Source organism: Pipra filicauda, unplaced genomic scaffold, assembly GCF_003945595.2.
Source record: "Pipra filicauda isolate LSUMZ 115617 unplaced genomic scaffold, ASM394559v2 scaffold577_size276649_pilon, whole genome shotgun sequence".
NCBI classification, from domain to species: Eukaryota; Metazoa; Chordata; class Aves; order Passeriformes; family Pipridae; genus Pipra; species Pipra filicauda.
Window position 1 is genome coordinate 57,431 of NW_024104728.1, and position 137,376 is coordinate 194,806.

The following is a 137,376-nucleotide window of genomic DNA, read 5'->3' on the forward strand; positions in this document are numbered from 1 at the left end:
CCCCCGTGCGGGACCCACGAGCCACTGCTGGGTTCCCACTGTCCCCTCGAGGGTCCCCCCTCACCCCGCGGGTCCCCCCGACCCCCGGCCCCGCCGACCTGCAGCTCCTCCGGCGGCCGCCGGGTGGCGACACGGGACCGGCCCCGAGCGTGTCTGTCCGTCCGTGTGTCTGTCCTGTGTCTGTGTCTGTCCTGTCCCTCCGTCTGTCCCGTCCCTCCGTCTGTCCCATCCCTGTGTTTGTCCTGTCCCTCCGTCTGTCCCATCCCTGTGTCTGTCCTGTCCCTGTGTCTGTCCCGTCCCTGTGTCTGTCCTGTTCCTGTGTCTGTCCTGTTCCTGTGTCTGTCCCGTCCCTGTGTCTGTCCTGTTCCTGTGTCTGTCCCGTCCCTGTGTCTGTCCTGTTCCTGTGTCTGTCCTGTCCCTGTCCCCGTGCCCAGTTCCGACTGTGTTCCTGTCCTCTCCCTGTGCCGATCTTGTCCCTGTGCCCAGCCCTGCCCTGCCCTGTCTCTGTCCCTGTTCCTGTGCCCCGTCCCGGTCCTGTCCCTGTCCTTGTCCCTGCCCCTGTGCCCAGCCCTGTCCCTTTCCCCAGCCCTGTCTCCAGCCCCGCCCCTGTCCCCAGTCATGTCCTTGTGCCCAGCCCTGCCCTGTCCCTGTCCCTGTGCCCTGTCCCGGTCCTGTCCCGATCCTGTCCCTGTCCCTGTGCCCAGCCCTGTCCCTTTCCCCAGCCCCACCCCGACCCTGTCCCCAGTCATGTCCTTGTCCCGAGCCCTGTCCCTCTGCTCAGACTCATCCCTATCCTTGTCCCCAGCCCCGTCCCTGCCCACCCCACCTCCCGATCCTGTGCTGACGCTCCGCATCCCGCCGGGCTGTCACACCCCCGGGCTCTCTCCGCGCCCGCCCTTGGTGGCACCTGCCAGGCTGAGTCACCCTGGGCAGCCCCGGGTTGGTGGCACCTGGGTCAGCGGGGACACGCGGCCACACCGCGGGCTTGGCCGGGGACGGGAAACTCTTGGTTCTGCTTCTGCCCCTCTGACGTGGGGTGAGATGCGGGAAGGGATCAGAGCCCAACCCTCCCCCCGAGGGCCGCGATCAGGGCACGCTCGGGGACCGGGCAGAGGGTCCTGCTGGGGTTCAGCTGGGTCCTGGCGGCCAGGATGGGACCCCAAACACCAGCCCGGGACAGTGACACGCGGGGGTATCCGGAGTGGGGGGCACTGCACCCCCAGCCTGGGCAGAGTCGGGGGGCGCCCAGCCCAGCCCCGCACCCCGCGGAGAGGCGGGAGAGGGCTCGGCATCCCCCATCCCCCGGAGCCTCCCCTTTCCCATCAGTTATTTCGGGAGGTGGCACCTCCACATCCCGCCGTGCCATTCCCGGCGGGCAGCGGGAACAGGGATGCTCAGGGCCGGCGAGGGAGCGAGGCCGGCGGGGAGGGGGGAGGCAGAGCCCCCGCTCCTGCCCAGCCTGTTGCGGTTGGAGCCGTGGAGTGGAAGTAACAGGCGGTGACACCGCTGCCCAAAAACCGCCACCAGAACAATAGTCGGGAGCGCGGAGGACGCAGGCGGCCACGCCGCCCCCAACGCTCGCCAAGGAGCCGGGGACATCCTGGGGACATCCTGGGGACATCCTGGGGACGCCCCGCACGGGCACCTGGCCTGGGCATCCCACCCGAGGGACACCCGACGGGGGCTGGGTGGCCCGAGGGGCTGACGAAGGCACCGTTTTAATGAGGAAGGGTTGGCATTTCCGAGGGTGGCACTGGGACAGAGCGGGGCCATCGCGCTGGGGACGCGAGAGGAGGCATCGCTGAGCCCGGGGCTGAGCCGCCTGCGGCCCTAACGGGGAGAAAGGGAGGGAACAGAAAATGGCAGGAGACACAACAGAGGAGCGGGGCTGCTTCGCCTTTAAAATAATGCAGCAAAATTAGCAGCTCTGCAGTCATTAATATGCAAAAATGCAAATGAGGAGGTAATTAAGCTGCAGTCCTCCGGAGGATATTTCCATCATAATGAATTCTATTGTCAGGGAAAGAGCAGCCAGGCGGATTTATGGTGCTTACATGAATAAAAAATATGAGTATCCAAGCGGTGTCCTTGCTGCCGGCTGCTGTCCCCTGCCCCAGCCGAGGGGGGCACAGGGCACTGAGGAGGGCACAGGGCACAGCGTCCCCGTCCCTTGTGCCAGCCTGACTCGCACTGCCCATCGCCGAGGCACAGCAGCAGGAAGGGACTTGGGCACCTGCAACAGGGGGGAAGTGGCCTCTCCCTTCCCTTCCCTCTGTGCCACAGCCCCAGCAAACCCCCCAACCAGCCGGCAGCACATCAGTGCCCACCGGCACCGAGACCTGTGCCAGGGCCACGCCACTTCCACGGGGCCACAGAGGGGCTGGGGGCACCCGAGCCAGGGGGTGACTCTTCCCCATGTTGGGGGGCTCCCCCAGTGGCACCCCGGCCCGGCCAGTGCCGTGTCTCTGCAAGGACCTGGGGCCTGAACTCGCCAGGATCCTGCCAGCCAAACCCCTGGGAGAGCTGGATGCTGGATAACACTTGGACTGTCCTTCTCTTCCCTGCCCAGGGGGCCTTTGGGGGCCAGGACCCACCTAAGGCTGGCATTGGGGAGCACAGGGACTCTGGGACACCAGGATGGAGGGGACCCCAAACTGGGAGAATGACCTGTGGGCATCCCCAGGATTTGGGGTGGTGGCAGCCGGACCTCTGAGCCACACAGGCGGTGCACCAGCCAAAGAGCCGCCGGTCCTCGGGCACGGGCAGAGTCCGCCTTCCGAGTCAAATCCCTGCCCGCGGGTGCCCCCTCCGCAGCCCCCAAACCTGGCGAGGAGGGGCTGGGGCACAGCCTTCCCCTTTCATTCCCTCCAGCGGCGGCCGCCACGGAAAACAAACCGAAACCCACCCAAAACGAAATAGTTGGCCGGGTGCCACCCTGCAGCTGCCGGCCCCGGCTCAGCCTGGCATTTTTCAAATGTCAAGGCGAGAGGCGGCGGGGCCGCCCGGCTCGGGGGGCTCGGGGGGCTCGGCCCCGGGGCGGGGGGCTGGGGACGGGAAGGGGAGAAGGGAAGGGGCGCGGGAGAGGGGGAAGGGACACCCGCAACCCTCGCAGCTGTCATTGTCACCGAGGGGTGAGGTGTAGCTGGGGGAGGCGGGTTGGATGGGAGGGAACCGGCTCCATCTTAGCGCCGATGTGGTCGAGGCGAGGGAAGACGACTAAAAAAAAAGAAGGGGGGGAAAAGCAGGAAAGGAGACGGGCAGACAGGAGCAGCTGCTCCTGGAGGCGCGGGGCTTTTTTTCTTGCTTTCAAAGCCGCGAAAGTTGTTGCTCGCAGGCTCGGGACCCCTCCACACACACACACACACAGAGTCCCCCATCGCATGCGATGTTTGGCGAGGGTGGCCAGAGCTGGGACTGTGCTGACTGTCCGAGGGGCCGGGGAGCTGGAGGTGAGCTCGTCCTCACCCCAGGGCACCCCCCTGGCTCACCCAGAGGGAAGGGTCCTCCCTGCCCTGCACAACGCGGGATTCCGGGGCTGGCACAGGCGGGCACAGGGCAGGTGAAAAGAGACCCGCTGTCCCCAGCAGGACCATCCTCCTCCTCGGCACAGCCCCAGGGCGGCACGCGGGTGCCTCTCGGTCGGGCTGAGCCCGCGGGCACAACTCGGTGCCCCCCCCGTGCCCCCCGGAGCCCCCCCGTGCCCCCGGAGCCCCCCCGCACACCTGCACAGCCGGAAACCTTCACACCCCCCCGCTGGAGCCCAGAGGGGGGGCACGGCGGGCAGGGAGGGGTGGCAGGAGGGGGGTTACCCCTGTCCCTCCTCCCCGTGCTCGCCTCTCGTCGTGGAGAAGTGGAAAAGCTCTGCCTTTCCCCAGGGGAGGTTCAGAGCCCTGATGCTCCATCCCTGGGCAGGTGGGCACCTCGTGGGGGCCTGCACGGGTCGGGGGGGGGTCCCCCCGTGTGACACCTCCACGGAGGAGCATCAGAGCTGTGGAACCGCTGCCATACCTGGGGGTGCCCCTCCCCACCGCCCTCCTGAGCCCCGTTAAGGTCAGCGGGGGCTGGCAGGGAGCAGCCGGGGGTTTAGGAATTCAGGAATGATGCACGGCCCCCTCCTCGCTGTGTTCCAGCCCCACGTCCGGGGCTCACAGAGCCCCGTCTGGTCGAGGGTCCTGGTGTTCCCAGCTCTCAGGGTTCTCGTGCCCCAGGTGGGCTGAGGAGGGATTTGGAGGGTCATGTGGAAGATGGATGAGCAAAAAGGGTTTGTGGTGGTGGTCAATAAATTGGTATCAAACTGGCTCTTGAGGAGTCCAGAAGCAGAGCAGGCTGAGGGCAAACCCCCCAATTTACCCACCCAGACCTAAGGTCAGACCCCCTCCTACCCCATGAGCTCAGGGGGCCATGGCTGTGTCCCCAGCCACTGTCCCAGAGCCACCAAATCCGTCCCCAAGCAGAGGAAGGGATCGAGGTGCTGGGGTGCTGTGCTGACCCCAGAGAAGGGGGACACCCTTGTGCCACCACCTGGGAAGGACCCCTGAGGGCATCGGGGCATCTCCTTCAGTCACGGACCCAGCACAGCCCTGCAAAGGGTCGCGTCCCCACCCCGGGGGGCTCTCGGGGCCATTCCCTGTGCCCGGGAGGACACGAGAGGTGCTCAGCAGGGCTGGGGTAGGGGACAGCTGGGAGAGGAGCACCCGTGTTTACACACAGTGCCTTGCAAACCGCCCCCCCCCCCGCGCATCCCAGCCCCCTCCCCCTCGGCGGCAGCTCCTCTTGAGGTTTGAGGTGACATCCTGCTTTCTGCATCTCGCTGTCACCCTGCCCCGGGGGGCCCTGGAGCGGGCAGGGCAACCGCAGAGGCAGAGCAGGCAGGGCTGGGGGGGTGCAGGTCCCCCTGCCCAGCTCGGGCTGCACCCAAAAAATGGCAACTCTCAAACCCAGCGATTCTCTCATCCTCCTTGCACAGCTCGTGGTGGGGCAAAGAGCTCACAGATCCTTTCCTGAGCTCCCCATCCCTGTCTCCTTCCCCCGTTTGGGGAAAAAAATTGCCAGTATTTGGGTTTATAAACCACCAGGCCAGGAAAACAGCAGGCTGTAAGTCAGGGGGACATCCTGCCCAGCAGCAGGTCGGAGCAGGTGAAGCCTTTTCCATCAGTGCTTTATTCTGGAAGCGCTTGCAGAGGCAGGATTAGGGATAAACACCAAGCTCTGCAGGGTCTGGGCACCTCCAGTCCTCCAGCACGGCCAAAAATCCAGAGAAATGGATGAAAATAGAGACAAGGGTGATGCCAGGCATTCCATCCTCCCTTTCCTGGGATGCTGGGGGACGGATGTGGGCATGGGAGCACTCCCTGCTGCCCCGAGCTAACCCAGGGGAAAGCTGCAGTGCCAGCTCCAAGTGCCATGTGTGGGGCAGCTGCTCCCCTGGGTGTCCCCCACCCTGATGGTGGGTGAGCAGGGCTGTGCCTGGAGATGTGGGTGCCCTGGCAGGGGTGATGTGGGTGCCCTGGCAGGCAGGAGCAGGGGAAGCCGAGGCACTTGGCACTGGTTTCTCTTCGAGCACAGCCCGATGCAGAGATAAGATAAGGTGTCTGAGGCTGCCAAGGTAAACTGAGGTCATTGCAAACCCAGATGGGTTGAACGTGTCCCCACAGCCCCAGGTTACACACACACAGAATCCCACACTGGTTTGGGTTGGAAGGACCTTAAAGTCCATCCAGTTCCATCCCCTGCCATGGGCAGGGACACCTTCCACTATTCCAGGTTGCTCCAAGCCCTGTCCAACCTGGCCTTGGACACTTCCAGGGCTGGGGCAGCCACAGCTTCTCTGGGTGCTCTGTGTAACTCTGGGCCACATCCAGGTGTGTATTTTCATTTCAGGCAGATTTGTGTCCTTCCCCCCATCTCCTGCCCAGTGTGATAAAACCCCTCCTTATCCCACAGCGCCAAGGGTCGAGCAGAGCTGATGGCAGGGCAGGGCCAGGGGCTTCCAAGTCACTTTTTGCCTAATTTTGCTCGAAATCTGGGTGAGATGCTCTGTGGGAGAGTGGCATCCTCTTGGGCAGGCAGGGGTTTTGTGTTTCACAGTTGGAGGGGTTGGGGGCTTCCCCTCTCAGTGTAACCACGGGGCTGGTGTGGGTTTGGCTGCCAGGACACCATCCTGCAGCTCCCAGCCTGTCCCAGCCCCTCCAGCTCCAGCCAGTGGCACCTCCAGGGGCTGGCAGAGCTGGCACCCTGCTCCCCCTCCCTGGCACCTCCCTGGGGGCTCCAGTGTGGTCCAGTCATTGAAAACTTTGGAAGCAGCTTCCAAAGCTGGGGTGTCGAGGAACTGTGGTGTCAGGGCTCTTTCCTCTCCCCTCTACAAATGCACTTTTTTCTCCCTTAAGCTCCTGCTTTTAAACAAAACTATCATGAACCCCCCCTGACTCCTTGACCTGGAGCTTTCCAGAGACCTCAAAAGAGGAGAAAGCTCCTGGGTGTCCAAAAACTGGCTGGAGCAGACCTGGGAGCCCAGGCTGGGGGCTGCCTGTGGGAACAAGAGGAACATCCAGGGCTTAAAAAGGGGTAAAAGCCCCTTTGGCACCCCGAGGCCTCCTCCCCCCCCCCCCGGAGGATGGTCCCCACGGCCCCCCCGGGTGCGGGTTTGCAGGAGCAGGGTGGGGAGGGGCTGCAGGGGGTGGGGGAGGCATCGCAGGCGGATTCGAACGGGAGACGCCTGACAGATGGGTCTGCCCTACATTTCACGACTGGCTGCCGTTAATCTGGCTTCCTGCACCCTCCCCCCCAGCCCACCTCCCCTCCCTGCAGCTCAGGGCTCCCCACTGCCGGGGCGGGGGGTGGCAGGGCCCTGTGGGGACACAGGGGGAGGGTCACGGTGCAATGGGGGTCATCAGGTGTCCCCAGCCCTTGGCAGAGCTGCTGGGAACCCCCCAGGCCACAGCCAGAGTCACCCTGCTCTATCCTGACCATCCCCTGTCACTTGGGCACAGCCCCAAACCCAGCCCTGGGGTGCCCGTGTCCCCTCCCGACCCCCCCACTGGCCACACGTGGCCACAGCAAGGGGGAATTGGGCTTTGCTGCCACGTCCTTTCACGTGCCCAGGGGTGAGCATCTCTTCAGCCTCCTCCTCTCCCTCCAGCATCCCTTAACCCACCTCTGGATTTCATCCCCTCTCCCCTCTGTGACCCCCTGTCCCCCAAACCCCTGGATGCAGGGGAGGGGCAGCACCCTGCAAACTGCCGGGGAGGGGCCTGACAGCTCCAGCCGTGGAACAGACACCCACGGCCAGCCCGCAGGAATTTTGGGCTCTCCCCCATTGCCCTCTGCCACCCCCCAGCAGCAGGTTCGTGCCCTGCCTCACGGGGCACGGCGTGGGGAGGATGCTCTGCTGCCCTCAGCTGCCCTTCGCTGCGTCCCCAGCCCAGCCCCTCCAGGTCCCCCAGCAGCAGTTCAGCCCTCGCAGGAGTTCCTGGCTCTCCTTCCTCCCCCCGCAGTGAGCGAGCCCCGGGGTTGCCGGTGTCTGATTTCGCCGGGGTTGGCGCGGTCGGTTCCCCCTCCCCGCACCCTCTCAGCGCGGGGAAGCGAAAGAGCAGCGATGCCGCGGCCAGACCGGGTGGGAGGACACGGCAGGGACGCACCTGCAGCCGCGGCAAAGGATGGGCAAGAGCTGGCAGACCCATGGCACCCCCGTGCCCGGCCCTTCCCGGGACAGAGGCTGGATGTGGGGGGGTCTTGTTGCTCCAGCCCCCAGGACCCCCCGGGCTAAGGGGATGTGGGGCTGTGCATCCAGGAGAAGCACACCCAGACCTCAGCCCCTTGCTGGGGAGCTGAGCTTTCGATTCAGGTCACTCAGGGGTCACTCTGGGGGAGGTTTCAGCACTGAAGGTTCTTCCCCCACAGGGTGCTGGGGCACTGCCCAGGCTCCCCAGGGCAGTGGGCACGGCCCCAAGGCTGCCAGAGCTCCAGGAGCGTTTGGACAACGCTGTGAGGGACAGGGTGGGATTGTTGGGGTGTCCTGGGCAGGGCAGGAGTTGGACTGGATGATCCCTGTGGGTCCCTTCCTAGGGTATCCTGTGATTCTGTTATTCCATCCATGTCACAGTGGGATGAGGACACGGTGCAGTGTGGAAGAGCCAGACTGGATGTTCCCAGTGCCAGCAGGGCTGGATCCAGCAGTGAGAAGGTAGGTGGGGGCAGGTGGTGCCCAAACCATGCCCGGGCTGAGACCGTGAGAAAGGAGGATGGAAAACGGGGCTGAGATGGAAAATCAGGCTCCTCTTTGCTGGTGAGGAGGCTTGAGCCCTCTCCTGCCCTGGATCCCATCACCAGGATCTGGCCAGCCCTTCCCATTGCCCTGCTCCATGGACTGGGGATGGAGCTTGGAGCAGGGACTCACCTCACTGTGTGGTTTCTATCACTCCTCGAGTGATGCTGAAACTCGACAGCATGTCATGAAAGCCACTAAGGGAAGAAATCTGGGTAGGGAAGGGAAATCCCCCATCAGGGCCCAAGGAGGCATCTCCGTGTCCTCTCCTTCCCCTGTGCAGCAAAGGTTCAAAGGCCACAGTGGTCCCGGTGTCCCAGAGCTCAGACCAGCTCCCCCTCAGGGGGTGTTTGCTGCCTCAACCTTCCTGACCCCCCCCACTGTGAGGATGGAGTGATGGAGCTGTGGAGCTTGAGGAATCGGGAAAGGCGCCCCAAGAGCAGCACATTCACACCCCAAAGGCACCCAAACCTCCAGCTAAGCCAGGCAAAAACCTGCTGCCTCCTCCTGTCCTTCCTCACTGGGGTCACCCAGCCCTGCTTTGGGCCTCTTCCAGCTGGCTGGGGGTGGATTGGCAGTCCTGGGTGCTGTCCCCTTCCTTGGCCACAGGGAATATTCACCTCAGGTTTGACAGCTGCCCTCAGGTGCTGCTGTTTTCACCTGTGAAGGTGCCAGACGCCTCACTTGACATCCTGGACAAGGCTCCCATCCCAGTCCCCTGCTCCATGTCTAACTCCTACGACAACGACCTCATTTCCTCTGTTTCCCTCTCCCTTTCCTTCTCACTCTTCCTCCTGCCCCCATCCCCCTTCCCCAGAGCCTCCTGCCTGTGCCCCTGCCCAGGACCCAGGCTCCCTTCAGGAGGTTCTCCCACCCCCCTTTTAACCTTCTCCCCCCCACGAGCCGTCCCGGGCAGCAGCATCTTCACCCCCACTCGCTGGTGGGGGATGACGGTCCCCGGGGTACCCCGGGAGATCCCCCCCACGCCCCAGAGGAGGTGCTAAGATGGTTTCTGGGGGCGAGGGCGCCTTTTCTTTCCATTCAGAGGAGATTCCCCGGGCCCCCGCCCCCGGCGAACACGAACAGTACCGAGGGTTTCCTGTTCGTAGGCGGATGCTATTTTGGGGCCGCGGCTGCAGCGGGGAAGGGGGGGGACCCCACCTGGGGCCGGGGATGCCGCTCTGCCTCCTCCACCACACCATTCCCAGCGCACTCTCCTGACCCCAGCTCGGGTTTTGTCGATTTTAAGACAGTTTTTCAACCCCCCCACGGGCAGGATTTCACCCCCCCCGGGGCAGACACGGCATCCCTAGGCTCAGCTGTGCCGCGGGGACGATATCCCACTGTCCCGGGGATGTGGAGCAGAAGGACCCGGTTCCCACCTGGGACGCCCAAGGGTGGGATTTCTGTACAACCAGAACGTGACAATTTGGGGACCCCTTTCTCCTGAGCCACGGGAGAGCCCCACAGGGCTGAGGGTGTTTCCCGGGGGTCCCAGCAGCACCCAGCAGCCTGCGGACGAAGGGCTGGATCACTCGGGGCGTGAGGAGGGGCAGCAGCACCGTGGTGGCCGCGGGGGTGGCCGTGGAAGGGGTTTTGTCCCCCCCCCGAGGCGCCGCATCGCCGGTCCGACGGAGCGTCCTCCGCGTTTTTTCAAGGCCTTGCCCAAAAAACCGACGGGTTTGCACACAGAATTCCCCGCGGAACTTCCCGACGAGCCGCCCCGAAGGTTTTCCACGTGGGAAGGTCGAGAAGTTTCCCTGGGGGCGGGGGGAGCTGGGGGCGGGGGCCGCGCTGCTCCGCGGGGCTGGATCGCTCCCGAGGGTCCCGAGAGAGGGGGGAGCCGTTCCCATCGCCCCCAGTGCCCCTCCCAGTGCCCCTCCATCCCACTGGGACGTGGCCCTGCCTGGCAGGTGCCTGTGAAGACGCGCCACGGCCACCCCACCCCAGTGAGGTTTGTGCTCTGGCAGAAAAGCTGCTGCTGCCCTTCCCTGTGCCTCGGTGTCCCCAACTGCAAACGGGCCCGGGGGCTGCACAGACCCCCTGAGCAGGGTCTGGAGGAGCAGGGGAGGGGGGGGGGGTTCACTGCCCGCCCACGGGTCCTTGGGGACACACATGACCCCAACACACACCCCTGGCCCCGTGCACCCATCAGCCACGGCCAGGCAGGAGCTGAGCCCGGTGCAGGGGGGTGTCAGGGGTGACAGGGACCCCCGGGGAGGTGGCAGTACGAGGTCAGAGCCGCTGATGTCGCTGCTCCACACTGTGCCCTAAGGAGAGGCTGAAGGAAGAGAGGAAGAAGAGGGTCCCGGTGCCCCGTGGGAGGGAGGGCAGTGACGATGACGATGCTCTCTCGGTATCACTTCTGTCCCCACAGCTGGAAGAAAAGGAGCAAAGCAGGTTGGAGAATGGGAACTGCCCCTGCCACGATGTGCTGGGGGAGGACCCTGTGGGGTGAGCTGGGACCTACTGTGGGACTGCAGAGTGTCCTGCAGGGGTTAGTGACTGTCACAGCCCAGCCGGCAGAGACAGAGCAGTGGCAGGGGCCACTGGGGGCATCGCTGGTGACAAATGGCACCTGAAGGGAGGGTGGTGAGTGAGGCCAAGGATGCCTCCAGGGAGCTGCCAGTGGCACGTGCTCACCCTTTGGTGGAGGAGGTGTCAGGGGGTGCCAAGAGCTGGAGGGTGCCCCAGCTCTGCTGTGGTGGCCAGGAAGGAGGGGGAACCCTGGGAGGGGGACAATGTGGCCAAAGGGGCTGTAACCACTGGCCAAGCCAAGCCCAAAGCTCAGCCCTGCCCACTGCAGTCTGGGAGGGAGCTGGGGACAAAGTCGCTGTAATGTGAGAGATGGGCGGGTTTTAAAGAGAGAGAGAGAGAGAAAAAAAAAAAGAGTTTTGAGGCCTTTCTTCTCTCTCCCTGTTGTTGTTGTTATCCATAAATAATAATTAAACCCCCATTTCCAGCCCAGGCCACTTGTTTTAAATTTCCTGGCTAAAGTGATGTAACAGCTGTGCGTGATGCAACGCCATGTGGAATGCATCATCCAGGAAACCAAAAACAAAACTGCCTTTCTGTCCAAGCCCTCGGCACAGCTCCTTCCCCCAGCCCCCAGAGCAGCCCCCAGGTCTGGGCTGGGCACCCCAAGTCCCCCCCAGGACCCAGCCCTGGGTGCAGGGGGACAGCAAGGGGCAGTGTGGGGGCACAGGGGGGAGGCAGCTCCCTGCTCCGAGCCCACTGAGCTCCAGGTTCTTTTTTAATTAAAAACTTTAAAAATCAAGACCTGGCGCTTTGCTGAGGGAAAATAAACCTGTGCAAGCCTGACACGTACCCTGCAGCAGAGGGGAGGGTCTGGTGGGCTTTTCCTTGGAGTTTGCCAAATTGTCCCCCTTCTTACCCCCAGTTTTGCCCTGCCCTGGGACCTCATTGTGATTGCCAGGGTAGCCAAAAGCTGCCGGCGGCTTCAGCAGGGCTCCTGCCACCCCCGTGTCCCCCCATCATTGCTGGAGGGGTGTGGGGGCTCCCTGGCTCAACCCCCTCCACCTGGCAGGGTTGAACTCCTCCTTGGCCTCACACTGCTGCAGGGAAAAATCATCTCTCCGGGATGCCCGTGCCCCTCCCTCTGCCCCATCCTCTCTGCCCTGTGCCCCGTGTCAACTCTGCTGCCACGGGAGCCCGACCTGCCTCTGGAACAGGACTGGCCAGAAAGGACAGAGAAAGGGAAGGTAGAGAAGAGAAAGGGAAGGGGGGGGAGAAAAGAAAAAAAAAACCCAACAAAGAAAACAAAACAACAACAACAAAAAAAACCCAACCAAGGTTGCAGTGGGAAATCAGAAGTCAGAGCTGAGGCATTTCGGCAGCCGGGGCTGGAATGTCTGACTCACACTGTGACTAAATGCAAATATGAACTCAAAGTTGCTCCTTAAAGTCCTCGGGATCCAGCGAGGAGCCCCGAGCTCCCACCGGCCCCTCGTCCCGCCGCTCCCGGCGAGGTGGCCCGAGCCGGCCCCACGCTGGCCCGCGGCTCGGTGGCTCCGGGGAGGGGCATCAGCGCTGAGCGATGCTCGGCACCTCCCGGGTTGTTTTACCCCCCTGGAACTGCCTGGAAGGGGAGCCCGGCGGCAGGATGGTGCCCCCAGGGCTCGGTCCTGGGTGGGAGGTGCCCTCCTGGTCATGCCCCTCACTGTCCCCCATGACGAGGGGACCCACTTGGGCTGCCCCGGTGTTTGGGGGCAGGGGGGCTTTGCCCAGGGACTTACTGCAGCCACCTCTGGGTGGTCCTGGCCCATCCATCCCCCCTGCACTGGACAGCAGGTCCCTGCTGGTGTGGGTGGCTGTCACAGGGTCCATTAACACACAAGGCAAGGGTCTGATTCCCAAACAGGAGCAGGTCCCAGTGAGCAGTGCCAGGGTAGAAAATCAGCCGTGCTCAAAGGAAATTCCAGGGAAATGGGGACTTTCTCCAGTGCATATGTAATTTTTTTTAAAGTCTGTGTCGTTGCCCAGCACTGACCTGAAATTTCACTCATTTTCAGGTTTTTAAGAAGGGGTTGGGAAGCTCTGACCAGTGTCTTGCAGCCCCCATTGGGGCCAGAGCCTTTCCCAGACAGTTTCACAGCCCACAGGCTGGACCAGCCCAGCACTCCCAAGCTCTCCTGGCCAAGAACTTCAGGAAGTTTTCCTGGACTCCACTGACCACTGGAAGGTGCCACGGGGACAGTGACAGGCCAGGGAGGGAGCTCAGAGGCAGAACAACCTGCCCCAAAGCTGCCTTTGAGCAAGTCTCCCATCCATCCATCCATCCCTCCCTTCCTCCCTCCCTCCCTCCCTCCCTCCATGCATCCATCCATCTTTCTGTCTATCCATCCACCCCTTTATCTGTCCATCCCTCCATCCCTCCACCCCTCCATCCATCCGTCCATCCATCCATCCATCCATCCATCCATCCATCCATCCATCCATCTTTCTGTCCATCCCTCCACCCCTCCATCCATCCGTCCATCCATCCGTCCATCCATCCATCCATCCATCTTTCCATCCATCTTTCCATCCATCCATCCATCCATCCATCCATCCATCCATCTTTCCATCCATCCATCCATCCGTCCATCCCTCCCTCCATCCATCTTTCCATCCATCCCTCCATCCCTCCATCTGTCCCGCTTCAGGTCTCAGCCTTTCCTTCTGCACTAGAAGCCACTTCCCTGAAGACACCAAAGGTGTCACCTCCTTGGTGACCTCAGCTGGTCCTTGGCTCTGGGAGTGGGGCCGTGGCACGGGGCAGCCCCCCTGGGCCAGGCAGGCTCTGCCAGGAGGTTCTGACAAAGGGCTTGTTCAGGTTCCCCTGCCTGGGGGGGCTGTGTGGGCTCACACACCACTGCCACAGCCCCCACAGGCTCTTTCCACTTCCATGGGATTTGGTGGGATGATGGCAAACCCAGCGTGGGTAGAGCTGGAGATCCACCCTGGATGCCTGGAGAGCAGCTGGGCTGCTCTGGACACACCAGCGCTGCCGGGCTCACCACCGGCTTCCAAAGGGGGAACGTTGCATGGAGGGCTCTTCCAGTGGGCCAGGAGCTGAGTCACAGGATCCCAGACTGGTGTGGGTTGGAAGGGACCTTAAATCCCATCCAGTGCCACCCCTGCCACGGGCAGAAACACCTTCCACTAGCCCAGGTTGATCCAAGCCCCGTCCAACCTGGTCTTGGACACTTGCAGGGATGGGGCAGCCACAGCTGCTCTGAGCTGAGTCCTGCAGGAAAACCTGCCCACAGGGAAGGTCTCCATCCCCTCCTTCAGCCAGTGCTGCCCTTGGAGCCTCCAACAGAGTTTTCTGCCCTGGAATCATCTTTGCAAGAGTCCCCGTGAAACTGTGTTTTATTTAAGCCACAGCTCTTGGTGTTACAGGACTCGGACACAACCTCAGCTCCATTTCCTGATTTATTGGCTGTGTGTTATTAGCACGACCAGTTGTGAAGATGAGGAAAACTGCTATCCAAGGGTTCAGGGGATGGGAACAAGAAGAACTTGAGATGTTCTTGGGCTCTTGGGAGAATCTTGCTGATTCTTGGGGCTGTCCTCTGCAGGGCCAGGAGCTGGACTTCGATGGTCCTTGTGGGTCCCTTCCCACTCAGGAGATTCCAAGATTCTACGTTTCTGTGTTGCCCACACAGTGCTGCTGTGTTTTATGCCTCACATCAGCACGTGCTCAGGGGATGCTGAGGTTGCTCCTGAACCTGCAGGCTCCAGGTGAGGAATGTCACCAGAGCCCCTCTGGTGTCCTGGGTGGATGTGTCTGCACAGCACCCCTGTGGCCCCCCTTTGTGTACCCTCCCACCCCTTCTGCTTCCTCCTGCCCTACCAAAATAGCTCTAAATAGGAAATTTAAGGGGCCACACCATGAACTGGAAGGGGGAACTTCTCAGCTCCAAAAAAAACCCCCACGATGTCAGAGGAGTTTTAAGCCCTCCCGGTTCCCCACAAGCAGGCCTGGGGAAATGCTTCTTGCCACCATGCTGCCACCAGGGAGGAGCCATTATTATTAATTATTGGCTAATTAATTACAGGATGGAGAGTTGGGCAGAGATAAACTTAATGAAGTTCAGCAAAGGTAAGTGTAGGGTCCTGCTCCTGGGGGGAAAGGATGACCCCCAGCACAGGTTGGGGGTGACTAGAGAGCAGCTCTGCAGAGAAGGACCTTGAGTCTTGATGGGTGACAAGCTGACCACAAGCCAGCCGTGTGTCCTGGGGCCAGGAGGCCAATGGGATTCCCAGAGTGCATCGGGAAGAGCGTGTCCAGGTCAGGGAGGGGATCCTGCCCCTCTGCTCAGCCCTGGGGAGGCACATCTGGACAGCTGTGTCTGGGCCCCACAGTTCAAGAAAGACAAGGAGCTGCTGGAGAGGGTCCAGCAGAGCCACAAAGAGGGTGAAGGGTCTGGAGCACCTCCCTTATGAGGAAAGACTGAGGGAGCTGGGCCTGGTCAGTCTGGAGAGGAGAAGACTGAGAGGGGATCTCATCAATCCATACAAATATTTCCAAGAGGTGTCAGAGGATGGTGCCAGACCCTTTCCAGTGATGCCCAGAGACAGGATGAGGATCAATGTCCATAAACTAAAATGCAAGTTCCACCTCAACACGAGGAAGAATTTCTTTCCATGGAGGGTGTCAGAGCACTGGAACTGTTGCATAGAGAGGCTCCTAGAGAGGGAGACATTCCAAACCTGGATGCATTCCTGTGTCAGCTGCTTCAGGTGACCCTGCCTTGGCAGGGGGGTTGAATCTGGACAGTCTCCAGAGGTCCCTTCCAACCCCAACTATTCTGTTGGATTCTGTGAAATGCAAATTCTACTTTCAGCATAGGCAAAGCGACCAAAACAGCTCAGAGCAGGAAGATCTCCCCATTGCTTTCATCCCACACTGTCCCAGGCATGGATGCCCAGGGAACACCAGCGAGGCTCTCGCCAGCTCCTGCCCATCCCAGCTCTCCATGGCTTGGCTCTGCCCAGCCACCAGCAGCAGGAGAGTGAGGCTCTGAGGCCTAATTACAATTGTTGACAGGGAAATTATGGCCACACACGCAAAATTAGAATATAATTGTGTTAGGGAAATGTTTCGTCTTCTCCCTGTCATGCCCAGGATGGGAGGGCAGAGGGGGAGCACAGGGAGAGGGGAGGTGCTGCTGGGAGGCCTCGCAGTGCAAGGGAACAGCCGGGCTTGGGGTGCTGTGGGGTGACACCAGTCCCAGGGGCCATTGGCAGAGAGAAAGGGCAGCAGAAAAGGGGGAATGGCTTCTTTCTACCGAGTGGCAGCGATGAGGCAAAGCTCCCCCTCCTCGGGAGCAGGGGCAGTTCATGGCACAGGCAGGGGGGTGGCATTGCTGTTGTCCCGTGAGCCAGGGCTCAGCCTTGTGCTGATTCCCAAACCCAGCAACACCCAGTGGCCACCCCATCTGTGCCCTGCACTCCTTTCCTTCCCAAGCCCAGGCTGCCCTTCCCCTGGCCGGGCTCTGGTCAGGGCTGGCTGCCTGTGGGGAAGTGCCAAGGCCAACGGTGATGCCCATCCTGCCATGCCATGGGTGGAATCCTTGTGGGATGTGCCCTGAGCAGCTGGATCCCACCTCCCACAGGAATGTGCTCCTCCTGGGGGGCTGCAGATGCCTGTGTGTGAGTGTGGTGACTGGCAGGTCCTACTGCATGTGCCTGAAGGGAACCTACAGGAAAGATGGAGAGGGACTTTGGACAAGGGATGGAGGGACAGGACAAGGGGAATGGCTTCCCACTGCCAGAGGGCAGGGATAGATGGGATATCACCACTGTGAGGGTGGGGAGGCCCTGGCACAGGCTGCATAGAGAAGCTGTGGCTGCCCCATCCCTGGAAGTGTCCAAGGCCAGGTTGGAGGGGGCTTGGAGCCACCTGGGCTAGTGGAAGGTGTCCCCACCCATGGCAGGGAGTTGAAACAAGATGGGCTTCAAGGTGTCTTCTAGCCCAAATCATTCCATGATTCTGTGATTCCACGTGCCCTGGATCGGCACCTTGCTGCCAGCCCACAGCCCCATCCTCGCCGAACTGGGGTGGGGGCCATCCTCACCCCCGGGATGTCCATCCCCAATGACAGGAGATGACTTTGGTCACTGACCCCGTTTAAATGCAGGCAGTTCTTTCCACTTGAAAAAAAAACAAATAAAAGCCAAATGGCCCAAAGAAGGTGCAGGTGACAGCTGGTCCCGGGCCCGGCTGCAGAGGGGTCAGCACAGGGAAAAGCAAACAGCTTTGCTACCAACAGCTTTGGAGCTGCCCAGGCAGGGCAGGAGCACCAGGCCTTGGCCAGGCAGAGCAGCCCAGCTCCTCTGTGACTCTTCCTTCGGGACCCAGGGTGGATTCAGGGAGATGAGGTGAACCCCTGCCCACACCTGCAGCAGCCACGTGCTCCTGCCTCTGCTCCTGCTCCTGAACCAACTGTAGTGGGGGCAAAGCACCATCTCTTCCCCGGGGGCTGAGGGGACCCCTGGCTCCCCAGCCCGGGCTCCTGCTCCCCAGCTGGAATGTTAGAAACCTGCTGGGTAAACGGGAGGGGGAAGCAGCTCCCGGGGCACCAGGGAACGATCCTGCCAAGCGAGCACCAGGCTCCCTCACCCCCGTGAGCCAGGCAGACGTTCCACATCCAACACACGCTCCACGTCGGCACCTTTGATCCAAAGCACCTGCCAACTGCTCCGGAGTGCCGGCACCGGCTGCAACGGCAAACTGGGCAGGGAAGGGGGGGGAAGGTCTGGCAGTGATACGGGCAGTGGGATCACTGCACACACAGCAAGGTGCTGGTGACACAGAGCTGTGTGGTGTTGCTGTGCCAGAGGGAAGGGTTTGCATCCACAGGGACCCAGATGGGCTGGAGAGCTGGGACTGTGAGACCCTCAGGAAGTTCAATGAGGCCAAGTGTAAGATCCTGCACGTGGGTCGGGGCAATCCCAATCACAACACAGGCTGGATAGAGAATGGGTGGAGAGCGGCACTGGGAAGAAGGACTTGAGGGTGTTGGTGGATGAAAACCTGAACATGGACATGCCCTGGCTGTGTGCCCTGGGCTAATCCCACAGCGTGGGCAGCAGGGAAGGGGGGGATTCCGACCCTCTGTCCACTGGGTGAGACCCCCCTGCAGAGCTGCCTCCAGCCCTGGGGAACAACAGCACAGGGATGTGGAGCTGCTGGAGAGTCCAGAGGAAGCAACAGGGATGCTCCAAGGGCTGGAGCCCCTCTGCTCTGGAGCCAGGCTGGGAGAGCTGGGGGGGTTCACCTGGAGAAGAGAAGGATCCAGAAAGATCTGAGAGCCCCTTGCAGGGCCTAAAGGGGCTCCAGGAGAGCTGGAGAGGGACCGGGGACAAGGGATGGAGGGACAGGACAAGGGGAATGGCTTTCCACTCCCAGAGGGTAGGGTTAGATGGGATATTGGGAAGCAATTCTTCCCTGTGAGGGTGAGGAGGCCCTGGCACAGGTTGCCCAGAGCAGCTGTGGCTGCCCCATCCCTGGAAGTGTCCAAGGGCAGGTTGGATGGGGCTTGGAGCAACCTGTTCTAGTGGAAGGTGTCCCTGCCCATGGCAGGGGGTGGAATGAGATGGGCTTTAAGGTCCCTCCCAACCCAAGGGCTCTGTGATGACCCCACGATGTAACGCAGGGACTCTCCATCCCCAGCCCCGCTGTATCGCAGGCCCTTCCCGAGGCCGGGTCAGACCCGTCCAGGCCTCACAGCGCTCCGGAGCGACCCCAGATCCCACAGTGGGGCTGCCCCGGCCCCACACCCCGGGGGGACCCGCCGTCCCCAGCGCCGCCGAAGGTGCCCAAGGTCCCCCGAGGGGGCAGCCGGGCCGGGCCGGGCCGCGGCCGCCACGCAAGACCTCCCGAGCCCCCCCGGCCCCTCGGCGGGGCACCCGGGGGTCCGCGGGCTGTGCAGCAGCTGCTGCCGGGCGGGGGTCCCGTCGCGGGACCCCAGGGGGACCCCCCGGCCCTGCCCACCCGACCCGCAGGGGCCGTGCCGGCGGCGCGGGGGAGCTGCGGGCGGCGACGACAACCAGCGGCTGCCCCCGCCCCGCCCCCGCGCTCGGTGGGCGGGGCCGGGAGCAGAGCGCGCTATCATTGGCCGAGCCGCCTGCCACTCAGAGGTGCGCGGCCTTCCCATTGGGCGGCGCCCCGCTGCTTTATCAGTCCATCGCGCGGAGCCCCCCGTGTCGTCACAGTTCTGCTGACCCGTTCGCCCGTCCCCCTCCGCTAGGAAACATAGTCCCCCCATCCTGGCGGTGTCCCGCCGCGCCCCCCGCACCCCCGCGCCTCCATCCCGCCGGTCCCGCTGCGGCGGCGCCCGTGCCGGTGCCGCGGGGTGTGCGTGGCGAGGGACACCACCCCGCTCTCCTCTGCCTGTGCGGGCGGCGGAGGGATACGGCGGGGGGGGCGGGGCGTGAGGACGCGACTCGGCCGGGCAGGGGAGGGGGGGGCGTCAGAGGCGGGCGGGGGGGCGACGACGAGGGGGGAGCGTCCGCCGCCGCCGCCGCGGGGGGAGACCATGCTGGGGCCGCGGGGCCGGCGGGCGGGACAGCGGCGGGAGGCGGAGCGGCGGCGGCAGCCCCGGCGGCGTTAGGGCCCGGTTGGCGGGGCGGGGCCGCGGGGCGGTCCCGGGGCGCACGCGCCGCCCGGTGCGGGGCGATCGCGCCGCTTTTCTCGCTACATTGTATCCGCCGGCGGCGGAGAACAATAGGCGCCGCCGCCGCCGCCCCCCGGCCCTGGGCGCCGCGGCCGCCCCCGCCCCCGCCGCGACCCCCGCGACCCTTCATGCGCTTCCCCTGCCCCCGGGCGCGCCGGGCCTGGAACAGGTAAAAAAAAAAAAAACCAAAAAACTCGAACATAAAAAAAAAAAATGTATTTATATAGAATAGTAAAATAGTAACCGAAGCCGGCCGCGCCGCCCCCCGGCGCTGCGCGGAGTGCGCGTCCCGGCGCTGCCGGCGCTGGGGGTCCCGGCGCTGCCGCCCCCTCCCCGCCTCGCTCGGTCCGTGCGGGACGGGACGGGCTCGGCGCTATTGTCCCCTCGGCAAAGTTTGCCGGGGCCGGGGGAAGGGGGGGCGGCAGCGGCGGGGCCGGGCCGGGGGGCCGTGCGGGGCGGCTGGAAGGGGGTCCGCGGGTCCCCGACGTGCGGGGGGGCGGGGGCCGGTCCGCGGTCCTGCCGCGAACTTCAGCCCGCGGCAACCCCCTCGCCCCCGGGGGTCCCCGCGCCCCTGCCCGGCTCGGGAGGCTGCACGAGCCGCAGGACCCGCCGCGGGGGCGGCCGCTTCGGGCTCTTGGAGGCTGGGAGGGGGCTCGTGGGGGCCGCTGCGCCCTCCTGCTTCCTCCGCTCCCTGCCCGGGCACGGGGGGTGCGGGTGGGGGGCCCTGACCGACTTCACCCACCGTGGGACCCCCGGCCCGGCCCGCGCCTGTCCCGGGGCAGCCGAGCCTTTGTCCGGGCTGGGGAGGGACCGCGGGGGCATCTGCGGCGGGTCCCCGGCCCCGTACCCCCGGGGCTGCTTTGGGGTTAGAAAGTGTGCGTGGGGAATAAATTAAAATAAACTGCCCGGCCTGACTTTGGGTATTGTTCAAGTTGTCCCCGGGTGCTTTGAGGGGGGCTGCAAAGTGATGCCCCCGCTCCCCGGATTCTCCGGGGTCTCATCTCCCCCTGGCCCCACTCAAGGCACCGGGGCATGAGGTTGGCAAAGTGGCTTTAAAAGCAGTGACCTGCTGCACTGATGACACTTTTAAAAAAAGGGCTTTGCAAAGAAAATAAAAAGAGAAAAAAGAAATCCCCTGGATGTTTTTTTATAGTGGTGAAGAGTTTTCACGTGCTGGGCTGATTTCAGTGTTTTTTATAAAACTTCGTTGAAATGTAGTGGCTGAGCCTACAAATGCTTTGGATCACATAGAGTTTTTTTGTTTTGTTTTGTTTTGTTTTTTTACCTTATGATTAATGAGTTAAATTTATTGGCCAGCTGCCCTTTGTAACCATGAATGAGTTCTTAAAAAAAAAATAAAAGGGCCAAAAAAAAAAAGAAGGGAATCTTTTATCTCATCCCAGGCCTCTCTTCCTCCCTCCCAAAGAAATATTTTTCTTTTACAGCGAGCTGGCCAAAAAGATCAATCTCCCTTTTGAAATAAAAAATAATCTGTAAAATTAGGAAGAATAATATTTACCTATCTCGCAAGGTGCCCTGAGGGCTTTACTTTTGCCACAACACTCCGAAAACAAAAATTTTTTTTTTTGTGGTTTCCCGTCCCGTTTGGGAGCGGAGAGTTTTCAGTTCTCACTGAGCGCAGAAGAGCTCGGCTGGGCATCCCCAAACACAGTCCCTGAAACAGCAGCTGCAGGTGCTCGGCGACCCGGAGGAAAGAGCTGTCACACCACAGATTTTTTTTTTTTTTTTTTTTTTTGTTTTTTTTTTTTGCTTGCTTTTTTTTTTCCCCCTTCACTTTTTTTTTTTTTTTTTTTTTTTAACCAAAACTAGGCAAGGACAAGAGAGCCTCCTGCGGGGAGCGAGCGTGGGGGGCAGCGAGGGGGCGAGCCGAGCCAGACAAGCGCCTGAGTGATAACTTGCCTGAACCCTTTGATCAATGAGTTGACTATTTTTTTTTTTTTTTTTCCTTTTTATTCTACACCCCCCCCCCCCTTCATTCGCCACACGCCAGGAACAGAATTGGCCCGAACTAGTGGAATTGGCAGCAAAAAACTAACATACAAGTGTGTCTGGTCAATAGAGCGCTTGTTCCTGCCGCTGGGTGCTGTGTGAGGACTCCGACTGTGCTCTCCGAGGAGGGTTGGACGCCGGGGACATGCTGAGGGTTCTTCTTTTCTCGCCCCCCTCGCTCTGTCTTTTTAAAATATTCATCAGTGGGGTGGGTAGTTTGCTCTAGTCATTAAAATCTCTCTCTCCCCTCCCCCTCGCTTTCTCCAGGACTGCCACTGTTGAGTCTGTGGGAATATGAATCAGCAGCAGCAGAGAATGGCTGCAGTTGGGACAGACAAAGAGCTCAGTGACCTGCTGGACTTCAGTATGGTGAGCGAGCGCGGCCGGGGGGCTCGGCAGGCCCCGGGGCTGGGAGCTGCACAGGGGAGGAAATGTGAGCCTGTAAATTGGACATGATGGGTTTCAGATGTGCCGTGTTTGTGTGCGTGCACATGTGCTGCAACTTGTTTATTTTCAAGTTAAAGCAAAGCCTCTGCCCCTCCTCTCTCCCCCCTCTCCCCCTCAAACGTGTGTTATTTCCTTGCAGGGAGCGCAGAGAGGGTTTTTTTTTTTTCTGGATGGGAAATTTTGGGGGAATTAACGGAGTTGTGTGTTCTCTGTTTAAATGCTCACTGGGTGACTGTTTCTGCAGCCATGCAGAGATGTAACTTCAGTAGCTGATTAATCAAGCTTTTTTCCTCTCCCCAGATCCAGACTATTAAACTTTTGCTCCCACAGGTTATTTTGTCACAGTTTGAAACGTGTCCAAGCTCTCCGGCGCGTTATTTTTGCAGGAGTTGGACACTTGTGCTCCCCATGCTCTGCTCCTCTGTATCCTGGAAACCTTGAGCTGCGTTTAGGAGCTGTTTATTTTCAAAGCAACAGGACCTAAAGAGTTCCCCCCGAAGGGTGTGCACAGCTCAGAGGGAGGAGAAGTCCCTTTAGTCACGGCAGAGGGGGGTCAGTCCCTGGCACGTCCCGAGTGGCGCTGCCAGCGGTGCTGCCTCTCCTTGGCAGGTGACTCGTGGAGGGCAGAGCTGGTGTTCGAAAGCAAACAACTGTCTGTTGGGTTCCTCTGTTGTGTGCTGCACCCTCATGGCACTCAGAGCGTGTGCCTTGCTGTTTAGATAAGCAAACGTGCTGCAGAGATAGAAACAACAGCCCCAGGAGGGGGAATAGCCAGGAGTGTCACCGCTGTGGCTCTGGGCTGGCCTGGGTCACCCAGCCCACGGCCCTGCTGGGCTGGATGTCCTGCCCCTTGGAGAAGGGACTAAAAGTGGTGGCAGAGCTAAGGTCACCTGCAGTCCTGGTACCTGTGACACCTGTGGATGTGCTGAGGCTCATCTGCTTTTCTGCATCCGTGCCCTGAGGTTCAGCAGCGGGACATAAACCTTTCTGTACAGCTGGGGTTTGTACCTCTTCGTGCTGGTGGGGAGGTCTCTCAGCCCTCACAAGAGCAATTCTCCTGCAGGAGAGGCCCAGTTCTCCCAGTTTCATCCTTCTGTTGGGAGGCTGGTTCTGTGAGTTTACCAGTGATGGACTTTTGCAGTGGGATGTTTTACAGTGGGTGCAGGGGCTGCAGTGACAGTGTTCCTGTAAAACCAGGAGTCAGGTCAGGGCTTGCTGGGGAGCAGCAGTGTGGTTATTTGTCCCTCTCAGAGGTCCTGGAGGTTGGCAGGAGCCCTGGAGCCTTCCATCTCCTGCACTGGGAGTTTTGAACTGCACTTAGGGTCAGTAACCCAGAATCTGCTCCTCGGCCGGGGCTGCAGCAGCTTCCAGTTTGTTTTTTCTCCCCTTGGAAAAAAATCCAATCCCACTCACCATTCAGAGCTTGAAAAAAAACCCCAAGACCTTTTCAAACCTAACGACTCATCCTCATTTGCATGCTCAGATCTGTATTCCCTGGAGGGGCCCTGACCTGTTCCCTCTGTACACGAGTGTTCCTGTCCTTGAAGATGAATCCACACCAAATTTGGGTTCAGATTCGGTGCTTTTACACTGGTGTAAACCCGGGAGGGACCAGGACTGGTCCTGTGTGGGTGTAAAGGCTCGTGCAGCAGCACCGGGGGCGGCTGCTCTTGCAGCAGCAGGGCCTGCAAATGTCATTTGCCAGCAAATGATTCGGAGACATTCCCTCCAGGATCAGTCGGCCGATGGGCTCCGGCGCAGCCTGGACCAGAGCCAGCTCTGTTTCACAAACCCTCATCTCCACACACCCTTCTCCTGAGTTTGCATAAAGGCAACATTAACATCTCTCCTCCAGGATGAGTAGCTGAAATGGAAAAGCTTCCTAGACTGTACATGGTGGGTCCATCAAAGAGGCTCCTCCATGATTTGCTCTCTCTGTGTCCTTGGGATACAGGATTTTTGTCCACAAAGCTCCCTCTTCCAAATATATTTATATTTTAATTTGAATAAACAGGAGTGGAGCATCAGCTCTGCAATCCTCTCCAGGAGAGGAGATGGGAAGGAAATCTAGAGATATTCAGAGCAGCTGGAAGCATTTGCTTCAGATCAGCATTTGGATTGCTTTTTTCTAGGGAAGATGTGCTCAGCCCCAGTAGCCTGTGGTCCAGCCCTGAGCGGTGTTTTGCTGTGGGAATTTTAAGATTTGGCCATAATGGGTTTGCACAGTGTGGTCTGAGTTCCTGGGCCGTTAAATGGCAGGGTCGTGTGAGATGCTATAAAGTGGGCTTGCAGTCCTGTCCATAAATAATACCATTGCATAGATCCTGAGCTCCCCCAAAGCTTTGGGCAACACAGTTTCCCAATAAGGCAAAAATCAAGGGATTCTCTATGTGAGCTGGAACCAAAGGCCCAGCAATGCAGCCTCATGGCTGCTTTGGGGTGTGCATGGCAGCACACTTACCTCTACCCTTGAACAAATTGCCTTTTATGATTGCCCCAAAGTGCAGGTAATTTGTAAGCTTGCCTTCACCGCTGCTCCCTGGCAGCCAGCCAGGACGGGCTGGCAAATCTGGAGAGGAGCTTTCCAGAAAGCATCCTGCACATCCACCCGAGTGGGCAGCTCAGCCCACTGATTAGGCTGGGCTTTGGGGGCTGCCAGGTCAGTCTGGCAGGTGCAGGCTTCGTGCAGCAGGAGCTGCCCTTGGCCTGTGCTCCTGGGAGATGATGGACCACAAGGACTTGGATATTAAGGAATGGTTCTTCCCTCAGAGGGTGCTGGGGCACTGACCAGGCTCCCCAGGGCAGTGGGCACGGCCCCAAGGCTGCCAGAGCTCCAGGACAACACTCTGAGGGCCAGGGTGGGATTGTTGGGGTGTCTCGTGCAGGGCCCAGAGTTAGACTGGATGATCCTTGCGGGTCCCTTCCAACTCGGGACATTCTGCTGTTCTGTGACTCGTGGTTATTGGTTATCCCAGGCCATCTGTTCCGCTGTTGGTGTGTTGTGGGAAGGTGTGGGCAGGTATCCTGGCTGGGCTGGGATGCTCCAAGGGCAGGGGCACCCCTGGGCATGGCCGAGCTGGAGCAGAGCAGCCCCGGGGGGGTCTGTCGGTGCCGCCGAGCGCCCGCGGAGCCGGAGAGCGGCAGCGGCTCGGTGCCAGCCGGGGGCTCTGGCAGGAGCGAGATGCTGTTAACAGCCATGATTATTAGCAGAGTATTAACCATATGCTGCGGGGAGGCTGCTGTCAGAGGGGGTTTCTGGCTCTGTGAGACGGTGCAGGGTGGGCAGAGGCCTGAGCAGTCGCACAGGACCTGCCGGCTCATTTCCCCGCCGCGCTCCGGCCCCGTGGCTGCTCCAGCCCTGGGAGCGGGGGTGGAATGCCTGGCTGCTGGCAGCAAGCAGGGCTCAGGCAGCTCCTCCTGCCATGCTGGAGGATGCTGAAGCTGTGCCCTGCTCCAGCCAAGGCCCGATGCCTGCCCTTCCCTGATAAACCTCTCACTTTTGTTCGGAGCGGAGCAGTTTAAAGTTTGACTCCAGGCCGCAGTGGGTGTTTGGGGCCGCAGTCAGGAAGGTCTGTCTTAGGTGAACACAGATAGAATGTCCTCCTGCTGGCAGTGGGTTTTGAGCTGAATTCCCTCTTCTCCCCAGATTAACAGCTGGATACTTTGCACGCTGCAAAATAGATTTCAGGTTTGGAGTTCAGGCTTGAGGTTGGGTCAGCCTGGAGTTCAAAAAGTGGGAGAGGGGAGAAAATGAAAACTGATTTAGTTTGAAAAGTGATGCACTGGTAGAAGTGCACAATATGTGAAATGCTGCTTGATGTTCCTTGTGTCTGGCAAATTCTCTTTCTTGCCTATGAGTTTGGTGGTGAAAGTTTGGGGTGTCTTGGCTGTAACCTCCCCGGGGGAGGGTGCGGGTGTTTGGATCCTCCCATGTGCTGGATTTGCCCTGGGAGAAGTGGATGGAGAATAAATTCTTTGGGAGGGGTGGAAATAGAGCTACAAGGGTGTGCAGAAGTTGTCAGCTCTCAGGGAGGCTGGAGGTAGGACTTGAGAAACCAAAGACAGCGACTTAAGATGGGGGATTTTACATAACCGTTTCAATCTACATTTATTCAAATCTAACAAAGGCCAAGTAATGACCCAATTACAACCCCTGAGAGCTCCTGTCTGGGTCCCTCCTCAATGCCTGGGTCCCTCCGTAGGTGCCAGCTCCGGTTCATCTCCTCCCTGCCCCCCCCCAGTTTATTTTTAAAGCAGCATTTTAAAAGCAGAAAGGAAATTTGCAGTGGGTGGATGAACTTTGCCTGCGAGCGACGCACGCCAGCGAGGGCAGGCGGCACTTCACGTATGACTTGTGCCCTGTGCCGGCTCCTCGGGGCTGCAGCCCACACCCCGGGGGAAAAAGAGGCTGGGAGCAAGAAAAAGAAAAACCCCAAACACTTCCTGGGGCTGCCAGGTGATGAGTGTGGAGGGGTAACCCGGGGTTCCCCCCTCCCCGTCACCCTGCTTGAACGACTGGAGCTGTGCCGGGGGGGTCGGGATGGATCTCAGGGAAAGGTTCTTCCCCCACAGGGTGCTGGGGCACTGCCCAGGCTCCCCAGGGCAGTGGGCACGGCCCCAAGGCTGCCAGAGCTCCAGGAGCGTTTGGACAACGCTCTGAGGGACAGGGTGGGATTGTTGGGGTGTCCTGTGCAGGGCAGGGGTTGGACTGGATGATCACTGGGGGTCCCTTCCAACTCGGGACATTCCAGGATTCTGTTCTTTGGCATCCCCACGTGCCCTGGTGTGGGAAGGGGTCTGTGACTCCTGAATCCCTTGGGGAGGGAGAGTAGGAAGGTGTTGCATCAGCCTCAAAACACCTCTGAAAGCAGGCAGAGGAGGGGAGGGCATCCCCGGGGTGTGGGGGTGTTTTAGGGATGCTGGGTGTGCTGGGGATCACCAGGGGTGGGGGGGACCCACCTTCTGTTCTGCAGAAGCAGAAGGCTCTGGGTGCACAGTGGAACAAGGCTGTTCATTTTCTCCACTCCTGTTTGGTGCTCAAACCTGGGGTTTTTCAGCCTCAGCAAGTGCTGAGCAGAAATGCTCATGGAAACGAGCCAGCAGTGCCTTGGGGTTTCATTTGTTGGGGTTTTTTTTATTATTTCTTTTTTTGGGTGCCCGGGTTCATCGTGCATTCCCATCCCCTGCACATGCAGACCTGCCCCTTGGAAAGGGAGTTCCTAACCACTTAATCCTCTTCCCTACCTTGAGTGAGCACAGCCCGGGTGGGACCGGCCCCATAAATTCCATTTGCAGTAGTTGTGGAGGTCTTTGCAGAAACCACCCCCTGCCCTGCAAGGGAAGCCCTGCAGCAGTGCAGGGAGGAAGGTTGGCTGCAACCTTCGGTGTGTCAGGGTTTGTTTTTATTTTCTAGCCCAACTTCCTGAGGAAACAAGTGTCATCTGATGGTGGGGCTGCCGGGCCACCCCAAATACCTCTGGAGCCCCTCGGGTGGGCAGCAGGGGCTCCCCTCGTGGGGCACCTCCATGGTGGGGGTCCCTGGGCAGCCCAGTGTGGGCAGGTGCTGGCAGCAGTGCCAGGATGCTTAAACACTGTTTACACCTTTGTTTAAATCCGTATATAGAACATCTACACCCCGTGCATGCATATATATGATCCCAAATTTGTGCTCTTTATGAATGGCAGTTGGTTCCTTAACTGCTCTCTTTGCATCTCTACCACATTTAACTGTATTTTGTTGGTTTTGGTTTTTGTTGTTTTTTTTTTTCTCTCCCCAGCATTTGTGAAAACAAAGCTGGGCAGACTGCTCTGCACAAAGGAATGTTTCTGACCACAGCCAGACATCAGCTATGTCAGGGCATGAAACGCTGCATTTCTGTAGGCTCTTGTGCCATTACATTGTTTAATCTTCAAAGCATTAAACTTTTGAGTTACTCAGACATTACAAAGCTAAAAATAATAAAAATTCAAATGACTTGGTGGTGAAAGTATCTTGAGTAGAAAAAGGATATTAAAATGTTAATTCACTAAACGTTTTCCCACCAGTTGTTTTATTGGCTGGAGCTCCATTTGTGCGGAGGAGAATTAGTTTTCTTTTCTGCTGCACGCAGGTGCATGTAAATTATTAAATAGCAGCTTCTGAAACTCTCCCAACTTTTATTAAAAATATTTATACAGGTTAGGTGACGAGGTGTGCAGTGTTTTTGAGGAAGCTCCTGGCAGGAGAAAGCTCAGTTGTGATGCTGAAGCTGCAGCAACAGAGCAAACAAGTCCCCAGAGCGACTAATACCGTAAAATAGGTTCATTTTTGAAACCTTTGCACTTGGAGTAGCTTCTCCCCCCAGCCCCCGGGGCTGTGTTGGGTCCTGGGGCTGCTGGAGCCCCTGGAGCAGCGGGGTGGGAGCTGCCCTGGGAGCTGGAGGGCTCATCCCGCGGGGCTGGCGCCGAGCTGGGCACCGCCAGATCCTGGGGCTGACTCATCTCTGCCTGTGCCAGCCAGACCCACGGGCAGCCCACGTCCTGCCCAGGCACTGTGTGTGTCCAGGGAGACAGGATGAGACCTGGAGTGCTGTGGGAGCTGGGATGGGGAGGGGTGAAATGAGCTTTTCAGGGTGCTGCAGGGTCGTTTTTCCGCTGGGTTTCTGTGAGTGGGGTCGGCCCCGTGGGCACCTGCAGGGAGGGCCCTGGTGAGCGAGTTAGGGAAGAACCTGCTGGGTTTGACCACAGCACTGATGCTTCTGGGCTGGGTTTTGGTTGCACCCAAGGAACCAGGCACGCTGTGGACACAGGAGCATCACAGAATCACAGGGTGTGCTGAGTTGGAAGGGACCCACAAGGATCAGCGAGTCCAACTGCTGTCCCTGCGCAGGACCATCCCCAGGAGTCACACCCTGTGCCTGGGAGCACTGTCCAAACGCTTCTTGAACTCTGTCTGACTTGGTTTTGTGACCCCATCCGTGTCAGGTTGTGTGTGTTAGTGCAGAGCTGCTCCCCTGCCCCTCCTGCAGCTGATCCATGGAGCAGGGACACAAGGAGAGGGAAGTTTTTTGCATCAATAAAGTGCTCCTCTTCCCCCTTTCCTCCCCCAATCTGACCCCTTTGCAGCAGCACAGTAAAACTAACAGACTGAAATCTCTTTCTCTTCCCTTCTCTCTCATCTTCTTGTTTTTCTAGATGTTTCCCCTGCCAGTGGCTAATGGAAAAAACAGACCCACGACCCTAGCGAGCACTCAGTTTGGAGGATCAGGTACTGTCATCTTACTTTTTTTTTTCCCTAATACCATAATGATTCTCGCAATAAATTTGTGTTTGGTTCCAGAGACACCAAAGGAGGGGTTGGTGTAGTTCTGTTGTGTGTTTTTCTGGTGATGGATCTGCTGCTGTTTCTCTGGATGATTTTCTCGTTGCTCCGTGTGTCTCCGGGTGGGCAAAGCTGCTCTTGCTGATCTGTCTCCTGTTAAGAAGTTGCTGCCTGAGCTGGAGATTGTTGTCCCACCGCTCCAGGATCCTGGGAGCAGACATTCAGGGCTGTTCTCTAAGCTGCTTAGACATGTCTGCACTGCCCTGGAAGACTTTTGCTGTTCCTTTTTGAAGACGTGGTGGTGGTGGTTCATTCCTGGGGCTCGGCTGCAGTTTGGGTGTCTGCTCCTTGCAGTCCCTCTAGAGGCTCCCTGGGTGGGATCTCGGCATTCCCAAAGGGATCTTGTGAAACCCTCCTGGCTGGATGCTTCCAGGGTGCCAAGAGGGGGCCAGGGATGCCAACATCCCAGGGCTTTGGGAGCAGGGCAGCTCTGGGGAGGAGGGGGCTGGTGATCTGGGTGTGATGGGGGACTCTGCAGGGTGTGTGGCTTCAGATGTCTGATGGGAAATGTGCTGCTCGTGGGTTTGAGGCTGAAGTGGAGAATTCCTGGGCAGTGCTGTGCTGGATTTTTGATGCCTGAGGAGGCTGTTCCGTGCGGGGCTCACACGGCCCCTGACACGTGGGAAGTTCCTTCGTTTGCCCTTCTTGCTGAACACCTTGTGGATGGTTAAAACTCAGCCTTCTCTACCATGGGCTGACTCCAGCTGTCCAGGGAAACCCCTGGCCACGTGGAACAGCCATGCTGTGCCATCCTGGAGATTTCTGCGGAGCACCTTTGGTGCCCCAGCATCAGTGTTGTGGGGCACTGGGGAATGTGCAGCAGCAGGATGGGGGGCTGTGCCCTGCCCTGCCCTGCCCTCGTGCCCTCTTTGACCAGGGAAATGTGCTGCTTTGGGATTGAGCTGTTCAGCTGCACGTCAAACACTTTTCCAGGGAGGGAAGCTGTTGAGTGGGCTGGAGGAAATTGGAGGGGGGAAAGCTCTGGGGTTAACCCAGATGGAAGCCGATCTCTGCAGCGAGTGTTCCTTGCGCGACTTCTGCTGCTAAAACAATCCCACAAAAGACGAGCTCCACGCTGGGGGAGAGGAGCAATGGCATTCATGTGTTTCCTGCTCGGAGCCTGGCCTGGCTGCCGGGCCTGTGGTGCTGGCCAGGAGCAGAGGCACAGCCGGACCCCCCCTGCTTGGCTCGGCAGCCGCCGGAACGGCACCAAACCTCTGCCCCCCCCACCCCCTGCTCTGCTTTCGGGTGAGTGAAAGGTAACGTTGACACCACCCTTCCTCTGGGCTGCTGCTCTCTGGGGCTGCCTGGGAGAAGCCGTGAAAGCAGAGCACTGCTGTTATACAACTGGGCTGGAGGACATTGCACAATCCCTGCTGTCCCAGGCGTGGGCTCTGCCGAGGCTCCCTCGTCCTGCCATGAGCATCCTGGGTTGGGAATTCAGCTCAGGGAAAGGTTTTGCTCCAGCAGCAGAGTTATCCCTGGGGCAGCCACCCTTGGCCTCACCTCAGGGCGGGGGATACGTTTCGTGTTGGCTTTGGGGATTCTCCCTGTCCCTGAATCTTTGGCTTTTTGCTGGTGGGGTGAATGACTGCAGGAAGACATCAGTGAGATGTTCCATGCTGTAATGGTTTGATTTAGGCCTTCCCTGGCAACCAGGGGTGTGCTCTGCCTGTTAGAAGGATCCAAAGGGTCTAAACAAGGTCCTAGATAGTGGCAAGTGGTTGTTTTCATAGTTTGTAGATGTTCTACCTTTATTCACTAATAGTCAGCAAGGTGCAATCAGGTGCTAGTTAAAATCATAAAATCATGGAGTTCCACCCCCTGCCATGCCTTCCACTAGACCAGGTTGCTCTAAGCCCAGTCCAACCTGGCCCTGATCATCCCCAAAGGTGATTCATCCCCAGAAGCATCCCCAGCCATCCAGCTCAAAATTTGATTTGAAGTCGAATCTTCACTAACCCTGATGTGGTCAGAGGGTGAAAAGCAGATGGTCCTTGGATTTGGGGACCTGGACTTGCTGAGGGAGCAGAGTGTCTCACAGCCAAGCCATAATCTGGACCTGGAGATTAGCTCCCTGAGTCTTGCCGTGCAGGAAGGCCAAGGCTTCATCTTTATTGTGCTTTGTGTTTCCAGCACTCCTGCTCAGTCAGGGCCTGTACCACCAACGAAGGCAGAGCAGCATTTCCCCTCCACAGCCACCTCTGCCCAGAAAGGAGAAGCAAACACTGATTTGTGTAAGTCTGAGCTCAGTGCTCACAGAGTCTCAGTGCCAGGATCTCATCATTTGAGCTCATTGTATTAGGCCCAAGATAATAAACTGAAGTTGTCCTACGTGCCAGAAAAATTGGTGTTTCATCCCTCTGTCCACACAGGATGGGATCCCATCATTGGGTTGATGGCATTTGGGCTGGACATGGGAACTCATGGCTCCCACTTTCCATCTCTCTCCTTCTCCTGGAAATCCTGGAGCAGTGTGTAGCTTTTAATATTTTTCCTCTCCAGAGGAGCTGTTACCTCAAGGCTCTTTCCTTCCCAGGGGAAGTGAGGAGTGAAGAGAGGAAGGCACTGCACTGACTGATCACTCCCATCCAAAATGCCCCACTTGCCAAGATGAGGTTCTTGCTTCCAAAGTGTGACTGGCAAATAAGGGAGCACAGGCATTTGAAACAGCACTGCGAGAGAATCCCAGCTGTAAAATCACCCCAAATTCAAATCCTTTTCAAATCCAAAACTTCTTTACCAGAAGGCTTGTTGACCATTGGCACAGGCTGCCCAGGGCAGTGGTGGAGTCACCACCCCTGGAGGTGTTCAAACAACGTGTGGATGTGGCACTCGGGGACATGGTTGAGTGGTGACCATGGTGGGGTTGGACACTATGATCTCACGAGTCTTTTCCATGGTTCTGATTAGCAGTTCCATGATTCTGGTGACTGCCCTGCCCAAGCTGCCAGTGGCCCCTTTGCCAAGGGGAACCTGTTTTCCTCCCCCGGGCCAGAAAATTCCAAAGTGTTAACCCAAACCCTCCAGCTTCGAGATCCCTTCGCTCTTCCTATTTGCCTCCTGTGCTTTTATTTTAAGCTCCTGCCACTGTTTCCCTCATTTCTGTCCTCAAATGCTCCGGGGAGGAACTGCTTTCGCTCCCCCGCCGCCCGGACAATTCAGCACCTCCGCTTTGCCTTTTCTTGGCAAGGAGAAACCCAACAATTGCCACGAGTTTGGAGCTGACGTCACCCGGCCCGTGTCTGCGGCATTTATAGCACATATAGGTCACCGCGGGAAGTTGGTCCTCCCGGGGCCTGGAGCTGAAAACCAGCGTTTTCCAGCCCGGGCCGTGGGTCGTTGGGGTTTATTTTAGCCGGGACACCCAGCCCTCGTGCCCGTCGTGCCCCTTGTCCTGCCCTCCGAGGCAGCGGTTTCGCCAACCCCTCCCCGAGCTGGGTGTTGTGAGCTGTGTCCTCCCCGGTGTCCCAGGTCATAAGTGACTGATGTGAGCAGCACCCGGCTCCCTGGCAGTGCTTCCTTCGACCTGCCTCGGGCAGGGAACTGCTGGGGCTGGATTTCACCTGGAAGGTGAAATGTTTTGAGGGCTGTTGGGACAGCAGCAGCATCGGGAGGCAGCGAGGTTGGGCTGTGCTGGGGCTGGTGCCTTGTGGCTGCTGAGCTCTCGTGCAGGCTGAGCCTTTGCCTCAGCAAAGGAGTCTGGGCTCTGCAGGGCAGGGGGATGAACCCAAGGCACGTGGCTGAGCGAGGTAACACATCTGGAGCAGCACTTCCATCTGTGGGTAATGTGGAGAGTGTTCAACCATCTCACTCCACATCCCTGGTGTGGGGTGCCAGGGCTGGGTCCTGTTGGAAGAGGAGCCCAGGGGTCTTCTGCTCACAGACAACGGATAAAACCTCTGCTAAAAAAATAGGGTGTTTTTTGTTTTTTTTTTTTTTTCCTTTTAAGCAAGCTAATTCACCATTAAATGCCTTTTTCTTCTTGCTTTGTGCTGAAGCGAGCTCCTTGGCTTGGGCTCTCCGGTGGATTTGGGGGGGAGTCCCCTCCTGGCCTGTGCCGTGATTCCCACCCCAAAATTTGTTGTGTCCTTTCTCGCTCGTGAGCTGAGGCTCCTCGTGGGGGAATTGCTTTGATCGGGGGAAGTTCATCACGTACATTTGAAGCTGGCTGAGCAGGGAGTTTTTCAAAGAGTTACAAGCTGGTGCATGTAACAAATTTTAAGTTATAGTCTAGTGAACAAAGCAAATGGATTCTCCCCGGAGGGAGGCGAGCCCGGATCCCCTTTGAAACCCGCTTTAAACAACGCTCAAACTTGGATACCTGTGGCAACAGCACTGAAAGTCATAAATTCTATGAAAGCTGGGGTTGTCTCTTTAATTGGTGCTGTGGGGGAGCCGTTTGAAGGTTTAATTAGTTGCTGTGTGCAGGCAGCCCTGTGTCAGGGAGCCCCGAGTGGGCCGGGCAGGGTCTGGTGCCCTGGTGGGAGCAGGATGGTGCTGGGCTCCACTCTGCTCCTGGGGCTGGGGGGGTTGGCAGTGAAACCATGGAACCTGGGGCTGGGAAGAGCCAAGCACAGCGTCCCTGTTGCCCTGCTGTCGAGTCTCAGGCTGCAGAAACCCATTTGCAACTGTTTTCCATAGCGAGGAAAGCGGGAGCTTTTATTAGAAAGGCTGTATCACGTTTTCCTACAAACTGCCTCGAGTTCCCACATGTTTTGCTTATGCTGAAGTGGGAGTGCTGGGCTCCACTTGCTATTTTGATGGATGATGAAAGGCAGACGTGAGGTGTGCAATATGGGACTTGGTGTTTTGAACTGGCACTTGCCATGAAAGTGCCCAGGCTCCGGGCTGTGTGTTTGTGGGGTGTGTGACCCTCAAACTGACACCAAACACAAAGCCACCACAACAAAAAGGGCAAAGCAGGAAAATTCGCTTGCCAGCCCGTTGGTGTGACCATTTGTTTCAAAGTAAATGTTGCTGTTTAGCCATTATCAAAGGAAATCAAAGGAGAGCTGGGGCTGTTCAGGCAGGAGTAGAGAAGGATCCAGAGAGACCTGAGAGCCTCTTCCAGTGCCTGAAGGGGCTCCAGGAGAGCTGGAGAGGGACTTGGGACAAGGGATGGAGGGACAGGACAAGGGGGAATGGCTTTAAGCTGAAGGAGGGCAGGGTTAGGTGGGATATTGGGAAGGAATTGTTGGCTGTGAGGGTGGGGAGGCCCTGGCACAGGTTTGCCCACAGCAGCTGTGGCTACCCCATCCCTGGAAGTGTCCAAGGCCAGGTTGGATGGAGCTTGGAGCACCCTGAGCTAGTGGAAGGTGTCCCTGCCCATGGCAGGGGGTGGAACGAGGTGATCTTTAAGATCTCTTCCAACCCAAACCATCCCATGATCCTATGGAGAAGCCTTGCCATGGACAGGTCAAGCTTGCAAAGCTGTGAGGTCTCGTTAGCCTGGAAGGAGACGGATCCTGCAGCTCCCACTGCTCTCCACAACTCTGGAGCACTTCCATTCCTGCTGCTGGCAGAGCCCACTCCTGGGGTGTAGGAAGATGCTGCCAGGTATGGCAGGGATACCCTCAGGATGCTGCAGTCCCGACTGTTCCAGTATCAAAGCCTGGAGGACTTTCAGTGAGGTTCATCTCCCACGTGCTAGTCGAGCTTTCTGCTTTGTTTTTGCCTTTGGGAAGCTCCTGCTCTTCTCCCTCTCCCCTTTCTGCTCCCTGTGTCTCCCGTGGGGTGCATCCCATTAACCAGGATCCAGAAAGCAGGGTCTGGAAGAAAAGACTTGGGGGGCCCAAAAACTGGGGCAGGGAGTGCAGGTCTGCAGGAAATAGCGAGTGAGGGGGAACAAATGGCAGGGGAAGATCTTCACACCTGTGTCCCTTAATCCAGCACCACATCCCAGTCTCATCTCTGATCCTCGTGTCCTGGGCTGCTTGTTCCTGCTCCCAGGGCTGCCCCACCTGGGCAGAAGGTTCTCTGTGCCTTTGCAGTGAGTTTGGAACAGAATCACAGACTGGTTTGGGTTGGAAGGGACCTTAAAGCTCATCCTGTTCCACCCCCTGCCATGGGCAGGGACACCTCCCACAAGCCCAGGTTGCTCCAAGCCCCGTCCAACTGGGTCTTGAAATAAGAAGGTCTCTCTCTTCCCCACAATCAGTTTTTTCCCCTTGAATTTTATTGCAACACTGCCAGTGAGGGTGTCCTGTCCTCTAATGGACACGGGAGGAGTGAGGTGGGGAAGAGAAGGCCCAGGGTGACCATGCTGTGGGGGTGCCCTGAGAGCAGCTCAGTGCTCCTCTAGCAGCTGGGGAGAGGCAAATATAACCCAATCCCCTGTCTCGGTGTGTGTTTGACTTCGGGGGTTAAGGGGTGCCTGTTTTCAGGGGAAGGTGTTTTTTGGGGTTCTTTTAGGTTTTTTCATTCATCTCCCGCCCTGGAGAAGAGTCCTTCTGACTGGATTTGGGATTTTGAACTAGGAAAGAGCCCAGAGAATGCTGGGGGTGCCAGAGCTGTACTGAGATAAGCGACAGCTTTTGTTTAGAAACTGCCAATTTGCCACAGACCTTGTTTAAGCACAGTTTTAACTATGCCAGGATTGCTGAAGCAGTGCAGTGCTCTCTCTTCCTGGCAGAGCTCTTTCCTTCCTCTGATGAGGCAATTCCTACCAGTGGAGCTGTGCCTGCTGGGGGGCTGTGATGGGATCAGGATCTTATGTAAAAATCACGTGTAAAAAGCCTGGGCTGAGGCTGAGGTGAGGCTGGGCTTGGTGTGCACCTTCTGTGTGTCCAAAGAACAGGTACAAGCTCCAGCACCTGCTTGTCTTTTAATGAGAGGACCTGTTGGGTGAGAGTAGGTTTACATTAGATATTGGGAAGAAATTCCTCCCTGTGAGGGTGGGGAGGCCCTGGCACAGGTTGCCCAGAGCAGCTGTGGCTGCCCCATCCCTGCAAGTGTCCAAGGCCAGGTTGGACAGGGCTTGGAGCAACCTGGGCCAGTGGAAGGTGTCCCTGCCCATGGCAGGGGTGGGACTGGATGAGCTTTAGGGTCCCTTCCAACCCAAACCAGTCTGGGATTCTGTGCACTGCCCGCTGTCACTGCCCTGTTTGTCCTGCTCTCTTCTCCATTGCCAGGGCCGGGGGCTCAGTGTGGATGGTCTCCAGGAGGCAGGACACTGGGATTTGGTGCTGGATGCAGCAGCTCTGCCCCAGCCCACCCCGAACCCTGCGCGCCCGGCGCTGCCCGAGCGGCACGTGTTGGCTCAGCACCCCGGCTCGAGGCCTTTCCAAAGGAGAGAGATGGCTTTGGAAGGGGCCCAGCAGGTCTGGCAGGCGTTTCTGCTGGACCTCACTGCTGCTAATTTCAAATCCTGCATGCCCTGTGGGGTGCCCTGCTCCAGCACGTGGCCCGCGTGTGACCAGCTCCTCGGCCTGTTGCCTCTCCCTTGTTCGTGTTTGTGTGCAGGGAGACTCAAATTGCAATTAGTGTTATTACTAGTTTGAGTTTGAGACAACAAACGGGCATCTTAAAGGGTTGGATTTAGCGCAAAGTGGTGTTTTGTTGCTCTGGGGAGCTTCATCTCTCCCCTGGCACCAAACCCTGCAGTGTTAACACAGCTGAAGGATGTGCTAGAGAGGCTTTTCTCAGCTCACCAGCACCCAAAGGCACCGGTGCAGGTGAGGTTTTCAATGCTTTTCTAACATAAGGGAGAGAGACCTTGGAGCCCCTTCCAGTGCCTAAAGGGGCTCCAGGAGAGCTGGAGAGGGACTTGGGACAAGGGATGGAGGGACAGGACAAGGGGAATGGCTTCCCAGTGCCAGAGGGCAGGGTGAGATGGGAGACTGGGAAGGAATTCTTCACTGTGAGGGTGGTGAGGGGCTGTCCCAGGTTTCCCAGAGCAGCTGTGGCTGCCCCTGGATTCCTGGAAGTGTCCAAGGCCAGGTTGGACGGGGCTTGGATCAACCTGGGCTAGTGGGAGGTGTCCCTGCCCATGGCAGGGGGTGGCACCGGATGAGCTTTAAGGTCCTTCCAACCCAAACCATTGCATGGTTCTGTCTGCCTGTTGGATTCCCAGCTGTGTGGGTCAGGATTGTCCTGCCTTCTCCCAACACCTCCAAAGAGCTGAGAGCAGAGCAGGAAGGGGGCATCCCACAGACCCCGAGGAAGGGCACTGACTCGCCTGCCTGGCACTGTGTGCTGGGGATGAGACCTGGGCAGCCTCAGGATTGGGTGCTGGTGTTTCCCTGGCACATTCCCAGGCTGCCAGCCCAGCTGGATCCATGCAGGTGCCTCAGTGTGATCAGCTTGGGATGGGCTGTGACCCACTTGTGTCCCTCCCTCCCGAGGGGAGGCGGAGGGGCAGGGACTGAGCTCTGCTCTGGGACCAGGGACAGGACCCAGGGAAGGGCTGGAGCTGTGCCAGGGGGGTTGGGATGGATCTCAGGGAAAGGTTCTTCCCCCAGAGGGTGCTGGGGCACTGCCCAGGCTCCCCAGGGCAGTGGGCACGGCCCCAAGGCTGCCAGAGCTCCAGGAGGGTTTGGACAAGGCTCTGAGGGACAGGGGGGGATTGTTGGGGTGTCTGTGCAGGGCCAGGGGTTGGATGGATGATCCCTGTGGGTCCCTTCCAGCTCAGGATATCCCAGGATTCTGTGATTCCCAGGCAGTGGGCAGCTCAGAGCCCCACAGACCCCTGGGGTGGTGTTGGCCTGACTGCAGGTGCCTGGTGGTGCCCGGGGCTGTCGGAGCTGGGAATGCACCTTAGGAAAGGGGGGCTTTTCCAGAGGCTGGTGGCACGTGGCCTGTGCTCAGGAGCTGATGCCTGTGAACCCTCCAAGCAGAGCCCAGCTGGTGTGGGGCACATCTCACCCTGTGATCTGGATCCCCCTCTGCCAGCAGGTCCCCAAATACTCAGCAAGCCCTGATTAGCACATCAGCTTAACCAAATGGAGTCGTGTGTGCACGAGGGGAGAGAGGTGCTGCACTCCTTCGGTGCTGACTTAAAGTTTAATTAATTTTGTTGCCAAATGAGGCATGAAATACAGTGTGAAAAACATTGTGGTGCTGAATGTGTAATTGTACAGGGGACTGGGATCAGGGATCACCTGAGGCGAGGCAGGCACAGAGCGAGCTCTCATGGCCCTGGAACGTGTGTGTGTGTGACAGCAGAGAGCAGATTTAGGGCACAGACCCCCCAGCAGCTCTCCTTGGGGCTGGGGGCCAGGCCAACCTCCCCCCCACAGTGAAACAGCACCTGAAGGTGTCATTGCACCCAAGGATTTGTCAGGATTTTGGGGGGGTGGGTGTTGCCAGAGGCTCCAGCCCCTCGTGTCAGGGTCCCCAGGTGTGTCCTCTCCAGGAGCAGCCTTGGTGGCCACGTTGGCTTTGCCACCCTCAAATGGATTTGCCCCACGTTTGGGGGAGGATGAAGGGCGGTGGTTTTGCCCGTGGGTTCTGGAGGTTCTGGTTTGTCTGTCCCAGGTGGCCTTGCAGGGTGGAAAAAATGTGAACAAACATCAGAAAGGGAAAAAAGCTGAACTGTGGGGGGAGATCTCTCGGTTCAGCTTGCGAGGATTTCTGTAGTGGCTGTTTTGATGCTCTTCTCCCTGCCCTGATTAGTGTTTCTGGAGGAAGGTTGCCTTCACCAGTGCCTTGTTCCCCCACTAAAGAAGGGAGAGAGGCAGCCTGGGACATCTGCCCCCAATTTTTTAATCTTGAATTTTTTCAATTAACTCGCCAGGTAGCCCAGCTCCAAAGCCAGCAGGGAGAAAAAGCTAAAAAACACTGTCCATCTGCCTGTTAACCCTGGGAAGCACATCCCCACCTCCAAAGTGACCTCAGGCAACGTCTTCCTCTAAATTTAGCTGGGGATTGCGTCAGGAGTGAGAAGGAGGTGAAGTTAATGTGGCATAAGCTTTCTCTAGCAGGGGAGTTTGCATGATTAGGCAGGGACTGAAAATAAATAAATGGGCTTCGTATCAGAGCCTCTCGAGCAGCTGAGGCCGGGGCTGGGAGGAGGGGCAGCCTCCAGCACCCTGGGAAGTGTGGGGAGGTGGATGTTTTTTGGACCAAGTGGGGCAAAGGATTGTTGTCTACAAACCTTGGCTCATCCTGACTGGGAAGAACCTTCCAGGAGAGCGGGTGATGCTCCCCATGTCCCGTCTGCAGGGACTGGGCAGGGCCAGCGAGCTCTGGGGTCACCTCTGGCAGCAGCACTCGCCTCTCCTGGGGACTGGTGGCAGCTCGAGGCAGAGCTGTTCCTGCCCTCCTCAGAGAGTGCTGGAGCATCTTCTGCCCATCCTTCATCCCTGGCCCCTGGGGGTGAGGAATTGGCAGGTTTTTCCCCCTCCAAAGCCCTCCTGTTGCAGTCAGGCGTGGTGGCATCCAGCAGTGCCCCAGGGGACAACCCGGCCTGGCCCTGACCTGGAAGAAGCTGAACTCCTGCAGGACGAGCCTTGGAGGGCACTTGTGTTGCCAATCCCTTTCTGCCTCCTCCTGCCCAACCCCGGGGACGAGTCTGGGTTGTGACAAGTGACAAACCCCGTCCCTGAGTGCGTGACCTTTCCTGGGAGTGACCTTTCCTGGGAGAGCGGGGATGGCCTGGGCCCCTTCTGCTTTCTGGGACATTTTTTTTTCCCAAAGTGCCTGGTCTCCCTTCCAAAGGCTCCTCAGTGCCCCGTTAACATTGTTATACAAAGCAGCAGTGTGCCATTTAATTAGGAAAAATACGCACTAACCTCTACCATATGTTGCTCTTCTCCTCGTATTTGCATTTGAAAGTCCAGCTGAATTTCAATGTGAAACTGGATTTTATCCAAATGATGAATGGCCTGGGAAGCTGTGGGAAGGTGGATGTGCCTCCCCTTCGCATATGGTTGGTTGCTTGGGATTTTTTTTTTCCCCTTTCAAAGGAAAAAACCGGGTTCCTTAATTTCTCCTCCCGTGGTTCAAACCGTTCACACCTTTCCTCTGAACCCTGCAGTGGCCTTGTCTGGCTGGGTGGGCATTCCCCAGGCTTCTGAGGGGCAGGAGCTCCAGCCCCCCTGAGGGAGAGAGACTGGATTTACTCTTAAGCAACTTGTTTTCAGTGGCAGCTCCGCTCACAGCCCCCCGTGCCCTGGGCTGGTCCCACAGCGTGGGCACCAGGAGAGGGGGGATTCTGCCCCTCTGCCCCCTCAGGTGAGACCCCCCTGCAGAGCTGCCTCCAGCCCTGGGGAACAACAGCACAGGGACGTGGAGCTGCTGGAGAGAGTCCAGAGGAGGCCACGGAGATGCTCCAAGGGCTGGAGCCCCTCTGCTCTGGAGCCAGGCTGGGAGAGCTGGGGGGGTTCACCTGGAGGAGAGAAGGCTCCAGGGAGAGCTGAGAGCCCCTTGCAGGGCCTAAAGGGGCTCCAGGAGAGCTGGAGAGGGACTGGGGACAAGGGATGGAGGGACAGGACAGGGGGAATGGCTTCCCAGTGCCAGAGGGCAGGGTTAGATGGGATAGTGGAAGAAATTGTTGGCTGTGAGGGTGGTGAGGGGCTGTCCCAGGTTTCCCAGAGCAGCTGTGGCTGCCCCTGGATCCCTGGAAGTGTCCAAGGCCAGGTTGGAGGGGGCTTGGAGCCACCTGGGCTAGTGGAAGGTGTCCCTGCCCATGGCAGGGGGTGGAACTGGATGAGCTTTGAGGTCCCTTCCCACCAAACCATTCTGGGATTCTCTGATTCCCTTCATTTTCCCAGCCCACCATCAGGTGGGTTGGTGCCCCTTGACTTGTTTCCTGGCACTCAGGGCTTTGGGAAAGGGCACCAGCCACAGCTCCTGAGTTGGGGGCTGAACTTTTTGGCTTGGCTTTTCTGGTTGGAGCAGTGGCAGCTCCAGGCCTCTTCCCAGCCAGGGCTGAGCATTCCCCAGCCACCATAAAACAGGAGCAGAGGCATTGCTCCTGCAGAGAATGCTGGAAGTTTTAGGAGCCATGTGGTTGCTGAGTCCATACAGCACATCCCCACATCTCTAAGGCTGCCTGGGCTTTTTTTTTTAACTCGTTTGAGCTGAGTTCAGCTCTGGGACACACTCGGCGTTACGTTGCTGAGCTGGGTGTGCTCACACTGCTTTTAGTGACCTTTTACCTCACCTACCTGGCAAAAAAAAAGCCCCTTAAAAATCACTTCATATCCTGATTATTTCATATCCTCTGCAAATGTGTCGTCAGAGAGTGGCCTGGGTGCTGGGCTGGCCGTGGTGCTCACAGGGGGAGCTGGTTGCTTCAGGTTTCTGACTTTTGTTCTCCTTTCTCCTCACCCCTCAGAGATCAGTTCAATCTTTAAGACAGTTTTTGTTGGGGTTTTTTTGTTGTGTTAATGCAGCTGAACTAGTATGATTACATTTCCAGATTTGGGTAACGGAATAACAAGTCAGGAAGCTCTTTTTTTTTTTTTTTTTTTTTTAAAAAAAGGGAGAATTTATGTCACTTCTAAATTATCCGAGTCTCCAGTTGGGAATCTCTTTCCTTTTCTCAGTTAGTTGCCCCAAGAGGTTGTGGACTCTCCATCCCTGGAAGTGTCCAAGGCCAGGTTGGATGGGTTGGAGCATCCTGGGCTAGTGGAAGGAGTCCCTGCCCATGGCAGGGGGTGGAACTGGATGGGCTTTAAGGTCCCTTCCAGCCCAAACCATTCCATAATTCCATGTTCTACCCTGGGCATGAGGGCTCCTTTCTGCTGTGGCCATGGAGCAGCCACAGGGTTGTCCTGGGTGCCCAAAAAGATGGTTCTTCCCTTCTCCCTGAGAGCTGCCAGCCCAGAGGGGCCACGTGCCTCCCCCAGGGTTGTGTCAGGGGCAGAGGCCTTTGCACATCTGCCCTTCCTGGAATGGTTTCACCTCTGTCTCGAGGCGTGTTGGCTTCGCTCATCCCTGTGCTCACACTCCCATGCAGAGGAGGGATCTGGAAAACAGCTCAGCAAAACCACCTTGCACTGGCGACTTCCCTTCCAAAAAGAGAAGGATGTTGTGGAGTTGGTGGCTTCTCATTATTTTCCCCAATTTGAGCTTTCTTGCCATTGGTCCCTCGGTGTCTGCAGCATCAAAAGAAGCACATGGAGCTGGGGAAGGGTCTGGAGGGGAAGGGTCTGAGGAGCAGCTGAGGGCACTCGGCTGGTTCAGCTGGAGCAGAGGAGACTGAGGGGAGACTCCTCGGGGGCTGCAGCTACTGCCGAGGGGAGGCGGAGGGGCAGGGACTGAGCTCTGCTCTTGGACCATGGCCAGGACCCAGGGAAGGGCTGGAGCTGTGCCGGGGGGCTTGGGATGGATCTCAGGGAAAGGTTCTTCCCCCACAGGGTGCTGGGGCACTGCCCAGGCTCCCCAGGGCAGTGGGCACGGCCCCAAGGCTGCCAGAGCTCCAGGAGGGTTTGGACAACGCTCTGAGGGACAGGGGGGGATTGTTGGGGTGTCCTGGGCAGGGCCAGGGGTTGGACTGGATGGACCTTGTGGGTCCCTTCCAGCTCAGGATATCCCAGGATTCTGTGATTCTGTGAATGTCTGGCTCCTGTTTTCAGCCTCCTGCTGCAGGAGCTCACTGTGGCACAGGGCACACCGTGCTCCTGCCCTCCCAGGCATCCTCCCTCCCTGCCATCCCAGGATGGGGGGCCTGGTCAGCAGAGCCCCCACACCAGCACAGCCCCAGTGAGCAGGAACAGGACTGTGGTGTTTGCCCTTTTTGGGAATGCTGTAAGAAGGTGGTGACTCACTTTCCATGGAGCTGATAGTTACCCTGCTCCTGTCTTGGATTTGTGTTGTGTAGCCAGCAAGATTATTTATAACTTAGCCAGCATCCCGAGCCTATTGTTTCTGCAAAGAGCAGGAATGACTAGATGACTTCCTGAGATTTTTTTTTTTTTTGCCACCCCCTCATTTTTTATTTTTTTAAAAATCTGCTTTTCCTTCCAAGTATTATGTTCGCCAGTTGGATGCTTTCCCCCCACATCTTCCCCTCCTGATTGTGCATTTGTGCTGCTGACAATCCCACTACCGGTGTCGCTTTAACTCTAAAATCTCTCCCAGGAAAACCTGAGGGCTGTGCCCCAGGAGGGCTGGGGCACCTTCCCGTGGCACCAGTGGCTCTCTGGCCTTTGCAGGTGCTTTGGACTGAGGCACGAGGCTCCAGCAGTGCCATTAACAGGAGGACACACACCTCTGCACTTTGCAGGAGGTGCCTTTCCCAGGGGATGCTTTGGGCTTCCCAGGGGCAGAGGATCCCTCCCCCTTTGAGGGTTGCTCCAGGTCAACCTTGTTGTTGGCACCTCTGAAGGTGCCACTTGAGGCAATGAAAAGGCCTCCCCTGAGCCCAGGGCTCTGCAGGGCAAAAGTCATTTCCATCCTGGTGCAAGTGGCACATCCAGCCCTGGGGATGTGGCAGTGGTGGCTGTGGAAATGGAAGAAGTGGGTCCTGAGCTCCAGCCCTTGGATGTGCAGCCACTGGGATGTGCAGTGGTCCCATCTGGGCAGGGTTTGCCCTAAATCCTGAAGCTTTCTGGGATTTTGTCTTCCCTGGCCTGAAGAGCACAGGCTGTGTAAAGTGGGAGCTGCCCCTCAGCCTGTGTAACTGGGAGATGCTCAGCCACAGGGACATGGATCTCAGGGAAAGGTTCTTCCCCCACAGGGTGCTGGGGCACTGCCCAGGCTCCCCAGGGCAGTGGGCACGGCCCCAAGGCTGCCAGAGCTCCAGGAGCGTTTGGACAACGCTCTGAGGGACAGGGTGGGATTGTTGGGGTGTCTGTGCAGGGCCAGGGGTTGGACTGGATGATCCCCGTGGGTCCCTCCCAGCTCAGGACATTCTGTGATTCTGTTCCTCTGTTCTGTTTGTCCATCCACCTGCAGTTGATTCACTGTTGATCCCACAAGGCCCAGCTTTAATTAAGCACTTCCCTGGAAGTGATGGTGCAGAAAGGAGGGAAGGGGCAGGGTGGGTTTGGCCAACTCAGCCCATCTGAACCTTTGGGAGGGACCTACAGGTTGAGCCTCCTTGGGGAGCATCACCCAGAGCCCCAACAGCTGCTGTCCACAGCTTGTCCTCCCCCAAACAGCCCTGCCTTGGATCTCCTCGCCGGACACTTGTGCCTGAGATCCCACTTTGGGTTTGGTTGAGGCAGGTTCTCCCCGTGGCCGAGTGGATGCTCTGAGGTGGAGCCCCGTGGTGCCCATCCCAGCTGTGCTCCCTCCCTTAGCTGCTGCTGGGCTGGGAGGGAACGAGCAGCCTCGGAGCTTCCAGTGGCTGCAGAAGCCACGGGGGCGAAACAGCTGAAGGGGAAGGAGCCTGGGCTGCCTTGTGGGCAGTAGAGACCCTGCTCAATCCTCTCGGTTTCCATCAGTTCAGAACTCAAAACTTAGCACTCGTTTATTTTTAAGCCGCCGTTTCCAGCCGAGGGCCAGAGGCCTCTGCTCCTCCTCTCCCCTCTCCTCCCTTCTAAAAGCTGCCTCGTGGCCCCTCCAGCTCTGGCCCTTTCCCAAGCTGCAGGGAAGCCATGGAAGGGGCTGGCCCATCTCTGGTTCTCCCCCTTGCCAGGGCTCGTGCCACTGAGGTGTTGCTGTCCCTGTGCTGGCTTTCCAGGAACCGCCTGGCTCCGCAGGGAAGCCTGAGGTTGATCCAAGTGGAGTTCTGTCCTGCTGGAAACACCACTCGGATGTGAGCAGCTTGGAGTGGAAAATGAGTCCTGAGTACTGTCCTGTGGGGCTTTTACACACTCTTCAAAGAGTCATAGAATCAAGGAATGGTTTGAGTTGGAAGGGACCTTGAGGATCATCTCGTTCCACTCCCTTGTCATGGGCAGAGACACCTTCCACCAGCCCAGGGTGCTCCAAGCCCCGTCCAGCCTGGCCTTGGACACTTCCAGGGATGGGGCAACCACAGCTGCTCTGGGCAACCTTTACCAGGGCCTCCCCACCCTCACAGAGGAGGATTCCTTTCCAATATCCAGTGTAAGCCTGCCCTCCTTCAGCCATTCCCCCGTGTCCCGTCAGTCCATGCCCTCTTCATAGCCAGTTTTGCTCTTCCATCTTTCCTGTGGTGCAGAAACTGGAGAGATGTGTGTCACATGAGATGCCAGGCTTGGGGAGGGGTGTGTGTCACATGAGATGCCAGGCTTGGGGAGGGATGTGTGTCACATGAGATGCCAGGCTTGGGGAGGGGTGTGTGTCACATGAGATGCCAGGCTTGGGGCCGAGATGATGCTCCGAGAAGGGCTTGGGAATTGAGGCATCTCAGGGAAATGATGTGTGGAGTCAGGAGCTCACAGCAAACTTTGGGGTTTGCTCTCAATTGCTTGGTGCAGACAAAATTGGAGGTTCTTTGGGCCAGGCCCTTCACTTGCTTCCTGAGAGAGCTGGTCCCAACCCCTTCTGAGGTTTGTGCATCCCAGAGGGTACCTGTGCTGACTACCAGGCTGCTTCCTTCTCCTGCTGGTCCTCGTTCCTGTGGGGTTTTCCAGCTGCTGTTCCCCGTGCCAGGGCACCCCTGTGCTGCCTCTGTCCCATCCCAGACACTCAGGTACTTTGGTTTCCCCCCCAGCTGGAGCCCACAGGCAGTGAGTGATCTCCCAAGTAAAGTGCTGGTACGGTTCCATCCCACCCTGGAGTGGTGGGAAAAGCCATGCTGGACGGCACTGAATTCCCACTCCCTGCTGGTCCTCAGGTTCCTTTAAACTGGAATGCCTGGAAAATCAAGCTGAGTGAAAAGATGGGGAGCTACAACACTCCCCACAGTGAAACCACGGGAGCTTGGGACAGCAGGACCCGAGAGCCAGGCAGGAGAGTCTCCCCCAGCTCCTGCCTCTGCCAGCCCTCCTGGGTCAGCTCAGAAATAGAGAACAGCCCTTCTCCCCTTGCTTGCTTTGTATTTTTAAAATCATTGTGGTTTTTTGTTCTGTTTTCTTTAAATAATTTTCTAAAAAGTTGAAACTGTAGAACTGGGGGTTTTTTTACCCGAAGTAGAAAACTGAAAGATGAGTGAGACGTTGTGGTTTGGAGCACCAGTTGTAAATAGAGGTTTTCTGGGTGCTCCAAGCATGCCAGGCTTTCCCACCTGGAGAGCAAAACTGCTTTTTCCAGGGGTGGGTTAAGAGCTGGAGATGTGTTTGTCCACACAGTTATTCCAGGGATAATCTGTGTTGCTGTGTATTGTGCTGATATATATATATATGTATGTATATATGTGCTGAGATATATATATATATATATATAAGATATATAAAACTCGGCTGGCTCAGCTCTGGGCTCTGCCACATCCCCAGCTCTGCCCTCATTTTTGGGCAAGTCTCTCCATCTGTACAATAGCAGAAAGAGTTTTGTTCCCTGGAGAGGATTTGAGGTTTAACATTTATAAAATGCTCTGAGATCTGCAGATAAAGAAAGCCAGACAATAACCAGTGCTCAGGGCCGTGCCACGGGAGCCCCCTGGATCACCATGGCAGAGCCAGGGTTGGGTGGAGGTGGCTTTTGGGAGAGGGCAAACAACTGCTCCAGCTGCAGCCCTGGTTGGGAGCCCGGCGAGCAGGAGGGGTGCTGAGCTGGCCTGTTAAGGAGATAACACAGTGGAATCACGGGGTGGTTTGGAAGGGATCCTAAAGCTCATCTCATCCCACCCCCTGCCATGGGCAGGGACACCTTCCACCAGCCCAGGGTGCTCCAAGCCCCGTCCAGCCTGGCCTTGGACACTTCCAGGGATGGGGCAGCCACAGCTGCTCTGGGCAACCTGTGCCAGGGCCTCCCCACCCTCATCTGTGGCTCAGAGCACGATTGAAGCACTTGGACGAGTTTTTCCAGGGCTCCCTGGGAGCGATCCTGATCTGGAAGAGCCGCTGCTCGGCCGCTCTTTGCTGTCCGGGCAGCGCTTCCTAAAATCCCCCGGCTGCTAAAAATCCTAAAAAATCCGATCCACTCCATCAACTTCAGTAACTTTCCTTGCGCTGGCTCTGCCCGTCCTCCCAGGAGCCCTCGGCGGTGCCCAGACAAAGGCAGGCAGTGCTGGGTGGGCAGGACGAGGAACCGGGAGCTGCTCCTGCTCCTCCCCGAGCTCCGGACGGGTGGGAGGAGCGCGCCGGGCTCGGAGCGCTCGGCACGGGGTGCTGAGCTCCTGGGCTGCTCCCTGTGGCCATGGCATCCCAGAAGAAGCTGTTCGGGGGTAGGTTCTTCCCGCCAGACATCTGGCAGTGCCGGGGTTTTTTTGGCGGAGGGAGGGAGGTGGAGTGCGAGGGGGTCGGTTGGGAATTGTGCTCTCGAGGGATTTGTAGGAGGTTGGGCTGGAGTGTCGGGCTGGAAGTCTGCGGGGATCCTCCTCCCCGTGCTCTGAGTACCTGCTTTTGGGCAGGAACGGGGAGAGTTAGAGCTGCTTGAGGAGAGAGGACCCTGTTTTGGGAGCAAGATCAGCTCAGCTTTGTCTGCTCTCTCGGTGCCACAGAGTGTGCCCAGGTCCCTTAAAACCTGTCCCAGCTGTGGTGAGGGCAGAGCAGAGGAGGACAAGGGGATGTGGATGGACCCCTGGCTGGCTCCAGCACACCACGAGGGTGGTTGGCAGCTGAGGGTGCCCCGGGTGGGGGTGCCCCGTGGTCCCCACGCCGGGAGCTGGGCACTGGCACAGCTCCTGTGTGCGGGGTGGTGACACTGCCTGGGGGGGTTTCCTTGCCCTACAAGGGTCTCGTGGAGTGGAACCAATACCCAGCTCTCTGGAGATGGAGTGGCTTTGATTCGAGTGACTTGTGTGGGTTGGGTTTGAACTCAAGAGAAATCAGTTTGTCGGAATCGCTGCAAACGGTGCCCGTTTGAGCTGGGCTGGGTCCAGGGGCTGCTGTGCTGGGGGGGAAACCTGCACCTCTGGGGTTTGAATAAACATGGGCTTGTGTTTAGGTGAGGGGGCATCCTGTGTGCAGACTGGGTTCCCTCTGGGATGCCAGGGGGCAGCTGAGGCTTTGGAATGCTGCGAGATAAGGGGGAATGTGCAGGATGGACAAAACATTGCAAGCCCAGAAGCAGGTTCCCATCTGCACCCTGGTCTAGTGGAAGGTGTCCCTGCCCATGCAGGGGGTGGAATGAGATGGGTTTTACAGTCCCTCCTGACCCAAACCATTCTGGGATTCTGTGGGAGAGTTAAAGCTCCGTGCCTGAGGTCACCAGAGGTCAGTGTGTGCTCCTCATCCTCACCAGAGCAGTGTGGGCAGGAGCTGGGTGGACAATCCCTCGAGTGCGGCGGATCCTGGGAACCAGAGGGATTTATAGCAGCTTGTTTCCTCTTGATCCTGTGGGGTGGGTCTGGTGGAGCAGCTGGGGCAGCTTGCACAGAGGTGGTGTCCCCCCCAGGCTGTGCCCTGCTCCCCCTGCCCTGATGGCAGCAGTGATGGCAGGAGAGACAGGAGGTGTGGAGCTGCGGTTTTGCAAACCAGCTGCTGGCTGAGGTCTTCCTCTTCCCGTCCATCTTGGCCTGCCCCAGCCTGGGGGCTTCTGGGGCACGTTGTGCTCCAAATGGGGAACTGATTTTCTTTGGGTTTCCTGCTGTCTTACATGATCAGCAGCCCCTGGAAAGTCCAGCGAGCCCCAGAACTCACTCAAGATAAATGCAGGGTGAGAAGGGCCCTTTCCTTCCAGAGCTGCCATGCCTTGAGCCACCTCACTGACCCAGTGCAGTGAGGATCCAGAGGGAGCTTGGTCCACAGCCAGGATAGCCCTGGATCTCCCTGGAGCAGAGGTGGGAGCTGCCAGCAAAGCTCGTGCACTGGAGTCAGTCCAGTCATTTAGGGATGACTTTGGTCCTTCTCATTCTCCTTGCTGCACTAAGCTAAGAGTGGCTTTATTCCCCCCCCCTCATTTTTATACATAGATATAGATATAGATATATATTCTTTTCGAAGTTGCATTTGAAAATTCAGCCACTTTTCTTCAGGACAGCAGCTTCTCATCCAGAGGAAGGGTGAGCTCGGCTCTCACCATCCCAGCAAACTGCAGCTCCAGCTTTTTAACTGATGCAGCTCCTTTTGTTCAGAGAAGAAAACATTCCTTTGAGCTTCTCATAGTTAAAAGAAAGCAAGCTTTGAGCAAAAAATCAGAGAAGCTTGTTAATGGTCCATTTTCCTAGACAGTTATATTGGGATTCCTGATAAGAAGTGTTAGTGCTTGGCTTGACAAAAGCACCACAAATCGAACCATGGTGTAGAGGAGACACAGACAAGATAACCTAATAGGTCTCTTTTTGTCTGCAGCTTGTTGCTGTGAGCAGCACAGCCCTGATGTGTGAGCACTCCGAGGGCTGGGATGTGGGTGTGAGGCAAGGCTGGATCCTGCCCTGGGTTTGTGGGTTTGCCTCACTGGCTGTGGAACAGGGAGGGAAAATCCCCTCCCACCTTCCCAGCATCACCCAGCAATGGTCAGTGCATGCCCAAGGTAACGTGGAAGTCTCAATAAAAATAATAAAACCTGTTTTCCTGAGACTTCCATGGGGCTTCTGAGGGACTGTGCAGTGGTTTTTTTTCAAGGCTCTTTTTGTTGTCCACCGGCAGGGATCAGACCAAGGAGCACCAGCTCCTGCCAGCCGCTGCTAAGGGATGCCAAATTCGCACCCAGGACATGGTTTGAAACGTGCAGGCAGGAAAAAAGGGTTTGGTTAGTCCTGGAAAAGAGAGGAGCTGTGAGGGAGGATCCGTGCTACACATTGAGTGCCATCTACTGGCACCTCACCCGTGCCATCCACTTATCCGGGGACAGGGAGGGACCAGGAGTGCCCAGCCCAAAGGGATGATGGTGATCCCTCAGTGATGTCCTCTTGCCCTTCCTTGTAATGCCAGGGGGTGCAGGAGCAGCCCAGCAGTACCTGCTGAGGTGGCACGTCCCAGCCTGAGCTGGTACCTCGTGCAGGACCCCCGTGACTGATTTCCCACGTCCACGCTGCCCTTGGCAGAGGCTGTGCCACCCTTCATCCTGTCCTCTGCCCTGAGCCTCCCCAGGCACTTCTCTACACCCCAAACCAGGCCAGGTGACACATCCAGATTTATAAAAACCCACCCTCCCCACCAGCTCAGTCCCTTAATCCCTGACCAGCCTTCGGGCTGAGGCCCCGTGTGGAGCCGGGGGGGGTGATCTGGTTTTAGGGACGAGGGAAACCAGGGCACGAGGGGTTGGAGCAACTTTTTGGTGTCCCCTGACCAGTGTATGATTAGAAACAGAGTCTCAGGGGCTGATTGGCAGCCTGAACCCACGGTGTGAAGCATCACTGGTTCCTACCAAGGCCAAGAGTGTGAGCCCTGGCCCTGCACTGTGCACACCAGAAACCTCTGGAGCCTCAAAGCTGGTGGGTTTGGGTGGTTTTGTTTCAGGTAAGCTCTTCCTGTGACTTGTCCTTTTGGCTTTAGGGTTACAAGAGGAATTTGGAACATGGGCTATGTTACACAAAGATGTGGATTCTTTCAGGGGAAGGGGCAGATGAACATCTTGAAATGTTTATGTGTAAAGAAGGGGGGAGAAAGAGCTGTGGTCTCTGAACATGGTGCTCTGTAGTAGCAAGTGGATTGAATTCAGCCCTTTTTAATGCAAGTTGAATTATCAATGGTCTATTCAATTACAGAAATATTTGGCAGAGCTCTAAATAGGTCACATCTGTCTTTAAATTGTTCTTCAGGTAGATATCTCACTGTGTGGTGTCACATTGACCAGTTCTGTAAGAGCTGGTGTCTGGGAGGGAAAACTCTTTGGCTGTACAAGCAGTTACCCCCCAAAACTCTGCGCCTGGTACACTCTGACCCTCGGGTTTGCTTTAGGGGTGCCTTAGTAAGCCTGGCTTGTGTATTTTGGGCATATCCAGCTACTGCAGTTTGCACCCCTGAGATTACTGTCTGTAACTGGGCATGGCCAGAGGCTTTGTTGGCATCTCCTCTGCTCCTCTTAGGGTCCAGGGTGGCCCTGATCCCACTGTGCCCCCAGAGATGTTCACCTTGGGAAAGGAGAGAACACAAAGACCCAACTTTTGTTGTGGTGACCGGAGTCTGGAGGTTACTTGCGAGCAGAAGCTGGGGCTGAGGGAGGGAGGCAGGTGGTGGTGAGAACACTTTGTTTGGGAAAGTTTTCCTCATTGTGTCCAGCAATTCTTCTTAGATGATCCTTCCTGTGGGCTGAATCATCGTCTCGGCAAACACGTTGGCTCCCGAGCCGGCCCCGCGGCCGCATCCTGTGCCGGGGCATCCCAGCTGAGCCTGAGGGTGCTGGGCTGCCCAGCACCCCACAGGATTGCAGAATAGCCACTCCTGGGTGTCTCTCTCTGCCCTTTGGGCTTGATTTTTCCCAAGGAAGTTTGCAGGGATGGTGCAGGCATCAAGTCATTAACCACCATCCCTCGCCCCGCTGAGAGGAGACTCACAAACAAACTCCCAAGGCCACTGTGGTGGTGTCTACGTGTGTTTGGCCATTTCCCCGTGGAATTTCCACATTTTTTGGAAGCAGTCCTTAATTTGTCTAATTTTTAACAGCCCCTGGCCTCCCTCCCTGCAGGTCTGTGGCAGTGGAGGGCTGGGAGGGCTCACGTAGGCACGGCTGGCACCGGAGCTCGAGCCCAGCTCTTCGATCCCAAACGCCTCTCTGGCAAACTTCTGGGTTTTTTTTTTTTTTGGGGTCAGTTATGAGTAAACGTGCTTTTGTCCCCAGTTTTGTCACTTGGTGAGTAATGGAAAAACCAAGTGGGAAAAGATTTCTGCTCCCCAGAAGAGAAGGCGGCGTCCCGGTCGCGTCTCCGCGGCCGTGATTCGATTTTACATTGCAAATGAAACAATACTTGGAAAGATGCAAATCAGGGCGGAAATAGAGGGAGATGCTGCTGAGGGAAGGAGTGTTGGGGGGGTGTTGCACCTACTCGGTGCATCTGCGTGGGTGTGTAAAAAACAGCACGGCCCGAGGGACTGAGAGGTCACCGGGGGCATCCCAGGGGACTCCTGTGTCTCATTCCTCGCTGCCTTCAGGCTGCTGAGTTCACTCAGTCACTCAGCAAAATGAATTCTCTCTCTCTCTCTCTCTCTCTCTCTCTCTGGGCAACAATCCGTGTGTGAGTGTGGAGTGTCTGCAGCTTTCATGAGTGTGCAACTTTGTGGTAAAATAAATGAGCTGGAAAAACCAGGATGTGGATTTAGTCGTGCTCTTCTCCCTAAAGCTTTCTGTTTAATGGGACATAACCCCTGGCTTCGTGAATAACCCTGGATCTACTGAATTTAAATTGTTTTGTGGTAGCAAATGTGTTGATGTTGCTGAATGCATGTGAGGCAGAGCATGAGTGAAGGTTCTCTACAGGGCTGTCTGAGGATTTCAGTTCCCTTGGGGGGGAAGGGACTGAGAGCAGCCCTGAGCAGAAGGACCCTGGGGGTGTGGGGGGATGAGAAACTCCCCATGTGCTGGCACCCAGAACCCCCCGTGCCCTGGGCTGGTCCCACAGCGTGGGCAGCAGGGGAGGGGGGGATTCTGACCCTCTGCCCCCTCAGGTGAGACCCCCCTGCAGAGCTGCCTCCAGCCCTGGGGAACAACAGCACAGGGACGTGGAGCTGCTGGAGAGAGTCCAGAGGAGGCCCCAGAGATGCTCCAGGGCTGGAGCCCCTCTGCTCTGGAGCCAGGCTGGGAGAGCTGGGGGGGTTCACCTGGAGGAGACAAGGATCCAGGGAGAGCTGAGAGCCCCTTGCAGGGCCTAAAGGGGCTCCAGGAGAGCTGGAGAGGGACTGGGGACAAGGGATGGAGGGACAGGACAAGGGGAATGGCTTCCCAGTGCCAGAGGGCAGGGATAGATGGGATATTGGGAAGGAATTCTTGGCTGTGAGGGTGGGGAGGCCCTGGCCCAGGTTTCCCAGAGCAGCTGTGGCTGCCCCTGGATCCCTGGAAGTGTCCAAGGCCAGGTTGGATGGGGCTTGGAGCAACCTGGGCTAGTGGAAGGTGTCCCTGCCCACGGCAGGGGGTGGAACTGGATGAGCTTTGAGGTTCCTTCCAACCCAAACCATTCTGGGATTCCATGGCTGCAGTTCCCAGGAGTCCTCAGAGCTCCTGCAAACACACGTGTGGGCTCCAAGCTGGGCTCCTGAGTGTTCCACACAAGGATGTAACTCCTTGCAGCTCCATGGATTTTAATCTTTAGTGAATAGAGTGAAATGTTAGTGAAATGGGAGCAGTGAGAATCCTCGTGTTGGCAGCACTGGGTCACCTCGGGGTGCAGCACTGTGGGGAGGTGACACGGTGGCACTGCTGCTGTCCAGGGCTGCAGTTCCCTGCACCAAGGTCTATCTGAGCCAGACCCTGGGTTCAAGGCACGGGTGTGTCCCCAGCCCCTGTCACAAAGTGCTCTGGGGAAGGGCTGAGGTGCTGTGTGGCACCTCTTGGACAGGGGGACTGTGGGGTCAGGTCTGAGCCCGCTCTTGTGCAGGGTTGGTTTTATCCCAGGCTGCTTCCAGTAGCTGCAGGGGGCTCATCACCCCCAGGGTTCAGGGCAGCCCCTCGTGCTCTCCCACCCTCTGTGGCCCCTGTCACGGAGCAGGGGGACCACGGGGCTGTGCAGCCACGGGCAGTGGGGTTCCTGCTGTCCCCTCACACTGGCTCTGCCTCTGTCTGCAGGGAGGGAGCAGAGCTGCTCCTGCAAAGCACTGCCTGACCCGAGGTGTAGCAAAGGAAAAGCAGCTTCTCTGACACCTGTTACGGGTCTGACTCAGCCCAATGTTGTCCTTGGTCCTTTTCCCTGCACTTTGTCCCTCAGACCCTCCTGGCCATCCTGCTTCTCACAGGGCTGTCGGGCTCAGAGAGAACCTGGGCATGAGGGACATGGAGAGGTCTATCCCAGAGAGGCTGAGGACAGGGGACACAGTGGGTTTGTCCCACAGGCTGATGACCTTTAGAAAGCACCGACTGGTCGAGCCCTGTGTTATCCTCCATCCCCTTCTCATGCCGCTCCTTTGTGCTCGTGTTTGGTCCTTGCTGGCCTTTGTTTTTACAGCTGGGGGAAGTGTTTTGAGCTTTAAAGTTTATTTTCTTCCCCCTGGTTGTCGTCACAGGTTTGTTTTCTTTCTCCCTGTGGCATCTTGCTGGCCCTCCTGGGGGCTGGGAGAGAGGACTGTCTGCTCTCCATGAATTTCTGCTGGAGGGAGTGGGCTCTTCCCTGCACTTGGGGGGCCCAATGGCCTCGCTGCCTTCACTTGTTCCCACTGGCTTTTTGTTATCTCAGAATCCCAGAATGGTTTGGGTGGAAAGGGACTTAAAGCCCATCCAGTTCCACCCCCTGCCATGGGCAGGGACACCTCCCACTAGCCCAGGTTGCCCCAAGCCCCGTCCAACCTGGCCTTGGACACTTCCAGGGATGGGGCAGCCACAGCTGCTCTGAGAAACCTGGGACAGCCCCTCCCCACCCTCACAGCCAACAATTCCTTCCCAATATCCCATCTCACCCTGCCCTCTGGCACTGGGAAGCCATTCCCCCCATCCTGTCCCTCCATCCCTTGTCCCCAGTCCCTCTCCAGCTCTCCTGGAGCCCCTTTAGGCCCTGCCAGGGGCTCTCAGCTCTCCCTGGAGCCTTCTCTTCTCCAGGAGAACCCCCCCAGCTCTCCCAGCCTGGCTCCAGAGCAGAGGGGCTCCAGCCCTTGGAGCATCCCTGTGGCCTCCTCTGGACTCTCTCCAGCAGCTCCACGTCCCTGTGCTGTTGTTCCCCAGGGCTGGAGCAGCTCTGCAGGGGGGTCTCACCTGAGGGGGCAGAGGGGCAGAATCCCCCCTGCCCTGCTGCCCACACTGTGGGATTAGCCCAGGGCACGGGGGGTTTCTGGGTGCCAGGACACACCCCCTGCACCCCAAATCCTTCTGCTCAGGGCTGCTCTCCGTCCATTCATCCCTGGTTTTTTTTAGCTTGGTAAATCCCGTCCAGTTTGACCCATCCTCCAGGAAGAGAACAGCCCAACAGTTCACCCCTGTCACCAACCTTGGGGCTGTGGGTCTGGTCCTTGGCCACGCTGTGGGCACGGCTGGTGGTGCCCTGGGGCAGCCCTGTCCCACCACGGGCAGTCCTTGTGCAGGGCCTTGGAGAGGGTTGGGCTGGCTCAGGTGATTTATTTCCTCAGTGATGGTTTTAAGCAGGCAGAGTTTTATTTTGATTGCTGTAGAACCGCTCCCCAAAAACACAGTGGGGACCTTCCTGTGGGGCTGCCAATGACACTTGTGTCTAAAGGGAGGGATGGTTGAATTTGTTTGTTGCATTTTGTTGGTTTTTTCCAAGCCTTCCCCATCCCTGTGCCAGGCACTATTTTGTTATTTATTATTGCATATTATTATTATTATTATTATTATTATTATTATTATTGTTATTATTATTTATGCACAGGGTGGGATTGTTGGGGGGTCCTGCAGGGCCAGGAGTTGGACTTGATGATCCTTGTGGGTCCCTTCCAACTCAGGACATTCTGTGATTCTGTTTCTCGGATGTCACCCCCAAAACCAACCCTGGAGCTGCCTTGGAGCCTGCCCTGTCCTTTGGGAGCAGTTTCAGTGACATTGGAGCATCTTGCACAGACCAGGAGTAACTAAAGTAGTTCTTTGACTCTTTTTTCCCCCCTTTCTGGTTAATTTGGGTGTCCTGCGCAGGACCAGCAGTTGTACTTGATGATCCTGATGGATCCCTTCCAGCTCAGCATATTCTGTGATTCTCTGATTTTGGTGTTGACTGTACATTTAGTTTCTCTCCATACTCATCCCATATCCAAACCCAACGGGGAATGGATAATTTTTCCATGGTTCTCTTCCATCTTTCCCCAGCCACAAACATTTCCTAAAACCCTTCTCTGAGTGTGCAGAAACTGCTGAACTGGAGTAGGGCACAGGAGATGTGGGAGCAGATGCTCAGCAGAGGAATTAATGATCACCCAAGTGGTGGCATCAGCTTTTTTAAGTCAAAAATTATCCCTGAGTGTGTGTTTGGTGGGGAGGGAGGCAGCAGCAGGTGCTTCCCAGGAACAGGGGATGTGCCTGTCTTGGCTTTGAGTTCTTGGTTCGTTCATCAGCACAAAGACAAACGGGCAGAGTTTGCTCCAGGAATCCTGCAGGGATCTGTGGTAGTGGGGTCTGGTCCAGTCGGGTGTGTCCCCTTGGGGTGCCTGGGCGGGGCTGTCGGGGTCCAGAGCACCCAGAATGTCCTGAGTTGGGTTGGACTGATGAGGATCATCCAGTCCAACCCCTGGCCCTGCACAGACACCCCAGCAATCCCACCCTGTCCCTCAGAGCGTTGTCCAAACGCTCCTGGAGCTCTGGCAGCCTTGGGGCCGTGCCCACTGCCCTGGGGAGCCTGGGCAGTGCCCCAGCACCCTGTGGGGGAAGAACCTTTCCCTGAGATCCATCCCAACCCCCCTGGCACAGCTCCAGCCCTTCCCTGGGTCCTGTCCCTGGTGACAGAGGGCAGTGCCACCTGGCCCACTTACTCCTCCTGGACAGCCTGGCCTTGGACACTTGAACACAGCTGCTCCTCACCATCGCCACCAGTTTTGGTCCAACCCCAAATTTCCAGGCAGTGGAGGGGATAAAACGTCCCACTGCAGCCCCATGAGCAGGGCCCTCTGGGGTGGCATTGCCAGGGACCCCGTGCTGCCCTCCAGGTGTTTGAGGTGGGTTTTTTACCCCCCCTCCCTTTTCTTTCTAATTGTTTTGTCGTGCGCTGGGAAAAGGAAGTGACCGAATTGTGTAGTCCACAATCGACGTCCTGTAAACAGGACTCCACTCACAGCTGTTTTTTCCTATTTGGGGGCGGACGGGGCTGGTAAATAAACAGGCAGAGCTGGGAGCTGCTTCCAGCACCCCCTTTTTCCTCGCAGGGGCTCTGCCTGCACCCCCGAGCCTCTCCCAGGGGCGGGTTGTTCCGTGCTGAGTGGCGGTGACGGCTCCGAGGAGCCAACTCTCGCCAGGAAAAACAACAACTTTGCTGCTTTGCCTGGGACTAAAGCTAATTACTACTCGACTAATTTTATTGATTTCCAATCCCTTTTAGCAGAGATTTTGCTGTGGGGCTGATGGCCAGGGCGATTAGGACACAAAGCCGCTTAATTTGGAAGTGTTTATCAAGCAGCCTTCTGTCACCTCTGCTTCACATCAAACCACGGGGTGGCCTGTGCTGTCCCACCTCTGAGGGACAAACTCCTCCTGGGGCTTGGAGGGGGTTTGGAACTAGATGGTCTTTAGGGCCTCTCTGAACACAAAGCACTCCATGATTCTCAGTGTATTCCATAAGATTCGTGTGCTGCTGGCTGGGGGCTTTTACTTCCAGTTGCTGCTACATCCCTGTCCTGCTACCCACGGGCACTGCTGCAGAGCTGGATTTGCTGCCTGGCTCTCAGAGCCCCATCATGGGCACAGAGTGGCCAGCAGACCTTCACAGATGGACAATGGCAGCTGTGGTTGCCTCTGACCCTTCTCCGGCCGTGCGAGGGATTTGGCCTAAATATTTTTATTAGAATTTAAAAAAAAAAAAAAAAAAAAGAAAGCCTGGCCTAGTGGTTTTGATGGGAATCAGATTAGGGAGAGAGGGCTTGGACACTGGCAGATTGTGGGGGCAGGGGTGGCTGGGGGGAGGGAGATGCTCAGCCCAGCTCAGTCACAGCTCGAGCAGCACAGCAAGCCCAGAGTGACCCCCCCACTGTGGCCTGTGATGGTCCCATCACTGCATCCTCCTCCTGACAGGGAAAACGAGGTGCCTTTGGGTCATTTCGAGTCACAGGGAGAAATTCCTCCCTGTGAGGGTGGGGAGGCCCTGGCACAGGTTTCCCAGAGCAGCTGTGGCTGCCCCTGGATCCCTGGAAGTGTCCAAGGCCAGGTTGGACGAGGCTTGGAGCAACCTGGGCTAGTGGAAGGTGTCCCTGCCCAAGGCAGGGGGTGGCACTGGATGGGCTTTAAAGGCCCCTTCCCACCCAAACCATTCCATGATTTCAGCCTGCTGGGCCACAGCTTTGCAGCAGTGTTTGCTCTCCTCAGGGTAGCCCATTGTGCAGGATTTAAGAGCAAAGACTCTGGGTCTTGCCATACAAATGGTGTCTGAGAAGTCTCGGGAGCAAAATGTCCTGCTCTACATCCCTGCATGTCCTCTGGATCCAGAGGGAGGGCTGCACCCTCCGTGAGCTTTGCTCACAAAGAGATCACTGGGGGTTGAGCTTGTTTTGAAAGACCTTTCACAGAATCCTAGAACACTGGAAGGGACCCCTAAGGATCATCTAGTCCCACTCCTGACCTCGTCCAGCTCAGGACCTTGGCCTGAGCACAAAGGCTGGGCACTGGGGAGGGCTTGGTCACGTCCTGGTGCTCAGAGCACAGTGTGACTGCAGAGCCAGGCTCCCTCCCAGGCCACATCCCAGTGCTGTGCTCAGACTGGGGGCTGCAGAGCTGTCAAACACCTCAGGGCTCACTCTGCTGGCAGGAGCAGCACCTGTGCCCAGGGGGGTTTGGGAGCTCTGCTTCTGGAAACCAGAGCAGCATCTCTTGGTGAAGCGTTTTCAGCTCCAGGGACCCCGTGGGTGGCAGCTGGAAGGCAGAGAGCAGGAACTGAGCAGGAGGGATGTGGGATGTGGGATGGATCACAAAACCCTACACCCTTTTAATGCCTTTTCACAGAATCCTGGAATGGTTTGGGTTAGAAGGGACCTTAAAGCCCATCCAGTCCCACCCCTGCCATGGGCAGGGACACCTCCCACCAGCCCAGGTTGCTCCAAGCCCCGTCCAACCTGGCCTTGGACACTTCCAGGGATGGGGCAGCCACAGCTGCTCTGGGCAACCTGTGCCAGGGCCTCCCCACCCTCCCAGGGAGGAATTTTTCCCTAACATCTAAACTAAATCTCTCCTCCTTTAGGTTAAAGCAGCTCCTCCTTGTCCCATCTCTCTCTTTCCCCATGTTTTCTTGTTTTCTTGACCAAAGTTGTTCCTCCTGGACAACTCCCATTGCCCTGTGTCACTGGGCACTTGTCCACAGCCTGGTACTGTGGCTCGTTGCTGCACTAAGGACTTTTTTTTTTCTGAGATTCAACGTGGTTAAATTATTTTTATCCCTGCTGGAGCCTGGGACAGCTCTTGTCTGTCAGCTCTTCTTGGCTGCGGCAGAAAAATCGTAAGGGGGGAAAAAAAATGACTGTCTGACAGCTACATCTTATTCTATTAGTATGTTTTAATTAGAACATGAGCAAGAAATGTGTTATGAATATTCATGCCCAGGGTTATTAAAATGCACAATTAATCTGTACGTGGTTTAATAACTGTATTAATGGCGAGAGGAGGTAGCTCCTATTTTTGTCTTTTCTCAACTGGAGAGTGTGCCTTAACTTGGGTAGCTGGGAAATGGGGTTATTTTAAAATCGAGTTGGCTCCTGCCAGCAGCGTGGGCACGTGGGCGTCTCCAAAACTCACACACCCTGCGCTGGAAGGGTGGCAGAGCCAAGAGCTCCAGCCCAGGGATGTGCTGGGATGGAGCTCACTCTGCAAACGTGACTGGGCTCGGTGCCAGGGGAGTTTTCAGTCACGGAATCATGGAATCGTGGAGTGGTTTGGGTTGGGAGGGATCTTAAAGCTCATCTCATCCTGCCCCCTGCCATGGGCAGGGACACCTTCCACTAGCCCAGGTTGATCCAAGCCCCGTCCAACCTGGCCTGGGACACTTCCAGGGATGGGGCAGCCACAGATCCTCTGGGAAACCTGGGACAGATCCTCCCCACCCTCACAGCCAACAATTCCCTCCCAATATCCCATCTCACCCTGCCCTCTGGCAGTGGGAAGCCATTCCCCTTGTCCTGTCCCTCCATCCCTTGTCCCCAGTCCCTCTCCAGCTCTCCTGGAGCCCCTTTAGGCCCTGCAAGGGGCTCTCAGCTCTCCCTGGAGCCTTCTCTCCTCCAGGTGAACCCCCCCAGCTCTCCCAGCCTGGCTCCAGGGCAGAGGGGCTCCAGCCCTCAGAGCATTTCCATGGCCCTTTGGACATGGTATCTGTTGGTGCTGTGGATTCTGATGGTTTTTGCCAGGATGGTCTGTGCTTTAACAGATCTGTGCCCCAGGCTGAGGCCGTTGGGAGCGAGGGCGATGCCCGGGGGATCTCCATCTCTCCTGGGGCAGCACATGAGTGATGCAGAAAACACATTGCCCGGGGCCCCAAGGTGCTTCTGCCCCTTCCCTGGGCACTTGGGTTGCCTCCAGAGCTGCTGGGAGGGAGGGGTCTGGGTGGGCTGCTGGGGTGCCCTTGGGTGAGCCCCGAGGACGCCGGCATGGGGCTGCCTGAGCTGTGGCCATCCCACACCAGCTTCCTTCTCCTCCCCCTTCTCCTTCCTCTTCCTCCATCTTCATCCAGCCTGGCTACTCAGTGCCAGCTGTGCCCAGGGGAGCACCAGGCTCGTGGGCATGGCCAGCACATGCCCCAGGCTGGGGAAGGTGTGACAGCGTTCAGGGGTGACCCCGTGTTCGGGGGCTTTGTGGTGTGAGTGGAGCAAACCCTGCTTTGGGAACTCTTCCAGAGGCACCTGCCCTTGGCCAAACACTGGGAATTCGCAGGGCTGGCAGAGGGCATTTGCTGCCAAATTGTAGATCCTTCCCAATCCGATGGGAGGGAAGAGCAGGCTGGCAGTGAGTGCAGCACAGATGCCAGACGTCGGGCGCGGGCAGTCTGCTTTCTCCTGGCTTCGTCCCAGAAATCCCTGAATTCTTCAAACACCTGCAGGCTGAAGATGGGAGGTTTTTGCCAGCACCTTTCACGCTGGTGGCTGCAGCCTGGGGAAGGTGTGAGACCTTATTTTCCAGGAGACATCAGACAAAGAGCTGGCATGGGCACCTTTGGAGGTGGTGGAGCCTTGGCTGCTTCCAGAGCCATGGGATGCTCTTTGCCACAAGGGTGGGACAGTGATAACCTCACTTCACCTTGGCAGCCACTGGAACGACCTGGAGAGTACAGGAGGTCTTTTGGGTGTCCTTAGGGGGTTACAGAATCACAGAATCCTGGAACAGTTTGGGTTGGAAGGGACCTCAAAGCTCATCTCATCCCACCCCCTGCCACGGGCAGGGACACCTCCCACCAGCCCAGGTTGTGCTCCAAGCCCTGTCCAACCTGGCCTTGGACATTTCCAGGGATGGGGAAGCCACAGCTTCTCTGGGCAACCTGTGCCAGGGCCTCCCCACCCTCACAGGGAGGAATTTCTTCCTAAAAAAGAAGGGTTGGTTTGCTGTGACCCCCTTTGTGGTCACAGAGGGACCAAGAGAGCAGCCCAGGACCTCGACACGCTCTGGAGAGCAGCTCATCCTCTGCAGCTGCCATAGGAGCACCCAGGGGGTTTGGCCCCTCTCTGGGGTCTCTCTGCCATGCTGGTGACACCACAGGGTGGGAGCAGCTTGTGCCAGGGGTTTCTCCTTGTTTAAGGGGTGTGTGAGCCTCCCCCTCAGCTTGTGTCACCTCTGCCACCCGCTGTCTCCTCTCCCTCCTTCCTTGGGGAAGCCTGGCAGGTTTATTTTTATTTTTTCAGGGATTTTGGCACAGAATCCCAGAATGGGTAAGGCTGGAAGGGACCCCAGTGGGTCATCTGGTCCCACCTCCCCGCTCAAGTAGGGTCATCCCAGAGCACACGGCACAGGATCGTGTCCAGACTGTTCTGGGATATCTGAAGGGAATAGCTGAAGGTTCTTGAATATCTCAAGGGATGACTCAAGTGAGGGAGACTCCACAAGCTGGGCAGAATTCACCCTGGGCTTCCAGGCAGCCCAGGGCTCTCCAGAGGCTGTGGTGCTGCAGTGCTTGTCCTTCAGCACAGAGGGACGGGTGTTCCAAGGATGTCCGAGCCTGCGGATCCCGCTCGTGCCTCCGCCCCGACCCTTGGGGAGCTTTAAAACCACCCGTGACAGCAAAATGACTCCAAGGAGCATTTTTTTCCTCCTGCCTCGCTGGGGTTTGCAGGGATTGCAGATGAATTGCTTTTGGAAAAACACATTAGCAAAGCAAAAGTTTATTCTAGGAAGTAGGAGGTGGGAGAATTGGCAGTAATTCTCCCCAGTATCCAAGGTATTATTAGAGGCTTATCCCTGCTCTGCACAGTAATCACATTGGAAATTTTTGATTAGAAAACAAAATCTAAATGAGAATTATGAATATTCATTAGGTGTGGAGATTAATATGCATAATTATGCAAATTAGACAGCAATTAAACACCAATTCTCTGGGGAAATGATTAACACAAAGGCACCGAAATAGAAGGATGTAATTTGAAAGAAGTTTCTGGTTAAATGAACAGTGAGGGGAGCGGAGGAGACAAATCCGTGGCATGTTTGCCATAATAATCAGCTTTGCCGAGCTGGAATGGGAGTGAGCCCTGTCCCCCTGCCCCTGCTCCGTGTCCTTGCTCCCACACACTCCCCATCCCACTGTCCCCACTGCTGCAGGCAGCTCTCTGCTCCCAGCAGAGCATCCTGGGGCACCTGGAAGGGCCATCCCTGCTGGCACTTTGGCTTTTGGAAGGGCCAGCACAGGGAGAGCCCCCGGGACCCCAGTGCTGCCACGGGGTGATCCTGGGTGCTGCCAGGGGTGCCACGTGTCACTCCATGAGTGTGGCCATGAACCCCTGCGTGGGGTTGGGGTTCCCGTGTTTGGTGGCTCCAGCCAGTGCCATCCACCCTGCTCAGCCTCCCAGGGGCTGGGATTTCTCCTTGCTGGTGTCCGTGCAGTGTCTCCAGGGATGATGCCCCCACCCTGCCCAGCCCCCTCTCAAATCCCTGGATTTAACCCCCCGAGCCTTTAAACCCCTGGTCACCCACCAGGGCGGGAGATGGAGCAGCACAGTCAGAAATGCTGCTGCCCAGTCAGGTTCAGGATGTTTTCCAGGGAATGCTCTTTCTGTGCAGTCGTGGTGTCAGCTGGAACTTCAGGAGCTTTGCTTATGCAACGCCCCAGGATTTTTGTGTCCTAGTGGGAATTTGTATCTCCCTGAAGGGATTCAGGAGAACTGGAGAGGGACTTTGGACAAGAACCTGAAGAGATAGGACAAGGGGGAATGGATTCCCACTGCCAGAGGACAGGGTTAGATGGGACACTGGGAAAAATTCCTCCCTGTGAGGCTGGGGAGGCCCTGGCACAGGTTGCCCAGAGAAGCTGTGGCTGCCCCATCCCTGGAAGTGTCCAAGGCCAGGCTGGACAGGGCTTGGAGCAGGGTGGGCTGGTGGAAGGTGTCCCTGCCCATGGCAGGAGGTGGAATGAGATGAGCTTTAAGATCCCTCCCAACCCACAGCATTCCATGACTCTCTGGCTCCCTGGGGTGCCTCGTGGGCCCAAGAGCTGCAGCCTGGGTGGACCTGGCAGGCGATGAAAGGAGCTCATTTCCCCCCACAGGCTGTGCAGGCTCGTTGCAAAACCCTCCTGGTTGGTCCTTTGCCATCTGGGTGAGATCCCCTTTTGCCAGGGATGTGCTTGGAGGGCTAAAGCTGAGATGAGCAGGAGTGTGCTCTGATGGGCCCCTGCTGACATCACACCTGGACACCGTGACCTTGTAGCTCCATGGACAAAAATCAGGTCCTGCTGGAGCACTGGGATGGGTGCACTGGGATGTTTTTGACTCACAGTCCTCTTCACCATCAGTCTGTGGGGGGAAGAGGTTGATGGGTGCTCTCTGGAATGAGGGAGTTAAAATACTTGTTTCTCCTCTTCCCACTGTCCCGTGTTTTGAAACATTTCCAGGCTGTGGTGGGATTTGCTTTGAAGTTTGTGGAATAAATCCCAGCAGGAGTGGGAAGGTGAGGAGGGAGAGGGGAGGCTCAGTCACGCCAAGTGGAAGTGGTTTATTAATGAAAATATTGTTTTGTTTGTAGAAGGAAGAGTTAATTTTACGAGAACACCTTTGAGGCTTTGCTGATAAAGCAAAGAGTAACCTTTGTTCTTCCTGTTTTTCGGTAGGCTTGGATGAAAGACCGGGATCAGGTTCCTGGGGAACGGGAGATCAAAACAGCTCCGCGTTTGACCAAGGAAGGGTAAGGACAAAGCACAAACAGGAGCTCCAGCCCAAACAAACGGGGGCTTTCCCAGGCCTTCCAGAGCATCGACCCTAACCCTGGAACAGCTTCTCTTGCCCCGTTTTGGACGTGGGTTCTGTGAACCCTGCGGGGGGGACAGCAGGGAGAGGGGCCTCCCATCCCCATCTCCCTGGGCTTTGCTGCCTGGAGAAGGTTTCTCCTCCAAAAACCTCCCCCAGACCCACACTGGGGTGGTCTCCCACGGCTGCTCAGGCATCTCCCCTCCCTGCACCCAGGGTTGGTGTGGGAGAGAGGTGTTCCTGGGTGGGGGTGGGACAGGGGTCCCACAGATGGGGTCACGATTGGGTGGGCTGAGGTTTCTCACCTGGTGACAAAGCTTTCTGGGCACCCACCACTCAAGGGAGACCAAGGGGGATCCACCACATCATCCAGCCAAAGTGGCCTTAGTGGGGATGGAGAACATGGGAAGGGTTTTGCAGGGAAGGAGTCGAGGCTGCAACAGCTCAGGACTTGGGCCTGGGGAGGGGAAGAGAGGAAAGAGATGAACTTAGTGGAAACAGTGTTATTTTGGCAGGTGCTCATGTTTTAATGGGTCTGTGTGATTCATTTTTGCAATGGCACCTTTCCCTCCCCTCTGGTCGGCAGCGGAGCTGTCGCTGTGCTGTCGGCTCTCATTTATATATTTAGAATTTATATATTTATATAAATATGTTAAAAAATCATGTTTATATTTATCCAGCCTTTTCTTAGCCCCTGGCTAAGGGAGAGCCTGGCTGGTTCCCACCTGGTGGGTGCCAAACTGCCTGAGAGCTGCAAACCATGGTGCCATGTCCCCTCCCAGCGCCACATCCTCGTGGCTGCACTGCCCAACTCTCCTTTGGCACGAGGATAAAACCCCTTTTTTTACAAGGAGCCTTTGACTTAGCCCCTGCCTGGGGGAGGCTGGGCCCTGACAGCCCCGTGTTTTGGGGTTTGGCTCCCCTGTAACTCTGGTGTTGTCCCAGCAGAGCTATGGCGAAGGCCCCCACTACGGCGAGCACCGGGACATGCCCTCCCACAACAGCATCTCCTCGTCACCCTTCCTGGGAGCGGGACTCGTGGGTAAGTGCCTCCCAGCTGCCTGGCAGGTCCCCAGGGCAGGGCACACGTGGCACAGGCTGGCCCGTGGTGGTGGCAGCGTTTGCATCGACCGGCGTTGCCGTTCCCTGTGTCGGACCTGCTCCGGGTGTTCTCCCAGCTGTGGCCCAGGGAGCTGGGATCCAGAGGGTTTCACCAGTGCCCAACCTGTGTGACAGCTGCCGTGTTTTGTGTGTGTGGTTATTTTTCTCTGCTTCACAGGAGCACCCAGAGGCAGTAGCAGAGATCAGTGCCTGACGTGCTGGCACAGGGCTGAGTGTGCTCCTGGGAGCTGGTAATCAGGGGTGGGAGAGCACCAGGAATGAGAGGGAGAGAAGAAACACTCATTGCTCATTGTTAAGGATTTAGGACAACATTAAGGATTTAGGATGACCCTGCTTGAGTGGGGAGGTGTGACCAGATGACCCCACTGTGGTCCCTTCCAACCCAACCCACTCGGTGACTTGGAAGGGGCTCGTGGCTGTGTCGCTTCCCAGCCTGGCAGCCCCTGCAGAGAGCTGGAGGTGCTCCCCTTGCTGCAGTGGGATTTGGAGGGGCCTCTTCCCTTGTTCTGCAGGGCTCCAGCAGCCCCATCTGACTCCCCCATCCCCAGCTCCAACTGGGCAGTGTGAGGAGCTCACAGGGACCGGTGAGTGCCGGAGATGATGATCCTGCGTGACCGGACGTGTGTGACCATTTACCCAGTTACCTCTCCCAGCTCGGGGGCGGGAGGAGAGATTAAGAGCAGAAAATATCCATCCTGAAGGGCTTAGAGAGCTCTAATGGCATTAGAGGTCAGGAATTGGGGTTAGTCCTCCCCACCTTTGCCCACGCAGGGCTGGTTAAACCCTCCGGCGCGTGCGGAGGGAGCGGTGCCGGGACAGGGCTCGCTCGGGGTGTGAAGGAGGGGTGAGAAGAGGGAATGGTGTTTGAAACGGAAAATCCCCCTCACGACAGGACCTTCCTCCTGCAGAGCTGGTGGGAAAGGGAAAGAGCAGAGCAGGGTCGTGCTGGGAAGGGAGCAGCCCCATGTTGGCTGCTCCTGGCTCAGGTCAGAGCGAGGGGCTCACTGTCAGCTCTGCTCCCCCCTTTCACCCCTCGTGCTGTTGGGGGCAGGTGTGTTGTGTGCAGGTGGAGGAGCATTTCTGAGCAGCTCCCCCATCCCTCTGCAAGAGTGGTTGTTCCTTCTCATTTCTGCCCCGGGAGGATGTCAGTGAAGCAGAGGAGAAGTTTCTGAGCAGGACGGGGGAGCCTCGATGCAGCTCAGCGGGGTTTTGGGGGGGTGTGCGTGGGGGGGCCCATCCCAGCCCATCCCACACCTGGGGCCAAGGCAGCCTTGAGAGTTTCCAGCCCAGAAGGAGCTGCCCGGGGAGGAACACGGAGGTTTCCCCTTTGATGTGTGCGGGGAAGACGCCTTTGGCTCCCTCTCAAAGCCGGGGCTCCCGGTCCTTGGCAGGCACCGCGGCGCTCCCGGCGCTCCCGGCGGGGCTGCCGGCCCGACCGGTCCCCGGCACGTGGAGCTGGAGCCTCCACGGCCCCAGAGGGTGGTTTCCAGTGGCTGGCCCTGGAGCTGAGGGCAATCAGTGGCCTGTGGGACAGTGGCCACGCTCTGTGCCCGAGGCTCGAGTGCTGTGTCCCCGCGGGGTCCTGACCGGGCGGTGGGCGCAGCACCGGGAGCTCCAGAGCCAAAATGGGGAACAGCCAGAGGGGTAAAGGGGTTCTTCACGTTTCAAAGTCCCTTTTGTTCCTAAAGTTGGGTGTGGTAAAGTAGAAAGCGTCGATTCCTGGAGCAGGTTCCAAAATACATAAATAAGATTTCATTGTAGAAACGTGGAATGGTTTGGGTGGGAAGGGACCTTAAAGCCCATCCAGTCCTACCCCCTGCCATGGGCAGGGACACCTTCCACTAAACCTGGTGGCTCCAAGCCCTGTCCAACCTGGCCTTGGGCACTTCCAGGGGTGGGACAGCCACAGCTTCTCTGGGCAACCTGTGCCAGGGCCTCCCCACCCTCACAGGGAATTTTTTCCCAATATCTAATCTAAACCTACAATGTAATCTAAACCTGCTCATGTGCTGCTGGACCCAAGGAAGACCATGGGACCGATTTTCTCTTCCTCTTTTCCAAGCTGCTTCTGAAAGTTTTTCAAGTGGCCAGATGGTGAGGGATAGGGGAGAGGAAGGGGCAGTGCAAAATAGTGCTTTTGCATGCAGGAGTGTGAAAGCAGTGGCAGAATGGGAGGGAAGGGAGAGTTTTGGAGATGTGTCACTTCTGATTTTGGAGAAAAGCCATCAATGTCCCCCTGGGCTGGGAACCTCACTCCAGTGGGGAACTTGAGTGGAATCAGAGAATTTGAAAATTGGAGGAGGTGGAGGGAGCAGATGAGGATGAACATGTTCTGGTACTCTGTGGATGAAAGGTGTGTGAGACACCTGAGCCCTTCTCCAAAATCAGAATTTGTGTCTCTTTCCCACTTGATCTCTCTCTTCAAGAAGGATCAAGAACTGCTGAAAGAAACGTTTTGGGTGGGATATGAATGACCTGTGTTGGCAGTGGTGGGCTTGGCCAGCTAGAGATGGAGGCTGAGCTGAAAGGGCCCCCCAAAGACAGTGTGGGCTTTGGCTTCCCGTGCTGCTGTAGCTCTGAGCACAGTCATGGTGGTGCTGGCCTCCCCCTGGGACCCCTGTCCTCTGGATTTGGGGTTCCTGGAGTCAGTGCATGTCCCAGGGCCAGGCTGCAGCCCCCCATCCTCTGACAATGGGCTCTAGGGACAGCGAGCACCTTCCCAGGGCGCGGGGACACTGCTGGCCAGGCAGCACTTGTTGGGGAAATGGAGCAAAATGGTGATTTTTGTGGCTCTGTTTTCCACATGGAAAAAGAGACTCCTCTCTGACCAGGCTTTTGGTGGGCTGAGGAGCTCCTGCCAGCCCGAGCTTTGAAACAATCCTTTCCAGAGTGGAGATTTCACCTGCCCCTGCAGGCTGGTGGCGTTTTGGGGCCGTGAAGTGGCCGAGGAGGATCCCGGGTGCAGCCTGTGCTCCCCTTCCCTCTTGAGCTGTGTCACCACTCAAACTGATCTGACATGAGCAGAGGGCAAGGAGAGAGATTTAGAAGCTGCAGGGTGGGGTGGCCCTTTGGATAGAGGAGCAGTGGAACATGTGTGTTCATCCAGAGTTCTTCCCGGTGTGTCCCTGCACCGGGAGATGGCTTTGAAAACTCCGTGGGCAGAAATCCATGAAAAAGGCAGGGCTGGAGGGATTTGCCTGGCCCAGGAGAGAAGGAACATGGGTGTGAGTTCAGCCAGAGTAGGGCACTGCCAGCACATCCCCAAAATCCCTGTGAGGCTGCGGCCCTGCCCCTTGTTCCTGTCCTGGTGGGTCCCTTTGCCATCACCCCCCCCCCCTGTGCCCTCCTCCCCTGCCCAGAGTCCCCTCCTGGAGCTGTGAGGAGGGGGCTGCTCAGCCCCTGGGGCAGAGCTGGGGCAGCACAAAGCTCTGGTGCACAGGCCAGGCAGATTTAATCCCTGCTGTTCCCTGTCATTCCCTACAAGCAGGCAGTGATCCCAGCAGTCCTGGCATGGGAACAGCATCCCCAGAGGGACAGGCACTGCCTGCTCCTCACTGCAGCCCTGCTCCAGCCCAGGCCTGGGGTGGTGTCCCTGTGGACTGCAGGGTGCACACCTCATCCAAAGCCAGTTTGAAAGGAAGAGCACTGAAATGTGTTCAGCTCAGACACAGAGATGTTGGATTTGGCCTCGTGGATGTTCTTTTGTTGAACATCCAGCGTCTGGCACGGTGGGATTTGCTTTGGGAGGCCCCTGCAGCACAGAGCAGGGAGGGGCTGCCCTGGCATGGGACCTGGGGGAGCTGCTCTCAGAGCTGACCTTCCTCTGCCCTCAGGGCTCCCCCAGAGCTGGGGGTGATGCCTCTCCTGCACTCAGGGACAATGTGAGGGGAATCTTCAGTCTCTGCCACAGCTTCAGCTCCACGAGGGGAGGGGGAAAACCAGAGCTGTGTGCAGGACTGACTGGGCAGGGAGCTCTGGGCTGTGCTGCACGGGGATGGGATCACCTGAATTTAAAAAAAAAAGAAGAAAGTGAATTAGAAAGTGTCCAAAGGAGGGACACAGAGTTGGTGAAGGGTCTGAGGAGTGTCTGGGCACTGCTCTGGGACCAGGGACAGGACCCAGGGAAGGGCTGGAGCTGTGCCAGGGGGCTTGGGATGGATCTCAGGGAAAGGTTCTTCCCCCAGAGGGTGCTGGGGCACTGCCCAGGCTCCCCAGGGCAGTGGGCACGGCCCCAAGGCTGCCAGAGCTCCAGGAGGGTTTGGACAATGCTCTGAGGGACAGGGTGGGATTGTTGGGGTGTCCTGTGCCAGCCCTTGGGGCTGCTCCTGGAGGACAAAGGACATCCTGAGGACATCTGAGCATCCCAGCCCAGGGTGTGGAGGGGTGACAGCAGGGTCCCTGGCTCTCCCAGGGTGGTGCCAGCACACAGCATGGTGACAAACCAGCTTGGCCCAGAGGATGAGGAGTGTGAGAAGGGCTTTTCTGTCTGTTTGAGATCACCAGCTTCACAATTTACTGTTCATCTTCAGCAGGGGCAGGCAGGGAGGGGGTTGGTTAAACAGTGAGGAAACTGATAAGCCATAACAGATTTCTTTCTAGTAATTATTTCTAGTAATTAGCTGCCTTTCAGAGCAGTGTTTCTAATCGAGTGGGTATTGTCAGTGCCTGTGGATTGGGGTCTTCCTGGACAATGGCTTTAATGGGGGGGTTGTTGCTGCTCCTGGGTTTTTAACTTTTTTTTTTCCCCTCCCCCTTTTTAATCCCTGGCTGGGTTTATCCTCCCCTTTTTCCCCAGGCTGGAACTCTAATGGAATTATCTCTAATGGTGCAGGGCTGGGGGAGGCACATGGTGGGTGGTGAGTGGTGGGAGCTGCAGGGGCTGTTTCAGGGATGGGTGATGTGGGGGCACTGGGTTTGCCAGCAGGTGCTGGAAAAACTCGTAGGCAGCACTTAAATACCTTTCCTTGAGATGTCCTGTGCAGGGCCAGGAGCTGGACTCTGGTGATCCCTGTGGGTCCTATCCATCCAGGACATCTGTGAGTGGGGAGAGCCACAAGTTCATTTACAAGCAGTTTGCTCCCATGAGGGTGAAATGCTGCCACAGTCCAGGTGCCAAAGCCAATCCCTGTTGCTGCCAGAGCTGGTGGGAACCTCGGGAAAGAGCAGTTTTGACTGTGCCACCTTGTCCCGGGGCTCAGGAGCAGATGTGCCTTTGGGAGGTGTGGGGGGTTCTCTGGAGAAGTCCTGGGTGAGGGCAGGGCCTGGGGGAGGCTTTCCTGAGCCTGGCACAGCTGGATCCTGCAGGAGGGAACGTGCTGGGGAGAGGAGAGAGGCTGGGAAAAGGCTTGTTGAGCATGGCTGAAGGCAGCACGGGCAGGGGAGGGGCAGGGGAAGGGGGTGGCAAGGGGCAAAGGCAGGAGGGGGGTGCCAGGACTCCCAGCAAGGGAATGCCGGGAAGAGCTGGAAGTGCTGAATGCTCCCAGCCAGTTTCTGGATGCACCTTGCTCGAGGTGCCTCCACAGTGCTTCACCTTGGCATGTTAAAATTTGCAGAGGTAAATCCCACAGAGAGGATTTCCAAAGGGAACCCCTTTCCTCTTCAAGGGATTTATTCCCAGCATCTTCTGATCTCTCTCCCACAAGATCCCTTAACACCCGTCTGCAGGATTTCAGTAATTCCGTCGGGAGCAAGATGGCATTGGGGGAGATTCCTGGGGGTTTCTTTGCCTCCATCCTGGTCCCTGCCTCCTTTCTGAGCCTTTGCCACCTTTCCTGGCCGGTGCCCTGGGCTGTGGCTGCCAAGGGGTGACCAGGGTGACTCGGGGTTTGCTGCCTGTGCCGGTGGCATCTCCCTGCCCGCAGAAACAGCTCCTTCTGCTGGCAGGTTCAGCTGCTTCCTGCCCCACTTGTGGACTTCTGGAATTGCAATAGGCTGAGTTACCAGCCTGGAAAGGTTTGTCATTCTCTTCTCTGCCTTGTTTTCGTAGGAAATTAGATGTAGAATTTCTACTGCCGAGCTTTTTGCTGCTTTTCCCCTTGTTATGTGATGACGGAGGGCGCAGGAGCTGGGGCTGGTTGGGGGCTGCCCTCTATTTCCCAGTCTCCCACATCCCAGGAGGCTCCCACTGATCCAAGCGTGCAGGAGACACTGACACCAGGCACATTAACCAAGGAAGGCATTAGAGGCCATCCAGAGAAGGTGGTGGGTTTGGAGCAGTGCAGTGCAGAGCTGGCCCTGGGTTCAGAGAATCCCAGAATCTCCTGAGCTGGGAGGGACCCACAGAGATCATCCGGTCCAAGTCCTGCCCTGCCCAGGACACCCCAACAATCCCCCCCTGTCCCTCAGAGCATTGTCCAAACGCTCCTGGAGCTCTGGCAGCCTTGGGGCTGTGCCCACTGCCCTGGGGAGCCTGGGCAGTGCCCCAGCACCCTGTGGGGGAAGAACCTTTCCCTGAGATCCATCCCAACCCCCCTGGCACAGCTCCAGCCCTTCCCTGGTCCTGTCCCTGGTCCCAGAGCAGAGCTCAGTCCCTGCCCCTCCGCCTCCCCTCGGCAGGAGCTGCAGCCCCCGAGGAGTCTCCCCTCAGTCTCCTCTGCTCCAGCTGAACCAGCCGAGTGCCCTCAGCTGCTCCTCAGACCCTTCCCCATCCCCGTGTGCTTCTTTTGAACACTCTCCAACATCCTTCTGACATTGATTAGATGTTTCTGACACTGTGGCCCCCAAACAGCCCCCAGGACTCGAGGTGAGGCCGCCCCAGGTCAGAGCAGGGTTGGACAATCCCCTCCCTGGCCCGGCCGGCGATGCTGGGCCTGATGCCCCCCGGGACAGGGTGGCCCTTTGGGCTGCCAGGACACTCTGCTGACTCAGATCCAACTGGCCACTGACCAGGACCCCCAGGGCCCTTCCTGTGGTGCTGCTCTCCAGCCTTTTATTCCCCAGTCTATCTGTGCATCCAGGGCTGCCCCATCCCAGGGGCAGGATCCAGCACCTGCCCTTGTTAAACATCTCATGGTTGGGGATTGCCCAAACTTCTCAGCCATGGCCAGGAGCTCTGTGGTTCAGCCCAGGTTCTCTGGTGATGGCTGAGGCTGATGGAAGGGGGTTGGAACAACCTGATCTAGTGGAAGGTGTCCCTGCCCATGGCAGGGCTGTGGAACAAGATGGGCTTCAAGGTCCCTTCCAACCCAAACCAGTCAGTAATTCCATGATTCCCAACTCCAGCCAAGGTGTGGAAGAAGCAGTGTGTTATCAGATGGGAGGTCTGGCTGCTGCTGTCCAGCCAAACCCACATGGCACTACCCTGCTTTCCCTCTGCTGTAGGAGTAACTGTGACCCACCTGATGCCACAACCTGCTGAGTCCTCTGTAGCGTGGCCAGTGCTGCGGCAGCTCCAGCCCTTAAGCTCTTTTAGAAATTAGGTCATTTAGGGGATCCATCCTCTGACATCCTGACCTTTGTTTACTTAACGTTTAAGCCTCTGAGGGAACAGCAGCAGTGCCAGGTGTGCCCGGCTCCTGCTGGAGGTGAGGGCTGGGGGGTGCTGGTGTTCCATGACCTTCCCATCGGGAATGGGGGTCTGGGCTTTGGGGATTGCAGTGGGGGAACCAACTCTGAAGTTTTTGGCTCGAGTTCAAGGCCTCCATGGTAAGGTTGCAAAATGAGCAGCCTCCTCTCTCTTCCCATCTGGCACAGGTTGCCCAGAGCAGCTGTGGCTGCCCCATCCCTGGAAGTGTCCAAGGCCAGGTTTGACGGGCCTTGGAGCAATGTGGGACAGTGGAAGGTGTCCCTGCTCATGGCAGGGGGTAGAACTGGATGGGATTTAAGGTCTCTTCCAATCCAAACCAGTCTATAAAGTTCACGTGGGCACTGCTGGCACAGGGCTGCTCCCATGTGGATCCCAGTTGGCAGCAACGCTCCGGCTGTGAGGAACCCACGGGCCAGGAGGAGTCTGCCTGGTGGGACTGAACAGAGGCAAGGAAGGGAATGCTTTCCTATTAATCCCTGCTCTTCAGATCTGGATGGGGTTTGGAAAGTTGAATCTCCACCAGGAGAGGGGGAGAAGGTGACCAGTGCATTGTAAGGGAGCAGGAGCTCAGCTCTCGTGCTCCGGGATTGTATTTCCTGTTGTCTGGAAAGCGCCTGTGGAGTCTGGTCACTCATCCTGGCGCTTGGTTTGCTCCGTCCCTGCCTCTGCCAAGTTCAGCTGGCTGGATGTGAGGTGTCTGCAGGGATTTTTTTGGCTCTGGGCTGACACTGGCAGTTTCCATGGCCACAGGCACTTCCCTGCGCCGCTGCAGCGCTGGCTCTCGGTGTTTGTGGACCCGCTCTCCCTGAACTTAAAGCGGCTCCTGTTTCAGCACAAGCTTTTTTGGGAGGCTGTCACTGCCATGGGGGGCAGAGGGAGCTGCCTCACAGAAACAGGCTTTGCCCCTCAGCAGGGCCCGGGTGTTTGGGGGCACACAAAACACGTCCCCCTCTCTCTTACCCAAACCCTTGTCTTCTCTCTTCTCTGCAGGGAAGAGCAGTGACAGAGCCTCGTACTCCACGTTTGGAAGAGACACAGGGATGCCAGGACTAAACCAGGTAATGATAAAATGCAGGGAGGTTTTTCTGCTTGATTTGCTGGCTCCCAGGAGTGAGAGCCTGTGAATAAAACCAGCCTGGGGTTTGCATCTCACCTCTGTGCACTGGGTCCCGGAAAGCCTCTGCTCTGCTCCAAAACCTCTGTGGAGTGTCAGGAGTTCACACGGGCGTGTGTTGCTGGCTCAGAAGAGTTGTCAGAGGTTAGAAAATGTTGGTTGTAGCAGCTTCTCACTTCTTTTCCAAACCTCTTCAGTCAGGCTCACTTGTTTTGTTATTGTTAATCCTGGCTTGTATTTAATCAGCCGTGACCCGGCTACGCTGTCTTGGTGGGGAGTTCCAGTGAGTCAGATCCAAGCAACACCTTTCCCTGTGCCAGGGTGGCCAAGGAAGGCATCTTCTCCCTCCTGCTGCCTGCCCTGGGGCTCTCTCTCTCTCTCTCTCTCTCCCTCTCCAACCCAAAAATCCCCCAGTACCCTGTGTCCCAGTTTAGGGGAGGGAGATTCCATGAGATGGTTTCTGTGCTGTTGTATCATCATTTCAGTGACTGTTGGGCAGTGTTTGTGTTTTATGGTGGGGACCCACAGCCAAGTTGTGTGTTCAGCTCTGGGGCACCAACATCAGGATGTGGAGCTGCTGGAGAGAGTCCAGAGGAGGCCACAGGGATGCTGCCAGGGCTGGAGCCCCTCTGCTCTGGAGCCAGGCTGGGAGAGCTGGGGGGGTTCACCTGGAGAAGAGAAGGCTCCAGGGAGAGCTGAGAGCCCCTTGCAGGGCCTAAAGGGGCTCCAGGAGAGCTGGAGAGGGACTGGGGACAAGGAAGGGACAGGACAAGGGGGAATGGCTTTAAGCTGAAGGAGGGCAGATTTAGGTGGGATATTGGGAAGGAATTCTTGGCTGTGAGGGTGGGGAGGGGCTGTCCCAGGTTTCCCAGAGAAGCTGTGACTGTCCCATCTCTGGAAGTGTCCAAGGCCAGGTTGGACGGGGCCTGGAGCAGCCTGGGCTAGTGGAAGGTGTCCCTGCCCATGGCAGGGGGTGGCACTGGATGGGCTTTAAGGTCCCTTTCAACCCCAGTCGTTCTGGGATTCCATGATCTCCACAATCCGGGAGGGACACGGTGGCAGAGCCGCCTCTTGCAGCCACAGCCCGGCCCCGTCGGGTCACCCCGTGTGAACCCCGGGCTGTGCTGGGGGAAGGACTCTCTTCCTGTGGGGAATACCACAGGCGTAAATCCGAGCCCGGGAACACGGGCCAGCAGCCCTGGGATAATCTTCCCTGCTGCCACCAGCCTCCAGAAATAGTTTTTCGGGAAGGAGCGAGCACCTCTGCTTTGATGTGTGGCTCCAAGTGCCCCGTCAGTGCCCAGGGTGGCTCCGGGGAAACAGTCCCACCGTTTGATCCACGGGAGGAGCTTTTGGCCGGACAGCTTTTATTTCATCCGTGTACACACACGCACACATGACATGTTTTAATTTTACACAAATTGGTCATAATTTCCTCCTCTCTGAAGTGAGGATGTTTCCTTTGCTGGAGCAGCTGTGCTGGCTGTGCCAGAGTGGATTTCATTTACCACTGAAGCTGCTCAAACAAAACCGGGCCCGGTGCCAAGTGTTGCTTTTGGATGTGATGGTTTTGCTGGGCTCTCGTGGAGGAGGGGAGATATAAGGTAACAGAAATGGGGGGGGAATGGTGCTGCAGGGCTCTGGATCGGGTGGCAGATCCCATTTGATGTGAGGGGGAGACAAAACCCCCTTGTGTGGGGCTGGGGAGGTGAACGGAGCCAGCTGTGACCCCCAGAGCAGTTGTTGCTTCTGGCTCCCGTTTGGGGGAGTGAGGGGAGGGTTGACCTTTTTTTTTCTATTTTTGAAAAGATGAAAAATGTTCTGGTGGAGATGCCCTGGCTGGGATAGCAGGTTCTTCCCAAAAACACTCTGCTCCGAGGCAGAGCCGTGGCTTCCTCCTTGTTTAACTCTGAACCATCTCCAGAGGCATCTTGAGGGAGAGGGAATGGGAAGAAAACCCCTTTCTCTGGGAAATGGCCTTAAAATCCCAGAGATGCCCATGGGAGGAGCTGGGCAGCAGCTCCCGGGATCCCTCTGGGCTGCTTTCCTTGGCGGAGCAGGTCCGGTGTGACGGTAACCTGAGCGCTGGAACAGATTGCAGGAATGTCACCAGCTGTGAACACACGAGCTCCTCTTTCCCTCCCTGACCCCTTTCTGGAGGAGACGGAGTTTGAAAGCAGAGGTTTTTTCTTTCCAGTTTCTCAAAAGCCTGAAATCCTTCTTTATTTCCCCGTGTTGCCCTCGGAAGATGGGTCAAAGCCGAGCTTTTGGGACTTGAAGGCCCTTTGCCAGCCCTGAGCAATTCCATGTAAATACACAGAACTTCCTCCCGAGGTGAGGGGGGCTGGAAAGGCAGGATTGCTCCATCCCAGGAGGGAGAGAGCACCCTGGGCTCCGGCTCCCCCAGCTCTGCTTCCCAGCCTGCCCAAGGTCAGCCGGGATAAACACGGGGGAGGAGTTTCCTGGTTTTAGAAAGAGGGATTTGGCTTTTCTCTGATAAAACACAAGAGAAAACCACCCCGAGCAGCAGCAGCAGCTTGTTCCCAAGCAGGACTGGCCCATGTCTGGATGTACCTGGGAATAAACCATTTTGCTTTTGCCAAAGGCTGAGCTCAGGTGTGAGTTTAACTTTGGAGGGAAGACAAGCTCCAGTTCCCCAGAAGTTGTGTTTCTTGTCACAGTTCCCCCTGCACCCTCCAGAATCACTTTCCTGCTGCTATTTTGGGCTTTCCCAAACAAACAGAATTGGTTTATCCCGCCCTCCTGGGCAGCAGGTGAGCTGGGACCACGATGCTCCCCATGATGGCACCTGCTGGTTTTCCTCCTTGGCTTGCAGGGGTTCCTTGCTGGGGTCCTGCAGGAAAACAGAAGCTGAAAGACCCTCTTGTTCCTCCACACCTACCCCATACCTCCACCCCCATATTTACGGGTTTGTTTTCCCTTCTGGCCCCTTGGCTTGTGTTTATTTTTCCCCTCGGCTGAGTTGGTGGGAAGGTGTCTCAAAGCAGCTCTGTTCTCTCCCAGCGAGTCGTTTTTCCAGCGTAATTCCATGGAAGGGCTTCTCTCTCTCCTTGTTTGCAGGCCGGGTTCCTGCCCAGCGAGATGGGAATCGCCAGCCCGAGCACACTTTCCCCCACGGGGGGCAAAGGAGGGTCCCAGTATTTCTCTTACCCCAACAATCCTCGCAGGAGAGGTGCTGAGAGCAGCATTGGTGAGTCCCCACGTGCCACCCCCGGGTGCCACCGCGCTGGTCTTGTGCCACAGCTCGAGGGAACCTCAGGGATGTCACCCTGAGGGCAGGTGCCCTCGTGGGATCTGCCTTTGGGAATGAGGAACTGAGGCTGGGAATGAGAACAGGGGTGTTGAGGATGACAAACTCATGTTGCCACCTGTGTGTACCCGGCGTGACTTTGGCATTTGGGTTTTTTTGGGGAGGGGAATGCATAGAAATATCTCTATATATCTGTATAGAGATGTCTAACTTTAAAAAAATGAAGGGCTCAGAGCCAGGTGGAATTTCCTTCTTCCTGGAAAATGTCAGGTTAGCTGAAAGCAGCAAATGGCTCGAGGTTCTTCTCAGAACACCTCCAGCCACACTGCATATCACTAGTCATTCCTGGAAAACCTTGAAGTGCCTTGGCATTCTGTTTTTCTGGCCAGTGGCCCTCCCTGGAGCCCAGGAACGGGGTAGCATGAGGTCCAGACATTCTGCCAGGACATGGGAACTGCGCCCTGGGACACAGGGAATGTTCACTCTCTCCCTGCCTGCTCCACAGTTCCCAAGCAGGATGGGAACTAATGGGAATAAACCATTTTGCTTTTAGCAAAGGCTGAGCTCAGGTGTGAGTTTAACCTTGGAGGGAGGACAAGCTCCAGTTCCCCAGAAGTTTTGATTCTTGTCACAGTTCCCCCTGTACCCTCCAGAATCACTTTCCTGCTGCTCTTTTGGGATTTCCCCAGCAAACGAAACCAGAAGTGACTCTGTGTGATGTGCTTTTCAGAAAAAGGCAGTCCCCACCCATTTTCAGCCTGGAAAATGATTCTTCTGTGTTCTATGGGATGAATTTCTCCTCCAGAGAAACATCTCAGCAGAGTCCCTCGCTGTGTTAGCACCCTGCCCCCCCCCAGCCACAGCCTTCCTTAATTATGACAAATCATGACCTTAATTATGAAAAATAATAAATAATAATGATGAGAAATAATGATATTAAAAGTAGAAATTAAGAAAATATCAAATTAAACTATCAGAAGCACTGGTTGTGCTTCCCCTTGAGCCACTCATGATGTTTCCCCACCACCTCCCTGAATTGTCCCCCCCCCCAGGACACTGTCCCTCCAGAGCTGGACCTGGAGGGATGTGCTGGGGGCTGGTCCTGGGAAGCACATCCCTGCTTCCTGCAGCAGTGAAGCTTTCCCAAGTATATCCTTATGTAAAGAGAAATGAAAATACAACCCAACCCTGCACGTGTTCCCTTTCTCCACAGACCCACTTCAAGTTAAATTGTTTCCCAAGAAAACCCCAACGAGGGTTTATAACATTAAATATTATTACATTTATGGGCTTGTTCTCTCCCAAGGAGCCCTTCCCTGTGGGGTGACACCTCTTGCTGCTCTGGGATCTCTGTCTGTGGGTGAAACCTGCCCCCAAAAGGTGCAGATGAGGTTTGGAGAGGTTCATCCTCAGACATTTTCACCGTTGATGCTTCCTTGGCTGTGGAACATTTGGGATCTGAGCCCTGTCTGTACCTGCAGCTTCCAACCCTGGAGACTTTTGCTGTAGCTGCTTTTTCCCTCCCACTAAGCCCCTTCAAAACTTAGACCCTCTCTTCTCTCCCCTAACCCAGATGGACAGCCCAAAAAGGTTCGGAAGGTGCCTCCTGGACTCCCCTCCTCGGTAAGTGCCGGCAGCGTGTTCCCCGCAGGTGCCTCCTCCCTCCCTTGGGAATCATCCCAATCCTGGGAGCTGCCCGGGTCCTGCAACCCCAAACATCGAGGGTTTGGATTTTAGCGGGATGGGGAAGGGTTTTCCCAGCTCCCAGAGCAGGAGAACGGGGAAGTGATGCGAGGGGAGCTCCTTAGGGAAGGAGCCGCAGCATTCCCGGTGCGGGGGCACCTCCCCAGCCGAGCCCTGAGCCGTGGCCTCCTGCCCCGCGGCCTCTGCTCTGTTTGACGTTATGTCGCGAGTGAAACGCGATCCTCGAGGGGTCGGATTTCACTCCAGAAGGGAAACCAGCGCAGTTGGAGCGGGGCGGGCAGCTGGGCCCGCTCCAGGTGTGTGTGCACTGCCCGGGCTGCGCTCTGGGAAAGCTGAGCAGCCTGCAGGAATACAGGAATACGCTCTCCCTGCTCCCGCGGCTGTTCCGGGGGAATAGACTGAACAATGTCCTTGTGGCTGCAAGTAATGGGATCTCCAGGAAAACTGATTGGAGTGGGCTGGAGGGTTCCTGCAGGAATACGGGAGCTGTCTGGCGGCCGAGGCTGCATTCCTGGCTGGAGCGTTTGCGTGCTTGGAGGGGACAGGATGGCTCTGTCCCCAGGGCTCTGTCCCCAGGGTGCTGTCCCCAGGGTGCTGTCCCCAGGCTCTGTCCCCAGGGTGCTGTCCCATGGGCTCTGTCCCCAGTCTCTGTCCCCAGGCTCTGTCCCCAGGCTCTGTGCTCAGGGCTCTGTCCCCAGGGCTCTGTCCCCAGGGCTCTGTCCCCAGGCTCCATCCCCAGGGCTCTGTCCCAGGGCTCTGTCCCCAGGCTGAGGCTGTGCCCTTGCCCAAGTGTGTCCTGTCACTCTCTGCCAAAGCTGGTGCTGGTGCAGTGCTCCCCCATTCCCCAGGGAACACCCCCATCCATGGGGGAGGTCTGTGCAGTTGCATTCCCTGGCTGCTGGCACAGAGCTGTAACCTCCACCACAGGCTCTGCCTTTGGAATTGCACCCTGAGATGCTGGTTTGGGAGGATGGAGGGGGAGGAAGGCGCTGAGGGCTTGCCAGGTCTGGGCTCACAGTCTGGAGGGTGTTGACGGGTCCGTGTGGATCCGCATGGTGCAGAAACCAGCTCCAGTGAGCAGGGCCAAGTTGCCCCAGGTCTGTGTTTCACCAGGGAAAACCTGCTCAGAGCAGAGTCCGTGTCGCTGCCTCGAGTTTCTGTGTGAAATGTGGAGCTTTTAAAGCCCAGACGACATGTGGGGAAAACATCACTCCCAACAAATGGCCTTTATTGGCCTCGGATTTCAAAGTGCTGGGACTGGACCCGTCCTGCTGGCAGTGCCCGGGAGGGCCCCGATTCCCACAGGAAAAGCCACTCGGCATTTGCCAAATCCCAGCCCCTTCCCTGTGTGAGCCAACACCTGCACGGTGGCCTTTCATAGGGTGGTTTGGGTTGGAAGGGACCTTAAAGCTCATCCAGTTCCACCCCTGCCATGGGCAGGGACACCTTCCACTAGCCCAGGTTGCTCCAAGCCCCGTCCAACCTGGCCTTGGACACTTCCAGGGATGGGGCAGCCACAGCTGCTCTGGGCAACCTGTGCCAGGGCCTCCCCACCCATGAGGGTGAATTTCCTCCTCACGTCTCCCCTAAATCTCCCTCCTTGCCCTGGCTGGCACCTCGGCTGCCCCTTGATGCCAAAGCTCTGATTTCTGGTGCTGCCTCTTTCCCTCACCCTCCCTGTGCCGTGAGCTCTGGCTTCCTGGTTTGTTTTTGAACTTCCACACCTGGGGAGAGAAATCCGTGCCAAGGCGGCGGGAGAAGTGTGAAGCAGAAGGAGTGGCCTCAAAGGCAGCGGATCAAAGGCTCTTTCTTGTCTGACTCGCCCGTGCAGGAGCCCGCCCTGTGTTATCACTGGACCCCGTGCAAAATAAATAGGTTAATCAGCATCTTATTAAAATGAAGTACTTTAATCTGTAATTCCCGAGCTGCTTTGAAAACTCGCCGAGGTCAGCGGCTGGAAGGGCTGGGGGTGGCTGGAGGGGGAGTGATGATGCCAAAGGCACCGAGAGGCACCAGCAGCGTGAGGTGGTTCAGGGGGAATGTGAGGGGCGATGCCAGGCAGGGATGGGCACAGAGAGACCTGTTCTGGTAACCTGCAGCCTTTGGGCTCAGTGCTCACATCCCAAGGAGGGCACAGAGATGCTCCAAGGGCTGGAGCCCCTCTGCTCTGGAGCCAGGCTGGGAGAGCTGGGGGGGTTCACCTGGAGGAGAGAAGGCTCCAGGGAGACCTGAGAGCCTCTTCCAGGGCCTAAAGGGGCTCCAGGAGAGCTGGAGAGGGACTGGGGACAAGGGATGGAGGGACAGGACAGGGGGAATGGCTTCCCAGTGCCAGAGGGCAGGGTGAGATGGGATACTGGGAAGAAATTCCTCCCTGTGAGGGTGTTGAGGCCCTGGCACAGGTTGCCCAGAGCAGCTGTGGCTGCCCTGGAAGTGTTCAAGGCCAGGTTGGATCAAAGCAGCAACCTGGGCTAGTGGAAGGTGTCCCTGCCCATGGCAGGGAGTGGAATGAGATGAGCTTTGAGGCCCCTTCCAGCCCAAACCATTCCATGATTCCAGGCAATAGGTTGCCCTCAGGGCACGAAGCCCCCTGGAGCCTCCCTGCAGCCCTGGAGCTCCTCAGCACAGGCTGGTGTGTCCAGGCACAGGACCCAGGGCTGGATGGGGCCCCCCAGGCCCTGCTGCACATCAGCTGCTGAGCCACAGGAACCCGGGGAGGGATTTTGTGCAAGTCAGTTCCTGCAGGATTTTGTTGCCGCAGCGAGCGCGGTGCCGGGGAGCTGCTTCAGCCTGCGAGTTCCCAGCCTGGTCACTGCTCTGTTTAGCCTCAGTCTGCCCGAAGTCCCACCCCAGCTCCTGCGTTTGAGCAAGAAAAACAGGGAGGGGAAAACAACCCAACACCACAAAGCGCTGCGGATCCCAGCGCTGGGGCTTTTCAAGCGGCTCTCGCCGCGCTGGCAATTTTAACCGGAGGAAATGACCTCACCTGGAGGTCCCCGAGGCCGCCGGCTGAGGGCTGGGGCCACGGGCTGGGGAAGGGCTGGGGAGCGGGGACCTGGCCCTGATTTACTGTTTCCTGCAGCGCTCGGCCGCCGTGCCCGCACGGAGGGGCTCAGTGCTCCTCACTCGGCTGGGGCAGCGAGGGATGGAGTCGGCTTTTCACGGCCTCCCCTGTGCCCAGCGGCGAAACAAACAATTCGGAGTGGTCGGGGCCAGAACCGCGGTGAAATTTGGCTCCAACGGGAGATGATGGCGGCGGGGGGTGCCCAGGATGGGGGAGCAACAAGGCGAACTCCCCCTCTGCTTTGCCCGTGCCCCGCTCTGCCTCCCCCCTGCTTTGCACCCCTTGCCCCTCCATCCCCGCGGTTTTGCTCTCCCTGTTTCCAGCGGGGCTGTAGGAAATGGCTGTCGGGGCCCCCCCGCGCCGCTGCGGCGCAGCTGCCTCTGGCGCTGGCCGGGCGCCAGCCCCTGGCAGATGGCGCGGGGCTCTTTAGGCTGCTTCCCTCGGCTCCCCGGCCCAGCTCCCGCCATTTAATCAAATTATAGGAAAAGGCAATTTGCTGGGTTCTCGTTCCCCCCCTCACACACACACCCCCCCCCCGCTCTGTTCCCCCACGGCCCGCGCGTGGCTCCCCGTGCCCGCGGCGCTGCCCCGCCGCCCCTCCCAGGCCGAGGGGCCTGGAATTCTCTTTTTCGAGCAGGGGATGAAGGGCAGCTGCCAGTGTCTGTCAGGATTTTCCCTCCCCCCCTCTTTATTTCTTTTTTTTTTTTGCCTTTGGTTCACGAGTTCCCCACAGAACCACGGAATCGGGAGCGTTGGAGGAGCTCTCTGAGGTCATCGAGCCCAACCATCACCCCACCACTAACCCCTGTCCCCACGTGCCACATCTGTATGTTTTTGAACACTTCTGTGGTGATGGTGACTCCACCACTGCCCTGGGCAGCCTGTGCTAGTGCCTGACCACTCTTTCAGTGAAGAAATTTCCCCTGATATCCCACCTGAGCCTTCCCTGGCACAACTTGAGGCTGTTTCCTCTTGTCCTTGTCTCTGTCTGGAAGCAGAGCCCGACCCCCCCCTGGCTCCCCCCTCCTGTCAGGGAGCTGCAGAGAGAGAGAAGGTCCCCCCTGAGCCTCCTTTTCTCCAGGCTGAGCCCCCCCAGCTCCAGACCCTGGTGCTCCAGACCCTTCCCCAGCTCTGTTATCCCTTCACCTGCTCTCCATCCACAGCACCAACACCCACAAGGTGATTTCAGCTCCCTGTGGCCCTTCAGGGTCCAGCCACCCATGAGCCAACACGTGGGGAAAGACCAGGGCTGCCCCTGGGGTTCTGAACACCCCAGTTTTGGGTGAAGCTGCTCCAAGAAATGGGAACCTCAGCCACCAGGGGAAAAGGAAGCCATGGATATATTGAAGTGCAGCCACTGGAGCTTTTCAGAGGGGTTTGGTGGGATTCGGGGGATTTTTTTTTGTATTTTTTTTTAAACAAAAAGAAGCCTGGAATGGGCTGCCCAGGACAGTGGTGGAGTCATTATCCCTGGAAGTGTTCAAAAAATGTGTGGATGTGACATTTGGAGACATGGCTTAGTGGTGAACATGGAGGTGCTGGACTTGATGATCTTGAGGGTCTTTTCCGGCCTAAACGATTCTGTGATTCTGATTTTTATTCCCCACCACCAATTCTGCCCCTTCTTGCTGGTGAGGGCCAGGGCTGGAAGGGAGCAGCTGGCTGTGGGGAAAGAGAAACTCAGGGTAGGTTTCCTTCCCAAAGAGAGCCGTGTGTGCCAGGCAGAGCCCAGCCAGCCCCTGTCCCCGCCCCTGCTTTCGGCTGGATTTAAAAAAGAAAAGATTGTCGGTTTCAGAATGAATCAAAGGGGATGAAAATAAGCTGTGACAAAAGTTCTCACATCATTTTGAGTGGCATTTCAGTTTCTTTGAGTGCTATTTCGGTTTCTTTGCGTATTGAATTTCTGGGTTTCTTTTTAAAAAAAAAAATAAAGGTGTGTTTTTGCCCTGGCACAAGGTGGTTTTCAGTCAGGGCTTTCTAGGATGGGTTTGGTTAGTTTAGAAAGGAAGGGAAAGCCTTTTCTGTTGCTTAATGTGCTGTTAAATCACGTAGCTGAGCAGTGCTGCAGAGGTCTGTCCCAGAGCTGTCCCCTCCCCTTGACAACCCTTCCGAGGGGCTGCTCAGCCCTCGGTGTCCCCTGTGCCACAGTTTCCCCTCGAGCTGGTTGGTGTGGCAGGTTTGGGCAGGGGCTGTGCTGGGGAGCCTGGCACACACCAGGGTTGGCACAGGGGGTCCCAAGGCCACAGCAGCCCCCGGTGGCAGCCCCCAGCCCGTCCCCTGGCGCGGGGTCACCGCACAGCAGTGGTGGCTTTTGTGGTTACCCAGAAAAACTTATAACCACGGAAAACGGAACTGGAGCAGAGTCGAAACTTCTGCTGGTGCCGGCAGGCTCTGCAGGAGGGGGCTGGGGGACCCACGGGGTTACGGGAAGGCAGAGGGGCTGTGGGTGTCCCCTGTGCCCTCTGTGCCCTGCACCCTGTGCCCTGTCCCCTGCCCCACTGCCCACAGGGCTGTGCCCTTCAAGGACTTCAGCTGAACCTCTCCAGTGCTGCCCAGATCTGCTGTGGGATGAATAAAAGTGAAGCTCCTGGACTCGTGGAATGGTTTGAGATGGACAGGACCTTAGAGCCCATCCAGTCCCACCCCCTGCCATGGGCAGGGACACCTTCCACTAGCCCAGGTTGTTCCAAGCCCCGTCCAGCCTGGCCTTGGACACTTCCAGGGATGGGGCAGCCACAGCTGCTCTGGGAAACCTGTGCCAGGGCCTCCCCACCCTCACAGGGAACAATTTCTCCCAATATCCCATCTAACCCTGCCCTCTGGCAGTGGGAAGCCATTCCCTGTGCCCTGTCTCTCCAGGCCCTTGAAAGGCCAGTTGAGTGAAACACTGCTCTGTTGCCGTGAGAGGCCACTCAGACACTGCTGAAGTTTAAGTTTGAAGTTTAAATTTGAAGTTTAGGTTGTGCAGGGTTAGGGAGAGGCACGGTGAGGATGTGGGGCCTTGGAGTGGCCAAGCAGTTCTCTTCAACCCCTTTCCTGCCCCACAGGTGTATCCATCCAACTCAGGTGATGACTACAGCAGGGATCCAGCTGGATATACTCCCTCAAAACCTCCCAGCACTGTGTATCCTGGAGCCTTTTATATGGCAGGTGAGTTATTCACACCCTGGGGCAGAGCAGGGGCTGCCTGGATTTTCACAGACCACAGGAGGGATTAGATGGAGGAGACTCAGGACAGGAGTGCGTGAGACAAAAAGCAGCCCTGAAATCATAGAATTATGGAATATCCTGAACTGGAAGGGACCCACAGGGATCATCCAGTCCCAACTCCTGGCCCTGCACAGACACCCCAACAACCCCACCCTGTCCCTCAGAGCGTTGTCCAAACGCTCCTGGAGCTCTGGCAGCCTTGGGGCCGTGCCCACTGCCCTGGGGAGCCTGGGCAGTGCCCCAGCACCCTGTGGGGGAAGAACCTTTCCCTGAGATCCATCCCAACCCCCCTGGCACAGCTCCAGCCCTTCCCTGGGTCCTGTCCCTGGTCCCAGAGAGATGGTCCCGATTTGCTCAGCGGGGGATGCTCAGTGTAGACAGGACACAATGGGGACAGTCACAGCCCCTCAGCCTGGGCTGACCTCCCCCTGGGGGGCTGGGGGCTGCCTGTGGTGTCTGTGCCCCACCCAGCTGCACTTTTCCTTGCAGATGGACTCCATAACTCGCCAGACCTGTGGAGTTCCCCGGGTGCCATGAGCCAGTCGAGTTACGGTGCCATGCTGGGCAGCTCCTCCTCCCCACTCCCACAGTCCAGTGGCTTCAACAGTTTACACCAGCACGAACGCATGGTAACGTGTCCCCCGGGGCTGGGGGGCCCTGTCACCTCCATGGCACCTCCTTCCATGGCTTTGGGCTCGGGGGGAGCTGGGTCCTGGCTCGATGCCAAAGCCCAGCAGCTTTCCCAGGGCTCCTCTCACCCCTCTCCTCCTCCCTGCCAGAACTACCAGCTGCATTCCGGAGAGGTGAACGGGGGACTCCCCTCCGTGTCCGGCTTTTCCTCGGCCTCCACGCCCTACGGAGTGTCCAGTCACACGCCCCCGATCAGCGGCACAGACAATATGATGGGTATGTCCAGCCCCCAGGGGGACCCCCTTGCCCTGCACAAGCTCGCCTGGAAAACCAGAGTCTTGGGCAAACCCGATGCCTGAGGCATCCAAAACCCCTCGTGTGTCACCTGTGCCTGGAGTCGCTGTGTGAGGCACAGTGAGGTTCCTGCTGCTGGATACCTGGAGCAGGGAGACACCTGTGGGGTTTACACCTCCTGTGGTGGATCTGGGAGGAGCCCAGGAGCTCTGACATTATCCCTTGGAGGTGCTGTGGCTTACATGAGTTGCGGGAAGGATTTGCACCTGTGTGAAGCTGTTCACTTAAATCCGGAATGGGAATGTTCGTGCTGCATTTAGATACCATGTTAACCCCTGAGTGCTTTAATCTCTGACCCTGCTGAACCTGTTACCAAACCTGTTACTGAAATGAACTTATGCTCCCCAGGAAATGAGGATCCTGACCTGGATTTGTAGAAAACCTTTTATTTTTCTACAGGGAATCAAGTTTGGGATTCATAGAATGATCAAATCATTAAGGTTGGAAAAGACATCCAAGAACATCCAGTCCATTGGTTATTGTAGGGGCTTAAAATGCCCCATGGCAATGGGCCGTGCTGCAGCAGAGACATCTGATTGCTGTTGGTGGCACCTCCAAGCCAGAGCTTAGAGAGACCTTCATGCAGCCCCCTGAAGGCTGTCAGGGGGATTGTGCCCCTGTCCGGGCTGCCCTGAGCCACACAAACATTTCATTGTCAAGCAAAGCACTAAAAGCAAAAAGTTTCCACCTCAGAGCAGGTGACCCCAGGGAAGGTCTCGTAGGGTGCCACGTCCTGCTGGGCTCTGGTGCCCTGGCAGTGACATCTGTGTCCCCTCCTGGCAGGTAACAGAGGAACCACAGCCGGGAGCTCCGGAGACGCGCTCGGGAAGGCACTGGCCTCGGTAAGGGTTGGGATCATCCCTGACCTGCTCCTCGTGCTCTTGCTGCACTGGACCCCCTCTCCATACAAAACAGGGGATATGGACACAGTGAGAAGTTTGGGTGAATGCAGCCTAAATCCACGGCAGACTCTGAGGGAGGGTTTTCCCCACTCCATGTGCTGCCATCTCGGTCCTGGTGCCTCTTGGCAGATGAGGAAACTGAGGCACTGCTTCTTGCAGCCCCATGACCAGCCCAGGACCCCCCAGCCTCATGCTCTCTGCCAAGACCACCCTGCACAGCCCCTGTGGCAGGACTGTAGGTCCCAGCAGTCCTGGCCCTGCATGTGCTGGTTCAGACTGGAGGGCACTGGTCTCACTGGGTTATCAGAGTCGCCTTTGTCCCCTTCAGTGACCTTTGCACGGTGGCAGAGGGGGGCTGGCAGTGCACCCTGTGACACTTCCATGGGGCTCTCACTTCCTTCCAAGGTGGGACCCGAAGATTGGAGGCTGCACTCAGGGGTGGGGACAGAGAGAGACCCTGGGGTTGATGGTGGGGCTGGGGGGGGCTGGGCTGGGCCTTCACGTTGGGTGTGGGTTTGGGACAGGGGGTCCCCTCAGGGGTCCCAGCGGGTGGTGGGTGCTGCTGGGAGGGGGCAGTGGCTCAGGGTGGGCGCTGCTCACTGCCCACCCTCTCTCTCCCCAGATTTACTCCCCTGATCACTCTAGCAATAACTTCTCCTCAAACCCCTCCACACCGGTCGGCTCCCCGCAGGGGCTTGCAGGTGAGTGACAGATGTTGTTCTCTGGGTCAGGTTTGCTTTTGGGAGCTTCCCAGGTCAGCCCCAAACCCTCACTACAGAGCCCAGGGGTGGCAGTGACCCTGGGACCTGCTCCTGCCATTCCTGATCCTGTCCCTGAGCATCCCACCTCACAGTGTGAGAAGCACACTGGGAACTGGGAAGTGGCCAACCAGTTAAAACCCATTTCCAGCACCTGGTGAAAGCCTGTCCCTGCTGCCCTCGGGCAGGACAAGGTCCCGTTGTGCCCAGCAGAGCTGGTGCCCGGGTTCCCCATGCCTGGGGCTCAGCCCCAAGGTCACAGAGTGTCACTGAGACCAGGGACAATTGGAAACCTCTTGAGTCTGAAGGCCTGAGCTCAGCTCCCTGCTGAGCCAGCGCAGAGGCTGAGCCCACAGTGCCACGAGGTGCCACAAGGTGCCATGAGGTGCCATGAGGTGGCCCATGCAGTGCCATGGTGCCACAGTGGCCTGTGCAGTGCCACGTGGTGCTGTGATGGCCTGTGTGATGCCATGGTGGCCCACATGGTGCCATGCAGTGCCACGGGGGCCTGTGTGATGCCGTGGTGGCCCACATGGTGCCATGCAGTGCCATGGGTGCCTGTGTGATGCCATGGTGGCCCACATGGTGCCGTGCAGCACCACGGGGGCCTGTGTGGTGCTGTGTTGGCCCACGTTGGTGCCGTGCAGTGCCACGGTGATCCCCGCGGTGCCGTGGGGTGCTGAGCGTGGCACGGTGGCCTGTGCACGGCGTGGTGGCCCCTGCAGTGCCGTGGCCCAGCTTCCAGCCCCATCTAGTGGCAGCCGGTGCCGGTGCCCAGCTCTCCGTTTGTCCCCAGGCACGTCGCAGTGGCCGCGGGCGAGCGGAGCGGGTGCCTTATCTCCCAGCTACGAAGGGAGCCTCCACACTTTGGTGAGTGGCTGCTCCTTTGCTCTCCCGTCCCCTGGGGCCTGGTGGGGAGGGATTTTTGGGGGAAGTCCTCTCCCCCGAACAGCCGGGGCCTGGAATCAGGTGGTTGGTCGAGATGGATGGATGTGTCCCTGAGCCTGGAGCCTCGCTGGCACCTGGACAGCCTGGCACCCTCCCACCATCCATGGCCCTGGCCCATCCTGGGGTCTGGCCCAGTGGGATGGATTCCTGGCAGGTTTCTGCCTCCCTTCCCTGAGCAGCTCTGCTGGTGTGAGTGGTGTGACCTCTCATGCCTTTAGGGGATGGCACTGACTGGGGGGTTATTTCTCCCCATCCCTGCCCTGTGGTACTTCAGTGCTGAATTGCCACGAGCCGTCCTGCAGTGCAGAACTGCAGCAGGCTGCTGGCTTAGTGGGATTACAATCATGGAATCATGGAATGGTTTGGGTTGGGAGGGACCTTAAAGCCCATACCATTCCCATGGGCAGGGACACCTTCCACCAGACCAGGTTGCTCCAACCTGGCCTGGGACACTTCCAGGGACGGGCAGTTAACACAGGCCTCTCTCTGTCCTGTCCTTCCAGCAAAACAAAATGGAAGACAGGTTGGACGAAGCCATCCACGTGCTGAGGAACCACGCCGTGGGCCAGACCGCTGCCATGCCCAGCAACCACGGGGACATGCACGGGCTCCTGGGCTCAGCACCACCCCACAGTGCCGCCGTGGGCAGCCTGGGCCAGGCCTTCCCTGCCTCGGTCATGGCCCTGGGCAACAGGCACCCGAGCCTGGTACGTGTGGGGGCATCGTGGCAGCTGGTGGGGACACGCTGGGGACACGTGCTGCGTGTGGGGTGCCCTGGCATCCAGAGGGATGAGAACAGCTCAGCCTGGCCCAGCGTGGGTCAGGTGTTGGCAGTGCTGGGTGGGTGACGTGCATGGAAGTCACCTGCTGTGTTCCCGCAGGGAGGGTTGAATCCCATCTCCTTCCACCCCCTGCCATGGTCAGGGACACCTTCCATTATCCCAGGTTGCTCCAAGCCTTGTCCAACCTGGCTTTGAACAGTTCCAGGGATGGGGCAGCCACAGCTTCTCCGGGCACACCGAGTCCACCCTCAGCACAGACATGGCTCTTGGCACAAGCTCTGTGTGCACTTTGTTCGTGCCCCTTCTCAGGGCAGGCAGAGGTGGTGAAAGCTCTTCTTTACCTGCAACATGGATGGAAATCCCTCAAAACAGCTTCAAGCCATCCCTGGAGTATGCAGGGAGAAGGAGAGGAGGGATCCAGTGGGTTTAAGAGAGCCAGGTATCACCAGGAATTCCCTGCTCTGAATGGTTTGGGCAGGCACAGTGTCCTACCCTGCATGTGGGGAGTGCTGGTGTGTGAGGGCTCATTCTGGCTCCAGGGAGTGGGACAGATTCCAGGCTCCCTGAGCATGTGGATGCTGAGGTTCCATGCTGGGTCACCAGGATCCCCCTTGTCCAGAGGCTGGTGACCCCAGCAGCACATTTTTGGCAGAACTGGTTGTCTGCTGCAGCAGCACGTCTCCAGACTCTGGAACCAGTTGTGAGCCCTTTCCAGGCTTCCCAGACTCTGCTCCTGAGGGAGGAATCAGATGTGGTCACACATGTGTCCTGCCAGCTGCAAACCCAGCGTGTGGGCAGCAGGGCTGGCTCTGTCCTGCCAGTCCCTGGCCTGTGTGGCACAGCCTGGGGGCCGTGGGCTCGGAAGGGCTGCCTGGCCCTCATCCTTTCTGGAGCCAAGTTCACATTGCTGGGATGTCCCTTGTTCTTATGGCACTGGGTGGTGGCAGAAACAGTGGTGCTTGATGGAGACAGGACATGTGTCCTTCCCAGCATGCCAGCCTTGCACCCAGGCAGGGAGGGGCTTTTCCATGGTGGGGGCACAGCTCTGACAGGGGCTTTGGGCTGGACCCAGCTCATGTGCAGAGCTGCAGTGTCACTGCCACAGTCCTCAGAGAGCCGGTGCTGGAGCAGGCTGGCTCTTCCCTCCCTCGTGCCTGTGCTCTGGGTGATGGGGCTGTGCAAGGGGAGCACACAGCTGGGCCTTAGCCCAGTCCATGGAGCCCTGGGGGTGTCCTCAGGTGACTGTCCCCCTGCCTGCTGGCTGTGACACGTCCCCCTTGCTCTGCCTGTTGTGCTGTAGGTGGGAGGAGGTCACCCCGAAGACGGCTTGTCCAGCAACCCCAGCTTGCTCCACAACCACGTCACACTTCCATCCCAGCCCAGCTCACTCCCCGACCTCAGCAGGCAGCAGGACACGTACAGCGGTAAGGCAGCTCTGCACGTCGGGGCCCACCTGTGCCAGGGCTCACCTGTGCCAGGGCTCACCTGTGCCAGGGACTCACCTGTGCCAGGGCTCACCTGTGCCAGGGCTCACCTGTGCCAGGGACTCACCTGTGCCAGGGCTCACCTGCCAGGGAGAGGGAGTTTGGGTCACCTGTCAGGTCTAGCCCTGTGCAGCAGCAGCCCAGGGGGACATGGATGCTCCTGCAAGGCTGGTGCTTCCTTGCATGATCCACAGGGCAGTTTTGACCTTGAGCCTTTTCCAGAGATTTTATAGAATCCCAGACTGGTTTGGGTTGGAAGGGACCTTAAAGCTCATCCAGTTTCACCCCCTGCCATGGGCAGGGACACCTTCTACCATCCCAGGTTGCTTCAAACCCCATCCAACCTGGCCCTGGACACTTCCAGGGATGGGGCAGCCACAGCTGCTCTGGGCAACCTGTGCCAGGGCCCCACCACCCTCACAGCCAAGAATTTCTTCCCAATATCCCATCTAATCCTACTAGGTTTGACCTACATGTCCCTGTCCCTCCTGCCAGCTGTGGGTGCACAGCCTGTGCTGGAGAGGTTGAGCTCTCATTTTGGAGGGCTTGGGAGGTGGAGGGAGAACAGGGAGCAGCAGCAGGGCAGAGCCAGCACACCTCCATCTTCCCTGCCTGCGGAGCAGCAGTGCAGGATGAGTTTGGGATGCCACAGCAGGAGCAGGGCCTGGGGACCCCCCAGCCTCCTGTGTGGGTCAGGCCCCTCAAGCCCTGCACGTGGCTCTGCTCTCTCAGCAGGTTTGTCCGGGGGGCTGGGCCGGAGCAGCGTCTCCTCGGGAACGAGCGAAATAAAGAGGGAAGAGAAGGAGGACGAAGAGAACACATCAGTGGCAGATAACTCAGAGGAGGAGAAGAAGGAGCTGAAACCCTCTCGGAACAGAACAAGGTGCTCTTTGAACAGGTCTCTCCCTTCACTTACTCTGTTCCCAGGCTGGGGGTGTTTGGGCCAGGGTGTGGCCGCCGGGACCTGCCGGGTGCTGGGCTTGACCCGGTGAGGCTGAGGGTCACCCTGTGGCACAGACCCCCAGCCCCTGCCCACCCCGGGAGCCTGGTGTGGCCTCACACAGCCTGGGCTCCTGCTGCTGCCCCAGGGGAAGGGTCCCTGCCACCCTCCTGCTGGCTCCTGTCCCTGTGGGCTCAGGGCTTCCTCGTGCTCCTAAAGCAGAGGGAGGCACCTCATCCACAGCAGCTGCACCCGCCTGCGTGGGCCCTCGGGGCTGTGCACAGGAAGGAGCGAGTGCTCAGCCCCAGACAGGGAAGGTTTGACCTCTTCCCTGCCTTGGGGCATCTCTGCTGTCTGCTTTGGGCTCCTGTGTCCTCTGTCACATCCAGCTGAGAAGTGGCAGCGGGTCAGGTTCCAGCTCACTGGCTGTTCTACAGCCCCACCACCAGCTCGGAGACCTCACCAGGGTGATGGTGCCCAGCAGGGCAGTGCCAGCCCCGCTCCTGCCCTGGAGGCAGAGGGCTGTGTCTTCCCAAATTCCAGCTGGGGATTCCGGGTCGGCCCTCACCTTCTCGGGGCCACCCTGTGCCCTCCCAGCAACAACAAGCTTTAGTTGCATCGTGGTTTCTTTCTCTGTTGTTTAAAACCAAACCAAAACAAAACAAAAAGAGGCAGAAGAAGAGCCTTAATCGCTTCTCTCCAAAGTCCCTGCGTGCCCCTGTGCCCGAGCGTGTGGCTCAGGCCAGCACGTCCATCGGGGCACCGGGGGCCACGCGGGGCTCGGCATCTCGGTGCCTCGCCGTGTGTTTCTTGTCTGTGAGTTGACCAGTGCTGAGAGTGCACGCGAGGAATGTCCCTGTCTCGTTCTTATTTTAAACCATTAGTCAAGATGAGGATGAGGAGGACGATCTTCTTCCCCCAGAGCAAAAAGCCGAGAGAGAGAGAGAAAGGAGGGTCGCCAATAATGCCCGTGAGCGCCTGCGGGTCCGGGACATCAACGAGGCCTTTAAAGAGCTCGGACGCATGTGCCAACTGCACCTAAACAGCGAAAAACCGCAGACCAAACTGCTAATCCTACACCAGGCCGTATCAGTCATACTGAACCTGGAGCAACAAGTTAGAGGTCAGTGAGGGTCCCGGAGTGGTGATATTTTACGTATCTGATCGGCACGGGGCTGTCTGTCTGTCTGTCTCCTGTGACGTGCTGTGGTGCCTCGCACTGTCTCTCTCCCCTGTGGCCTTGGGGACCAACCCAAGGCTGTTGATGTCCTTTTTGTTTTTATTTTTTTTTGCCTTTTTTTGCATCCCTCCCTGCTGTTCTCTCCTCCGTTCCCCACTGCCACTGCGTGTGCTGCATGCCCTGCGCCGTCACTCCCCCGCAGCCAGGGCTGCTCCGTGCTTGGCCAGCTTGGAAAAACCCCAGCCAGCAAATCTCCCAGAGGGACCCAAATCTGCCATCGCCAAGGGCTGCTCCGAGCACAGAGCACATCCCTGTCCCGCCTCATGCCCAGCGGGGCTCTGCGCTCCTGGCCCACCTGTGTGGCACCTGGCAAACCCCTGGGATCACCGGAGCTGTGCCAGGGGCAGCGGGATGCCCTGGGCTGAGCAGCCCTCACCGCCTGCACGGGCTGGTCCCAGACAAAAGCTGGGAGCTCTGCGCATTCCGAGCTGAGCCTGGAGCTGCCGGTGGGTGCGTGCAGAGTCTGCCCCTCAATGGGGCACCCTCACCTCCTTCCACACGTGTGTGCACCCATCTCCTGTGTGCACCCATCTCCTGTGTGCACCCATCTCCTGTGTGCACCATCTCCTGTGTGCACCCATCTCCTGTGTGCACCCATCTCCTGTGTGCACCATCTCCTGTGTGCACCATCTCCTGTGTGCACCCATCTCCTGTGTGCACCATCTCCTGTGTGCACCATCTCCTGAGTGCACCATCTCCTGTGTGCACCATCTCCTGTGTGCACCATCTCCTGAGTGCACCATCTCCTGTGTGCACCATCTCCTGTGTGCACCATCTCCTGTGTGCACCATCTCCTGAGTGCACCCCTCTGTGCACCCACCCCTGGGTGCTGCATCCCCGTGGGATGGGAAGCGGAGGGCTCGGTGTCCCGCTCCGGAGGACTTTGCTGCTTTGTTCCCGCATCCCGCAGTGCATGTTCCCGCTCCAGCCCGGGGTGCTGGGGCAGGATAACCCCCTTTCTCTCTGCAGAGCCTGTCGTAACACGCGTCGGGGGCTGTGCCTGGCTGTGCTCCTCTCTGCTGGCCTTGCTGTGCCTTGATGTTGGAGTCCTTTGTGCCTCTCTTCAGTTTGTAATTTTTTGCCTTTCATAACATGTATATTTTTTCCTGTCTCTTTTTTAATTTCCCCTTCCTTTTGATTTTTTTTTTTTCCATTTTATTTCGAGTTTTTATTTTTTGGTTCTGTTCTTTCCGATCTCCTACAGACAGTCCCCAGCCGTGACCTCTCGGTGGTCCCACTCTACCTTGTACTTGCTGCTCACGGATCCCAGGCAGGACCGAGGGGGGCAGGGCTTAGGCAGAGTTGGCACCGTGTTCACTTTGGTCTCCCACGCTTGTCCCTTTTTAAACCCTTCCTGGAGGCAGCCAGGGAAGTGGCTGAGCCCTCAGCACTGTTAGTGCAGGCAGCCTGTGTCCCCTCTCTGTGGGTTTCCAGGAGAGAATCCCACTCTCACACCCCATGGAAATGGGGCTGCCAGGACCCTCCTGCTGCCACAGTAGCTATGGGGCAGGAAGGGAAAGGAGGAGATTGAGGGGTTTTAGGGAGGTCGGTGACCCCTTGGATCGGGGCACAAGGCAGCCAGAGCTGCCTTATAACTCCCTGTGCTGGGGGCAGGGAGATGGCTCCGTCCTGCCCAGGAGTGACATCCAAGCTGTGACATCCCAGGAGAGCCACCAGCCAGGACCCATGGCCACCAGCCTGAGCTGGGAGGAGCGAGCTGGGGTCCTGCTGTGGGGTGGCTCGGAGGCCCCATCCCCCTGCCCATCCTGGGTGTGTGGAGAGACGGTGGCAGTGCCAGCTGGGGCAGCGAGGAGGGGACAAGGACAGGAAGGAGGCAGCAAGGAGAGGCTGCAGGCAGGGACAGTGGGCAGCCCTCTGTCCCACACAAACCATTGCCTGGGGAGCACTTGCTCCCCCTTCCTGTGTCCATACACGGCTCAGAGGCCCTCCAGGAAGGCTCTGCTTCTGCGGCCCCTCTTCACTGAAGGCTTATCCCCACATGGCTCCCCTGGAAGGCCACAGTCTGTCCCAGTGCCAGGGCTCACCCAAGGACCCTCCTCAGATAGGTGTCTTCCTGCAGGAAATTTTGCTCTGGGGGAGAAGGTCGTCTGTGAATAAATTGGGGTTTTGGAGGGGTCGGGCTGCGGGCAAGGCCGTGGTTCAAGGTGCTGCCAGGATGACTCTGCCTGCCCCCTGTCCTGGCCTGTTTCGGGCGTCCATGGGGTGCTGTCGGCAGCAGAGGCTCTCCCAGAGCTTCTGAGTGTGCTTGGAAAAGAAAATCACCCCCTTCTGGTGGGATCCAGTGTCTGCATCTGATCTGATCCTCAGCAGCAGCCCAGGCACTTGGCTCCTGCCCCTGGTGCTGCCCCCAGCCCCTAAGAGGATGCCAGGCCAGGCTGCTCCTGCTGCTGTGGCACCACTGCCACAAACGCCTTCACTGGGAGGTGCAGGTGGAGTTTTGGAAGGAAATCTTACAAAGAGGGATTTGCTTTCAGCCAAAAAGTCTTTTTTTGGGGTTCAGACCTGATGTTTTTGGCTGAGACCTGTCCCCCAGACTTGGAGTTTTCAGCCGAAAACAAAAACAGGGAGGCAAAATTTTGCAGAGGAGAGAAGGTGTCGCTGTCGATGCCGCGTCACTGCCCCTGCAGCAGCACCCTCCAGCCCTGTGGGCATCCTCCAGCCCTGTGGGCATCCTCCAGCCCCAAAGGTATCCTCCAGCCCCGTGGGCACCCTCCAGCCCCATGGGCACCCTCCAGCCCTGTGGGCACCCTCCAGCCCCGTGGGCATCCTCCAGCCCCATGGGCACCCTCCAGCCCTGTGGGCATCCTCCAGCCCTGTGGGCATCCTCCAGCCCCATGGGCACCCTCCAGCCCTGTGGGCATCCTCCAGCCCCAAAGGTATCCTCCAGCCCTGTGGGCACCCTCCAGCCCCGTGGGCACCCTCCAGCCCCATGGGCACCCTCCAGCCCCAAGGACACCCTCCAGCCCTGTGGGCACCCAGCCTCATGCTGGCAGCACCTTCACCTGGCTCGCAGAGGTGACACAGCCCAGGCCACTCCTGGAAGGACCCAGAGGAATTGGCTTTTGCAAAGTGAGGCTGTTTGGGCCGTTTCCAGTGGACACCAGGAGCACTCCCAGCACGGCAACATATAACTCACCCCCTTGGTACCACCCCCTGACTAACCCCTGTGGTGCTGTGAACCCAGCAGTACAGACGAGGCCTTGTCACTGGAGGACAAAGATCTGAGGGACCGGGAGAGGAGAATGGCCAATAACGCCAGGGAGAGGGTGCGTGTGCGGGACATTAACGAGGCCTTTAAGGAACTGGGACGAATGTGTCAGATGCACTTAAAAACGGACAAAGCACAGACCAAACTGATCATCCTACAGCAAGCGGTGCAGGTCATTCTGGGCCTGGAGCAGCAAGTACGAGGTATGGTACCAGCTGGCAGGGGCACTCCGGGGCCTGTCTCTCCCCCCTGTCTCTGCATGTTCGTGCATCTCTGTCCTGACTCCTGCTTTCGGTGCGAGGTGTGTGTTTGCAGTGCCAGCAGCACCCCTGGGGGCTGGCCGAGCTCTCCCTGGCCCCAGCCCAGGATGGATTTGAGGCTGCTCTCTCCCTCTCCCCTCCTGCCTAATGGGAATTTGGCACCTGGATCCCATTAAGCAGCTTTGGAAAACAGTCCTCAACTCCAAGAGCTGGTTGAGGCACGTGGGGGTTCCTGAAACAGGCACATGGGGAGGCCCTGGCACAGGTTGCCCAGAGCAGCTGTGGCTGCCCCATCCCTGGAAGTGTCCAAGGCCAGGTTGCACAGGGCTTGGAGCAACCTGGGCTAGTGGAAGGTGTCCCTGCCCATGGAACTGGATGATCTTTAAGGTCCCTTCCAACCTAAACCATTCCGGGATTCTATGTTTAAATTGGTGTGGGAGTCCAGCCAGACCTGGGGTTCTGCTCGAACAGGGGTCCAGCCAAATTCCTGCAGGCACAGCAGGGAGCAGCTGCACGGGGCTTGTCCCCCCACGTGGTGCCTTGGGGCTGCTCTGGGGGCTCTGTCCTCGCTCTCCCCCCTGGATGCTGCTGCTGCCCTGTGTGATGCTGTTGCCCACACTGAGGCTGCTCCCCCTCCCTGTTCCTGGCACAGAGCGCAACCTGAACCCTAAAGCAGCCTGCTTGAAGCGTCGGGAAGAGGAGAAAGTGTCCGGAGTGGTAGGAGACCCCCAGATGACACTTTCAGCTTCACATCCTGGTCTAGGAGACGGTCACAACCCTGTTGGACACATGTAAAGGTACCGTTTTTCCCCCGTGATGCCACACCCCGACCCCGTGCCGACACGCATTGCTCTGCTGTGGCTGCTCAGCCCCATTCCCTCAGCACCAGCCAAGGTCCTGCTTCATTTACCTGAAATCAGGGACTTGCACGTGTCCAAGGCACTGGCACAGGTTGCCCAGAGAGGCTGGGGACACTCCATCCCTGAAAGTGTTCAAGGCCAGGTTGGATGGGACGTGGAGCAACCTGGGCTAGTGGAAGGTGTCCCTGTCCATGGCAGGGGATTGGAAGGAGATGAGCTTTAAAGTCCCTTCCAACCCAAACCGTTCCATAATTCTTTGGGCATGTCATGTGCCCTGTGGACACCCAAAGCCTCTGGCCCACAGGAGTTGCAGCCCCATGGCTGGGATGGGGGGTTTCTGTGCTCTCCCCCCCCGAGTGAGCTCATCTCTGCTCTGCATCTCCCAGACCTGCTCCAGTTGGCCACTGGAAACCAGCAACTCCTTTTCCTTGCGGCTCTACGGGAGGGAACGGGCAGGTTCCAGAAATTCCAGGAGAGTCAGAGAAGGTGAAAAATCCTTCACTGGAACTGTAGCAGGCACAGGCTCTGAGGGTCCGTCCCCATTTTTAGGGGGACCCCGTGCTTGGCCAGGAGCAGCCGAGCCTGTTTATCCCAGTGGTGCAGAGATGGTGGGGGGGGTTGAGCAGATCCAGGAGGGGTGGGTCAGGAGCTGATCCCACCAGGGGTGCATGGAGGGGCCACAGTCCCTTGGTGTCCCCTGTCCCAGTGGGTGCCTGGGGGTGGCCTGAGCCAAACAAAGGCAAAGCTCATGTTCCAGCTCTGCTGCAGCCCCGTGGGCTGATTCCTGCAGGGACAGGCTGCAGCAGCAGCCTCGGGGCCCCCTGCAAGGAGCACAGGTTTATTCTCATTTGGATTTCCATCACTTCAGACTCTTTTTTTTTATTTTATTTTAGTTGTAGGTCTCCCTGTTCCTCTGGATACAGAGATCTGTAGGAAGAAAGCCCTCGGTGTGACCTGCAACCTTCTTGAACCATGGACTGTAGTACTGCTCATACTGACACACGCAGACGGATCCTGGTGTGACGTAAGGGGTGGAAAAAAACACTTTTTGTCAAAAACAGAACGAAAACAAAAAAATTGCCTTAAGTATAAAGTGCAGAACAGTCAATACATATCACTCAGTTAGGAGGGGGTGGCGTGTTCTCTTGGCTTGTTCACAAGCAGCCAGCAGCAAAATTGTGCCTAAGCTTGATATTTCTTTTTTAAAAAAAAAGAACATTAGTTATGAGATTTTTTATGTAGAACAAATAGCAATGCCTTTTGGTTTTTTTTAGCTTCTTTTGCATATGTTTTGTAAGCGACGAAAGAATTTTTTTTTGTATAAAAACATGTCTTGTACCCTCCGCTTTTCTGCTGCTGTTTCTATAGTTAACGTTGCATCTTTAGGATCAACCAGAATATTAAAATTGTATTAAGAGAGACTGGATATAAAGAGAGGAATTCTCAGATTCGGCTCGGAAAGCCACTAAAAGCGAATGTAGCCACAGCAAGGGGATGTTCTTCCTTGCCTGGCTTGTACCTTCCATGATAAAAAAACAAACAAACTCATGTGCTGAATTCACCATCTCTTTGCTTCGGCCACTTCTGATTTGGGAAAAGGAAGTTAAGCAGCAAAGCAAGTGGCAGGAGTGCCCCTGCTCCTCCCGGGAGGCGACCGAGGTGCTCTGCAAGGTTTGCTTTGTTCCCGGAGATCTGCTGTGGGAGAGGAGGTGCCCCACGGCTGTCCCGGAGCTGCTGGGAGGGAGCAGGGGTGGAAGAGATCCAGGGACTGGGGCACTTCCAGGCAAAGCGGAGCAGGAACACGGATGCATGAGGAAAGCCCGAGGTGGAGGGAAGCGCCCCTTCCCCACACGCCAGAGCTGTTGGAGGCACTTCCAGGAGCAGCGCTGAACAAAGACCAAGTGAACAAAGCTGGAGCACTGGGAAGAGGTGGAGGCAGCAGCGGGATGTGGGGCCAGGCAGCCCCGTATCTGGGGCAGGAAGGGAGCAGTGACCTGGCTCACTCCAGCCCTGGGCAAGCCACGACCAGCAGCAGGATCCCTTCTCCCTGCACTGGAGTCACCACCATTGGAAGTGGAAAACGCTGCAGGCTCGGGGAGAGGAGCTTCACACTCCACTGTCACCTCCTGTCACATCTCCAGGGCATCCTTGGAGGCAAACTGAGCTCGGCATGGGCTTCCCGTGGGGATGTGAGTGGTAACTTCACCTGCCTGTGGGCTCCTCTCTCCGTGCTGGGAAGGAGGGAAGCGGGAGCACCCGCCCTGCACGACGTGCTCCAGCAGCCAAGCTGGGCCAGCCATCCCTCACTCCCAAGGATTCCCAGTGTTGCTCCAGCCGCTCCAGAGTGCTCAGCAGGAGGAAGATCCCTGGCAGCCCCACTGGGTGCCCCGGAGGTGTGGAGCAAACGAAGAGGTGCTGGGCAGTGCTGAGCTGCAGCAGCCGTTCTGGAGATGGCCACGGAAAAACATCCACCGGGAATTTACTCGTTTCTTCCCTCTCCTTCCCCTTCTGAAACATTTTGTGCCTGGTTCTTCCCAGCTCTGCAGGCGGATGGGGCAGTTCCCCAGGGAGTGTGACATCTGGAATGCTCTTGGACTGGGGCCACAGCTGCCCAGATGTGCCTGGCAGAGCCCAGTCAGACAGGACAGTGCACGGGACACGGGTGCTGGCTGGGGGGGGACGTGGGGACAATGAGGATGGTTGGACCCCCCCTCTCCCCCACAGGGTCCATCTCTCCCCTCTGCTGCTCCAGCCTTTGCTCCTGGGGAAGCTGTGCTGCTTTGGGAAAGGGAAGGACTGGCAAACAGGATTGGGTCCCGGGCTTTGGCATAACCTCCTGGTGCTCCTCTGTGCTCGTGGCTGCACTTTGTGCTCTGGCAAACCCTGCTGGAAGTGCTTATCTCCCTCCTCACCTGGGCACTGTGGCCTCAGCTCCTGCAGCATCTCTGAGAGGAGCCAGTCCAAGTGCCAGGGCAGCATTGGGACTGTCCCTGCTGCCCCTGGCACTGCCTTGGGGCTCCACAGCATCCAACCTTAGCTCTGAAGCTTTTGGGTGCTCCTGGCTTTCCCCAGCTTGCTGCTCCCACCATTCCTTCTGTGTGGGGAGACCTGAGACCACAGCAGCCCCCAGCTGTGTCCCCAGGAAAGCCAGGAAAAGTCAGCAGTTCCAGCAGCCCAGGCTCTTCTTGCCTGTGTCAACAGACACATTTCAGCCTAATTAGCTTGCCAGGTTTATGACACTTCACTCCTTTGGGTTCTTCTGGCTGCTGAAGCACAGGGCAGTGAGATGGATGAGGTTTCCCTCCATGTGTGACACTCCTTGACTCCCGTTCATGCTCTGGGGTACAAATCTGGGGGCTCAGCACCTGCTTTTTGCAGCTGTGAGAGGTGGCTTCATCCCGTGGAGAATTCCTGCTCCATGGGTGGGACAGTGATGGGGCTGCAGGGCTTTCACTGCTCAGGGTTTTCAGCTGGCTCAGTGCCCCTGCCCCAGGAGTGGAAGGGATGGAGCAGTGTCCCAGGACTGGGAGGGATGGAACAGTGTCCCAGATCTGGCAAGCCTGAAACCCTACAAAAAAATTTAAAGTGCTTCCCAAACCCTTTGATTTTGCCACAAGAAATGAAGGTGGCAGTCACGGTCAACTGGATTAAAGAGACTAGTCAGGAAAAATCCAGGAACTCAACAAAATTGGAAATTTGAGAAGATTTATGAGTTATTCAAAATTTTGCTGAACTTCTTCATCCTCTCCAAGTCCTGCAGGCCAGGGGGGATTCCTGATGAGCCAGAGCCTTTCCCACCATCCCCAAACTCCCAGGCATTGCAACAGAGATGGGGCTTTTCAGCTGCATTTCAGTGGTTGAGATGCTGTTTTCTTGACAGCAAATCCAGGCAACTTCCTTCCTTGGCAAGGCCTGGATGAAGATCCTTGAGCATAAACCCTCGGAGCCAGGGTTTGGAGGAGATCTTGGTTCCTCCAGCTCAAAAGCACAATGTGGGGGTGGCACTGCTGTGCCATCTCAATGGCACAGCTTTGTGTGCCAGCCCAGTGTGGCCTCGGTGGCATCTCTGCTTTCCAGGTGCTCACGGAGCAGTTGGGAGGTGCAGCAAGGAAAAATTCCTTTGGCTTCCCAGTGTGTTTGGTTCGGTGTGAATGTGGTGCCTGTAACCTGCCAGGGAAAGTGGCTTTTCTGAAAACGAGCACTATCAGGTGCAGTCCCCAAAATACCACCCTGAACTGTCACCCTGTAGCAGTGAAACTCTTTTCTTTAGGTGTCATGGTCACTGAGGGACAGGTCAGGGCTGTGCTGGCATTCCACTTGGGATCTTACAGATCCCCAAACCTGCTTCTCTGCCTGCCTTCATGTCCCCCACACCCGTGGTGCTGCCAAGAGAGGTGTCCCAGGTGGGTGACAGACTGCAGGGTGCCATTTATTCAGTTTTCTGCTTCCTCTCCTTGCATGCACAAGTGCTGCTAGGCCATGTGCCCGTCCTTGTCGGGGGCCACAGAGCCCCCCCAAAGCTTCCATCGTCAGATAGGGAATCAAGGGGCTGCCTTCCCCTCTGTGCAGCTTCTAGTTTCTCTTTTCCCAGGCTGCATCCCAGTCAAGCAGCAGAACTGGGTTCCCATCTGCCTTGGGACACTCCTTGTGTGGCAGGGACAGTCCTGGAGTGCAGTCCCGGGGTCCCCAGCCCCGGGGGTCTGCTCTGTTCCCCCCCCCAGCCAGCCCCCTGCCTCCCTACATGAGCTGTTCATGCCACGGTGCTGAGGAGTGTCTGGAATCCAGTTTATTAACAGGAAGATTGCAGATTTTTGTTCTTTCTCCCTTTCACCTGCTTTTGCCCCAGAGCAAAGGAGCTGCAGCCTCCCCGAGCCTTCACCTCCCTGGGCTCATGCTGGGGCAGTGGTGTCAGCCTGCCTGCTCCTGCTGCTGCTGCTGCTGCTCACAGCCCAGGGAGCAGAATTCCAGCTGTTTGCAGCCACCTCCCTGCCACGACCCCCCAGTCAGACCAACTCATAGCAACTGCAGTTCCAGGGTCAGTGCAGAACCTGCTCTCGAAGGTCCTTTGTGTCCCCCCAGTGTCCCCACTGAAGCCAGCAGAACCTTTGGGCCCTAGGCCCTCACGGAGTGATTCCTCACATCCTCCCCTCAGCAGGTTGGGGGGCCTTGAGAAACAAGAGGCTTTGGAACCCCCAAGCCCTGCACCCCCTGAGCTTTGCTGCCCTTCCTGCAGCGCTGGCTAACCCAGAGCAAGCCATGGCCACTGGACTCCCCCGTTCCTGCCCAACACCAGCAATAGCAAGGCCTGTTTTCTGTCCCCCAAGCTTGCACAAGGTCTTTGCCCTGTTAAATCCTATGCAACCCCCTCTCCTCTCACCAGGACTCTCCAGATCCCAGCCCAGCCCATTCTCTCTGCTCTTCTCCCATGACTGCTGAATTCTCCCTCCCTGCTGCTCTCAGAGTCCAGCTTCATTTCTAGCAGCTCCAAGAGCATTCCAAGTCCTGTGCCCTGGAGCTGGGAGGGGGCAGATGAGGGCTGAGACAGCAGGAACACCTCTTCCAAGTCATTCTGTGGGAGCTGAGCACTGAATTGGAGGGGGCAAGGCCTGGTGCTGGGGCCCCTCCACACCTCCTTCACCCTCCCGTGCCTTCTGCTCACTCCATCCTTCATCCCCCGTGCCCTGAAGGGAGAAGTTGAGTCCCACCGTGTTGCTGCCCAGACTGTTCTCTTAGCACCTGAACCTCAGGCTTGGCTTGGCCGCTCTCCCTTCAGCCCCCCAAGCCTGAAGGAGTGTTTCCCTGTCTCCCCTGCTCCTCAGTCTCTCCAGCCAGCACCTCTGAGCTGTTTCCCTTAGCAGTGGGGCATCAGCTGGGGTGGAGGCAGGAGGATTCGGGAGGTCAGTCCCATGGCATGGCTGCCTCTCCCTGCCTTTGGGGCAGGTGGGGGGGATCTGGTGCTCTGTACTTGGATTTTCAGGGCAATTCAGCCCTTCCTGGGAGCCAGCACTGCCATGCCTTGGCCTGCAGGACTCCCACAGGAGGCTGGGCTCCGGTTAGGAGGGTGGTGCAGGCTCCAGGTGTTCTGCCAAACCTTTTGTGCCCATCCTGCAGCCTAGCCCAGGAGGCAGTCCTGCCATGGCTCTCCATGCTGGCATTACTGTTCCCCTGGTTTTGTCCATCTCCTGCTCCCTGGGGCTCTCAGTTCCCACCCTGGCCCAGCCAAGCACCTGCCATGATGGAGGGCAAACAGTTTGACGCTCACCCTGGTACATCTCGGCTCAGCTGTGGCACCAGCACAGGAGAGCAAAGGGGTTTTTTGCTTCCAAACGGGATGTTCTGGTACCAAGAGCATCCCCATGCCCTGCACCCCTGGGCTGTGCTTAGGGGAGCCGTGGTGCTCCTCGAGGCAGCAAGCTGGGACACCACAGGTGTGCCATCCATGTCTTCCCAAATCACTTGAACCCACCAGCTGTGGAGCAAACCTTGTAACGTGGGGCCTCTTGGGCAGGGAAGGAGCCAGGGGAAGCCTTGCACCAGCCGTGGTTACTGTGCCAGGAGAGGGGAGAGGGGAAAGAGGCACCTGGAGAGGCAGGACAGGGATGATCCCAACCCCCTGCTGGGGAATGACCCATCGGGTGTGGAGGGTTCCAGCTCTTGGGAATGACCTGTTGGGTGTGGAGGGCTCCAGCTGGGGAAACAAAGCATTCCTGGGATGCTCTTTCTCTATATTTTTGTAGGATGGGGGGTGGGAGAGCAGATGGGAGATGCCTGCGGAAGTTGTTTATTTTTAACCCTGGTTGGTTTTGGTTTTTGGCCTTTAAAAAAAAAAAAAAATGGTCCTTGCTTTTGATGTTTATGCTGCCTACCTGTAAATCCAGATGTACTTAAGTGGCTGAAATCCTTGTTCTTAAATCAGATACACATTATAGTTTTGAACTATATATATAGTAAATATATATATATATATGCCTAACCCAGCAAAAAAAAAAAAAATAAAGTATTTGGGGGTGGGAAATGCGTTGCTCTTTGAAATGAATCACAATTGGGGGATGAAATTGTGTTTCTGAGTGCCTCAAGATATGAATTGTTTTCATTTTTTTAAATAATTTTATACAAGTGTCAAAACAGCTGGCTGGATTATTTGGAATTTTTAAATAATCCTAACTTTTTTAAAGTAGATTTTGAGAACTGTCCTGTATATAACAGTAATGTAGCAATAAATGTGACATTTTATAACAATATTACTTTTTTTTTCCCCATGTCTGTCTTTCAGGTGTTGTATTCCTAGGAATGAAAAGTTGGAATAAAGGTTTTACCTTGTATTAAAAAAAAAAAAAAAATAGAAAGAAAACACCAGACAGGTTTTCAGACATTTGCTCTGGGCACAGGTCCTGCCCCCTGCATCAGCTCTGGCACAGCTGGAATGGTTTGGGTTAGAAGAGACCTTAAAGTCCATCTTGTTCCAACCCCCTGCCATGGGGGGGACACCTTCCATTAGACACATGCACTGGGAATGTGGCCCCTGGGAGGGTTTCCAGCACCTTCCATCCCTGTGGGATCTGAGCACCGTCCCCAGCACCATAGAAAGGCTTTGGAGGTGCTGGGCCCTCCCTGGTGCAGCACAGCCTGTCCCGTGGCTCTGCTGTGCTCAGTGGGCTCAGCCCTGTCCTGGAGAGAGAGAACCCCGTGAAAGTGGGTACACACAGGGTGCACTTTGGAAATGGGGTCAAATGCCCCCAGTCCGTCCCGGGAGTTTAGCACAGGCTGGTGGTGGTGATTCAGGGAATCACAGAATCATTCAGTCCTTTTAAATCATCAAGTCCATCCATGAACCCAGCACCATGTTCACCACTAACCCAGGCCCCCGAGTGCCACATCCACGCATTGTTTGGGCACTTCCAGGGATGGTGACTCCACCACCGCCCCGGGCTTGACAACCCTTTCCATGAAGAATTTTTTCCTAATATCCAGCCTAAACCTCTGTACAGCTGGAGGCTGTTCCCTCTTGTCCTGTCACTTGTTACCTGGGAGCAGAGCCCGACCCCCACCCAGCTCCACTCTCCTGTCAGGGAGCCGGAGAGAGCAACAGTAGTTGCAGAGAACGTGGCAGAAGGTTTAACAGGGCTCAAACCCTGCAAGATGGGATGCATCCAGTACTGGGAGACGGACCAGCCTCACAGGTTCTCACTCTCCCACCCCCATCCGAGGGGTGGGGTCTCTGTCCCTCTGTGCCAAGGGCCCAGCCCCGGCCCCTCACACCCTCACTGTGCTGCCCTGCCCAGCCGGGCTCCACCCGCCCTCAGCCTCCAGCTCCTCCGAGCAGCTCCCTGAGGTGTTGCCCCCCCACTCAGCAGGAATTTCCCCAGCCCCTCATGGCTCGCACCCTTGTGGGTTCAGTGGCTGAGGGAGCCCTCCACTGCCAGCTTGACTTTGGGAGAAACAGAGATGGGGCAGCTGCACCCAGGAGCACTGAGCCCTGCAGACCCTCTCCGAGACCCCCGGTTCCAATGGGGAGGTGCTGCCTGGAAGCAGGGTGGGAAGGAGGATGAGAGCTGCTGGAATTGCTGCTGGACACAGGACACCATTCCTGTGGGTTTGCACAGGGAAGCCCAGGAAGCATCTGCAGCCCTGAGGCTTTGGCAGTGCATCCACAGGCCTCAGGCAGACAAGCACTTCAAGCTCTAATATCCTTCAGGATTTTCATAGAATCCCAAAATGGTTTGAGTTGGAAGGAACCTTAAAATTGATCTCATTCCACCTCCTGCCATGGGCAGGAACACCTTCCACTAGACCAGGTTGCTCCAAGGCCTGTCCAACCTGGCCTTGGACACTTCCAGGGCTGGGGCAGCCTTTTCCAGGGTTCTTCCTGCAGGTTCACAAGAGGCCGAGCAGGCTCAGAGCAGAGCCCGGGGAACATTATGGAATTGCTGGTGAATTTAGGACCCTCTGCTGAAAAATCTGGCTGGTAAATCCCTCTCCTGTAGGGAGAGGCTGAGCAGCCGTGACAGGAGGGTTTGTGGAGGCACTGACAGGCACTGGGGAAACCTCTCTGGGAAGGGGACACTACCCTTCAGCACAGAGGGTGAGAAGCAGTCCCAGCTCACTGCGGGGACAGTGCCCCCGCTCAGGGTTTGTGTCCCCTCTCTGATGTGGGGACAGCCCGTCACCTCAGGGCTGGTGTCCCCCCTTCACCATGGGGACATCCTGTTGTTATGACCCACCCCAGAAGGTGAGGGTAACCCAGGTTCTTGCTGATAGATCCCTTGGTGTGGATTAGAGTGAAATGACACTGAATGATCAGTGTTTGTAAAGATATATATATGTGTGGTTTGTTTTAGAACAATTTCGTTTCAAAGAAAAACAGGTATGTAGCCGTTTTGGTTGTTATAATCTATGGTAATACAGCAATATTAAAGCATAAAAATAACACTTAAGAAAATGTATAAGGGAGAGAAAGAGAAAAAAAGAATGAGAAAGGGGTGGTCTTGATCTGTTGAGGGTGGGAGAAGTCCACAAAACTCAAAGATTTCATGAGTTATACGAGTTCCCACTCAGGCTCAGGTGGGAACACCTTGTCCCTCTCCTGGGGCGGGGACTTTTAAAATGGATGATGTAATACTGGATCATGGGACACTTCATGAGCCTTTGACACCTTCTAAGATATTACAGCTGCCTATTATGTCAGAACCAATCATGACCCTCTACGGTCCATCATCTGAGATGAATAGCTCAAGGTAGGTGTGAATGTCTTCGATGCTCCCTGGAGGGGTTTACACAGCAGAGTCATCAGGTAAGGGAGGACACTGGCAGATAAGAAGGACTACCCCACTTCCGCAGGATTTGCCTCTAATTAGCCTCTTCCCGTATCTGGAAATCCAGTTTGTAGCTTCAGGGATGGAGGCCCTTCTGCACCTGGGGTAGCTGGACAATAGCATACGTCAAGGTCCTTTTGCAGTTCAAATTAGGAGACATATTCAGGGAAGGGGGGGCTTTGCTGGGTAAGCAGCTGTTTCTTTGCAGTTTGCTACAGTGGACAAAAGTCTTTTGGTGATCTTAACAATGTTTAAGCCATTAACCATTTCAGTCTCTGTCACCTGTCCCCTCGGGGCTCGTGTGCCCTCTCCTACGTCAGGACAGCCTGTCCCCTCGGGCTGCTGTCCCCTCTCCAGCATGGGGGACAGCCCATCATCCCCTCAAGGCTCGTGTCAGGGCTTGTGTTCCTGCTCATGTCCCCTCTCCAGTGTGGGGAAAGCCCATCTCCTCAAGGGCTCATGTCCCTTAAGGGCTCATGTCCCCACTCCAGCGTGGGGAGAGCCCAACCCCTCAGGGCTCATGTGTCCTCAGGGTTCGTGTCCCCACTCCAGTGTTGGGACAACCCAACCCCTCAGGGCTCACGTCTCCTCAGGGTTTGTGTCCCCACTCCAGCATGGGCAGAGCCCATCATTTGCTCCAGGCTCATGTCCCCTCAGGGCTCTTGTCAGGGCTGCTGTCCCTTCTCTGGTGCAAGGACAGTCTGTCTCCTCAGGGTTTGTGTCCCCTCAGGACTTGTGTCGGGGCTCTCCAGCACGGGGACACCCATTACCCCTCAGGGCTCCTGTTAGGGCTGGTGTCCCCTCAGGGTTCGTGTCCCCTCAGTCCTCTCTGGTGTGGGAACAACCCACCCACTCTGGGCTTGTGTCCGCACTCCAGCGTGGGGACAGCCTGTCCCCTCAGGGTTCATGTCAGGGCTCATGTCCCCTCAGGGTTCATGTCCGGGCTCTTGTCCCCTCAGTCCTTGTGTCCCCTCAGGGCTCGTGTCCCTTCAGGGCTCGTGTCAGGGCTGGCGTCCCTTCTCCGCTGCGAGGACAGTCCGTCCCCTCACCCCTCACGCTTTGTGTCGCCTCAGGACTTGTGTCGGGGCTCTTGTCCCCACTAGCCCCTCAGGTTTGTGTTAGGGCTGGTGTCCGCTCAGCCCTCGTGTCCCCGCTGTCCCCGTGTCCCCTCGGCCCTCGTGTCCCCTCGGCGCCATGTCCCCTCCCCACAGGAGATGGGGTCGCAGCCCCACACACCCCCGACTGCCGCTGTCCGCAGCTGTTCCTTCGCCAGCCCCGCTCCGTGAGCTCCGGAGCCGCCTCCTCCCGCCGCGCGTGCTCGGAGCGGCACCGCCGCCATCGCCGCCATCGCCGGCCCGCGCAGGCGCCCCGGGGGTCACTTTGAGGCCGCGCCATGTTGAACCAGCTGCTGGGGCCGCGCTACGCCCAACTGCTGCAGAACTGGTGAGGGGGCAGCGGGGCTGCGAGCCCGGACCCGCGGCTGTCCGCCCGCTGGCCCCGGTCCGCCCGGTCCCGGGTCTGCCCGCTCCGACCTGGGGTCTGTCCGCCCACCCCGGCTCGGAGTTTGCGCGCTCGGGGCGGGTGTGAGGGGCTGAGGGGTGTGAGGGGCTGAGGGGTGTGAGGGGCTGAGGGGTGTGAGGGGCTGAGGGGGTGTGAGGGGCTGAGGGGTGTGAGGGGCTGAGGGGGTGTGAGGGGCTGAGGGGTGTGAGGGGCTGAGGGGTGTGAGGGGCTGAGGGGTGTGAGGGGCTGAGGGGGTGTGAGGGGCTGAGGGGTGTGAGGGGGGCAGGAGGCAGGCGAAGGGGCTTCCTTCCCGCCCGGCTGTGGCTGCATTTCATATATAGAGGGTTTTTTAAACACAGCCTTTGCAGAACGAAGTGGCGTGGGGGACAGAACAAGGGGATGTGGCTGTAGCAGCGTGTCTTCTCTTTGTTGAGTAATGGGCTTCCTGAGTTAAAGCGTATCGCTCTTTTCCCGTAAAATACCTTGGCCGCACTGAGGGCCAATGCTGTTCTGTGTATGCGAGGTTGTTTCAGTATTTCACGGTATGGTTTGCGCGCTGCGGTACCAGAAGGATCTGAAGCTGTTGGAGTGTCCAAAGGAGGGACACGGAGATGGAGCAGGATCTGGAGGGGAAGGGTCTGAGGAGCAGCTGAGGGCACTCGGCTGGTTCAGCTGGAGCAGAGGAGACTGAGGGGAGACTCCTCGGGGGCTGCAGCTCCTGCCGAGGGGAGGCGGAGGGGCAGGGACTGAGCTCTGCTCTGGGACCAGGGACAGGACCCAGGGAAGGGCTGGAGCTGTGCCAGGGGGGTTGGGATGGATCTCAGGGAAAGGTTCTTCCCCCACAGGGTGCTGGGGCACTGCCCAGGCTCCCCAGGGCAGTGGGCACGGCCCCAAGGCTGCCAGAGCTCCAGGAGCGTTTGGACAACGCTCTGAGGGACAGGGTGGGATTGCTGGGGTGTCTGTGCAGGGCCAGGGGTTGGACTGGATAGACCTTGTGGGTCCCTTCCCACTCAGGATATCCCAGGATTCTAAGCTCTTTCCCTAGTTGAAATGACTTCTCAGGTGCCTTGGCTATGAGCATCTGCCAGACAGTGGAGAAGGAAAGTTGTTCACCTGCATGTGTGTCTGTTCTTTAGGACTCCCACCATTCTGACATGGGGTGGGGTGGCCGGTGTTGGGGTGATTTGGGCCACAGACTGGAAGCTGATCCTGCAGTATGTTCCCTACGTTGGCGGCAAGTACAAAACTGAAGACTGAGCTTCCCTCTAATGGTAAGTTTTGTTTGTGCATCTCTTGGCTTAAGTAATAGAATCATAAAATCACAGAATCCCAGACTGGTTTGAGTTGGAAGGACCTTAATGTCCATCCAATTCCAGCCCCTATCGTGGGCAGGGACACCTGCCACTAGACCAGAGTGCTCCAAGCCCCGTCCAAGCTGGTCTGGAACACTTGAACACAATAATCCTGACAGCTGATGTTTCCTATTTGTCTGGGGCACAATCATAATGTTGCTCCAAAACTGTGCAAGTTTTTTTGTTCATAACTTTTTTCTTAATGGGGCTTCACAGAATGCCAGAAGGATGAAACACTAATAGGAGTATGTTTCTCAAGTGATTATTGTGCAAGTAGTGGGTTTCCACAATGTAATGTGGTTCTTGAGAGGTCAAATCAGGTTTTCTGTGGTCATTTGGAACTTTGACAGATCTGTTACTTCTGTTCCTGGGGAGAAGGGCTACAAGCTCAGGAGTAATTTTGTGATTAGGCAAATTCAGACTCCTTTCTGGTTCTTTTAACTGTTATTGAAAGTAAATTGAATGTTCAGAGCTGGTTACTATACACACAAATTCCTTCTAAGATTGGCTTTCTCAAGGTTTTGGTTATTTTCCTTCTTTAATTGCATACCAGAAGTGCTGTTTTGAATGTTCTGGAAGTGTCAGCCTCTCTAAAGCTGGAGCACCAGCGAGGCAGACCTTCTGTTGGGCCTCTCAATGCATATTTGTTGCAGTAGGCAAGTTCAGGACTTTTTTATTCCTTGCTGCAGGTAGAAGGGAGCCAGGAATATTTTTCCCTGGCATTAAAGGATGCTGAGGGGAAGAGGTCCAGAGAAAACTCTGTACACCTCAGTACTTGTTTCTTCTGGTCAGAATAACGACATCTAAATGTTGATCAGTGACAGTGAGCTACTTGCATTCCAGCTGCATAGTATTTTATAGGGAAAACAGCCAGTTGGGAAGGCACAGACAGTACTTTAAGCCTCTTTTCCCAGCACTACTTATTGCAGTTTAAACAAGTTAAACAGCTGCAGTTTAAACAATTTTCTGTGTCTTCCCTGTTTGAAAACTTTGTGTTGCACAGATCCTTCTGTAAGCAAAGGAGGAAAGAGCCTTGTCATGAATGTCACAGTGGAAGCACCTCGGGTGATCAGAGATGTTTACAGACAAGTCACAGAATCCCAGAGTGATTTGGGTTGGAAGGGACCTTAAAGACCATCCAATTCCAACCCCCTGCCATGGGCAGGGACACTTTCCACTAGACCAGGTTGCTCCAAGCCCTGTCCAACCTGGATGGGGAGAAGTTCTAAGTGGGAAAGCTCTCAAGTTATGTAGAGTCAATTAAATTACCCTGCAAAGAGCTTCCTTTACTTAAAAATTCTCTTAGGCAGTAGTAGGAACACGAGTCCATTCCTGAGCCAACAGTGTGGGGTTTCTGATTTCAATAAAGAGCTTTGTGTGTAACTCCTCTGGAAAGAGGAACAGAGGGAATGCATCTGTGGTGGCCTGTGAGCCCTTCCAAAGGGTCTCTGGGCTTGCACACCTGCACCTGCTGTGCCTGGATCAGCTCCTGTACCAGAAACTTCTTACCTGGGTGCTGGAGGCTTTTGAAATCTGTTGCTGTGTTGGCTGCTGTGGCCCTGGGCAGGAAGCTCTGCTTAACAAGTGCTTTGTGTTTGTTGTAGGAAACGTGTTGCTGGAGAGAGTGTTTGGAGCCACCCGTCCACCGAGCCCCTGCCTTGAGGTGCCCCTGCAGTGCCCCTGCAGGTCCTGCTGCAGGCTGTGCTGGGTCTGTCCCATCAACAGCTGGGAGCAAATTTACCTTCACTGACCACTTCCTCTGATGGCTTTCCCAGCAGATCTTGCACTCATGGGAGTAATTTATAGACCTGATGTACACAATAAACCGAGTGAATGATATTTTGGGGCTTTTTTTTAAGTATTACCTTCTTAAGAGCAGGCTCCTGGTTTGCTTTTGTGTTATAAAATCACGGAATCCCAGAATGGTTTGGGTTGGAAGGGACCTTAAAATCATCCAGTCCCACCCCCTGCCATGGGCAGGGACACCTCCCACTAGCCCAGGTTGCTCCTTTGATCCAACCTGGCCTTGGACACTTCCAGGGCTGGGGCAGCCACAGCTGCTCTGGGCAGCCTGTTATGTCTTCAGCTTGTCCTAAGGCAGGTCTGCCAAGTGTTTGCCTCTTTCCATGTGCAGGTTCCCTGGGAATCAACCAGTGGCTGCTGAGTTTGATGATTTATTTAAATAATTTCTAGTTCTTGAGCTACTCTTAGTGATGTCTTGATTTTAGGTCCTCATTCCTTAATCACTGTGGCCTCATGCACACAGTTAACTTTTCATAGCCAATATTCCAGAGTTTCCTGGTAACAGATTCCTGGCATTTAATTTAATAGAAAGGTTTGGGGTTTTTAACATCAATTCATGGGCCATTTAAACTGTCTGATTGGGCACACACTATGTTTTAGCTTTTCTGGCTTAATCTGGGGGCTCGAGGAAGGCAGTCCCCAAACCCTGGGAGCCTTTCTGTGTACCAGGGTGAAAACCAGGGCTTCAGAGAGCTGCTCAGGTCCTCCTTAGTGTGTGGTTTGAGTAGAAAAAGCATCTGTATCCTTGCTTCATAGGTCTGTTTATTTGTCAGCATTAATTGGTGATGAAACGACCCCCTGTCCCAGCCTTTTAGATGACAAAGATTTTAGCTGTTAGAAAAAGGAAGAACAAGGATTATTCCTGCTCTGGTCTCTGCCACTCAGCCACAGTAGATGACTCAGACTCAGAGGGGAAGAGTTCATCCCTTTTCACGAAGACCAGAATTTGCAAACAAACTTTTCTCTCTGCGAGAACAGTCACTGTTTTCTTTCTATTCAGTACCTAATTTCACCTTGTTATAGTTTTTGGCTGTAATGCAAGGTTTGCATATCTTTAAGGGGTAATTCCAGACGTAGCTGTGCTGCCTGTGTGTCACCCTCAGGGCTGGAGGCTTCTGAGGGATGTTTTTAGGGAAAACTGGTGGAAAATCTGCAGAACAGTGGCACTTGAACCACTTATTTAATAGAATAGTTGTTTAGTGTTGCTTCAGCAGCATCATTGTTAATTAATGGGTGATGAGGAATATAATTTTCTCATGCAGAGTTCCCTTTGCTGCCCTGCTCTGTCCAACAGGATAGAATCACAGAATCCTGGTAAATCCTGAGTGGGGAGGTTCCCACAAAGATCATCCAGTCCAACTCCTGGCCCCACACAGGACACCCCAGCAGTCCCACCCTGTGCCTGAGAGTGTTGTCCAAGCACTCCTTGAACTCTGGCAGCCTTGGGGCAGCTTCCCTGGAGGCCTGAAGGAACTGCAGCTTATGGAATTTTGGGATAACAGTGCTGTTTCCTCAGTCAGTCCCACTCCCTGCTCCAGCAGTGCTCCTGACTGACTCCCAGAAGGCCAAAGCCTCACGCTGACCTGGGATGCTGAGAGTGTAGGTTTGACAACAGCAGCCTTGTGCTCTATGTAGGGGTGTTGGGTTTGACCCATTTCTATCCAAATGATGCCTGGACATTCTGCCAGCCTGTCCTCACGTGGCAGCAGGACTGGAAGCTCAGGCTGGACAGTTGAGTGCCTGCTCTTACCTGTGTAACACACCCGGACAGGACGGGCACAATCTGCTGCTTCAGAAATTCCCGGGGTTTGCCTTGTTCCCACGGGCAGGCAAACGCGTTCCCACAGCTCAGAGTTCTCTGGGAGGCCTGGAGTTGGGGGTCTGGGTGTGGCTCCCAGCCCTCTGGGCTCCCCAGGGTGTCAGTCCCTGGGGAGAGGTACCTGTGCAAAGCCCCAGGGATTGCTCTGTGCCCAGCAGGGACACGAGGAGATACTGAAGGGAGGAAAACTCACTCAAAATATCAAATCTTTGCACAGGCAGCACTACAAGGAGTGTACAGACCTTGCATTTGTTTGGGGATTGTTCAGCTGTTTGTGTTTCCTACAGCAGTTCCAATGATGGCTTTATTGCTAATTAACCCTAGGATTAGTGTGTAACTGATTTAATTGCTGCATTTCATCTTTCACAAGAGCAAATACAAATACCTCCTGCATTCCTGGGCAAGTTTCTGTTAAAACTCTTAATTACTGCTCAAGTGGCTTGGGTGGTCTTTCTAATGTTTAATATCCCAGCATTGCCTCTTTTCTACAGTTAATTATTTTCATAGTGAACTACTGAATGCCACATGCATTAGAGGAACAAAATTAAAAGACAGTGACCTGACAGAGGGGGGAAAAGGAGGAAAAGCTTCTTCCTCCAAACCTGGGAGAAGGCACAGAGGGGGCCAAACTCATGGATTGTGAAATCCATGGCCAGTCCTGCTCTGGAATAAGCTCCTTGGTTGGCACTGGGATATTTGACTGCAGAGTAGGGAGCTTCAAACCAGGGCTAAATAAAGTGTTTTTCTGTCAGGATACCCTGTCCCTTCCTTCCATGCAACAGATTTTGGTGGTTTTTTTAGATTATCTGCTTATCCTGGAGCAACATGGACACTGGCAGCTGAATCCGCTTTCAGCTGGTGGCAATACCTACAAATACCTCATCTCCTGTACCTTGGCAGTGTTCCCAAAGCAATACTGGAATATTTTCCCTTGGGCTCAAGAGTTCGTTTCTACCTAAACATTTCACAAAGGCTGTCACGGAATAGTCTGAATTGGAAGGGACCCACAGGGATCATCGAGTCCAGCTCCTGAGTGGCCCCTCCAGGGATCAAACCCACACCCTTGGAGTTATTAGCACCGGGCTCTAACCACACACAGTCCTAAGAAAGGTTTCCCCTTCCACAAGCTGGTGCCTACTGCCAGTAAAAACTGATTTTCTAACTCCTGATACCCCAAGCTCGAGGCCCAGAGGACATTTCAGGGATCCCCCTCCCCATCTGCACCCCCAGCCCCATCTGCTCCCTGATCTGCCAGTTCCTTCTTAAAAATGCCCCTGGAGGGGACTTCAGGTGCCTCAGTTTCCCTCCTACACTCGCTTTTATACTTCATTTTCAATCAAGAAGCTGTATTTCAGTACAAGTTTTTGGTTAGAATACTATGAGTTGGGCTGGGTTGTGAGGTTTTGGGGTGTTTTTTCCAAAAAAAAGATGATTTATGCATTACAGGAAACAGTGTAGGTTTGATCAATACTGGGAACTGGAACTTTTTTGATCTGTTTGTGCAAGATTGCAGGAAATAACACCGATAGCAGAGCGAGGTATTCCTTAAGTGTGAGCCCAGAGGAGACAATGTTACACCACCAAGCCCCAAACCAATCCCTGGGGAGCTGGAATGCCTTGAGGGCAATGAGAAGCTCAGCACTGATCAAATAAAAGACAACACCTCCACTCTCCTGGATCATAAGTCTCTTTGAACAAAGCAAATGTGACCCAGCACCTCCAGGCACACCCAGCTCTTGGGAGTTATTTGCAGTTTCTACCCCTGAGTCTGGACAACTTGAACCCCATTGTGGGGGTCTTGGGGTTCCCTCTCATCTGCAACACCTCTCACATCCATCCACTCCTGCTGCTTTCCAAATGAGGGAGTTTCAAACCTATGAGTGAACCCTGATATAAAAAGGAAAAAAGATAATAAGTAATAACCAACTGTGTGGAGTTTGACAAGGGTAAGTGCCAGATCCTGCCCCTGGGACGGGCAGTGTTGGATGCAGGGACAGACTGGGGAAGGAGGGGCTGGGGAACAGCACCACGGGAAGGGCCCTGGGGGTCCTGGTCAGTGGCCAGTTGGATCTGAGTCAGCAGAGTGTCCTGGCAGCCCAAAGGGCCACCCTGTCCCGGGGGGCATCAGGCCCAGCATCGCCGGCCGGGCCAGGGAGGGGATTGTCCAACCCTGCTCTGACCTGGGGCGGCCTCACCTCGAGTCCTGGGGGCTGTTTGGGGGCCACAGTGTCAGAAACATCTAATCAATGTCAGAAGGATGTTGGAGAGTGTCCAAAAGAAGCACACGGGAATGGGGAAGGGTCTGAGGAGCAGCTGAGGGCACTCGGCTGGTTCAGCTGGAGCAGAGGAGACTGAGGGGAGACTCCTCGGGGGCTGCAGCTCCTGCCGAGGGGAGGCGGAGGGGCAGGGACTGAGCTCTGCTCTGGGACCAGGGACAGGACCCAGGGAAGGGCTGGAGCTGTGCCAGGGGGGTTGGGATGGATCTCAGGGAAAGGTTCTTCCCCCACAGGGTGCTGGGGCACTGCCCAGGCTCCCCAGGGCAGTGGGCACGGCCCCAAGGCTGCCAGAGCTCCAGGAGCATTTGGACAACGCTGTGAGGGACAGGGTGGGATTGTTGGGGTGTCTGTGCAGGGCCAGGGGTTGGACTGGATGGTCCTTGTGGGTCCCTTCCAGCTCAGGATATTCCAGGATTCTAACTTAATCTACCACCAGCTGTGGACTGGAGGAAGCACTGGCAGTTCACACAGACTGAGTTTGATGTCAGCCCAGAGCAGTGGCTGGAGCTGAGCTCATTGCAATGATCCCAGCGGGTTCCAGGCGCGCTCCCATGGACACCACTGCTCTGAAGTCTGATGCTGATCCCTTCCCAACTCTCCTCCGAGCAGGATTCTTACCAAAAATCTAATGCATCATCCATTCATTAAAGGAAAACTGATTCCTCTGACTTGCCTTGGGAAGGAGGCTGCCTTGTGGTGCTTGGTGTTTTCCAGCATGTGGATACTGGAATGGTGAGGAATACGAGCTGCCAGGATTCGGGTTCTGGGTGGCACTTCATTCCCAAAGCTGGATTCCAGGTGGATGTTCCCCGGCAGCGGGAGGCAGACACCCCTCTCAGGGCTTCCACCATGGGTCATTTGGCCCTGCTTGGTTTATACCTTTTTCTAGAAAACTTTTCACTGCTTTGTCTTCACTCCAGCTCCTCCAGAGCAGATTTCCCCCCTTTCATGGGAGGCTGTTTGAGGGGTTTTTGTGCGTGGCTCGCCCTTCAGCCCCTGTCCCGGAGCGGGGCTGTGGCCGCTGGACAGAGCGGAACGGCCCCGGCAAAGCCCCTCGGGGGCCGCCCCGCCGCCAGTGCCGGTTCTCCCCGGCGGGGTCCCGGCGGGTCCGTGTCCCCGGGGGGTTCCGTGTGCCCGGGGGGGTCCGTGTGCCCGGGGGGGTCCGTGTGCCCGGGGGGGTCCGTGTCCCCGGGCTGTGGGCGGGGGTCGCGCTCGGGCGGGTCTCTGTCCCCAGTCGGGTCCGTGTGCCCGGGCGGTGGGCGGGGGTCGCGCTCGGGCGGGTCCGTGCCCGCGGGCGGGGCGGGGGGCGCGGGGCGGGGCCGGCGCTGCGGGGGGCGCGGGCGGGGGGTCGCGGGGCCGCCAGTGCGGCCGGGGAGGGCGCGGGGGGAAGATGCCCAAAGCGGCTGTGCGGGGACACCGCGGGGGCCCGCGGCGACGGGGGCTGCGGTAAGACCGGGGGTACCCCGGGGGGGAGCAGGGCTGCGGGGGGAGGGGGGCGCACGTGGGGGCGGTGGGGAGGGACTATATCCGGGCGGAGGGATCCGGGCGCGGCGGGCGGCGGGTGGAAGGGGCGGGCGCGGAGCGACGGGGGCGGGCGGAGGGAGCAGCGCCGGGGCCCGGCGGGCGGGATCGGGTTTGGGATCGGGATCGGGATCGGGATCGGGATCGGGATCGGGATCGGGATCGGGATCGGGATCAGCAGCGGGACTGGGTTGGGATCAGGAGTGGGACCGGGACGAGCCGGGTCCGCGGCGCCGCCTCCCGGGGGCAGCGGGAGCCCGGAAGAGCCGGCGGCGGGAGGAGAGCGCGGCGGCCGGGAAGAGCCGGCGGGAGGCGGCCGGAGCCAGGCGGGAGCGGGCCGGGAAGAGCCGCCATGGAGCGGAAGAGGTGGGAGCGCTCGGCGGGGCCGCCCCGGGCACGGGGGGGGAGCTGAGGCCGCGGGGGGAGCCCGGGGGGGCCGCGCCGGGGCTGCAGCCACAGGTGGAGGGGTCCGGGACCTGCCCCGGGATGCTCGGCCCCCCCACCCGCCCGTCGGGGGGAGCCCCCGCGTCCCCTCGGGGCGGCTCATCCCTGCAAACCGCCTTGGGGGTTTGTGTGTTCTCAAATGAATTAAGGTGTTGGCGAGCAGCCGGGGTGTCGTTCCTCGCTCTCTCTGTTGCTCTTTGGGTGCATTCAGAGATTTTGGGGGGGTCGGAGGGAGCCTCGCCTGCCCGCGCTGGCGGGGGAGCCCCGGGCAGGCTCGGGATGCGCCTTCCCGGGAGCGGGGCTGTGGGGGAGCACATGGCCCGCGAGCTGGAGGTTTGCTATTTATATCGTCCCCGTATGGCTTCTGTGGCTCATATGGCCGTAGGTGGCCGTATGGATCCTCCCCGCACCCACGAGGGCTGAGCTGCGGAACTCGGGTCCTTCGGGAGCTGGGGAGAGCAGGGGAGTTATCCCTGCGTCCTCACTTGGCCCTGCTTGTCGGGAAAATACAGACCATCAGCTTCACCCATCTGTCATGGAATCATCACCGAGTGCTTTGGGTTGGGAGCGACCTTAAAGCCCACCCAGTCCCACCCCCTGCCGTGGGCAGGGGCACCTTCCACTAGCCCAGGTTGCCCCAGGTCTCATCCGACGTGGCCTTGGACACTTCCAGGGACGGGGCAGCCACAGCCTTAGGTTTCGTTTTTAGAATCAGGTTGTGAGAAGAGCAGTGAGTGAACCAGAAAATACCATCCTTGAGAGCAGAAAGCTGAAAGTGCCAACTCTGCTTGGAGGGCGAGGGGAGGACGAGACCACCAGCAGCGGCTGAAAGCTTCAAAGATCCCATTTTTTCCCCAGAACTTACTTGTGAAGTTACAGTATGGGAGCTGAACTTCCAAAAAAAAGGGCGAGAGAGGATAAGCAGCATGTTTTTATTCCTGAATTATAATGGGTTGTCCCTTTATATCAATTTGGACAGAGATCAAAGGTAGAACAGGGCTTCATTCCACTAATTTTTGGTTACTGTTGCATTTTGCATTACCTCAGAGTGGCAAATACAGGTGTGGTGTTTCTTTAATACCTCTGCTAGTTCTGCCTGTTGCTTACCTGGGTGATTTTTCTGTCCAGCTCCTCTGGATGTACAGATGCAGTGAGGGCTTGTCGAAAATTCCCTGTGAGATGTGTGTGTGAGCCAGTCTCTGGCTGGAAATCAAACCTTCCTCAAGGTGTAGGTACCTGGGCAGGTTTTAAAACCAATCCTCAAACCTCAGGCTTAGGAAGGTTTCTGGCTGATGTGGTGGGGGCTTGTGGGCCAGATTTGGAGCAAGCAGGAAAGGTGCTGGGAGACAGGATTTCAGGGAGGGAAGTGTATCAGGGATTTTGTGAAAGTGGCAGGTTGTCTTTGAGGGAGTTCTGGCTACAGAAGCTCTCTTCAGACTCAGGGTTCTCACCCAGGGAAAGGAGAATTTAGTGCTGCTTCGTGGGGCTTTTCTTCAGAGTATTTTTCTCCAGAAAGTTTGAGGACCAAGTGTCAGAAATTTGGGATCTCTGCTTGTCTCTGCTTCAAGTTGTTGAAATTGCTATACTGGGAAACTTCACAGATCTCTTGTGTGAAACTTAAGTTAGTTGAGAATTTCTTAATTTGCAGCACTAATGTAAAAAGTTGGAAGAAAACATTTTTAACACTCCCCCGAGGATGTTTTGATCAATATGCTTTTTTTCCCCCCCAAAAAAAAACATAGAGGAGAATGCTTCTCCTGAGTTTGTGCTTTGCTTTTCCTCTGTTCTGGTTTGCCCACAGGGAGGCTCTGATGATTTCTCTCATGAGAGGGGATCGGCCTCAAGTTGCACCGGGGGAGGTTTGGATTAGGTATTAGGGAATTTATTTTCATGGAAGGGGTTCTCAAGCACTGGAAGAGGCTGCCCAGGGCAGTGGCAGAGTCACCGTGCCTGGAAGTGTTCATAAAACATGTGGTTGTGGCACTTGGAGACGTGGGTCAGGGATGGTGGCGGTGCTGGGTTGATGATTGCACTCAATCTTAAAGGTCTTTTCCATCCTTTACAATTCCACGATTCCATGATGCTGCAGTTGAGCCTTATAAGAACATCTGCTTCTGTTTGTGCTCAGTCCTGAGTTACGGTGTTACCACTCGGGCTCTTGTGGAGGGGTGTGGCGCTTCTGGAGATTTGGAAGGTTTTGTGTGTGCAAGTTCTTCGTTTTGGGGTTTTTTGGTGCGGTTGGAGCCCAAGCTGCTGAACAAAGACACCCCATTGCCCTGCAGGGCAGGGAGCACCATCCCCTCCACGCTGGTGCTTGGAACAGCCCCGGTGGGAAGGGACAGGTCGGGTCCCCAAGGCTGGATGTGAAGGAGTGGGGTGGGTTATGGCAGCTGGAGGAGTCACCCAGCTTGGTCTGGCTTGTTCCCATCAGTGTTTCTGTGTCTGTGCCAGCCCAGCCCATCCCAGCAGAACCCAGCTGGAGTGTGGGACCGCCAGGGCAGGGCTGGGTGTCGATGCTCCATCCCGGGATGACGCGGTGATGCTGTAAGAGGGATGCTGACAGTGCCAGGGTGGGCAGTGTCCCGGGATCCCCATCTCCCTGGGAGCAGAGTCAGGGGTCCTGCAGCCCCCCAAGGGCCCCCAGCACCAGGCTTGGCCTGGAGCAGGGCTGGGGGGAGAAGTGAGAGGAGGGAGCACACGGAAAAGGAGAAGGAAAATCACTTTGTGTTCTGCCCATCGCCCCCCCAGCGAGTAAAAGAGGCTCTGGGTGTGTGCTCTCCATCACCCGTTTCCCCGGGTTATTCCTGTCTCCATTTCTTCCCAAGGCAGGCGGCGGCTGGGCTGGCTCAGGGTTTGGTTTTTTTTTTTTTTTTGTCTTTTGTCCCTCGCTTCCCAAGTTGTGCAGATCCTGTGCAGGCTAAATGGGAGAGCGGAGGGGAGGAGACTCGTGTGAGGAGGGAGGAGGGGAGAGGGCCTGGGCTGGCAGCCGCTCTCTCCTTAAGGATATAAGGCAGGAAACAAAGGGCGAGCTGCACATGGAGAGCAGGGGCACCTGGCAGGCCTGGCCCTTCAATAGCCTGCCCCGAAGGCGGCTTAATCCGCACGGAAAAGTCTGGGAATGAGGGGTGGGGGGGCTCGGGCTCGGTCCCAGTGCCCAGGTCAGTGTTGTTGGTGGGAGCCAGGGGCAGATAAAGCCTCGGAGCTGTTGATGGACGAGCATGTAAAATCCTTTGCAACTTTGCTTGCCCTTGCCTTTCAGCCTTGGGGAAGTGTGACAGACCCTAATTTGGGACCCCGGGATCAGTTTGGCCTCGCAGCTTCGGTGCCTGCAGGGTTTGTTGCTGAGAGAGTTTGGGTTTTGCAGCTTTGTACCAAAATGTCTCCTTCCTGGGCCTCTTTAAAGTCTTTGTGTCTCCAAGCCAGGAGCGCAGGGCAAAGCCTTTGCTCTGGGGTGGAAGGAGGTAAATTCTGTGTTTTGTGACATTTAAAGGGCACAGAGGCACTTCAGCAGTGCTCAGAGTCGTGAAATGCTGGGGGGCAGTTTCTGTGTGTTGTGAGCAGCAGGCAGTGCTGCTGCTCGAGTTTGGGGTTGTTTGGGCTTCCCCCCACACTTTCAGCCTCTCAGGTGTGTGGAGGTCCCCCCAATGTCCTGCATGCCCCTGCCAGAGGGTCCCCAGAGCACCCCAGCCCCTCCTTTCTGTGCTCACTGTCACCTTTGAGGTGTAGCTTTGCCCCTGATGTGCCGTCAGCAGCTTGGGATGATCCTGCCTTTTCCAAGACCTAATCCCAATAAAAGTTTTTCTTCTGACCGTTTCAGTGCTTTTCCTTTGGGCCAAGCTTCCCCAGGAAGAGACAGGACTCTCAGTCATTTCAGGTGGGTTTTCTGAGACGTTTGTGGACTTTGAGCAGCTTTTCAGTTCCAGTGCAAAATGAACACAGCAAAACCACACGAACCCAAAGGGCTCTGTTGGTTTAAAATCCTGTCTCTGAGTGTATCTGATTGTTCTGAAAGTTACTCTGCACTTAAATCTGTTGTTTTTAAAATTACAAAGACAACTAAACCCTAAATTGGAGCAGCAGATCTTGGAAGAGGAAGCAATGCCATGTTCTTCATACAGGAGGAGTTTCTCTTCCTGGCTTCACCCACAGCTCTGCCCTGAAGCTGTTGGAGTTGGTTATTCCTCTCTCTGGATCGAGGCAAAAAACTCCCTTTATGGTCCTAAAAAGTGATTTACAAATTTGGGGCTGGACTCAGGCTCTGTTCCTGGGTGCTTATCCTACTCTGTGTTGTCTCCTGGCCAGAGTGTCGGTGCAGCTCCACAGTTATTCCAGCTGAGGAATAACCAGTGATGGAGTGTTTGCTCCCCCTCTCCCTGCCCTCCAAAGATGGATTATTTTCCCCAGCTGGCTCATTTGCATGAACACTTTGGTGTTTGAGCAGTGGTGGTGGTGGCAAGGAGGAGATCCAGGCAGGATAAGCAGCTTGGGAGCAATCAGAGCCAGGAGCTTCTTAAGCAGATGCTGTGTGGCATGACCACAGTCTTTAAGTTTTAACTCCTTTGAGGGGCTATTTCAGTTTTAGTAGAATTCCTTTTAACCTTGCCTCAGTTTCTGGGAGAGCTTTTAATCCTTTGGTTGTGTTTTTGTTTATTTTAATTTATTTGTTTTGTGTACAGTCTGACTTGCACTAATTCCTTTGCCACTGTCCCATGCTAGAAATTCTCTTCTTATGCTGTTTTTCCCCTAATGAAAGCTTCAGGGCAGCAGATAATATGTGAAAATAGACGTTTCCTTTGATCTTTTGTTGTTGTTGTTGTTGAGAAGACCCTGGAGTTGTTGTCAGTATCTCACCAGCGGGAGGTAAGGTGGTAACTGGCATTTTTGATCTTAAAATGCCTTTTACTCTGTTAAGCTGTTATATTATAATGGATTTACGTGGAATGAGCTTCTCCTAGATGGGTGCTAGGATTGGATATGCAAGTTGAAAGGTGGAGAAATCCAGAATGAGAGAAATCAGGGGAATGAAGAGGAGTTTTTATGCTGCTCAGTGAGGTGAAGAATACTTTGTCCTTATTGTCTGTAGAGTTCTACACTGCAGCCATAACATACTGACATATTTTGCTTTATGCATTAAAAAAAAGAGTTTATAATGTTATATTATTAAAAAAAAACCCAACCCCAGAACCCCAGCAAAGTGTTTGTCTCCAGGATGAGTCTTTCCTGGGAACCCAGGTATTTAAAAGGAATCTCTCTCTTCCCTTTTGACAATAATGGAAAATTTTCCAAGGTTTTGACCTTTATCTTTGCACCACTTAAGCTTTGTAATTCGTTGTTCTGCAGCTTGTCAGCAGCTACCTTCTGGTTTTCCCCCTGCTTCTGGGCAATCCTGAAGTGTTCAGGATGCAACCAGAGCATTGTGTTTAAACCTGAATGTGCTGCTCAGGGGGGAGGGAGAGGAGGTGAGGAGACATTTGTGGTGCTGGTCAAACGGGACATTCCTGGGAGAAGAAATTATGCTTGAAAAAGGGCATTTATTATCTGAGACAACTGAGTGAGAAGTTCCTCTGTAATGAGATCACCCACGTTGGTTATTGTGTGAATTGTGCCACAATCATTGACGGGATCTGAACCTTCCTCTTAATATATAACCACATTTTAACATGATCTGCACTTAATTTGCCTCTTCCACGTGAAAAGCAGGTAATATGACAGCAGAAACACCCATTTAGAGTTCCACGTGAGCTTCGTCCCTGGAAAATCAGCACCCGTTTTTCAGGAAGGAAATAGGAATCGCCTCTGCTGAGCTGTAGGGAGTGCTGGGGTTGGAATGCAGAGGGTTTTCATTTCCCTCCTGGGTTTTTTGCAGCCCCAGTGGGAAGAAGTTCCGGAGCAAGCCGCAGCTGGCCCGGTACCTGGGCAGCTCCATGGACCTGGGCACCTTCGACTTCCGCACGGGAAAGATGCTGATGAACAAGATGAACAAGAACAGGCAGAGGATGCGCTATGACTGCTCCAACCAGGCCAAGGTAAGAGCAGGTGCAGTGGCACTTCCCCTCCCTGCCTGTTGGTGTGCTGCCAGAGCAGTGGCTGGGACATTTCAGGGGCTGTGGCAGAGTGAAAATGAAGCGTTTCGTGATCGAAGTGTGAAGTTGGAGTTGGGTGAGAACATCTCTGTTATGGGGGGTGGGACAAAAGCAATTCCCTGCTGCTCCCAGGGGGCTGGTGCCATGGGGAATGTTGTGGAACTACTCAATACTTGTGCAGAAGAGCACATTTGTCATCTTCATCTCTTCCCAATGTCAAAAAAGACATGGACCTGTTGAAGTGAGTCCAGAGGAGGCCCTGGAGATGCTCCAAGGGCTGGAGCCCCTCTGCTCTGGAGCCAGGCTGGGAGAGCTGGGGGGGTTCACCTGGAGAAGAGAAGGCTCCAGGGAGACCTGAGAGCCCCTTGCAGGGCCTAAAGGGGCTCCAGGAGAGCTGGAGAGGGACTTGGGACAAGGGATGGAGGGACAGGACAAGGGGAATGGCTTCCCAGTGCCAGAGGGCAGGGTGAGATGGGATATTGGGAAGGAATTGTTCCCTGGGAGGGTGGTGGGGCCTTGTCCCAGGTTTCCCAGAGCAGCTGTGGCTGCCCCTGGATCCCTGGAAGTGTCCAAGGCCAGGTTGGAGGGGGCTTGGAGCAACCTGGGCTAGTGGAAGGTGTCCCTGCCCATGGCAGGGGGTGGAACGAGATGAGATTTAAAGTCCCTTCCAACCCAAACCATTCCATGATTCTGTGATCCCACTCCCTGCAGTGTGGGCTCACCTTCTCCAGCACAGTCTCCTGCAGAGCCCCAGATCTCCAGCTGGCTCCTGGGGCTGTGCAGCAGCTCTGCCCTGCCCTGGCCTTTGGTCTGGGAGGAGAGGAGGGACCTGTATCCACAGGGATGATGCAGCCTCCAGCCAGTGATTCAGTGGAGTTATCCCAGACCATGGCAGTGTCAGCTTTGGAATTGATTGAAGGGAAGGAGGCATTTGGGGCAAAAATCTGGAGAGGGAAGAGGATGGCGAGGCCTATTTGTAGGACAGAGTAAGAGTCTGTGTTAGCCCCTGGTAATTTGGATTGTTAAGGTTCAGTCAGGGTGCCAGTGACGTTGGAGGGCTGCACTCGAGTCTGGATTGATCCACTCAAGTCGTTCCTGAGTATCTTCACTGGTTGCTAAAAATCTTTCTCAGAACCCAAAAGCTGATGTCTGTGCACCTAAAATTAGTGTGAAAAAAGCACAATGCTTGTATTTTAAATGCCTCAAGTCAAGAACCATCACAGGAGCGACGAGAACGTTTCCTCCCGGCCCTGGGAGCTGCTGTGATATTTTGGGACCTGCCCTGAGGCAGAGACCAGCAGCTCACACACCTCTCAGGCTAAAAATTGTGCCCAAACCTCTCAATAAATGTACAGATCGTTACCATTGGCTTCTGAATGGATTAGCACCCAGATGGTTCAGAATTATATTTGTCCTGAATACATCTTTTCTCCATCTCATGAATAAATCTGTGAATCAGATGCAGTGTTTGCATCCTCGAGAACAAAGTGTGTCCTAGAGCCATTCCAAGAGTTGCATCTTAGATTTTGGGGGTGAGGAACAGTCTTCCTGTGTTTCCACTAACAGAAAATGCAGTCATACGGTGCAAAATTGATGAAGAGCTTCATTTAAAAGCTGAGTTTCGTTCAGAACTGAAGGTAAAAAAAGGCATCCAGATTCCAGCCGTGTTGGTTTGTTTATTGGTCTCAGCTGGGTTTAAATGGAATGGTTTAGAATAGTTTCTGGGTTCACAAACGAGTCTCTAAATCCCTCTTCGTAATTTTTCTAATTACTACAAATATTGGGTTGTAGTCTCCTGGTTTAGTGATCTACAGGTGGCTTGGCAAAGCATTCTGCCTATTAAATTCAGTGAAAATGAAGCTAAAAGTGATGTGGTATAAACTAGAAAGGGTGGAGGCTGGTATGTTAAACAGAATGGGTGGAAAACTCTGATTTTGATAGGTCTGAGGCAAGATTTGAATTTAGTTATGCAGTTTTAGCAGTCTAACTTGTATAACTTGAGATCAGACAAGATTTCAAGCCCGTGATCTGTTTGCTGCTGCACATCTTTGTGGCTGTAGTAGCATTTTGGCAAATAAAAATTATTTGGGGGGGGCTTTTCCTCTGCTCTTGCTTGAAACAGGGCAAGCCTGATTTGAACACGGCCCTGCCTGTGAGACAAACAGCCTCCATCTTCAAACAGCCTGTCACAAAGATCACAAACCACCCCAGCAACAAGGTGAAGAGTGACCCCCAGAAAGCTGTGGACCAGCCCAGGCAGGTAAGACTTGCAGCTTCTTCTCCAGAAAACCAAAAAACTCCTGGATTTGCTACTGGAAGGACCCCAAAATAAACCACTTTCGTTTTGTGATGCTGAGCAAATGCTCCCTGGAGATTCCTGATCTCTGGGATTTCGGAATATGGAGAAATCTGGCATTTCAGAAGCGTTGCCTTGCAGTGCTCCCAGCTTTTAAAAGCAGAGCAAACCCCATTCCCAGTCTGTAGTTACAGGCTGTGTGCACTGGGATTTATAACCAAACTCCAGCCTTTGGTTAGATCACAATTCTGCAGTAGTTAAACCTTAATTTCCTTAATGCCACAAATTTAGTCAGGTGTTGTAATCACTTCAGGGGTCATTTAGGATTAAAATCACTGTCAAATGTTCCAATTGTGTAAGAATTCTGTGTTTGAAATCCATGTTCCTGTACAGGCCACATCCAGTGTGGTGTTTGATGTAGTGCAAGGGATTGTGTATCAGTAGGAGTTAACTCTGCCAGTGTGAGATCATAAATTCACTTGGAATGTCATTATTAATACAAAATCAAAGTGGTTTTCTTATCAAACTGTGTATTCTCAAATGAGAGAATACACCAAAATTAAGGTAAATCTTTCAGCTTAATTTCATCAGGTGAAAGGATGCAAAAAGAGTGCTTAGGACAAGGAAAGGCCCTGGTAAAATGAGCTGTACCTGTTGGAAGCAATTCTCAGTACAGTTTAACTTCTTGCAGTTCAAGGAGAGTTAAAATCTATTGTTCCAAGAGGGAAAGTGGTTTCAACACAAATTAAAAATTCCCTTCCTAAACTGCCGCTTCTCCCATTGAAAACTTTGTCTGCAAACTTCAGAACTGCATTTTGAGGGCAGTTCACGTGAACCTACTTCAACTAGAACCTTCAGGTGTGAGACAGAGCCTCTCTGAAATGGAGTTGGGTGGTTTGGTTTGATGGCTGTGGGGGTTTTTTGTGTTTTTTGAAGAGACTGGCAGAGTTTTACCCTGTTTTCCTAAGGAAGTAGAACCCGTGTGTTCACAGCGTTGTTGCTGTTCCCGTGGTTTTGATAGTTAAGACAGTAAAAGAACACTAAAGATATGACACTGACCTCCAAATTCTGAGCTGGATAGAGATTTGTGTCCCTGCTTTAAATATTTTATCAGGCAGCAGAATGTTTGAACTTCTGCTCACACACTCCGGATGTTTCTGCAAAATTCGAAAGCAGTGCTGAGGCCCTGGCTTAAAAATCACAGAATCCCAGAAGGGAAAAGGGGGTGGGATTTGCTTGGGCTGTTTGGGGAGAATCCTTGATTTCTCAAAACCTGGATAAAATTGGTTTTTTGAAATATAATTGATCCTCCAGCTGCTCATTGATCACCCTCATGAACCCAGGGGGAGAGTTGAAGGTGTGTCAGGTGCTGTAACTGCCTCTCCACCAAAGCAGATGCTCCTGAGGAGAACCTGTGACTCAAAATCTGGTGAAGGACCAGACCTGGTTGTTCTCATGAGAAACTGCTGGAGAGGAAGAAAACAATACTTTACCTTGGATCCAGTCCTTGCATTCCTTAACTTTCTGTGGGTTATCTGAGACAGCAGGAGAGGAACGGGGTGTAAAAAAGGCTGTCTCACACTAAGGGCTTGTAGATGAAAGCCAGCAAGCCTGGCCTTGCTTCTCCAGCTCAGAGCAGGGAAAATACCAGGCCCTGGAAGAAAAGGAAATCTCTCTCAAGGCAGCAGGTTGGGACAGAGGAGTTGGGGGGCTGATTGACAGTGAGGATTGTCCTTCCTGGCAGATCCCTTCTGCAGTAAATCCACATGGAATTGTCCACAGCAGAGCTCTTCCCTCCCTGCACAGGAAGCAGGTGCTTTGTGGAGTTGACAGTTCCATTTCTGTTTGTGCCAAGAACCCCTTTCTTTGATTCCAGCTCTTCTGGGAGAAGAAGTTAAGTGGACTGAACGCCTTTGACATTGCAGAGGAGCTGGTGAAAACAATGGACCTTCCCAAAGGTTTGCAAGGTAATCAGAGCCTGCCCTTCACTCAGGGAGGGCATTTTGGTGCCTGTCAGCAGTGAGCTGCAGGTGTTGTGTGTGCCTGGCAGTGCCATGGTCATTCCTGCTGCAGCAGGAACTGCCAGTGCTCCCTGGGGGTCTTGATGCCCCTTGGCCTGAGAAAGCACCGAAGCAAAACTTCTTGACATTTTTGGGGTCTGTGTTCCAGAAACAGCAGAGTCAGAACTGGCTTGGGTTGGAAAGACCTTAAAGATCACCCAGTCCCACCCCCTGCCATGGGCAGGGACACCTTCCACTAGCCCAGGTTGCTCCAAGCCCCATCCAACCTGGCCTTGGACACTCCCAGGGATGGGGCAGCCACAGCTGCTCTGGGCAACCTGTGCCAGGGCCTCCCCACCCTCACAGCCAACAATTCCTATCCCAATATCCTATCTATCCCTGCCCTCTGGCACTGGGAAGCCATTCCCCTTGTCCTGTCCCTCCATCCCTTGTCCCCAGTCCCTCTCCAGCTCTCCTGGAGCCCCTTTAGGCCCTGCAAGGGTCTCTCAGCTCTCCCTGGAGCCTTCTCTTCCCTAGGCTGAACACCCTCAGCTCTCTCACATTTCCATTCAAACATCATGGAAACACCTTTCATTCCCAGTCTGCCTTTTCTTTATTATTGTTGGCTTTGTGTAACAGAATGAGGAAGTGCCCTGAGTGTGAACACCCTTGGAGAGCTGCACAGGAGCTGTTCCAGTGTCCAGGATTTGTGTCGTGTTAGCTCCCAAAACCACAGCCTGTGTTTTGCCATTCCAGTTTCGTTCCTGCTGTCCTGCTTTTGCTGCTCCCTGCCCTGTGCACTGCTGGTTATGGCTTTTCCTCCCTCCTGCAGGGGTGGGCCCGGGGTGCACAGATGAAACCCTGCTCTCTGCCATCGCCAGTGCCCTGCACACCAGCACCATGCCCATCACAGGCCAGCTCTCTGCAGCTGTGGAGAAGAACCCTGGGGTTTGGCTCAACACCTCACAGCCTCTCTGCAAAGCCTTCATGGTGACAGATGAAGATATCAGGTATTAACTAGAAACACCACTTGGAACAAAGTCCCCTGGGGTAAAACAGTACTTTTTTTGTCAGTGTCTGATAGAACACTGTGGCTTGGGAATTCATTTGAAAGGCTCCCCAGCAGCAGAGGAGACAGAAATGGTCACACAAAGCTGCTCTCGTGTGCTCAAAGCCCATTGTTTTTTTATTTTGGCCATGCTCAGTTACTCTGAAGTTTCAGGTTTTCATGTCAAAGTGTCCTTTTGTTGACAGAGGTGTCTGAATTGGGGTGACCCTGATTAGGCATCTCTGAGCAGAGATGGGATTGGAGAAATCCTGAACAGTACCATTGGATTCTCTTCACCCTTCCTCTGTGTCAGTAAATAAAATAAAATAAATAAAATTTATGTGGTGACCAGATCAAAGTCCTGCCTGCTGTGGTGGCAGGGAACAAGGTACAGTTTATTTAGCTATAGGTTGCTTTAGTAATGAGCTAAATCAGGACTGCTCAAACTCAGCTTTAAGTGCATGGTAGAGAACTGAAAATACCAAACAGTAACCTCCAGGTGTGCTGTTTGCACTCACTAAATGCTTAAAGATAGTCCTTGCTTTGACTGCTTGAGAAATCTTTTGAAATTACAGGATAAATTTTTTGTGCTTGATTTGTACCAGAATGACCAGGAAAAACACTGCTTATAACTTTGATTTCCTGTGGCTGAGCTGTGAAATAGGAGACCTGTGAGCCACTGATTAGTGATCTCTTCTTTACTGGGACTTTGACAGCAAAGGAGCCATAAAATTTAAGGTTTGGACTCAAAAGGGGAACAAGCAAAAAGAAATTATCAGAAACTTCATTTTTCTCCAGTCTGATTTTTGGAAAACTGGACAGGGTAGGCTGAGGTTTTCTTGTTTAATATTAGTACTAGGAGTTAAAAAGAAAAAAAGTCTTTGAGTCAGCTGCTAGATTGGTCAAATTCCAACCAGAATTCAACAGGGCACAGGGCTTGTAGCAGAAAATATTGGGCAGGTTTTTAAAGTGTTTTTCATCTTCCCCATCAGTATAATGCCAAGGGTTTTTTTTTACAGTGCAGTTCTCAGAGGGCTTTTGCAGTCCATGCTTGTCTGTCCAGCCTCGTGTTGGAGGGGTCTGAGGTTCCTTTCCCTGGGAGGCTCCTTTCCCTGGGGGGGGGTTGATGGTGGGTGTTCCTTGCTCTGGGCAGGAAGCAGGAGGAGCTGGTGCAGCAGGTGAGGAAGAGGCTGGAGGAGGCCCTCATGGCTGACATGCTGGCCCACGTGGAGGAGATCGCCAGGGATGGGGAACCCCCCTCAGAGAAGGAAGGAGGGGAGGAAGAAGGAGAAGAGGAAGAAGAGGAGGAGGAGCAGGACCATGACCAGGAGATGGAGAATGTATAGTCCAGGTAAGGTGCCAGGGTTATTGCTCACCTTGGACTGGACTTCACTGGAGGCAGGAAGGTTTCCAGGGGGAATCTTAAACGTGGACAGATCTTTGCTTTTTAGCATGTGCTTTTAAAGGGGTGCTGGTTGTGTGTCAGGGGAGACCCCCCTGCAGAGCTGCCTCCAGCCCTGGGGAGCAGCAGGAGGAGGACACGGAGCTGCTGGAGAGAGTCCAGGGATACTCCAAGGGCTGGAGCCCCTCTGCTCTGGAGCCAGGCTGGGAGAGCTGGGGGGGTTCACCTGGAGGAGAGAAGGATCCAGAAAGATCTGAGAGCCCCTTGCAGGGCCTAAAGGGGCTCCAGGAGAGCTGGAGAGGGACTGGGGACAAGGGATGGAGGGACAGGACAGGGGGAATGGCTTCCCACTGCCAGAGGGCAGGGTTAGATGGGATATTGGGAAGGAATTGTTGGGTGTGAGGGTGGGGAGGGGCTGTCCCAGGTTTCCCAGAGCAGCTGTGGCTGCTCCTGGATCCCTGGAAGTGTCCAAGGCCAGGCTGGATGGGGTTGGGGAAGGGTCTGGGGCACAGTCTGGTGAGGAGTGTCCAAGGGAGCTGGGAGGGCTCAGCCTGGAGAAAAGGAGGCTCAGGGGGCACAATCCCAGCTCTCCCAGCCTGTCTCCAAAGCAGAGGGGCTCCAGCCCTGGGATCAATTTAGTGGCCTCCTCTGGAGCCTGTGAGGCAAGAATCAAGAATACAGAGGGGGAAAAAATGGAATATTTAGGATGAATAACAGAAGAAAAGCCCATTTGGAGGGAATGACACCTGGACTTCAGGTACAAAGGTGATTTTTATGTTAAGCAATCCTTCAAGTTGGAAGATTGATTACAATGTGAAATCTGCTTGGCCTTTGGGAGATCCCATCTTATATCTGGGCTTTATTCCTGTTTTCCCACAGCACTAGCAGTAGCTTTTGGACAATGAATACCTTGAGTTCTTTTCTGCTACAAAGGTCTGGCAACAGGCAAGAACCAGAACAAACTGTCTGCTGCAGGTGAAACCCAGGAGATAAAGACATGGATATGTTATGGCCGTGGGAATTCTTCTTTTTAGAACTCACTTGCCTGTAAAGATACAAAAAGTTCTTATTGACTTACAGGGTCTTTTTTGTCTCTTCCAGGGAGTTCCATCTAAGAATTCCCAGTATAAAGCCAATCAGCAGGGTCAGCACAACCATTTACAGAGCCAAGAGTGCACCACCAGTCCAACTGTACCCTGGAGCATTTGGATGTACCTCAGGAAACTCGGGAGCTGATGGTTCATTCACTGCTGGGGAGTTTTGCAGGTGGAACTTGACTAAACTCCACTCCCCCTCCTTTTTCTGAAGGGGTGGGGTGATTGGGAATGCAAAAGTGGGAGGGGATAAAGGATTATCACATGGTGGGAGGGGAAATAATAGGAACCAAATTTGCTGTCTCTTTTTTTTTTTTATTATTATTATGTTTTGTGGGTCAGTGCGAGGTGATACATTTTTAAGCTTTTTTTATCAAAATACCTTTAATGACCCATGGAAACAATTTTCTCTCTAACCCAGGAGAGAGAGAGAGATGCTGTTTCACTCCTTGGCTACTCTGCTGTGGGCTACCTGTTTGTACCTGGCTGTAGGGAGGTCATTTCATGTCGTGGATTGTCATTCCATATGTGAATTCCAGTCACTGAGTCGCCGTTTCCTCACGAGGCCACATTGGTCTTGGAAGTGCAGTCTCAGAGCTGAACTGCCAGTGCCTGGTCCCAGCTGAGGTTTGGGGAGTAGGGGAGGTTACACTCGAGGAATTGGGCTGCCAGCTCTGGTAGTTGGGCTTTGGGGTTAGTTCCACACCACACTCAGAGCACTCCCGAGCAGGGTTTGGACTCTGTGTGTCCAAACACTCTGGACAGAGTTTGGGAGAGAAATACACCCAACCTGAGGTGTATTTTGGTTTGGTTCAAGTCCAGTCAGAAGGACTTTTTTTTCTCAACTGGGGATGGAAGGATGACTCATTTCTGACTGACAATGAGGAAAACTTCTTCCTTTTTCTCTTCTGGTGCCAAGAACCTGCCCTCTGTTCCTCTGTGTGGAGGGAAGGGGATCCATTCCAACAGGTGTGGCCACACACCTGCTTTCGTGTGCAGTAATGTTCTGACCTCTTTAAAAAACAAAAAAAAAAAAAAAAAAAAGGAAAAAGGTTGATTTTTCTATAATTGATATCTAAAAAGGAATTTAAAGGTTTTTATTAAGTGTTTAAATCTTTTCTTATTTGCATGTGCAGTGAAGTGACCAGCATTTTGTGTCGAAAGTTGAACTGATGTGAAACCTGCCTTAATGTGTTTATAAGTATTTGGCTTCACCATGGGTACCTTGATTGATTCCTCAGTCTCTTCCAGTACATCTGTGAGCATATTGGGGTAACTTGTGGCTAAAAATGGATTTCTCTGGGGAGGGAGACAAGGAGAGGGGAGGAAGATGAGAGTTTATAGCTTGGAGAATGCGTTGACTGGGTTGCAAAAGTTATTTTAGTCTTAGGGTATCCATTGTTCATGCTGAGAGAACAGTAGAAAGTGGTGGATTAAATACTGTGCCACTGACCAATTGTACAAGTTGGTGGTATCCCAAAACTTGGGGAAGAAAGTAGCTCCCAGAGCCTTTATTGTGTGAGGATGGTCAGCAGGGACAGCAGGGGACGAGGGAGTTGCCTTTGGGAGTAGTTCAGCTTCGTGATCCCTGGAAAACATCCCCTGCCAGAGGGATCGATCCTGTGTTCACCCTTTTCTTAGAGGTTTGAAAATACAAACCCCTGTGATGTTGCTCACTTGAGTACTGCAAGGAGACTGAGCTGTGCTTTGCTGCTGCTCTGCCAGGTGCTGCTCTGGGGAGCTGTGCCTGGCACTGCAGGCAGTGACCATTATTTTCCTTTCTCAACAGTCTGTTACGGTTATTACTCTGTAAACCTGTCCTCTTGTAAGTCATGGTGTTGAATTAAATGTTTCTCACAAAGAAGAGGTTCCTCTAGTCTGCCTCAAGCCCTTACCTGGAGCTTTGTGCTCTGCCCCTCCCAGTTATCCCAGCAGAGATGCTCAGGGGGGGTTTGCTGGGGGCTCCACTCTGAGATTTGGATCCTGATATCTGGGGCCTGGCAGGGGGAAATACAGAGGGAAACTTGGGGAAAACTGTTAATTCTTAGTGCAGAGTTCCCTCCTGTGTCCTCATGGAGTGAGAGGCTGCCAGGGTGTCCCATCTCATGGGCAGGTTGGTTATGGAGAATCATGGAATCAGTTGGGAAAGGCTGGAAAAGACCTTGGAGATCATCAAGTCCAACCATCACCTCAGCACCACGTTCACCACTAACCCCTGTCCCCAAGTGCCACATCCACACGTTGTTTGAACACTTCCAGGGATGGTGACTCCACCCCTGCCCTGTGCCAGGGCTTGACAACCCTTTCTGTGGAGAACAAACCTTCCTAATCTCCAATCTAAACCTCCCCTGGCTCAACTAGACACCATTTCCATGTGTCCTTTGAATCCCAGCCCCAGCAGTTTATAACCCACACCAGAGGTGTCCTTGTGAGCACAGCAATCTCCTTCTGACACTGTTCCTTTTTTAAAGCTTGGTTAATGTCTAGTGATGTCTTTACTTACTTTTACTTGAATCTAAACATAACCATAAGCATTTGCAGAACCATAACATAGAGGATTGAAGTGTTGATACTCACATTTTGATTCACTGAATTATCAAGTTTAAATTGCTGCCACCTCTCGTTTTCCCCACTGTGCTTTCCCTGTCCAGCTTTCTCTTTCCTTCAGAGATTTATAAAGATTATTCATATTTCTGTTCATATGGAGTTGACTGTGCAAAGTGCCAAAAGGGGCCCAGGACTCCTCTCACAGCCAAAGAAACTGGAATAACTTTACCTGCTTATCAAGACAGGTAAGTAAACCAAATATTTCTTCTCACTGACCATGATGTCTTTCTCAGGTTGCTGCAATAACTGGATTAGTTTGTCTTATCACAGCCTTGGAAGTGAATAATGGGGATAAAGTGCCATCATCAAATATATCCCCAGGGTGGAGGAAGCAGCTTTTTGAGGTATGACTTGTAAAGCAGATGGTTAGTAAAGAATATATTTAAGGGCAGTGGAATAGAATTGAGGCCAAACTTATATTTCATTAATTAATAACCTGTTCTGCACAGTGTGTTGGAGCTGGTCCAATAAGGTGTTTTTATCTCCCCACTTTGTTTTCCAAAACTTCCAGATTTTGAGGGAATGCCATTATCTCCCTGTTTGGATTCCCAGTGTTACATTTGTTGAATCCTGGTTGGATGAAATTTTGTGCAATCCAAGGAACAAATTAGCATGGATGTGGGACAGGCTGGGTTTGACCTGCAGAGCTTCTGGAGGTGGTTTTGCCCAGGAAAAGTTGGCTCGATTCACATCTGAAGTTGAACTTGCTGAACTGGCTGTTGAGCAAGGAAAGGGAGGGGTTTTCTTGCTTGTAAACCGAGCACATCAGGAAGGGAAAACACTCAGGAATGACATGACTGGACTTTGGGAATGCAGGCATGTTAAACCCTGCCTGGGGTGGCTTTGTCATGGCTGTGAGTGAGAGTCACACAACAGTTTGGGTTGGAGGGGACCTTAAAGCTCATCCAGCCCCACCCTCTGCTGTGGGCTGGGACACCTTCCCCTAGAGCAGGTTGCTCCAACCTTGCCCTGGACACTTCCAGGGATGGGCCACAGCTGCTCTGGGAAACCTGTGCCGGGGCCTCCCCACCCTCACAGCCAAGAATTCCTTCCCAATATCCCATCTAAATACTCTGCAGGATGTGGATGAAGCAGGACACCTGGAAGGAAAACTGGTCTTTCAGCACTCCTGACTCATGTCCTTTTGTCTTGCTTTAGGGAGAGACCATTCTGTCTGCACTGACACTCCTGGGCCTGGGAGAGAGGGTGGGATAATGTGTTTAAAGGGGGAGGAGGCAGGAGAATGTTCTTGTGGACATAATCCCAAATAACTGGGATTATCTAAGTGGAGAGTTAATCCTGTTCTTCATTAAATAGACAATCTCCAAGAGTCCAGATGCCCATGCAGATATTTAGATGATACCACTTACTCCCTATCAAATAAAATGCTGTTGTCACTCTGAGCAGGAATTTCTGCATCCACTGGAATTGCTTCAGAACAGACTTTGGGGTCGGTCGAGGTTCCCAGTGCTGCATATTTCAGCTCCCTGCATTAATGAAGCACAGAGAGCCACGAGAAGGTGGTGTCCTAATTCTGCAGCACAGAAAATAATGTCCTGTATGGGCTGTGGGGAGCTAAAAACTTGGATTTGTTCTCAGATTAGCAGGGATCAACTTGAGCTAATGAGGGAAAACCATTCCTTCCTTCCCCCCTCCCCGAGTCTGACCCTGTGAGAAGCTGAGTGTAGGAGAGAACAGCACAGAACAGCATGTGCTAAATGGTATTTACAGTGACAGAGCATTTGGGAGGGTGAGGAGAGAAAAAAACGTGTTGAACTTCAAAAATGACCCACCAAATGCACTAGAAATTGTCAGGGCATTGGTTGGAAGGCTGATTTAGTGTTGCTGATTTCTTCTCAATATCCACAAATAACTGCTACTAACTAATAGCACTAACTGCTAGTAATAAATAACTTCTGCCAAGCATAGGAAACTATTTAGTCCATTCATTAAATAAATCTCTGGACTGTTAGTGGGTTTTTCCTACATTGCAGAGTCACAAATGGAAATGGTTTGAGACTGTGCAGAGTTGGAATAGTGGGACAATGAGTAACCAACCTCTGAACTGGGTTGTGTCCAGTGGCAAATTCAGAAATGTTTCGCTGTAGGAATCTGGTTTCATTTGCATGTACCAGTTACAGGTCTTCTGATAAATAGAATCCCAGACTGGTTTGGGTTGGAAGGGACCTCAAAGCCCATCCAGTTCCACCCCCTGCCGTGGGCAGGGACACCTCCCACTAGCCCAGGTGGCTCCAAGCCCTGTCCAACCTGGCCTTGGACACTTCCAGGGATCCAGGGGCAGCCACAGCTGCTCTGGGCAACCTGGGACAGCCCCTCCCCACCCTCACAGCCAACAATTCCTTCCCAATCTCCCATCTCACCCTGCCCTCTGGCACTGGGAAGCCATTCCCTGTGTCCTGTCCCTCCATCCCTTGTCCCCAGTCCCTCTCCAGCTCTCCTGGAGCCCCTTTAGGCCCTGCAAGGGGCTCTCAGGTCTCCCTGGATCCTTCTCTCCTCCAGGGGAACCCCCCCAGCTCTCCCAGCCTGGCTCCAGAGCAGAGGGGCTCCAGCCCTTGGAGAATCTCCGTGGCCTCCTCTGGACTCACTCTCAGGGTTGAGTTTTTGGAAGGAGGTGAATGCT

At 56.1% G+C, this 137,376-nt stretch overlaps 3 protein-coding genes across 15 annotated transcripts; all 3 read left to right on the top strand.

The window, feature by feature from the left end:
* Positions 1 to 19,433: 19,433 nt before the first annotated feature.
* TCF3 (transcription factor 3) lies at positions 19,434 to 104,919 on the top strand. Of its 13 annotated transcripts, none has more exons than XM_039387566.1 (20): positions 19,434 to 19,618; positions 21,727 to 21,828; positions 29,080 to 29,152; positions 64,149 to 64,222; positions 65,233 to 65,326; positions 73,922 to 73,989; positions 77,127 to 77,256; positions 78,890 to 78,939; positions 85,129 to 85,231; positions 85,781 to 85,920; positions 86,071 to 86,197; positions 87,059 to 87,117; positions 87,800 to 87,878; positions 88,732 to 88,805; positions 89,387 to 89,590; positions 90,966 to 91,089; positions 91,882 to 92,047; positions 92,974 to 93,212; positions 97,471 to 97,615; positions 98,572 to 104,919. In XM_039387566.1, the coding sequence occupies exons 2-19, from the start codon at positions 21,754 to 21,756 to the stop codon at positions 97,611 to 97,613; spliced, it is 2,022 nt and encodes a 673-aa protein (XP_039243500.1). In that variant the 5' UTR covers positions 19,434 to 19,618; positions 21,727 to 21,753; the 3' UTR covers positions 97,614 to 97,615; positions 98,572 to 104,919. The 13 variants fall into 13 exon arrangements, with proteins under 13 accessions (XP_039243500.1, XP_039243502.1, XP_039243505.1 ...); XM_039387568.1 differs by lacking the exon at positions 92,974 to 93,212 and adding an exon at positions 96,535 to 96,761; XM_039387571.1 differs by lacking the exon at positions 92,974 to 93,212 and adding an exon at positions 96,538 to 96,761.
* Positions 104,920 to 108,828: 3,909 nt separating this feature from the next.
* LOC114001636 (cytochrome b-c1 complex subunit 10) lies at positions 108,829 to 112,181 on the top strand. Its single transcript, XM_027746911.2, has 3 exons — positions 108,829 to 108,933; positions 110,127 to 110,261; positions 111,947 to 112,181. The coding sequence occupies exons 1-2, from the start codon at positions 108,884 to 108,886 to the stop codon at positions 110,245 to 110,247; spliced, it is 171 nt and encodes a 56-aa protein (XP_027602712.1). The 5' UTR covers positions 108,829 to 108,883; the 3' UTR covers positions 110,248 to 110,261; positions 111,947 to 112,181.
* A 5,741-nt stretch (positions 112,182 to 117,922) lies between these two features.
* Positions 117,923 to 133,992, top strand: MBD3 (methyl-CpG binding domain protein 3). The gene is made up of 8 exons (XM_027746909.2): positions 117,923 to 118,127; positions 122,023 to 122,079; positions 124,072 to 124,231; positions 126,411 to 126,548; positions 128,461 to 128,551; positions 129,417 to 129,594; positions 130,786 to 130,983; positions 132,136 to 133,992. The coding sequence occupies exons 1-7, from the start codon at positions 118,114 to 118,116 to the stop codon at positions 130,976 to 130,978; spliced, it is 831 nt and encodes a 276-aa protein (XP_027602710.1). The 5' UTR covers positions 117,923 to 118,113; the 3' UTR covers positions 130,979 to 130,983; positions 132,136 to 133,992.
* The last annotated feature ends 3,384 nt before the right edge of the window (positions 133,993 to 137,376 follow it).

What these genes read in the sequence shown, in the direction of transcription:
- TCF3 (XM_039387566.1), top strand. Translation starts at nt 21,754, where the DNA reads ATGAATCAGCAGCAGCAGAGAATGGCTGCAGTTGGGACAGACAAAGAG. An exon ending in CGGCACAGACAATATGATGG is followed by an intron (nt 86,198 to 87,058) that starts GTATGTCCAGCC and finishes CCCTCCTGGCAG; the next exon opens with GTAACAGAGGAACCACAGCC. An exon ending in GCAACAGGCACCCGAGCCTG is followed by an intron (nt 89,591 to 90,965) that starts GTACGTGTGGGG and finishes GTTGTGCTGTAG; the next exon opens with GTGGGAGGAGGTCACCCCGA.
- LOC114001636 (XM_027746911.2), top strand. Translation starts at nt 108,884, where the DNA reads ATGTTGAACCAGCTGCTGGGGCCGCGCTACGCCCAACTGCTGCAGAAC. An exon ending in GCCCAACTGCTGCAGAACTG is followed by an intron (nt 108,934 to 110,126) that starts GTGAGGGGGCAG and finishes TCTGTTCTTTAG; the next exon opens with GACTCCCACCATTCTGACAT.
- MBD3 (XM_027746909.2), top strand. An exon ending in CTGTGGACCAGCCCAGGCAG is followed by an intron (nt 126,549 to 128,460) that starts GTAAGACTTGCA and finishes CTTTGATTCCAG; the next exon opens with CTCTTCTGGGAGAAGAAGTT. An exon ending in CCTTCCCAAAGGTTTGCAAG is followed by an intron (nt 128,552 to 129,416) that starts GTAATCAGAGCC and finishes TCCCTCCTGCAG; the next exon opens with GGGTGGGCCCGGGGTGCACA.